At 35.9% G+C, this 107,990-nt stretch overlaps 14 protein-coding genes and 1 non-coding gene across 29 annotated transcripts; 9 read left to right on the top strand and 6 right to left on the bottom strand.

The window, feature by feature from the left end:
* LOC109719275 lies at positions 4,197 to 10,911 on the bottom strand. 3 transcript variants are annotated; one of them, XM_020245852.1, is made up of 10 exons: positions 10,825 to 10,911; positions 9,030 to 9,079; positions 8,806 to 8,943; positions 7,811 to 8,120; positions 7,060 to 7,736; positions 6,205 to 6,424; positions 6,001 to 6,122; positions 5,861 to 5,926; positions 4,894 to 4,957; positions 4,197 to 4,778 (listed from the first exon to the last, which is right to left on the bottom strand). In XM_020245852.1, exons 2-10 carry the CDS (start codon positions 9,075 to 9,077, stop codon positions 4,495 to 4,497), a joined length of 1,929 nt encoding a protein of 642 aa, XP_020101441.1. In that variant the 5' UTR covers positions 9,078 to 9,079; positions 10,825 to 10,911; the 3' UTR covers positions 4,197 to 4,494. The 3 variants fall into 3 exon arrangements, with proteins under 3 accessions (XP_020101441.1, XP_020101444.1, XP_020101448.1); XM_020245855.1 differs by lacking the exon at positions 10,825 to 10,911 and adding an exon at positions 10,724 to 10,794; XM_020245859.1 differs by lacking the exon at positions 10,825 to 10,911 and adding an exon at positions 10,731 to 10,751.
* On the top strand, positions 12,284 to 14,932 carry LOC109720627. Of its 3 annotated transcripts, XR_002219023.1 has the most exons (4): positions 12,285 to 12,540; positions 13,630 to 13,729; positions 14,030 to 14,108; positions 14,664 to 14,732. XR_002219023.1 is itself a non-coding variant. In XM_020247865.1 (3 exons), the coding sequence occupies exons 1-3, from the start codon at positions 12,389 to 12,391 to the stop codon at positions 14,015 to 14,017; spliced, it is 441 nt and encodes a 146-aa protein (XP_020103454.1). In that variant the 5' UTR covers positions 12,284 to 12,388; the 3' UTR covers positions 14,018 to 14,023. The 3 variants fall into 3 exon arrangements, 2 of the variants coding, with proteins under 2 accessions (XP_020103454.1, XP_020103462.1); XM_020247865.1 differs by lacking the exons at positions 14,030 to 14,108; positions 14,664 to 14,732 and adding an exon at positions 13,829 to 14,023 and having other exon boundaries at positions 12,284 to 12,540; XM_020247873.1 differs by lacking the exon at positions 13,630 to 13,729 and having other exon boundaries at positions 12,292 to 12,540; positions 14,664 to 14,932.
* LOC109708286 (transcription factor PCF7-like) lies at positions 17,078 to 19,258 on the bottom strand. Of its 5 annotated transcripts, none has more exons than XM_020229964.1 (3): positions 18,967 to 19,244; positions 18,571 to 18,622; positions 17,078 to 18,273 (listed from the first exon to the last, which is right to left on the bottom strand). In XM_020229964.1, exon 3 carries the CDS (start codon positions 18,135 to 18,137, stop codon positions 17,328 to 17,330), a length of 810 nt encoding a protein of 269 aa, XP_020085553.1. In that variant the 5' UTR covers positions 18,138 to 18,273; positions 18,571 to 18,622; positions 18,967 to 19,244; the 3' UTR covers positions 17,078 to 17,327. The 5 variants fall into 5 exon arrangements, with proteins under 5 accessions (XP_020085553.1, XP_020085562.1, XP_020085570.1 ...); XM_020229973.1 differs by having other exon boundaries at positions 18,571 to 18,613; XM_020229999.1 differs by having other exon boundaries at positions 18,140 to 18,273; positions 18,571 to 18,613; positions 18,967 to 19,258.
* Positions 22,541 to 24,819, top strand: LOC109703461 (protein SPIRAL1-like 3). The gene is made up of 3 exons (XM_020224090.1): positions 22,541 to 22,641; positions 23,860 to 24,106; positions 24,442 to 24,819. The coding sequence occupies exons 2-3, from the start codon at positions 23,882 to 23,884 to the stop codon at positions 24,514 to 24,516; spliced, it is 300 nt and encodes a 99-aa protein (XP_020079679.1). The 5' UTR covers positions 22,541 to 22,641; positions 23,860 to 23,881; the 3' UTR covers positions 24,517 to 24,819.
* Positions 25,753 to 29,788, bottom strand: LOC109721617 (GDP-mannose transporter GONST3). Of its 4 annotated transcripts, none has more exons than XM_020249337.1 (3): positions 29,723 to 29,784; positions 28,955 to 29,018; positions 25,753 to 27,243 (listed from the first exon to the last, which is right to left on the bottom strand). In XM_020249337.1, exon 3 carries the CDS (start codon positions 27,241 to 27,243, stop codon positions 26,107 to 26,109), a length of 1,137 nt encoding a protein of 378 aa, XP_020104926.1. In that variant the 5' UTR covers positions 28,955 to 29,018; positions 29,723 to 29,784; the 3' UTR covers positions 25,753 to 26,106. The 4 variants fall into 4 exon arrangements, with proteins under 4 accessions (XP_020104926.1, XP_020104919.1, XP_020104933.1 ...); XM_020249330.1 differs by having other exon boundaries at positions 28,940 to 29,018; positions 29,723 to 29,776; XM_020249344.1 differs by lacking the exon at positions 28,955 to 29,018 and having other exon boundaries at positions 29,723 to 29,788.
* Positions 35,215 to 41,616, top strand: LOC109715845 (pentatricopeptide repeat-containing protein PNM1, mitochondrial). The gene is made up of 5 exons (XM_020241045.1): positions 35,215 to 35,836; positions 36,599 to 36,606; positions 36,816 to 37,107; positions 37,701 to 38,498; positions 41,200 to 41,616. Exons 1-4 carry the CDS (start codon positions 35,306 to 35,308, stop codon positions 38,484 to 38,486), a joined length of 1,617 nt encoding a protein of 538 aa, XP_020096634.1. The 5' UTR covers positions 35,215 to 35,305; the 3' UTR covers positions 38,487 to 38,498; positions 41,200 to 41,616.
* On the top strand, positions 48,978 to 53,539 carry LOC109719319 (probable 6-phosphogluconolactonase 2). 3 transcript variants are annotated; one of them, XM_020245919.1, is made up of 6 exons: positions 48,978 to 49,113; positions 49,199 to 49,342; positions 50,840 to 50,891; positions 51,043 to 51,266; positions 51,396 to 51,531; positions 52,679 to 53,539. In XM_020245919.1, the coding sequence occupies exons 4-6, from the start codon at positions 51,094 to 51,096 to the stop codon at positions 53,186 to 53,188; spliced, it is 819 nt and encodes a 272-aa protein (XP_020101508.1). In that variant the 5' UTR covers positions 48,978 to 49,113; positions 49,199 to 49,342; positions 50,840 to 50,891; positions 51,043 to 51,093; the 3' UTR covers positions 53,189 to 53,539. The 3 variants fall into 3 exon arrangements, with proteins under 3 accessions (XP_020101508.1, XP_020101500.1, XP_020101517.1); XM_020245911.1 differs by lacking the exon at positions 50,840 to 50,891; XM_020245928.1 differs by lacking the exons at positions 48,978 to 49,113; positions 49,199 to 49,342; positions 50,840 to 50,891 and adding an exon at positions 50,934 to 50,952.
* LOC109722907 (COBRA-like protein 1) lies at positions 57,554 to 61,122 on the top strand. The gene is made up of 6 exons (XM_020251085.1): positions 57,554 to 57,779; positions 58,985 to 59,064; positions 59,536 to 59,992; positions 60,079 to 60,238; positions 60,356 to 60,633; positions 60,741 to 61,122. The coding sequence occupies exons 1-6, from the start codon at positions 57,689 to 57,691 to the stop codon at positions 61,031 to 61,033; spliced, it is 1,359 nt and encodes a 452-aa protein (XP_020106674.1). The 5' UTR covers positions 57,554 to 57,688; the 3' UTR covers positions 61,034 to 61,122.
* Positions 61,287 to 64,601, bottom strand: LOC109722911 (COBRA-like protein 4). Its single transcript, XM_020251092.1, has 6 exons — positions 64,455 to 64,601; positions 63,658 to 63,737; positions 62,569 to 63,025; positions 62,256 to 62,400; positions 61,864 to 62,141; positions 61,287 to 61,790 (listed from the first exon to the last, which is right to left on the bottom strand). Exons 1-6 carry the CDS (start codon positions 64,519 to 64,521, stop codon positions 61,507 to 61,509), a joined length of 1,311 nt encoding a protein of 436 aa, XP_020106681.1. The 5' UTR covers positions 64,522 to 64,601; the 3' UTR covers positions 61,287 to 61,506.
* On the top strand, positions 74,916 to 79,079 carry LOC109708260 (UDP-arabinopyranose mutase 1). Its single transcript, XM_020229937.1, has 4 exons — positions 74,916 to 75,339; positions 77,083 to 77,333; positions 77,661 to 77,829; positions 78,479 to 79,079. Exons 1-4 carry the CDS (start codon positions 75,013 to 75,015, stop codon positions 78,821 to 78,823), a joined length of 1,092 nt encoding a protein of 363 aa, XP_020085526.1. The 5' UTR covers positions 74,916 to 75,012; the 3' UTR covers positions 78,824 to 79,079.
* Positions 80,714 to 80,785, bottom strand: TRNAD-GUC. The gene has a single exon. It is a non-coding gene; the product is annotated as a tRNA-Asp (tRNA).
* On the bottom strand, positions 81,348 to 84,273 carry LOC109708279 (uncharacterized protein At4g14342). The gene is made up of 4 exons (XM_020229952.1): positions 84,146 to 84,273; positions 82,674 to 82,759; positions 82,469 to 82,592; positions 81,348 to 81,753 (listed from the first exon to the last, which is right to left on the bottom strand). Exons 1-4 carry the CDS (start codon positions 84,149 to 84,151, stop codon positions 81,706 to 81,708), a joined length of 264 nt encoding a protein of 87 aa, XP_020085541.1. The 5' UTR covers positions 84,152 to 84,273; the 3' UTR covers positions 81,348 to 81,705.
* LOC109708273 lies at positions 84,508 to 87,703 on the top strand. The gene is made up of 3 exons (XM_020229943.1): positions 84,508 to 84,738; positions 86,661 to 86,914; positions 87,383 to 87,703. The coding sequence occupies exons 1-2, from the start codon at positions 84,620 to 84,622 to the stop codon at positions 86,878 to 86,880; spliced, it is 339 nt and encodes a 112-aa protein (XP_020085532.1). The 5' UTR covers positions 84,508 to 84,619; the 3' UTR covers positions 86,881 to 86,914; positions 87,383 to 87,703.
* LOC109708203 (truncated transcription factor CAULIFLOWER A-like) lies at positions 92,410 to 98,557 on the top strand. Of its 2 annotated transcripts, XR_002215706.1 has the most exons (10): positions 92,410 to 92,714; positions 94,148 to 94,226; positions 94,307 to 94,371; positions 94,468 to 94,567; positions 94,747 to 94,788; positions 95,475 to 95,513; positions 95,616 to 95,755; positions 96,019 to 96,157; positions 97,591 to 97,932; positions 98,234 to 98,557. XR_002215706.1 is itself a non-coding variant. In XM_020229884.1 (8 exons), exons 1-8 carry the CDS (start codon positions 92,530 to 92,532, stop codon positions 96,125 to 96,127), a joined length of 759 nt encoding a protein of 252 aa, XP_020085473.1. In that variant the 5' UTR covers positions 92,410 to 92,529; the 3' UTR covers positions 96,128 to 96,583. The 2 variants fall into 2 exon arrangements, 1 of the variants encoding a protein (XP_020085473.1); XM_020229884.1 differs by lacking the exons at positions 97,591 to 97,932; positions 98,234 to 98,557 and having other exon boundaries at positions 96,019 to 96,583.
* Positions 102,980 to 107,978, top strand: LOC109713991 (probable galacturonosyltransferase 11). Its single transcript, XM_020238336.1, has 2 exons — positions 102,980 to 103,515; positions 106,243 to 107,978. Exons 1-2 carry the CDS (start codon positions 103,366 to 103,368, stop codon positions 107,623 to 107,625), a joined length of 1,533 nt encoding a protein of 510 aa, XP_020093925.1. The 5' UTR covers positions 102,980 to 103,365; the 3' UTR covers positions 107,626 to 107,978.

The following is a 107,990-nucleotide window of genomic DNA, read 5'->3' as shown; positions in this document are numbered from 1 at the left end:
CGAGAACGCGGGGGTGGCGGGGGGGCAATGAGATCGGCGAGGATTTGGGGGGTGCCTTTTGGGGTCGCTTCTCGCGCCACGTAGACAAGTGAGATGGACACGTGTCGGTTCGGCACCGTGGGCCCCGCAACAGCTCACTCGTTTCCCCCCTAGTGGCCAACTTGCGCGCACGGGCGGACACGTGTCGTCTCCGGGTAGGGGGGAAAAAGTTGGAGGGTCACGTCACCGGATGCCTTTTGCCTTTGGTGAACGAGGGGCCGCACACGAAGGGATCTATGCGGGGATGATCAGTTGACACGTGGCGTTTGTATGCGGGAGGAGTTCTGAGCGCTGCGGAGGACGGACACGTGTCGGAATATTAAATTGGGTCGGAGCGAAAAGGGATTACTGGAGTTGGAGGGGATCAGGTAGACAATAGTTGGAAACAACATATCGTGCAAAAATCCCCAAATCGACCGTACTCAGGTTTTAATATTTTTGCCATTCACATACAGTAATTTAGGGTAAATTTTAGTTTTGGTTCTCATCTTTTAATTTATTTTTTAATTTTGAATTTTAAAATTATTTTAATTAAAGTTCCAGAATCTAATATAGTTGATTAAATATTAACGTATTAGTAATGTTGAAATGATGCATTATAATAAATTTACAGCAGCACTAATCGTTTCTAGCGTAAGTTACAACGAATTTGGTAGTTTATATCCGAGGTTTCAAATTTAAATCCTAATTGATTTATACTTCAGCTAAATTTGTTCCTAAAAAAAATATATGAAGTGGGTAGCATATTAACTTTCTCTAAAAAAAATGTACATCAATAATATATTAATATTTTAATTAAGTTTTAGAATCTAATATAGTGGATTAAATATTTACGCATCAGTGACTTTGAAGTGATGTATTACAATAAATTTATATCAGTACTGACCTTTCCTAGCACAAGTAGCAAACTGCTTGGTGGTTAGTATTTGAAATTCCAAGTTCAAATCCTAATTTATTAATATTTTCGGCTAAATTTATTTCTTAAAGAAATAAATAAAGTGGGTAGCATGCTACCTTTCTCTCTTAAAAAAATAAATTTACGTCAATAATATATTAATATTTAGCCAATTAAATCATGTTATAAAATTTGATAGCAATAAAATTATAATAAATAAATTAAAATTTGAGTGCTAAAATGCCACTCACCTCATAATTTGAGGACCAACTGGCCAATTTATTTAATTATTTAGCAATGCTATTTGTACACTTAAAAATTATGTGTAAGATATAGCATCTTTTTTGTTTTAAAAATAATACTCTAGCTTTTTTATTAAAATAACTATGATAAAATATTTTTTTAGTTTGTCCATTTTCATTTCAATAGTGCATATATGATTTAAGGAGATTTACATTTTACTAACGCAATTCAAAACATTATATAAGATAACAATCGTACTAATAGTCCATAAAATCTCTTTTTTGGGGACCCAAAAGTGTTTCGCTTTCAATAAAATTCGGTCCCCTCATTGTGAGATTCATTTGGTTTGATTTCCTTTTAGTTCCTCTTAAATGTTGACCTTTCTCCGCATAAAAAAAAAAAAACAAGTGCTAAACCATCATTGAATCTACCTTAAAATATATATAATATATATATATATTATATAATATTATATATATATATATATATATATATATATATAGAGTTGGACTGGGCTTCTATTAGTAGCAAAACTCCATTGTTGCTACCAGTTTTTTAGCCTTTGGATCAACTTTTTTCATTATTTCTAACCATTCGATTAAATACTATAACCCAGTGGGGACCACTCAATGCTAGAGGGACCACTCAACTCTAACCGACTAATATCATCCTGACCCTACAATTTTTCATCCAAAGGTTAAAAACTTGATAGCAAAAAGAGCGTTTTACTATTAATAGTATTCCAGCTTAATTATATATATATATATATATATATTCAATGAATAGCATCGCCAATTCGAGCAACTTTAATTTCAAAAACATTCAAAAAGTGAATATAAATTTTATACTTCTTTGTGCACAAGTTAATATTTTATGCTTGTATTATCAACTTTTTCTAATAATTATTTAAATTCTTAGATCGAGAGATGTAAAAGAAACGTTTCCTTTCTGTGCATGTGCAACTAGTGTTTCTCTTTCAAAACTTAGCACGAAATTTTCGGTGAGATTCCATGATAAATAAAAATAATTTGCAACATGGTAATAAAATATTTTGCAAGGACCGACGCAAGCTGTTTATCTATTGCTTCACGCACATTGTTTGTTGTCTCGGGCTCTAATGCTTTATTTATTTATTTATAATTATAATTATAATTATAATTTATAATATTCGCCTTTCTTTTACCATTTTCTTAGATCGATTCCCAATTGGAGTTATTGGATAAAATAATATTGCCAACTTATGGGCGATGTTAACTTACCATTATCTTTATCTTATAAAGGATTAAATTATTAGTATCGTTTCCAATCTAATGGTATCGTTTGTTTTTGCTAGTAGTTTTTTAACACGCCACTCTTGAGTTTTGAGTTAAACAATTATTGTGTGTGTGACACGAGGATGAGGAAAAAGTTAGTAAAAAGAGGCAAATGCAATGGATTTGGTTTATTGTCTCTATGATCCAACTGTAGGAAAATAATAGAGTAACTTACGTAGATAATGATCTTTCCATCCTAGCGTGACAACCAGAGAGTCTGGTGGAATACAACGAGATACAGAGACGTGCGAACCTAGCACTAATTCTTTCTTCTTCTTTTTTTTAGAAAAAAAAGATCTAGTGCTTTAAAAAAAGTAAGTAATGAGTAAACCTTTATGTGAATAAAGATTGGTAGTGAGAGCGAGTCTCTTTCAAGTCGCTCTGGACAATGATCTGCAGAAACCGTTATGTGGAAATTTTGCGTCGCAAAATCGAACCCTTGCGATGAAGTAACTTGTGACACCCAACTTAACTTTCCAGAGGATCACCCATCCTAGAACTACTCCCGTCCTATCACGCTTAACTCTCTTAAGCTCTTGGATCTAGTCACCACAAAAAATGTTCAAGTCGAGTTAAGAATTTAGCCCTATTATATCATATATATATATATATATATATATATATATATATATAAAGGACTACCCAGGGTCTCACATTCTTTCCCTTTTAAGCCCTGACGTCCTCACCAGGCTCAGACTCACAATTATCAGGCGATGTAAGACTCGTCTCGTTAGCCTAAACCAACCTTGTGGGGGAGTCGCGCTCTACCCACAACAGTAAACAGCATGAGAGCCTCGCTCTCCCCACTGAATAATTCTGGCTCAGCCGAGACTCATCTCACACTTCCGGCTAGTGATTGGCTTTGATACCAAATGTGACGCCCCAACTTCCCAGGGGGTCACCCATCCTAGGACTATTCCTGTCCTATTATGCTTAACTCTCTTAACCTCTTGGGCCTAGCCACCACCCAAAATACTTAAGCCGGGTTAAGAGTATTTGCCCTATTATATCATATATATAGGACTACCTGGGGGTCTCACACAATATGAAATAGTATTTGATACTATTTAGAAGGTTTTAAAGAAGGTCAAAATTAGTTGGATTGGTCTTGGCGCAAAATAGACATGAAAACAAAGTTTCAGAATCAAAACAACAAAACAGTCTAGATGCGTGAAGTTTCGGACTCATATTTTGGAGTACCAGTACTCNAAGTGTTTAGAAATCAAATTTCAAATCTTTTCGACATCATTTGCCTAATGATCAAAGGGTTTCAAAATTTGTAATTTTAATGGTCGATAAGAGGCGTTTTCTCGTTTAACGGCGTAAAGATGTCCAAATCAATTGAATTTTTGTTAGAAAATTTTTTAAACTATTTAAAACAAGATCTATACTCTTGATCTTGATTACAAGACTCCTATCATCATTTTTTAAAGAATATTAATTTTCAGCCATTCATTTTTCTGTTCACTTGATGGATAAAAGAACAATATCGAAAGTGCGTGAAATTTGATTTCTAGGTAGTTTAAATGGTTTAGATCATATTTAACGGAGCCGATCGTTAATTTGAAAACTCTATCATCGAAAATAAATCAGTAGTAAAACGGCTCGTTTACTACCGAAATATGCAACTGATTAATGAATCGCCATTGTATGTTGATCTTTTCCGGAAGAAGAGTATGGAGGAACTGATGAGTAATGCAAGTAAAGAAAATTGCAATTTCTGCTTAATATGGCAGGAATCTAACATGTAAAAGAAAAAGGTATCCAGGTCTGAATTTTCAATAAATATACACTTGCAGCCGGAATATGAAAAAAAAAAAATGTGTATATGATTTGTTGTCGATCGACGAAAATTAGAACTCCTATCACAGTAGCTAAGACCTAGCCGACGAATGATTCTTCCCAAAAAAATGCTTCTGTAACTAGAAACAATTCTCCAACATGAAAAACTAAGAGGAAGGAGAAAATTTTTTTTAAAAAAAATCTGAGCATTGTTTTATGTATCTATGAAGAAACTGCATTTTGACTTGGGCTGCTGGGACGGGCGGACCCGACATCCCCATTCTGGGAAGTCTGCGGATGATTACCGTTGGCGGCACGTGCTGGGGGCGTGCGACCCCGACCTGAGTATTCAGCTCGATTCCTGAATTCACTCCGCTTGTTGCCCATATTGCGCCCGTAGCTTTCTCTGCCCCTGAAACTGTCACCGCCGAGACCGTCTCTTCCTGATTGGAATCGCCCTCCCCTCCTGGCATTGCCGTTCCCATTATGCGCACCCTCAACATAAGCTGAAAGAAAGCAGAAAAAGAAATGACGATCAGAATATGGCTAGCTAATTCGCATTGAAATCATAGTGCCAGCAAAATTAACTTGAAACCAATGAAGTGGAAAGCTAACACTTGCCTCGTCTCGTGGTTCTTTTCTCCTCAATGAATGCTCGCCGCCCACCGAAATTCATGGGCGATGCCTGATGAGTTAAAGTTCAGAACCATGATGTAATGCACAAAAAATGATTAGACTTGCAGCGAGAAAAAATATCAAATATCACATTAATACATTGGATCTTTTTTGTTAAAATAAGACTACAGAGTAACCAGATTGGAAAAGAATAATAGTTACATGCGACAGAAAAGAATTTAAAACAAGTGATCAAAAAAAAAAAAAAGGGAAAAAGAAAACGAGAAGCAAGATCACGGAAGTGTTATAATTAAGGTCCTATTCACACAGGAACAGTAATGAACCAAATTTCAGCAAACATGCCCAACAAGAAAACAGATTTGATCTAGATTTGGCATTGCTAGTAGTCGTATCAAACAACCAATTACTTCATCAAGTAGGCTTGATTTCCCCAGCTGTCTTACCCTTTTTGCTGGTTCTAGGCTATACAAAATCTTTTAATTTATATTTATAATCAAGTGTGGAAGCCAAAGCACATTTAGGAAAATTTTAGTACCAAATCAAGCCATTAAGTACTCCAAAAAGTCAAACAGCTAGAGGTGTTCATTTATTATCACAAACATGAAGGATCATACGAAAATTAACTTTTGAAGGTAACTAACTTTCATTAACTTCAGCCTTCTGTTTGTAGTTGGAATTTTCTATCAAGATTTTAGTTTAAAGCACCGGAAGCAGATTCACGCCTAACTAGATCAGATATAGCTTATTTGAATCCCACCAATAAATATTAAAATAGAAAGGAAAGAAAATGACCAATGTAAATCAAGAGTATGAGCAATTTAAGGCGAGATTAATTGTCCCTTCTAGAGGTAATTAAAAGCAAAAATATCCTCTCTCACATAATATTATGCACAACATAGTGATTTATTTACAACTGGCCAAAAAAAAAGAGAGAAAAACTCAGTTATTGTACCTTGACTGCTGCTTGCATGGATTCCAGTGCTACAAATTCCACAAAGCCAAAACAGAAGCGCTCAATCTGCAAACGTAATTAAAGAAAATGTAAATACCAACTAGAATGACACTGAAGCAATCACAATAAATGCTACCAACCTTATTGCTTCTAATTTGGACACCACCGTGCCTGATAGGCCCAAATTTCTTAAACTGTTCCTCAAGTTGTTCAACAGTAGCATCCAAAGGTAAATTCCCAACATAAACTGAATGACCCACCACTGCAAAATAATAAAAATCTTTTGTTAGCAAAAAGTACGTAATATCAGAAAAGAATCTTGGGTATTTTGTTGCAGGACCAACCATCATGAGAGTTGTTGTTTTCAGAAACACTGTTCCCACTAAGCTTTGTAGTAACTGGGGCTGGGGCTGGGGCTGGGGCTGGGGCTGGGGCAGGGGCAGGTTTTTCGGGCATGGTCAATGCTTTGTCTGTTATTGCAGCTGCTGTATTGGCTTTAATATTGGCCTTAGTACTAGTCACAGGGAGTGGACTTGATAATGGGCTCCCTCTCATAGCTTTAACCTGCAAGTTTAGTAGAACAAGGTGAAAAGAGTGAGAAGTTGATTATCCTATGGACCTGCTCATTAAATTGGGCAAATAAAAGTAAGTAGGTGGATGGCAGGGAAAACTCGTTTATGTGTAATAACAGCATAACCATAGAACAACTCATAGCAAGACTTTACAATAGCAAACCAGAAATAAGTGTAGAATGTACGGACAGTCCCTGTACCACTGTAATAGTACAGTGTAGTCCCTGAACTTTTCAATTAAGCATTTAGCTCCCATACTTTCTCATATATTGCAATTACATGGATGATTGACAACGAGTTCTTACTATGTAATAAACTTTTTAACCCTCTTTCAGGCACATTGGAAATGGAAAGTTATTTTGCAGCAAAAGAGGCATGGTCACTCTACAGGAAAAAAAAAAGCTTTATTTGCCTGTCAGAAATGAAATTACAAAGAAGGAGAAAATTCAGGGACCAAAATGCCTAAATGAAACATTTGAGGGACTAAGTTGTTATATCTCATAGTACACAAACTGTCAATATATTTTACCCAAAAATCAACCGAAGATCATACTAGAGTCACAAATATAAATAATGTCACAAATACTAGAGTTACAAATATAAATATTGTAAATATAAATAACTCACAATTTCAGCGTAAGACTTCTTAGGTGCGTTCTCTTGAGGAGGAGCAACAGCCTCGGAAATTTGTTGCGTCTCTTCTTGAAGCACCTCGACAAGTGATTCTTTCTTCTCCTCCTGACTCACATTGATAAGTGAGTCATGCTTCTCCCCTTCACTCACATTAATAGGCAAGTCTGCCTTCCCCACTTGACTCACATTGATAGATGAGTCTTTCTCCTCCTCCTGACTCACATTGATAAGTGAGTCTTGCTTCTCCCCTTCACTCACAATGACAGGCAAGTCTTCCTTCTCCACTTGACTCACATTGATAGATGAGTCTTGCTTCTCCTCTTCATTCACATTGAGTGGTGATTCTTGCTTCTCTTCTTCGCTCACATTGAGTGGTGACTCTTGCTTCTCTTCTTCACTCACATAGAGTGGTGACTCTTGCTTCTCTTCTTTGCTCACATAGAGTGGTGACTCTTGCTTAGCTTCTTCGCTCACATTGACACTCGTATTGAGTGGCAGATCTAGGGCGGTCTCACCTTCGACTCCTGAAATGCCACTCTCTGATGGATTAATAACTTCACTCACATTGACACTCACATTGAGTGGCAAATCTCGGGCGGTCTCATCTTCGAATCCAGAAATGCCACTCTCTGATGGAGTAATAGCCTCCTCGCCATTGTCAACATCTCCTTCTGAGATTACAGCAAAATAAATCAGAAAAACTATAAAGAACTTGTTATAAAAAAACCTTATGCGATTATTCTACCTGTGCCAGAAGTCAAAAGAGCTTTTGAGGAATCACCATTTGTGTTGTTCACAACTAATTGATCACTTTCACTTGCTTTCTTTTCACTGGAAAATCTAAGCACATCATTAAGAATGAAATAGCTAGCATTTTCCCGAGGGGCAAGAAAGAATGACTGGGTAAACTTTAGCTGCTTATTATCGATCTTCCCAATTAACAATCCAGTTACTAAAATCAAGACCCCATTGTAGTATGAAAATTGTGAATCAGCAGTCTCTATCTCGATTTGATAGTCATTTACGCTCATTGACAGAATCTTTTCATTGATAGCCTGCCCAAGTATAAGAATATTTAAGTCAATCCACAGAGCAATGAAACATAAAACAGCACAACTATCTGTCTGCCCTGATAAACAAACGACATGATGGATTAAAGGACACTTTTATAGCTATAATCCTCACATTAATTCCATTATGTGAAGAAAATTAAAAGAAATTGATCAATATATTAAAAATATCGACAGAGTTCAAGGAATAACCATGCTTCCTTAATAACGCAATTAGGAACGCTGCCGCACTAGTATAGGCTTTCTCACTCAAGAGTTCAGATGAAAAATACTAGTCATGCAATGTATGATCTCAAGCAGAATATAGACAAAATCCTTAAGATTACTAATTTCACTAAAATTGGCAATAATGGTTCTTAAAGTAACAGAAAGTTTAATACCAAGAGAACTAATTTAACTAAAAAATTAGCATAACCTCAAGGAAATGGAGTGATGGTAAAATAGCACACTGTAGCTCATTGTGATAAATATATTAGAAAATGAATAGAAAAATCACAGGAGCCTGTCAAAGATAAGCTCTAATACAGAGACTCGCATAATCAATATGCTTTGATAATGAAATATAGATAAATAAATTAAATAAGCCCTTCAATTGGAAGATCACTTGCGCAGCAGCAAGATTATAAGGAACTCAAATAATATACTTTTAAATACAACTTGCAAAACATACTTGTAATGTGGTCGTCAAAGTCATGGTTCCATCAGAATCTGGGCGACTTAGATGGCTACTATCCTCATAAAACCTATAAATTTCACCAGGTGACTGGTGAAGAACATTATAGTACTGCTGAATAAATGCATTGGTAATCTGCAAAACCAATTTGAGATCATTAGATATGTAACAGGAAAAGAAGAAAAACCTAAAATGTGGGTTACAAAAAGAGAAAATTATACCAATTTTAAACTTGGTCCAGGAGCAGGAGTTGCAGTCTCCGACGCCATGTCTGCAATAGATTTAGCATCAACAATGTTCCACAGAAGTTAACTAATGAAATGAAAGCTCTAACTAAAATTGGAACCACGCATCAAATATAATAAAAAGAAGGGGAAAAAAACTGGAATGCTTCAACAACAAGACAAAAAATTGCCACAAAGTAATGAGCTGCTAAGCTGCAGTGTAAGATGAGAACAGAAAGAGTAAAATAGGTCACTTAGCCCTATGCCGCCAAAGGGGTAAAATAATATGCTTGAAATATCAGTCTCCAGTTTGTTTCATGTAATTCCAGAAATTTTAAAATCTTTGTTCCAGGCATTGGTTTACAGATTCAAACTGGAGAGGTAAAAGAATAGTATGCTTGAAATATCAGTCTCCATTTCAGTCCTGGCTCCTACAGTTTGTTTAATGTAATTTCAGAAGTTTTAAAATCACTGTTCGAGGCATGGTTTACAGTTTCAAATCTGGAAAGGTAAAACAAATATGAAGAAATAAAGTAACCATAGTAAGTTCAACAATAATTTAATATCTTACATAGCTTTTATGTGCTTTTGTCTGTCAAAGAGATCAATGTGACAAGATTAGAAAATAATATAAATGAGCATAGAAAATAAAATTTGATCCTCTAAGCTAGTCCCTACAAATTGGAACCTACGTGCTAAATCTAAGCCTTCTTTAGAGTTTCCTGACTAAAATTATCAGGGAAGGCAGGGAACTTGCCAGATGAATGTTTACAATGGTGAAAAAAAAAAGAAGAAGAAACGAATAGCTTCTATGATTCACATTATTATAAGTATGAAAAAACAATTCAGTTTCCCTCATTATCAAGTTCGATTACATATTATACAAGGACAATATCCAGAGATTGATATCTAAAACATGCTCTGAGAAAATTTGGAATTTCATCAGGCATTTAACATGAAAATATGCCTTTGACACAACATGAGAGAAATTCAGTAATACACCATGGTTTGTATGAAACCAGAGTACATATAGGAGCATCACAATAGCCCTTTGCAAATAATAAATAAGCAATCAAATGACACCGACAATGAACAATGCCTACACCACACATACGATAACGGAACTTCCTCTGCTACAAGAATTGATACATCCAAACAAACAAAAACATAGCACCGCATAAAACAATAAAAACTAACGAACTAACAAATTGTAAGACATAACAAAAGGATAACATGAATCAGAGAATAAGAATGATGAGATTAAAAGAACCTACTTTTCTAAAGAGATAAAAGGAATGGAAAAATGATACGATATTCCTACGATATTCCTGTAACCCCACATCAATAAATCAAAGAGTAAATGAAAATAAAAATAAAGTGCTGAAACTAGAATAATGCATATAAACTTAACTACTCCAAAAACCAAATTAAACAAGGGGAAAAATAATATCAAACAACGATCAAATTATCAACCACTCTACCACAAAAAAAAGAAAATCACATAAAAACCACTGATAACAGCATAAAACCCTAATTATACTAGACAATTCCAAAAATTCTACATTGAGACCAAAATCTCGACCAAAAATACCACCATAAACCCTATAACACAAAACCCTAACACCGGGACGATTATATAGTCAAAAAAATCACCAAAACAAGAACTAAAAAACTAGGGATCCAGAGACTACCACGAACCACATCGAATCGATCAAAGCACAAATATATTAGTAGAAGAGGATCGGATCGTAGAGGATAGAAAGGAAGAGAGAAAGAGGGAGACGAAGCGTACCCCCCTCGTCGTGAGGACGAAGAGAAGCGTAGAGCGAAGCGAACGACGCGAACTCTTCGATCGGAGAGTAGAGAGAGAGAGAGAGAGAGAGAGAGAGCGTACAAAGCTTTATACGGTTTGTATGTATAAATTGTCCCTGTACTATCGTAAAATTGTAGAGCCGTCCCTCATGTTTTTATTTAAAAAGTTTAATTTTAAAATTTTCTTTTGAGGGATTCTTTCGTTGAAAAATTTAAATATTTCTGAAGATAAGCGAGTAAAAGTGTAATAAATTCCAAATTTGAGATACTTAGATTAAACGTAAAGGGCGTAAATACTAATATTGAGATACTATAAGGACTACTTATAGATTTTACTCGAGTAGGGTCAACATGTTCGACTAGGTCTGTTATTTCGATTTCCGAGTCCTACGAAGTCTTATACTCGTTGAACTTATTTACGTGCACTTGTGTATGAATACGGTTCATACACCGGACTAAAATGTAAATTTTTAAGTGATTTTTTTCGAAATATTAAATTTCAAAACATACCATATGAATTTTTAAGATCATATTTATTGGATTAGAATTTGATTCTGCCGTAGAAATAGTTAATATTGGTCGTGGTGTTTGATGTGTACGGATACACCGGGTGTAGCAATTTATTCCGCGTACTAAATTCTACTCAATGATGAACTCAGATAAAAACAAATTATTAATTCACATCTTTTCTTATTTAATTTTTATTTATTACTATTTATTTTTATATATAATGCTGCTAAAGAAATTGATTTTATCATCTCTTTTCTTCTAAATTTTAAAAGTCAACAGATTTATCTTTCAAATAANTATCTGTATCATATTAATTAATCATTAATTTAGATAATGATAAGTGTATCAAATCTAATTATTTGAAAGTTTAGAAAATGATAAGTGTATCAAATCTATTTATTTTTATATATAATGCTGCTAAAGAAATTGATTTTATCATCTCTTTTCTTCTAAATTTTAAAAGTCAACAGATTTATCTTTCAAATAATTAGATTTGATACACTTATCATTTTCTAAACTTTCAAATAATTAGATTTGATACACTTATCATTATCTAAATTAATGATTAATTAATATGATACAGATACACCTAATTAAGATAAGAGTTGTTTACAAATTTGTTTACTTTAGAGTCATAATTGAGATTAGAATGTGGATGAGTCCAAGCGTAGTAGACCGAGCGAAAAAGTATAAGGACCAAGCTGTAATACGTATATAGTATAGGGACTTACATATATTTTTTTCCCCCAGGCTTAGGCCTTTATTTGGGTTGGGCTTTGGATTTGATTTTCCAAATATAGCCCAAAACACTTAAGTCCAAAACTTTGTGGGTTTTCATTTGCTATATAAATTGGATCGGGTTTGGGTCTAGGTTGGCCCGGTTCGAACCCGGCCCAGTTCCACCCCTACTTTGTGAGGACAAAACGCTCGGGATAAGGCGACAAGCCCTTGTGCGTGGGGAAGAAGACGAAGAAGAAGAAGAGGAGAGAGAGAGAGAGAGAGAGAGAGAGAGAGAGGAGGAGGAGGAGGAAACAATGGAGAAGTACTTTGGTAACGCGTACAGGGGTGACCCGGGGGTGCCCCACACGGACCCGGAGCGCTTCGTCAACATATGGATCGGCTCCTTCGCCTTCTCCGCTCTCACCTGGTTCAATCCCTACATGTGGCAACTCTCCAACCAGTTCAAGTAATCATCTCTCCGTTAATTTACTTTTTTATATTTTTTTTTTCCAAATTCGTGTTCTGTGGTCGAATTGGTGTGGAGTTTGTGCTAAATTTGGGAATCTGAGTACGGGAGACTGCAAAAATTTTGATTTTTTTTTGTTACCAGAAATACGGATTTAGGGTTTCTTAGCCTATTTCTTCTTTTACTTGGATTAATTTTTAGCTTCGTTGCAGTAATTGTGCACTGATATGGTCGAATTTTCATGATTTTTAGTATAATATTTTGTGGGTTCGTGGCAAAAAAGATTTTTTGAATGGCATGGGATTAAGGATTTAATAGCATTACTTCATAGGATTCTGGAAAGTCATCATGTGAAATTTGGTTCTTGTGGTGCAGTGATTACTAGTAAGTTATAGCATGTTTCATTCCAATATTATGATTACTCGGTAAGATGTGGCAAAATAATTAGATAAGTTTGTAAGTAAGCACGCTATGAGTAACCCATTTATAGAAATTTTGTGGTGAATCAAATGAGATCTTGTTATGTGAGTAGAATCCAAGCGCGATAATGGCTTCTATCGGAGTTGAGAGATGTAAAGAAACTATATGATTATGTGTTGCGCTTAGTTGAAGACTTTCTTTTTCAAAAGAATACCGTCCGACTGTGCAACATGTAAAGGTGGTCGGATAACATTGAAAGGATGAACCAATCAAAGTAAATTTTATTTCTTTGTAGTAGTATTATCTATGCCATATAGAGTAAATGGTGTGTAGTCGATGTCTTACTATAGGTGTATCGCGCTCAAGAATAATACAACACAATCACGTCACTTAATTTCTCTTCAACATTTTAAAGAATGCTGAGACTCTTGAACGTAACGAGAAAATGCACAGCAGTCTCTCTCACCACACAATGAAAATGAGTTCTTCTGCTTAAGATGTTTCAGAATTTTGGCTTGCTCCGTTCTTGTCACTTTGTTGTTAGCAATGTTGTTAGATTGTCAATTTTAGTACTCTCAAGTAAGTTGTTTAATACTTATGATTACTTCCACTGAGGTGTTGAATTATCTTTTTCCTTACCTTGATGTTGTATCCGACGTCTATCATCAGTATCATGCAAGTTATTCATCATCAGCATTTTGGGTTCGAGCGCTTGCAAAATTTAGAAGATTTTGCGAAGAATGTCAGGATTTTGCAATCGGCTGCCAATGTAATATTTATCTTCAAGAACTTGTATCAAGAAATAGAGGCTTGACGAGAAGCTAGTATAGCCTGTTAATGGGTAGAGCTATCATCTTACTGCTTGCAGTTTATGCTTACGGAAAAATTTGCGAGTGGCGTGGGGAAAAAAGGAAAAAAAAAATTCTTTGCTTTTTCTGATCCTCAAAAAAGGGTGCTTCATCCTTGCACTTCATATATTGTGGAAATTTTATGCTCTATCTTGCATGTGCTTTCGCAAGGAAATCTGATAACTTTGTTGCCTTCAACTGTCTTATAAATAATTGTGCAGCTGGCATGATAAGGCTATGATGTTTGAACACTACCATTGGAAGAAAGCCATGGAGAAGAATCAGCCATATCAGTTCAAGGTAAGATACCCAAAATTTTCATTGCTTTTTAGTCTCCTCTTTTGCAGGTTTCTCTCACACCCCCCCCCCCCCCCCCCCCCNCACTACAAACTGAAACCGATATTAACAACCAAAACACAATCAGAATTTACAATATACACTAGAAACAAAAGCAGAGTACTAGACACACACTTCCCTTGTCAGAGAGGACTCACATGTGAATATGGAAAGAGTAATTCTGCCTTTTCAGCTGAAACCGTTATATTTTGAGCAGTCGCGTGATCTGGATTCCAGAGTACTAGAATGATAACTTATGATGGTTTTGAATTTGGTTCGACCTACATGATATTCGGAGTCTTATAAAATTAGAGTGCTCTAAACGGACACACATGATTATTTTGTGTTGTCATTGAAAATGGCCAACGAAATCTAGGCTTTTGGATTTATTGTTGGCTCAAACTTCAGAGCAAATCAGCTACCATTTGGTTAAAATTTGCACAACTTTCAAAGTTTTAACCATTTTACTTAATCAGCTGACAATTATTATTCGCTAATACGTGTGTCTCTTCTTTTCAGTGGAACCAGTACATGACCAAGCCATTGAGGGACTCCTACTACTACAACTGGCCTGTCTACTTCGCATAGCTTTCTTTATTAGCTGCTTTGTTGTTCTAAACCAGCTACTACAGAGAAGTTGGCTTTATGTCCGTAGGATTAAATAGATAAAACTTCATATGCACAATGGTGTTTGTCCTTTAAAAATACTCTGTGATGTTTCACTTTGGCTATAATTGTTGGTTTTGTGTTAGTCTTAAATGTTATATGTGATCTTTGTTTTCGTCTCATGATCTGTGTGATGTCAATTGAGTTGAATATGAGATTGTGATGGCACATTCGGAGTTGGCTTGGTTGTTGTTGAGCACAAATTGAGCTGAGCCCTTTTTTGAGCCATTTCGGTACCGATTACTTTGATTGAAGCAGCATATTCACCAATATATGCACACACAACTTTTAAGTTGTTACAATTGATGCTCTGAATTTCAACTTTTTTGGCTGATTCTGATTCAGTTGCCGCTTTATATTTTGGAGGTGATATGACAACTAAATTGACGGTCGCATAACCTTGACAGGTGATGTGACGATCGATTCACATCTTGACAAATTGTCTCTTGGAAATGACATAGTAGATCAATCAGCTACCGCGTATACGAAAATCTAACAGAGTGGCCAAATTTTGTTATAAATTCGGTGTCATCTGGAAGCTGCAAGAGAGATCAGTGTTAACTGTGGAGATCTTTTGTGCAAACTAGGGGATCAGTTTGTTGACTGGTTGGTCATAAAGTGGACAATTAGTGAGCCCATAAATATGGAACACAAAGGAGGAAAATGGATGTAAATTATATGAAACAGAAAAGAGGAAACTGGATGTAGATTTGAAGCTTAATTAGAATTAGCAGTGTGCTTAATTTGTGCGCAAATTTTTCATTTTTTGAGAGAAAACCTGTAAGTGGTTTCATTAGCAAATTAGAAGTTTATCAAAAATGATAAAAGAGTTAGACAGTAGCCGAACATGATCATAAAGTTACAATTTGTGCGCAAATTGGCCCAGCTTTTTAAACAAATTTACTTAACTATCAGAAGAAAATAGTAGCTAGACGATTGGAAAATAGAAGGATCTGTAACTGTTAGCCCTTTGACAAAACAGTAATATATGCAACTGCTAATAAAAGGCCTGAAATATTTGTTGCGGCAGAAAGTTAAAATGAATTTTTGAATTTTATTTATGTAAAACACTTGCTTAATTGCTTTAAGCTTTTGGAGGAAATGTCTATCTACTTAACTTGTACTTCTATTTAGCATTTTGTATCTAAGGAGTTCAGAATCTCATTTCAGATTTCCGCATAACGAGAACCAGAGATGGTTAAGCTGCAAGCAGAAGCAGAAGCTAGACCAAACAGGTACCGAATGAATAAATGCCGTGGTCCATGGGACCAGGGAGGACCACAGGAGATGGACACTGATCCATGGCCTATGCACAACCCTTTCTATGCGGGACCAATGCAACAATCTAAAGGCATGCAATATGTATAAGCATACCTGCCACTTTTCTATGGCTCCATAATAAGACCCACCACAAAGTAGAGGGTGAATGCTACTTTTCCTTGGGTTCTACGCAGTTTCTGATAGCTACTCCACTCTCATCTCGGCCCAATGAAAGCAAAATAAAGAACCACATTTCAACCAAAAAGGGAATGAAAAAAATGACACACAATTCCTTAATTACGAGAAAAGTAAAAAAATAAAAAAAAAAAGGATTAAGGAGCGGAAAAGGAAAGAAATTACTGGAGCTAATGAACATATATATCCACTCTTAGATGTTCATTAACATGGTATATATATATATATATATATATATATAGATGCTACTGTGCTATTAGGAGCACAGTAGTCCTTGTGTTCCTAATTTTCTAGGGTGAGAGAGAAGAGAAATTAAAGAAAAATTAGGTGTCTCAATTTCTCTTCTTTTTAAAATTTTTTCTAATTTCTCTTCTCTCTCTCTTCCTAATCATCCATCAAAATTGATGAATAATTAGAAAGTTAGGAGTATAAAGGCTGTTGTGCTTCTAAGAGCATAGTAGTCCTAGCTACTCATATATATATATTGAATTATAATATATATAAGTAACACAACTAACATGTATACTCCCAACTAGTTCAACACATATAGAGTTGAGCATGTTTCCTATACAATAACCAAACATACAGAAGAAAACTTAAACTAATACATGTAGCATGCAAAATCTGTTTTGCACGAGTGAGTTATATATTACTGATCAAAAAGATAGATAGAATTGGATGTTACACACAAACACTCAAAACTCTTTTGCAGTTTGTAATGTGTAATACAAGCTGAATAGGCATGCAATATCAAAAGACAACAGAAAATTGCATGCAACCAATCCAAAAAAGTTTTGCATCAAAGACAACACTGGAAAAATATTAGCTACAGCCTTTTCTGATATTGCGAGGATCAATACATTGTATCTAACAAGGATTTAGACTTATTTTCCTCTGGCAATAACAAAAAGTGCTCTAGTGATATTGATTAGCCAAATATTATCGCCTTTACATATCAAATGAGAAGTGTATTATTAGGTACCCGTTACCTCAGATACTCCTTTAGACCATTGTTTCTTCGTGGATTTGAGGATGCCGCTCTTTTGTTTACTCCAGGAATTGCTAGTTGTTCTTCATGGTTTCTTGCAAAGTATTCAAGTTTATGTGGTCGAAAAGATTTTGCGACAGCTGCAGATTTGCTATCTGGAAGTAGTTATGCTGCTTCGCGTCAAAAGTTAACGCGAACTTCGGTGCTTGATCGGAAACACGAGCTGATTCTTCTTGCGATGAATGGCTTCCTGATTGAGACATCCATGCATCTGACGAACCCCATTGATGGTAGGGTGTGTAAGTTTCAGCAATTTGATTTTCTGTATCATTTCCTCCAAGTATATTAATGTAATTACCTTTTGGTTTGATCCCCATACGAACATCTCCGTTCGATATTGTCATGAGATCTTCACTAATATTATTGTTGAAAAAACTGTTGTTTGCCATACTAGATGATGCTGTTAACTGCTGATGTATAGTTTCAATCACAGCCTCATGAGTACTGCAATTACCACCTTCGCGAGGAGCCATTTGAGGGAACTGAATGAAATTTCCTGGCGGCATTTGGAGCGGAGGGAGTTTGTCGATCTCGTGCTGGGCCGCATTTAGAAGCCAATCCACAACTTTGCTTGGTTGATTAAGCCCTAGCTTATCTTGAAGATCATACAACTGAATAGCGGTTAGTACCGATAGCCTTATGCGCCGATCTTTTAACCCTCTCACTGTGGTGACTTTACTGTGCCGATCTTTGCCTTTGAATCCGCGCGACACCCGCACAATTCTAGGGTTTCTGAACCATACTTGTGTAGTACTTGTCGGTGCCTTACCATCAGTAAGGATACTTTCTTGCTTAGTTAAACTAGCTCCTTCTCTTACTAACATGATCAATTAGGCAAAAGTGAAGAGATTATCACTGCTAAACTAGTTGAATAATGAGCTTCTCCCATTCACCATGTATGTAGTAAATGTCCATATAAAAAGTGCGCTCACTCTTTGCTCGAGGATAATATAGATAGGGCTGCAATCAACAAATTAAGAATATGTTGAGGTATACAATATGAAGAAAAGAAGAAGCTATCTTGTATCATAAATAATTAGGTATATATGTGACAAATTGTTTCCGCGAAGTACAGATTTAGAAATTAAGTGCAAAAGAACTGTAAATTTTGAACATGCAAAAGCCGATTTTGAATCTGACAGTGACAGAAAAGCTTCATGTTGGATAATTATATTTGAAATTTCTTACTAAAAAAATTGTTCTTTTTTTACACTTTCTATTCCTCCTTAATTAGTAGCATGAGGGGTAATTTCTTACCTTACTTTAAGTTCAGTAGAAGATCTTCCACACAAATTTTGATCTGCAGCAACTTCAGTTATACATGTCATGAGATGATTAAGATTGAAAAAAAAAAAAAAAAACAAGAAATTAAAAACAAAACTTGTACTAGTGTCTAGCTTACATCCAATTAAACTATTGTTTGTTTCCCTGATTACACCATTAAAATATACCTTTATGCTTTGCTTGCTTACTTGATAATATTCCTAATTTCTATAAACCTTTCACACAAACTAAATGAAATATAACTGCCCATATGTATCGATCGTAGATCAGCAGATCTATCATTCCTTGATCTTTAGAGTACTAAAAGTAATTCAAGTTTCTTCTTGAGGAAATAATTAACAATAAAGTACATATATGAAGTGAACTTACTGGTTTGAAGAATAATTTCTTGGATGTTTCCCAAAATTGTTAAGATCTGCAATCCTTTATTGCTACTTCCACCGAAGTAAGCGAGAAAGAGGGCAAGCATGTATGTATCTGAAATTTTGCTTTAGTCCTTTGCCAGTGGTTCGAATTAGATCCGTTTTTTGTGCTGAAGTAGGACCAATCTAAAGAAGTTGTGCTTCTAGGTATAGAAGAGATGATGAATCTGCACAAAGCCTAGAAAGGAAAAGTATCGCGCATTTACAAAGATGTGGAGCACATCAATGCTTATCAAATTGGTGGTCTATTATGTCAATTTTGTCCTACAATTTTCACACTTTTCTTTTGACCACCACCTTATCAATAAGGGTAACTCGGTCTTACCGTCAAACAGACGACTTTCCTAGGAAGTGCCTTTTTTCATCGGTAGACTTGATTCTCCAACGTCCATTGCAAAATATCGTTAAGTCATTAACTTTGGTAGCTCAGGTTCGAAGACAGAAAAATGAAAGGCGTATTTGATCAGTTTCAACTAAAATGTATTAATTGTTGCAATTGTGGTTGGTGTCAACAATCCAATTTTCCTCTACTTTTCAAGTTCAAGTAAAATGTATGGTAACCTGCCATGTTAACTAGAGAAAATCACAAATATATGTATGTATATGTATAGGTGTGTACTTATGTGTATATACATGCATGGATGTATATACATAAGTGCCTCTCTTGATAGTACTATTACAAAGCCAATTAAGAAAATACTAGCTGTGTAATATTGATGATAACTACTTGCAATCATCCATAGGAAGCAAACAAACAATCATTTGATAGGTTTGTAAAGATTATGCTTCATCATGACCTGATTAGTTTAATTTTATCTATATGTCCCTCTCTATACATAGTAACTATACTAAAATATTCAAGGTAAAGGAAAGACACGAAAAGAAGACATAATAAATAATTATCAACAAAGATTAGTGATTAGCAATGATCAATATGTCAAATTCAAACTAACTCTCCAGGGAATTGGAATTCACATAACTAGTGTAAATCTATCTACAAAGTGCTTAAAAATGTATATATGCACAGAAGAGGCCCTAGCTAGAAAGGTAAAATATTGCTAAGGGACCAACTTACCGCTTTGCAGTGACGCAGTAATGCCAAAGGACCACACAACCAGCAATTTTTCTTAATTTGTGTGGACAATTTGTAGGGAGCAAATTGGAAGCCATATGCCAATAATGGAATTAAGGTCGAGTTCGAGAAAACAAATATTCAAGGCATGTTAGATATTATAGTGATACTCTAGATCTTCGATAGAGCTTTATAGATGCGCGTAATCGTGGCATGGATAGCATTCAATAGCTATCTACAACATCTAAAGGATTTGTTGTGAAGGTGCTCCATTCTATGATTTAGAAAAGTAAGTCCTATTAAGCTTCACCATGTGGTATGTGTCTATATATATATTGTTCACTTGGTCATTTTTCGAGGCTGTAAATTAAGAGAAGATATTTGTTACAACAAAAGTTAAGAGGTTCATGTGTTGTTGATCATAACAAGTTGAAGAACTTATCTGAGGCTAGTTGTTGATGGCTTTTTCCCTTGCATGCATGCATCATTGTGAATAAGCTTATAATAAGACCAAACATAGAGTTATTTAAAGATAAATAATAAAAAAAGGGACTCTTCCTTCTCCTTGTAATTTTTCTATTTCTTTGGTTCTCTGATTCTTATTACAACTTACTGAGGATCATATGAAAATATTAATTGCTACATAAATACATAAACCTACACATAGAAAAGCAAAATATAGCTCCAACCTTTCCTAGCAACATCAAACATAGTTTGTTACTACAAATTATTCCTTCATTTATTAAGTGTTCTAAAAGGGAGCAAACTTAATTCATGAGATTAGTTCTGCAAATATTTAATGATGAGAAAGGGTAGTGCACATCCAATTAAATGGTTTCTATTTTTTTTTTCTTTTTTAAGAAAATGGTCCAATGGTTGTTTAGCCTATATAAACTTTGTGATGCATCACCAAGAGAAGAGAAATAAAAAAAAAAAAAATGCAGCATCTCCTTTTTCAGATCTCTTTAAAGCTTCCTTTGTTGTTATGCAATGAATTAGAAATGGGCATCTGCTGATTTTTCTGAAACATGGACATGGTGGTCCTTGCTCTCACAGCTCTCATGCACCAACCATCTAGCTAGGGTTTATATACTTGCTCACTATAGGGTCTGGGGTTTCACATTGAGTTATATATATAGGCCAAGGACATCAGAGTGTAAATAGAATATTTGGTCCCAACTTAAAGCAGTATGCTATCATTAAGGCTGAGTTGCTCAGTAGACCACCATGCTATATATATATATATATATATATATATATATACCTTATGTGCTACAGGATTCAAGCTACCATAATTAAGGTGTACGTATGTGTTCCCTCCAATTTTTGATCAAATCCTATGCTTAAGTACTATATGTAGTTATCAAATCATATATAAAACAAAGTAATCTGTGTATATCATCTATAAGATCTTATGGAAGATGTAGCCCAAAAAATTAGAATTAAGAAGGCTTTACTGTAATCCTACATGCTGGAATATCCAGCAGAAATTAATATGGAAATATATATTTTGCGTTTACAAACTTAAGTTATGAGAGAATGATGTATTAATTATTTATACTTGATTAACCGCAAGCTCAACACATGCATGAACATTTGAAGTTAGAGTGGTTGGAAAACAAAAAAAATTTAAAGCTTTTGTTGTTAATTAATTACTCAAAAGCAGAAAAATATCATATTAAAATCCAAAGAAAGAAAACTCCAATATGGAGCTTCTTATTTTATCAGAAGAAAAGTTATTTGGACGGAACTTATTTTCGGATATCAAAACTTAAAAAGTCATTTTATTAAACAGCACTACATACTTACAGAAGTGACTGAATAGACTCAGTAATTCACCGTCGACGGACGGCGGATGGAACGGTCTCGCGTTAGGAACCAACGTCCCAACCGAATTTTTGTTCATCGCTCATCTCCTAGAATTGACAGGATATATATAGTATCCTCAGGCAGGCCCTAAACAAAAGTTTGCTGGGGACAGTGCCGAACGTGAGACCGTTTTATCTGCCGATGATTACGGCTTTTAATGGGCCAAAGCTAACTTACAGGCTGTTTTCGTGAAAAGTGTTGGGCCTATTTCGGGCCTTTTTACAATGGGCTTTGGTAATGAAGAGAATGGGCCTACCTGGGCCAGGTGGCCCATTAATTCCACGGGAGCTACAAATTCGGACCGTTTGATAAAAAAGCAACGGTCGTTTTCACACGGACACGGATCAATCGCATGTATTATTTCCTAGACCGGGTCCACCACGCAAGCGCGGACCAGTGAAAACGCAATGCTTTTTTTTTGAAAAAAAGCTTTCGACAGAGACCTCTATTTGGAAATAAATCCAACGGCCGAAAAAAAATGTGCTCACTCCTGCTAGCGCACCATCGAGCGACACGTGGATTATGAACCTAATGTAAATTTTAAACGTTTTGGTACTTTTCTGAAAAAGTCCCCCCCCCCGGTTCCTTTCTTAAAATAGCGTAGTACATTGATGATCCCCCTTCACCATTTGCGAAGGCGCTCTCCTCCTCTCTCTCCTCTCCGATCCGATCCGATCCGAGGTACGAAACCCTAACCCTAACCCTAGATCTAGCGGGGTTCGCGATCCTCGACCTGATGAACCTGAACCGGGTGGAGGTCGACGTGACCTCGCCGTCGACGCCCTCCTCCTCCACCCCCTCTCCTCCTCCCTCCTCTCCCGCCCCGCCCTCGGCCCCGACCCCTTCTGGGCCCTCCGCGGCGGCGGCGNTAGCTTTCTCTTCCTTCGATCGCCTTTTTCTCGTTGGATCTCGCCTAAATCGGGGCTCGAAATCGTTTGGTGCGTGTAATCTGTGCTCGATCTGATGTTCCATGGTGACATTTCCATGGAGACCTGTTTCCGTGATGGATTTTGTACTAGTTTATACTAATTTGAACCCAATTTGGCGTTTAATGGAGTGGAATCCACAGATTTTTTTTAATGCGCATTTGTTGTTAATTTGCATTGCTAGAGTGGGATAATAGTGGGTTGTAGGTAGAAAAATTGCATCTTTTGGCAAGGGATTGTGAGGATTATGCCTACAAAGGTGTTCACTTGATTGCTACTTAGAGGACTGATTATTACTTTCCCTAGATTCTAATCATATTTTCGGATCATAAACTTCTCATGATGTTTTGTTCTCCTTCGTTTTCTCGTTATCAAAACTGTTTTAAGTGAAGAACCTTTGGTAACCCTGGAGATAAATGAATATAGTTTCATTTTGCAGTACCCTTATACCTGTGCTGCACCACGCTATTTCATGTAAATGTAGGTATTTTCCGTTGAATTAAGGGGTCTGGTTCACCCGGACCGTGATATTTGAATACTTGGTTCCCCTCATTATCAATCAATTACCCGACAATTACCATGCAAGTTATTTCATAATTTTTGGTTTGCTATGCCTCTTCATGTTGTAAAATATCAGATCAGATAATGGCTTTCTGGGTGTGCCCAAAAATTCAGTAACTCCCATCTCATGCTTACATTTGTCGGCGAAAGAAAGAGGGCCTGCTTGCTATATTTTTCTTTTTTTATCTGATAAACAAGATGGGTGACTCTGTAATTTGGTTTGGTTTCCCTTGTAACTTTGGCCTCTTGTGCAATTTGCATCAGTTGATCCTTTATGCTCTCACTGTTAAGCGTTTAAGTTTTCCTCATTGGTGAATTTTTGGTATTTTAGATCTCGTTTATTTCAGAAATTGAGTTATTTGGAACTGCTTTTTTATGCAAAGCTCTTTACTTCTTAATTATGTGCAAGTAGTAGGCCGTGTTAGCTGTATAAAATGGGTCGTGGGGTGAGCAGCGGAGGAGGTCGAAGTTCATTGGACTACCTTTTCGGGAGTGGTGAAGCTCCCAAACAACCTGCTCCTGAGAATACTCCGCCGGTTGAGAAACCGGCTCCTCCGCCACCAGCTGATCCCAGCAAGCAGATCCCAGCTGGCGTCCAAGGTAGCCAGGCGAACAACTACTTCCGTGCAGATGGCCAGAATACTGGCAATTTCATCACGGTATGAACTCATTGTAACTCAATTAGCAATAAGGCTGATAGTGTTATTACATTATCCATGGTTTCTCTTTCAATGTAGCAGTGTTTGGTTCCACGTAAAAGAAACCCAGTAACAACATTTCAGAGCAAAGAGAGTTTTTCTCAGTATATGGTTCCGTGATTTTTTGCATATTGCAGGGAAATCTTCTGTTTTTTTACCAGGTTTTTCGTGCAGGAAAGAAAAAATGAAAACTGAAAGCCTCTCCCTCTCTCTTTCCGTTTTGTTTTTCCTACACAATTGCCTTTATGCTGAATCAAACATATGGACAGTAAATTGCCTTTCTTTCCCTCTTGCAGGACCGACCTTCGACAAAGGTGCATGCTGCTCCTGGCGGTGGCTCCTCCCTTGGCTACCTCTTCGGCGGCAATTGATGTAAATCTTGCTGCTTGACGCAGGAGAAACATTGTACCGGCAATGGTGATTGCCGTTCTCTTATGTTCCAGATGAACAAATGGATTTTATTTTCCTATCAGTAGAAGTGTTTTTTCCATTGTATGTTATGTGACTTCATTTGGGCATCATTCTGTTTGCGCGTTTATGTGACAGAAACATCTTAATTTGTAAGTTGGTTATGTCGTCTTGGCACTTTTGTCCTGTGTTGATTTGGGTGTGACAAATGTCTATCATTCTATGGGGAAGTGCTTCTACTTGGAGATTATCTGATTCATTGCTTCTGATATTTGACTTTGGGTATGATTGATTCATGTGCCTCTTCATTTGACATATTCATTCAATTATCCTCTTCATAATAATAGCTTAATCAATTCATTTTGTCGGAAAAAAACCTTCATTGTGGTGATCATATGATTCAGCTATTCTTGTATGTGCATTATTTCCCTCAAATTCTTCGAGAATTTTGGCTCTTAATTTTTTCAAGTGAAACTCGGATGCATTTAGTTGTCGGTAGCAACAAATGAATTGTGATCAAATGTATAGTATTATTAGAAGTATTATATATTACAATTCCCTGAGCTTAATTTTGCAACAGAAGTCACCTCCAATTGCAGCTTCTGCTTTCAGCTCTTGTAATTTCATTTTAAGCCTTTCGTGCTGCCGAAAATTTCAAATTGTTTTGTTCGCCAAATGCTTTACCGTGGTGATTGTAGCTAAAAGCAGAAACAAAAATAGGGCCAATCAAACTAAATGGAGTGAGCATTTGTCACTTGGGTGGGGTATAATGTTGAGCTCGCGTAACTCGAAGCCTCAAGCATACGACATCGAGTTCGCGTCAATCAAAGCATAATGTGTCGAGTTCGCGTAACTCAAAGCATAGTGTGTTCCAATGGCGACGCACAAATGAACATAAGTAACAGTGGTTCCCTCTCCTGTAACATACTATACATATCATTTATATAATGATATGACTGTGCAATGTGAATACCTTGTCATCTAAAACTTCAATCAACAACACTATCTATATGCAGTGCATAAAGCTTAAATTACCATAATGCCCTTCTGCGTGCCGACACCTAAGATTTGAGGAAATTGCCAGTGTGTGCAACCACTGCATATGTTATTATACTTAGGATATAAGGTGCACGCACATGTTGTTCATCTACATTACATATGAATTTCCAATAAGATTCCTCTAGATCTGAAAATTGATCTTTTACCAATAATGCAACCATACTATTATCTGACAAAAGGAAATTTTCACTTTATGAATAGGCAACAGCTTTCGTATATGAAAATATATCTGAGAAGAGATCTCAATCTACTAATACAACTTTCAGCAAAAACTAAAGAGACAATTATTATCGTGTAACTTATCACTAACATTTCGATCTTTCGTATTCTCCATCAAATTTTACCTGTGTAGTTCGAAGATAATCTTCTTCTATAATATTTCCTGTAAGAAATACATCTCGACGTTTGAAAGAATCGAAAAACAGATGAGATGACCCTCAAAGAATCGCACGCTGAGAAGCTGAAAAATGGATTAAATCCCTCATAGGAAACCATCACTTGGGGCTTTCAGAAACAACACCGAGCTTCTTAGTCGAATCAGCTTCTCCGCTCGACTGCATCTGAAGCAGCTTCTGCTGCTCCTCATCATCAGCTTCGGCTTTTGCTTCAACCTTCGGTGCTTTTGGTTTGGTAGTCGATTGCTGGTATAGAACGCCCCCGGACATGCATATAAGCAACCCGATGGTGCCCACCAAGGAAGCATGCTTATCCCAAATGACCAAGTTAATCACGACCGTTAGAAGCTTATTCACTATCCCGAGCACGGTGAAGCCCGTGGCCGAAATAGCCCTTCTGCATGAAAACCCAAAGAAAGAAATCGACAAGCCAAACAAGCACGAAAGGCCCACAGGCAATATCACCTCAAAAGAATACCAATTTGCAACTTTGGCACTATCGTCCTTCATCTTGTCCCACTCCCCCATTATAAGAAGCTCTAGTGGGAAAAGCAGAAGTGCTTCCAAATTGTTGTATAGCACAAGCCCCCACGTGTTAAGCCCGATGGTCATCACCACGTGCTTGATATACACAAAGTCGATCGACATGCTGACGAGATAAGCCACCGCCCAGCTATAAGCCGTCACAGTGAATTGGTAATCGGTGAGAACATAGATCACACTGCCTCCTAAGATAGTGGATAAAGAGACCCATGTCTTAAATGAGGGCCACGGCTGGTGAAGGTAGAGAGTCTCTCCGATGGCCACGAAAATGGGGACAGCAGAACGGAACACGATGAATGTGTCAACATTGGCATGGAGGAGGAGCTCACTGTTTGTGAAAATCGAAATGTAGAACATCACAGCAGCGGGTAAGAACTTCCACATCGTTCGTAGATTAAGGGAATCATGTTCTATGAGCCTTAGCTGTCCGCATATGAGAACTCCAAGAACGCTGGTTAGGTATTGGAGGGCAGTTAAGGCACCTGGGTAGGGAAATTTCATTACTGCCCATTTGTTGATAATGGAAAGAAGTGAGGCGGATAGGCAGTAGCCGATAGCGACTCCATAGACTGATGCTTTCTGGGCTAGGCTTGCGAGAATGTCAGTCCAGGGCAGTTCGGTTTTTGACGTGAGATTTGCGTCACTCAAGTTAGAGGAAGGGTTTTCCTTCGAGGTCTCTGAAGTAGTAGGCATCTGCAGGAAAGCAACGTTCGGTTAAGGAGATGCAAATAACAGAAAAAGAAAAAGAAAAATGCAATAGTATGTAGACACAGAATCCAAAATCAAGAATGACCAAAACAACATAAATGAAAGAGAATTCTGGCATTTTTGAGTAGTTTATGCATTCAATTAACACAGAAGAGTAGTTTTAGAGAAAATTGGATAAAGCAAGAGGAATTAAAGATTCCTATTTTTCTAGCTTCTACTGTTGCTGTGAAGAAACAGAATCGCAGGTGTCGTGCTTTCATGCTTTATAGAAGAGGCACTGTGTGCAGACTTCAATTGAAATGAACCTGAGCCCTTAACAATTGAGTTAATCTCAACATGCCCATGCTAAATTAAATCAGTTGTGAAGCGTTGGTGCATTATAAAAAGCATATTTACAAGCATGGTTGTAACCCAAAGATCTCATATGCTAAAATTTTTATACGGTAAATTTTGTATCTACATACCTCTGGAATTTCTGAGTCTACATGTTAAACTGGTACAAGTAAAAGTGATTGTAGAAACTAGATTTGCGAGAGGCAACAGGTTAAGCTAAAAAAATAAAAATGGAATCGAAATCGCCTAAGATATTTAATCCTTAGATACAGAAGATGTCGCATAGTGGAATCAGAAACCAGGTAATACACATGGAAATAAAACAAAATTCACAAAACATATTCAATCAAGGCTTTACAGAAGAACATGAGGAGCCTGTAAACAGTATCAACAATATATAGAACAAAATTTTCTAAAAACATAGCTCTCTTCGAATTATATTGCTCTTTTAGAAATCCTACCCATATCTTACACTTCCTGATGGGCCTTTGGATTCATTCTAGCTTCCTGAGTGAGGTGTGTTCTATTTTAGAACACAAAAAAGGAAAACTTGTTGTATAAGCAGAACTAACCCTGTGAATGACTAATCTGACGAGAATGTTTACAGAGAGAGGAGAATCACACAAAATGACATACGACAAGAAAGAACATTTTCAACTAAATACACAGCTGACCTCTTCTTACTCCTAGACTTTTAGGTCATTAACGAAACAAAACCATCAAGGCACATCCATAACTGTGTGGATTTGATTATGGAGCGCAAAACAAACAATTCATAACAAAGATACAGAACTTAATTCTAACGAAAAAGCCCTGAGAAATAGACTGCTGGTATCCTACTTTTGCAGATCCATACCTTGAAACGGGTCGCACGAGGATTTGCCATACAACAATCACAAAGAAGAGCAAGGCAAAGAGAGAGAGAGAGAAAGAGAAAAAAAGGAACTTAATCTGCTCTCATAGAAGCTCTAGAGATATAAACATCTAGAGCTAGAAAGCAAGTAAGAGGATGAAGAAGACGAACAAGATGAAAACTTTTAATCCTAACAAAGAGCTTAATGAAGCATATAGGCTAAACAAGTATACGTGCAAACACGTGCATATAAAAGTCAATGTGGTAGGATCATGTCACAAGCACTTCTGGTAGTAAAATTAGAAAAATCAAACATATGGGGATAAAACAAAAATAAGAGCAAGTCTAAAAGAGCCAGTAGGGCCAGGTCAAAGAAGACAAAATCTAATTAATGAAACTATTAGTTTAAACAAAACTTTAAGATTCTTTTATTATATAACCCCACAAATTTTGCACTATATTCTGAATAATTGTGAAATTTTTATTCCATCACACCTCTTTGCCACCAGCCTGAGTTAATTGGCTCTTCAAGAAGTAGTCAGAAGGAAATTTTCAGCTCTATAAACCCCAAAACCTGCAAAATAAGTACATAATAATTTATAAATTTAGCTTAACTTATCAAATTAGTTTAATGAGGTAAGCAGATTTTAAAAGATTGGCACCCGCAACAATGACATGTTACCAAACTTGCATCAAATAAAAGCACTTTTTTTATATGAGCATCATACAATTTTTAAAAAATAAAAATAAACAAAAAATAGTACAATCAAAAGATAACAAGTTTTATGTGCGCTGTGGAAAAAAGTATACATTGGTAGGTAGATAACAACCTTTCATTTCACATTACAAGTAAACCATTCTATGATACAGCACTCAGTAACAACCTGTGTAGGAGCATTTATAACCTACTTATTAGTACAATAAAATTGAATATTAAAAACTAAAAATTTGATCTTTTTATGATTATAATCATTAATCAAACTCATCCGACCATCTATAAGTTGAACTACAAGACTAACCCTAAGTCCCAGACTAAACCCACGATTCAAATCTGAGTTTTTGCAACAACAGAGCATCAGAAACCCTAATTCCGAACTAAATCGAACTCAAATAAGATCAAATCCATCTCAATTAACCTTAAAAGCACCCCAAAAAAAAATCCACTAAAATTGGGCAAAAATCGGATCAAAATCGCACATTTCCGCCCCGAACGGGTAATGATGGGATTAATTGGAGAGTAAGAAGAGATTGAGGCGAAGAAGAAGAGGAGAAACTCACCTTCGCCCTACTCCCTATTCCACCTCTTCGCCCATTCCCTCCCCAAACCCCTTTAATTGGAAGAGCAAAATTATAATAAAATTTAATAATAATAATAATAATAATAATAATAATAATAATAATAGGATCCGTGATCCCGGAGCACGAATCTCAAGGCAGATCCAAGATTCGGCGTACGGATCCAAACTGCGGGTAACATTTCTGGGCGACGTTAACTGTGGATCCGTTCCGATTGACACGTGGCCTTCGGATAGTGTTGTTGTACGGTGTTTGGAGTTGTGGGGTACGTATAGGAACCGGCTACGGTGAGGGTGTTCCCGCGAGTGGGTGTATACGGCGGCGGCTTTGAATACGCTGCCGACTTTTAATTACATGGACTTTGTTAAGTAAACTCCTCGGTTTAATCACAAATTTTTAACCTTTAATTTGGGGATTAATTCAACTCAACTCACGGGATTTGCGGAACTTATTACATGCACCCTATGTACATATGTGAACATCTATCACCATCTTATATTTTTTTTAAAAAAAAAATGTAGTTCGATAAATATAATCTGTAACAAATAAAGAGTGAAAAAAAAAACTATTATTTAGATATCAAGTCGTCTAAATAAATCAACGATTTGCGATTTTTCATACGTAGATATTTCGAAAGCCATAAGAATATGTTAACTATTCTATTTTTTTTAAAAAAAAAACATATTTAGTAAATTAAACTTGATTTTGTGTCTTTACTCATANTAATTTATTTCACATTTGAAGCCAAAAAAGCTCAATTCTAGAGATGTTAACTATTCTATTTTTTTTAAAAAAAAAACATATTTAGTAAATTAAACTTGATTTTGTGTCTTTACTCATAGTGTAAGCAATAATTTTCTAAAGCAGTTTTGGGTCAAGTCAACATCTCTAGAATTGAGCTTTTTTGGCTTCAAATGTGAAATAAATTAAAAATTAAATTATCTTAAGATAAAATGCACATGGATTTGCTAGCTGGATTGCAATAATTAAATTGAATTAAGAAAATGGTGTATGAAAATGATAAATAAATTATTAATCTACTCTCTTATATATATACCCCCTCACCTAACTCCAACCTCTTTAATAATTGAAGCATCAACATATGCTATAGGAGATATTTTGTACTTTTATGCATGAGTTGTGACTTATGAGCATTATTAATAGATTATTTATTTGGCAACAACCCTAGCTTGTGATTCCCAAGTATATATAGGAAGATTCTTTCAACATGTTTGGTTTTCTAATTTATATCATAATTACTTTAACAATACAAAATATTTAGCCTAACTTTTTACTAAAAGTTATTGTTTTAGAATAACAAATTTCTTAGTTCAAACTCATAAGTTTTAGTGCATTTAATGAAAAAAGTTGAAATTGATGCTTCCCAAATAGAAAATGTTTGAAAAAGTATTTTCCACTCGTCTGGCTCCTAGAAAAAGTTATTTTTCTAAAAAATTATTCTTTTCAGATTTTATGAGAAAAATAGTATTTTTATTTCTAAAAAAAATTAATTTATTCTAGAAATAAAAATTTTGAAAAAAAAGTTTTTTCCATAGATTTTTTTTTAAAAAATAATTTTTCATACTATTCTGAGACATCAAACAACCTCTTCTAAAGAATCTTAAAATTTATGCATCATTATCAAAGTAGGGAAATGTTGCATCATTATACGTAATTACTAACGAATATTCATCACTGTTATTTAAAAAATGGCTACTTAGAAGATTGGCTATTATCTATGTTTGTGTAACACAAAAAATCATTCTGTGTCTTACAGTCAAAAAATAAAAAGAGGTGAATATCGAACAACAAAACTGTATAAAATTATGCTATAGAATATTACATTAGTCGTATCAATTCAAAGATTAGCTAAAAATCTATATTACGACCTTAATTATTGTTATATTCTTTTCCAAATTATATTCTTTTTTATTCTTTATTTTTAAACTTTGATCCTCCTTGGATTTGACTAAATATTAATAACTCTTCTTTCTCTTTCCACCTTGAGAGGTGGCAATTTTAAGAGAGACTCTTTATTATTATTATTATTATTTTTTGGGCAATTTCAATACAAATATCTTTACCAATTCTAAAGATTTGGGATTTGGACATGAGTTAATGATGCTGGTGTGTTACCTACTACTTCTTTAATGATTTATTTATGATATATGATGGAGATATTTGATAAGGATGTGAAGTACCAAAGCTTGGAAGGGACAATGCTGGAGGGTGGAGGAGCAACAGGGAACCCTGAGCACGATTATTAAAGCTTGGTACTACTAGTCACATTGGTTTTTCCCATGTACATTGCCCTTGTGTGTAGTAGTTTTATCAGAGAAAAATTATATGATGAATCTCCTCATGAGATGAGAGAGACGGTCTGATCAATCATTCATACTGCTTAAATTCGTACATTGTGTGCGATATAATAGTTCTTTTAATTTATAACCTAATATAAAATATTTTCTGTGGGCCATATTGTGGTTCTTAAATTTTGATACCCATCTTAAGAATTGTAAACATGTAAAGAGACATTGCAAACATGTAAAGAGACAAAGGTATCCGAAATTTTATCCAAATTCAAATTGAAGGGAATTGTTGCAATTGATACCAAATTGGTTGGTTTGGTAATAGGATACAAAACAAACTATATTGAGCATAATCTACTCATAATTCTTGTAAATCATATTATTTCTCTTACACACACGCACACTACAGTATTTACAGATTATTATTATTATTATTATTATTATTATTATTTTAGGCAATACAGAATAATCTTTCACCACGAAACAGTAAAAATCTCATGATTCAGGAAAGCCGTTTGTAATAAAGTAATACCTGAATAATCCAATATCAGACAGAAGGGAAAATGTGTTTAATACTAGACCGATGGTTTTGGTCGAATAAAAACTAGTGAGTCGGGTCGTTACACCTAACATTAGTTGAGTATTCGGGTAGGCACAGAAATCATTTATGCCTCTGACATATATTGGGTTGGTGGTGGCCTTGACCAAAGTCTCAAATTTGGCTGAGGCCCACCCAAAGATTTATTGGGCCAAACTTGGGCTTAGTTTGGGCTAATCTTCTTTTAGAACTACTTTTAAATTTCTTCTTCTTTTAAATTATTAGATTAATTGGTTGGCCTCCACATAACTTTAATTTGATTTTCTTTATATTCTGAGGCAAAAACGCTGTTCTTCTCATGCTTTCAAACTTCAATTAAAAGGGATGAATGCAATATCATCCTTTTAAAAGAACTTTTTCGAGGAAAATATCCGCCTACGAAATTCAAAAAAAAATTCGAAGTAAAAAACATCGACGGAGTTCAAGTGAAACTAAAAAAACATTTTTGTTGCTTCAGAAATGACTTGAGAAATTTTCCCCCTATTTTGTTGAGCAGGGACTGAGATTAAACATTGTTGTTCAAAGAAAAAGAAAAACTCATTTTGTTAATTGAATTCAAATTTAAATTGCTAAATGCATCTAATGTTAGGAGCTGTTTGAATGCATAGTGAGTTAGTCACGTTGAAACTCTAGGAGTCGTTTGGATTACATTCATGAATTTGATAAGTCTCATGATCCACTAAGGTTGTTATTATGTCCACGAGTACAAGTCGTAATTATAAATACAGTATAGTGGAAAATGTATGTAGTTAAAAATACAGCAGTTGTAACTACATCCATCTTGTTTAGTTACATGCAGTAGAAAGTGCTGTAATTATAAATAATTTGTTTCGTTGCATACAGTTGAGAAATAATTTTTAAAATTCTATCATTTTATATATATGATTATAAGATTATCTTCAATATATTTTTTTATTTAAAAATAATTAAAGTGTTTAAAATTGCTCTCTTCAACTGTTACAGTTGAAACTGCGACTAATTTGGATGTAATTTAATTGTTGCAGTAGTTGGATCTCCTCCTGCAGAGTTGAAGTTAAATACATCAAAATAAATACTAAATTTTTATTTTGATGCAATTATAATTACCGTACAATTGTAACTACATGTAATCAAATAAACCCTTAGATGAAGANCGTTACACCTAACATTAGTTGAATATTCGGGTAGACACAGAAATCATTTATGCCTCTGACATATATGGGGTTGGTGGTGGCCTTGACCCAAGTCTCAAATTTGGCTTAGGCCCACCCAAAGATTTATTGGGCCAAACTTGGGCTTAGTTTGGGCTAATCATCTTTTAGAACTACTTTTAAATTTCTTCTTCTTTTAAATTATTAGATTAATTGGTTGGCCTCCACATAACTTTAATTTGATTTTCTTTATATTCTGAGGCAAAAACGCTGTTCTTTTCATGCTTTCAAATTTCAATTAAAAGGGATGAATGCAATATCATCCTTTTAAAAGAACTTTTTCGAGGAAAATATCCGCCTACGAAATTCAAAAAAAAATTCGAAGTAAAAAACATCGACGGAGTTCAAGTGAAACTAAAAAACATTTTTGTTGCTTCAGAAATGACTTGAGAAATTTTCCCCCTATTTTGTTGAGCAGGGACCGAGATTAAACATTGTTGTTCAAAGAAAAAGAAAAACTCATTTTGTTAATTGAATTCAAATTTAAATTGCTAAATGCATCTAACGTTAGGAGCTGTTTGAATGCATAGTGAGTTAGTCACGTTGAAACTCCAGGAGTCGTTTGGATTACATTCATGAATTTGATAAGTCTCATGATCCACTAAGGTTGTTATTATGTCCACGAGTACAAGTCGTAATTATAAATAAATACAGTATAATTGAAAATGTACGTAGTTAATAATATAGTAGTTGTAACTATATGCATTTTGTTTAGTTAGATGCAATAAAAAGCGCTGCAATTATAAATAATTTGTTTAGTTGCATACAGTTGAGAAATAATTTTTAAAATTCTATCATTTTATATATATGATTATAAGATCATCTCCAATATATTTTTTTATTTAAAAATAATTAAAGTGTTTAAAGTTGTTCTCTTCAACTGTTTTTCACAGTTGAAACTGCGGCTAATTTGAACGTAATTTTAACTGTTGCAGTAGTTGGAGCTCCTCCTGCAGAGTTGAAGTTAAATATATCAAAATAAATATTAAATTTATATTTAGATGTAATTATAATTACCGTACAATTGTAACTACATGTAATCAAATGGATCCTTAGATGAAGAAAAAAAAAAAAAGGTCATTTAATTTTAGTTATGTGAGCATAGAAATTGCTGTGAAACTTAAACATATATATATTTTTGAAATTATAAAATACATAAAAAACCGTAAGAATAATTACAAAATTCAGGGTAGCAAGTGTAATTAAGGCAAAAATTATCTCAACTAATAATTCGAACTCATAAGTAAGCAACCATGTAGAGAGAATAGTGAACACGCTCGATCATAAGTCATATAGATAAGAGTCGTGCGACGCTTACGCTAGTCTAGCTAGGGTTTTACTTCACGATCGTCATCCCCCTGATCAATGGAAATGGAACGCTTAAAACCCTAATTTAATAATAAAGCTCCGACCTTTTTCGCCCTCTTCTCCACTCCCATTTTCGCGCTAATTTACCACCACCACCACCATGTGGAGGCGCCCCCCAAATCCCCTCCATCTCCGCCACCTCCTCCTCCGCCTCCTCCCTCCGCCTCCTCCCCCTCCGTCCCGATCCCTCTCCACCGCCACCGCTTCCTCCTACTCCGCCGCCGCCGCCTCCGACGTCGCCCGCTCCATCGCCGCCGAGCTAACCAAGCTCTCCTCCGCCGATCGCTCATCCTCCTCCGAGGCGGCGGCGGCGACGGCGACGGCGACGGCGACGGCGGCGCCTCTCGACCTGGACGCGCACTTCTCCCTCCACTTCTCGGACGTGCGCTTCGACACCGCGCTCCTCCGCGACGTGCTCGCCCTCTCCCCCTCCTCCGGCCGCGCCGCCGCCGACCTCTACCGTCACCTGGTCCGCCGCCGCTCCTTCCACCCCTCCGACGCCTCCCTCGCGCTCCTCGTCCACCACCTCTCCCGCCGCCGCGACTTCAAGGCCGTCTCCGCCCTCCTCTCGGAGTTCCGCCCCTCCGCCGGCCCTCTCTCCCTCTCCGCCGCCCTCTCCCGCCTCGCCCGCGCCGGNTCTATATATATATATATATATATATATATATATATATTTGAAAGTATAAAATACATAAAAAACCGTAAGAATAATTGCAAAAGGGTTTTTTTTGCAAATAGCCCCCTGACAAATTTTATTTATAAAAATAGCCCCGTCCAAAAATTATTTGCAAAAATGGCCCTACCCCTGCCAGGTCAGCGCCACATCAGCGCCACGCGGGCAGGGCGGGCCCAGATATTTAAGTTGAACACGGTGAATTATTCACCGTGTTCAATACAAGATTTTTGTATTGGACACGGTAATACAAATACCCCAACAATGACTAAGTTGGAGATATTTGTATTAGACACGGTGAACCATTCACCGTGTCCAACACGGTGAATCATTCACCGTGTCCAATTATTTGTATTGGACACGGTGAATGGTTCACCGTGTCCAATACAAATATTTCGATCTTAACTATTTTGTATTGGACACGGTAAATCATTCACCGTGTCCAATACAAAAACTTTGTATTGAACACGGTGAATGGTTCACCGTGTTCAACTTAACCATCTGGCACAGCCCCGCCCGCGTGGCGCTGACGTGGCGCTTGCGTGGCGGGACCAGAATCATTTTTGTAAATAAATTTTTGACAGGACCAATTTTAAAAAAAAAATTGTGAGGGTGCTATTTGCAAAAAAAAGCCCATTGCAAAATTCAGGGTAGCAAGTGTAATTAAGGCAAAAATTATCTCAACAAATAATTCACACTCATGAGTAAGCAACCGTGTAGAGAGAATGGTGAACACGCTCGATCATGAGTCACATAGATAGAGCGAGTCGTGCAACGCTTACGCTCGTCTAGCTAGGGTTTTACTTCACCATCATCATCCCCCTGATCAATGGAAATGGAACGCTTAAAACCCTAATTTAATAAAGCTCCGACCTTTTCCCCCCTTTTCTCCACTCCCATTTTCGCCCTAATTTACCACCACCACCGCCATGTGGAGGCGCCCCCCAAATCCCCTCCATCTCCGCCACCTCCTCCTCCGCCTCCTCCCTCCGCCGCCTCCCCCTCCTTCCCGATCCCTCTCCACCGCCACCGCCTCCTCCTCCTCCTCCGACGCGCTCTTCGACGGCGCCGGCGCCCTCGCGTGGCCCCAGCGCGGCTACGGGCCCCGCCTCGACCTCCGGATCTACGTCTACGACGAGGCCGAGATCGACGGCCTCCGCGAGCTCATGCGCGGCAGGGACGGCCGGATCTCGCCCGATTCCTGCGTCAAGGGCCAGTGGGGCACGCAGGTGTAATTCTTGGATCTTCTCCCTCGTTAAAAATCTATAGGATGCCCCTTCTCTTGATTCAGATGTTGCTTTAGATCGTTTGTTCACTTCATATTAACTGAGTAATGCATAGTTACTGAATAATGCTTGTTACTGGTGAATCACTCGAACTCTTATTGTAAGATGCTACAGAAAATCAGTTGTTTCACATGGTATAGTTCTTAGAACTCTATCAAATAAAGATCTATAGAATGTTGCTTCTCTTTTGTTTGGATGTTGCTCGGCTACTGGTTAGATAGTGTAAGGAATTAGGGCTTTTGGTGGGAAATTACTTGAATTATTATCAGTTAGGTTTTAGGGCTGCTTGATGTCCGGTATAAATATCGTGTGACATGCTGATGCGGAAACTTTCATGTATTTCCGCTTATTTTGGTAATTTTCCTTGTCAGAATGTTCAAATTGTGATGCTTCTCAAATAATGCTTAATAATATGCTTGCTGCATTGCTTCAGTTCTCAATATTTGTCAACTTTTGTATTATGCTAAGGGTTTGGAAGAGTTTTGCAATCATTTTAGTTGCATTTCTTCAACGCTGCTCGTATTTTTCCATTGAAGGGTCAACCGCTTCTGCTCTGTTTCTTAGCCTTTCCCCTTTTGTGTGNACGCGGCGGCTTCGATCTCGGCCCCCCGGCCTACAACTCCATCCTCGACTGCATCTGCCGCCTCTGCCGGAAGAAGGACCCCCTCCGCCTTCCTTCCGAAGCCGAGAAGTTCCTCGTCGACATGGAGGCCACAGGGATCCCGCGCGATTCCGAAACCTTCCGCGTGCTCATCACTAACCTCTGCAAGATCCGGCGCACCGAGGACGCAGTGACGCTCTTCCGCCGGATGGGGGAGTGGGGCTGTTCCCCGGATGCGGACACGTACCTTGCTCTAATCCGGAGCCTGTACCAGGCCGCTAGGGTTTCGGAGGGTGACGAGATGATCGGATGGATGAGATCGGCCGGATTTGGTGATCGGCTTGATAGGAAGGCGTACTTTGGGTTTATTAAGATCTTATGCGGGATCGAGAGGGTGGAGCACGCGATGAAGGTGTTTAGGATGATGAAGGGGTACGGGCATGCTCCGGGAATTAAGACCTATAATCTATTGATAGGGAAGCTGGCGACGCACAATCAGGGAGATAGGGCGAATGCGATGTTCAATGAGGCGGTGGCTCGGGGAGTGCCGGTGACGCCACAGGTGTACAAGGTGGATAAGAGGTATGTGAAGGTGAAGAAGGAGAAGAAGGTGAAGAAGAGGCTCACGTTGCCGGAGAAGATGGCGATGAAGAGGAGGCGGCTCAAGAAGCTCAGGTTGAGCTTCGTGAGGAAGCCACGATCCCTAAGAAGAGTTATTTGATTGCCAATTTTGGTATGGGCATTTGCTTCATTTACCCTTGCTTCATTCCTTGTTGTTTTGGCGCCTTTTCTCTTGTTTCTTGAGAAGCTTGTGTTATTAATGAGAAACTGGACTTGAACAAAATACAAAGGCTCCTCCACTTGAATGGCTTAGTATGTTTAAAGAAAAAATTACCTACCATCATAGCATTAAACCAAGGATGTGTTGGTAACTCCTATGAATTGCATGTAGTTTAGCTTTTACAGGTTGTGACCGTCAACTTCGTTTCCAGTTCTGCAAGGTTTACTAAGGATTATTCGTGGAAGTTTTGCTGGATGTGAAGATAAATATAGGCACGAAAACGTAGAATTCAATGCTACAAACTAAGCAACCCACATCCTAGGTACTATCATAGTCCCATTTTGATTTAACGACATGGTTTTAATTTAGTTGGCTGCTTGAGCTCATGCACTGTCAAATACTCCCCCATAGGTACTATCATGTCAATAACTGGCCTATAGGACCTTATCATTCTTCACTAGGTGAGTATGGTTCTCACTGTTCTTCCCACTGAATCGTCCAAGTGGTTAGAAAGATATGCTTTCAGTTCCACGTGAGGTGCGTACTGCAGGGAGCTGGGACAAGTCTGAAAAGCTTGAGTTGTTGAGCTGCCCTAATTTTCACCTGCATATTTCTTGGACATGAGCTACATAATTCAATAGGTATGCCTGTTTTCTTCGGGATTCTGTACTCTGGCCACTTCGATGGTATGGCGTGCTGCTTGCCGCTCTGGCCTTTTGAAAAATTCGACACGCAGCTAGATGTTCATAATTAGCTTTGAATAGTTGTATCATATTGCAGTGGTTGAAGACTGCGGCATACCATAAGATTATGACCCTAGGTCAAAATGGAGCAACCTTATTGTTGCAACAAAGCGCCCGTGGAGCTATGTTACTATCTATCTCTCAAATACATGTATTGGGTTACCATTCTATTAAAATATTGTGGCACAAACTTAGGAAACAGTAGTATTCAGCTCTGGAGTTTATGTCTGAATATCTCAGTATTAGAAGTCTGCGGTATCTATTGCTAGGGCGTGTTTGGTTCGAAGTCGGAATCGGAATCGGAATCAAAATAAGCTGGAATCGGAATCGGAATGACTCATTACCTAATTCTGTTTGGTTTATCACCTGAATCGGAATCGGAATCGGAATAAATCATTCCCATTGTCGGTGTTTGGTTCAGATAGATATAAAAAACGTAATCAAATTAATATACTAACATTATCTTTATAATATATTAATTTAAATTCAAATTAAAAATTAAATATTAAAAATTTACATCAAAACTTTGAAATAATGTCAAAATTTTAAATCTATTTTTTTTAAAAAAAATTAAACTTTGAAGTTGAGCGGATAATTCAAAATATGAAACTAAATTTTAATTTATTCAAATTCAAACTTAAAATTACAATTTAAATTTTAATTTGAATCCATAAATTTAATTTAAGTTTGAAATAAAATTTGAATAAAACTTTAAATAAATTAAAATTTAATTTAAATTCAAATTCATAAGTTAGATTCGAAATACTTGATTAAATTTTAATTTTTAATTTAAGTTTAAATTAAAATTTAAAATTATATATTTAATTTTTAAATTTTAACTCATATTTTAATTAAAAAAAGTTGAAAAAATAAATTTAATCCGAATAAATATCCATTCCGTCTGGATTCAACTTTCAATCTGGCCTCCTAGGCCGGATTGAAAAAAAGGTGATTGGGGGATTCCCATTCCACTCGGGAATCGGAATCGGAATCGGAATGGGACTCCCGCGTACCAAACACCCACAAACGGATTTACCCATTCCAATTCCGATTCCAGGGTGAAAAAGAAGCGAACCAAACACACCCTTAATGTTGATACGAGGTGTTGAACCTGATTTATCAAAGCTTTGAAGTCTAATATTACCTTAACGATCCTTGAATTTAATCCGTCAAATGGATTTCCCTATAAAGGGCTAATAATGGCATTAAACTTCATCAACTGAGAGATTGACATATTGATTTGCAAGGAAACTAATTTGGTGGATGGTGATGCCATTGCTATATTATGAGAGTGTGCTAAACAGATAGGGTCTAGCTATCGTGGGATTTTAAAGAGTCAAACTTTGCAGTTCTACATTCACATGCAGAGAGGCAGTTTTTCATGATTCAAGCTCATGATTCTTAGGTCGTAATGAAGCAACCTTACTGTTCCAGCAATGTCCATCATTGTTGTAATTATATTAACATTTATCTTCTAGTCTTTGCTTGTTCCTGATGTGAAAATCTTAATTATGATATGTGTTATATGCAATCTGTGCCAGTGGCACGGAGCTTTATTTGTTTGTTTTCTTTTATATGTTGTATAAGAGTTTTGATCTTTGAGCTATGATGTCTAACCATACACCAAATCATGTCTTCTTCAAATATGCATTCATTAGGTTTGTCTAATATTTTATACTGTCGCATATAACGATTATGCTTTGCCATTGGACTTGGGACAACTTACAATGCACTTTATATAGGAAAGGCGGCCTTTGGTTATGCGAGAGACTGATTTAGTTGGCCCTTTGCTCTGATTAAAGCTTTTAGATGTTAATTTTGCCCTAGTTGCCAATTTCAATTTGTCGTCTTATTCCATCTTCAGAGGCTTAGAACTTTTTCACTATTGTTGAAATCCACATGTACTGAAGATCAGAAGAGTGGAGGAAGTGGCTACATTCCATGAATATCCTCTCACCGGCCTGCACTTGGTGGATTTTTCCTTTTTCTTTTTTCCCTCCTTTCTTTTGAATTGTGGATGGAGAAGCCGAGTGATGATTGTATCAATGAAAATGTTGATTCCTTTTCTGGGTCAATTTTCATCAATACTTCTTTGACATTAACAGATCCGAAGATCTTGCTCCAGGTGAAGTAAACTGGTGCTCCTCCACAGCTTAAATGCCTTGAGAAAGGTATTACTTACTGTTGTATTCCTAACAAAGCTGCATTTAATTTACTTCGATTTCTGAGGTGGTCCTGTGAGCTTGCTTCATATGTATCTATTTTGGGTTCTAATTTTTCTGAACAGTAACTTATAATCACCTTAAGAAAAGGGTTATTTGGATTTTTGCAGTTATCTTTTCTCCTTGTTATTTTCTCCTTTTCAGTTTTATGTGATGAGTGTAAACACATAGTAGAAGTGACATCCAAAGAGGATATGAGAAGGATAACAAAAACAATGGATTTCGCTGTCCGATTCAGCTTTTTTCTTTGAGAGAGAGCCCAAAAATATTAGTCAAGTCTTGATGTGAGATATGCGTTAGGTTTACATATCTTTAGAACCCTTGTCTGGATATCCAATCTTAGTAGTCAAATTTGTTTGCTATGTTAAATGTTGTGTGGAAGCAAGTTCATCGTTGGACAAGTACCTACCATCAAAGAGGCTAAGGGCATGTTTGGTTTATAATTGGAATCGGAATGGAAAATGGAATTGGATAGCATTGGAATGGAAAATGAAATAATGAATCATCTAAAAATGTTTGGTTCATTATTGAAATGGAAATCGGAATAGACAATTGGGACATCTAAGGTTTTCAAAGAAGGGTTTTGGTCAAAAAAGAGGAGAGTGAAAAGGGAGAGGAGGGGGGAGTGTTTGTGAGAGAGTAGTAGTTTATTTTGGAACGAGTCAATCTAAAAAGAGGAGAGTGAAAAGGGAGAGGAGGGGGAAGTGTTTGTGAGAGAGTAGTAGTTTACTTTGGATCGAGTCAATCTAAAATTCAAAGCCAGATTGGATCACATAAATGGATTAGGTCATTTCCATTCCAAAGTAGAGTTGAAATCAGAATTCAATTCTTGTAAAACAAACAACAGCTATCGGAATCAGTGAATTCCATTTTGATTTCAGAGTTTAAAATAAGTGAACCAAACAAACCCCAAGTGTTATTAACTATTTCATATTTAGGATTTTATAATTATTATTATTTTTAGAACAGTTTGAAATAAAGAATTATTAAGCATTCTAAGAGGCTTACATTTTGTATTTTGTACCACACATTGTTGTTGTACCACTTATTGTTCTTGTACAGTAAGTAGAGGTGCTTTTCAATGGTACACAAGAGAATGGATGTCCAGAGATGCTAATGATTGTAGATAAGAAGAGATAATGTACATCAGGCCTTTTTTTCCCACTTAGTAACAGTGTTGTGCACCACAATTCCACAATTCTATTCTCCTTCAACATCACAATGATGGGAATCAGAATCCTATGCCTACTTGTGTGTGTATGCTTCTTGAGGCTTTTGCATGAGTGGAGGTTTCTGGGATCCTTAAACCTAGTGGGGGTCAAAAAGTGAAAGGTAACAAAGTGAAATGACAAAAAGAAAAGATCTTTGCTTAATGGATATCTTTCTTCTTGAACTGGTGATTGCAGATGAGGTTTCAGCTATTCTATGATTCACTCAGTGCAGGGAGAAACTTGTTGTGTGTGTGTGACTGGTTTTGCGCTGTTAGGCCAATTTTTTGAAACAGCTTTTTTTCTACTCTGAGAAGTAACAACTGGATGGCGATTAGCAAACAAAAGTTCTAGAGCTTTTCTTGTGGAGGTAATAACAGAACGAATTTGCATTCTTGCCTCCACTTTTTGCTTCTGCTTTTGACAGCAGCAGGCTCTAGTTAGTGCTTTTGGCGGAGAGAAGGATTTGAAACTTTTACTGAAATGGAGCTCGCTGATGTCTTATAAGTTTCAAAAGTAGAAGCTTAATTATGTTTCTTCTAATCCTACCGTGAGGAGAATTTGTTAAAGAAACTTTAGTGCTTCTTCTAATACCACAACTAAAGGAGTACTCCAACACAACTGGACCTTGAAAGTAGAACCAAACAGACCAAAAGTCTCTCGAAAGCATACTCGAATATTTTTGTTGTAGCTCGAAGAAAACGGTGAATGATTATGAAGAAGATATAAACGCCTTTTCGATCGGTTTTTGTCGGTACAAAAAGTTTATTTTGGTAGTTAAGAAAAAGTTTTAAAAGGAGAGCTATTCTTCTGATCAAATCCAGCCAATAATTTCTGCAAAAAGATAGTGCCGTTCTCTGTGCCAACTTTGAAATTCTAAATCTTTGATTGTTGAGCCCTAAAAATTGAGGGGTCCTCATGATGCTTGCATGATGTGGATCTTGATTTTATTGGTTTGCTCACCACTTCCACCAACCTCAGTTACTCTCAACAACATCACAAAGTAAGCATCAGAGGATGAGACTCCACTGCTCCCTTTGATGAGATAACAATTTCAATTCAGTGGTGGAGGTGGGACAAGAAACTACAGAAAATGATAGGGTGATGATGACATCACACCCATAAAATTGCACCCCATATAAGAAACTCAGTGGGCAGTAATGTGGAGAGGAGTTTTTTATTTTTTAAAAAAAAATCAAAAACATATAAAACTTATCTGAACTGTGGACCATTTGATTCGATTATCTGGTCTTTCAAAATTTTGATTTTACTATACAATCTTTCAATTTATTTAATTTAAGTGATTTAATTGTTCTCCGGATAAAAAAATTAAGATGAGTACAAAAAGTGAGGCGTGCGAAGAAGATAAATGGTGGGATAAATTTATTGTTTGAGGTTAAGACAAAATACGTGGAATAAGTTATGGAGTGTATTGATGGTTTGTGGTTAAATTATTTGGAAGAACTGTGCTGGGTATTCAAATGAGGCTCAATTATTAGCATCCATTAAAAACAACAAGTAATATCGGTCTCAGCAGATATTGTTTGAAGAAGCACTAATATTTTTTGTATTAAAATTCCTTCAGCAACTTCTCGTGTATTCAACATTAAAATTTTTTTTCACTTACAATGCCAAAAACTCTAGATTGTTTATTTATGAAATATCTATTCGTTGCTTCTCGAGTACAGTAGTTGTTTCGGAAGGTAATTGCAGGTCGAGCATGTACCTACCAGATTAAATGGATTTGCCACTGGCTTCACTGTTACCATCTGCATCAATGGTCACTAAGACATCCTCTCTCTCTCTCTCTCTTCATCAACATCTTTGGCTCCTTGCAAAGGGAACAGTTCATTTTTTGCAGATGAAGCTTCCAATAATGCACCACACTGATAGAGTAATAGGCCATTGCACATAGTCTTAATTCCAGTTAAGATAATGGAAATGGTGGGCACCAGCAAAGTTTTGGTATCATCTTCTTATATAATATTTGTCACAGTGCCTAGAGAGAGAAAACAGTGTACAAGGTGGCAATAGATGTGGTGAGAATTTTGGAGCCACTTTTACAAACAATTAAACAGTTTGCATGTGCACTGGACTGGTGGAGTGTACCATGCAAGGGGCTTTTGTAATAAAGAAGGGTGTTAGGTGGTAAAATATTGTTGGCTTGTGTCCAAGAGAAGAGGGAGTTGATTGGTGAAATGATCTGACACTGGGGGATTTTTTGGATGTTGCTCAGAATTTAAGGGACAGTTTTTTTTTTTTTTCTGTTCTCAGAGTTATATGGTGATTGAGAGAGAGAGAGAGAGAGAGAGAGAGAGAGAGAGAGATAAGTTATATGGGCAGTAATTTTGCTAGGATAAATTACAGTACTTTTGGTCCTCAAATCATAAGATGGATGATATTTTAGTCTTTCAAATTTTTATTGAATATAATATCAGCCTCAAACTTTGCAAATTGTTCAACTATGTCTCACAATTCAATATAGTTGGCCAGAAGCTAGTGTTTCATTAATCTGACAGTAAAGCATCTTAATCATTATCACGTCATTGGCTATAATATTTCCACATTAGTATCACCACATTAATAATATATAATCGTTCAGTTAACTAAATTGTACTTCAGGACTTGATATTTTGAAATAAAATTACAATAAATTAAAAATTTGAGTCACGTGCCTCATAGTTTGAGAACCCAATTTTACATAACTCACTTGTTGGGAGAGAGAAAGAAGATGAAGCCATAAATTTGGTAATACCTAATTGCTCCATACTTGATGTTAAATAGGAAAGAGCTCTCCATTCCGGCCCCTATATTAGAACCTATTCGTCTCTGTCATTCATTAGAAATGTGAAGCAATTAGACTTCAAATCTGAAACGTTAAATATTAATTATCAAGTCCGTGACCATGACAGCTAGACACGGTCAATCAGTAGGCCATATTATTATTCAATTATGTAAATAGTGCTTTTACAAAAAGTACTGTGCCAAAACCTTGTATGAGGTGCATTTCAACTTCTGGTTTCAGACACACAACTTTTCACTACAACATAAATGCAACATTTCACTATTTCCTGATGCTCCACAAGATGCAAATGCATCTAAAGGCAGAAGCAGATACATGTTATAAAAACAAATCAACATGCTATGTTCTATCTGACTACTTTCCTAATAAAAATCTAGATGGTATCCCCGTCAGACTATGTTACTAATACTAACTTAGCTATGTTGGCTTAAATAGACCAGCATGCTGTCCTGTGGCGGAAGGTCATGTGAGCCGAGTCATATTCGAAATAGCGTGAAGCTGAGTTACGCCTAGTCATGTTCGAAATGATGTGAGGTCGATTGGACCGAGTCACAATCGAAATCCGTGGGCGCTGTATCTATACGCTTTAAGTGAATTAGTTGTATATTTCTATCGGAATTTTCAGATGAAAGGCTCCTAAATCAACATGATAATTTTTTTTCTTATTAAAAAAAAAAAGAAAAGAATCTAGATGGTGTGGATAAACCTGAATTTCATTCCATCACTCAATCAAAGAATCTTCTAGAGGAAGAGACAATCATATTATTAGAAACCATGGATTTAGACTACAATGTATTTTTTTGGACGTCACCATCACCGTTAGGTGCGAACGAATAAGCTCAAAGAAAGCAATTGAATAAAAACAGAAGCCGTAAAATCATTTCGCATTTCTTTTCTCGTGTTTTATATAGTTTTTGTCATTGGGATCATCTTCATCAGTTTTTTTTGTTTTTTGTTTTCTTTTTAATTTCCAAAAGAATCTTTTGGACTATTTTGTCCTGTAGTAAAAATAAATTATAAAAATAAATTAGAATTCTCGGTTGTATACAATGTGAGAAATTTTTTTTCATCTGTTAATTTAAAATTTTGATAAAAAAGGATGGATTATCGAATCGAGTTAGATTATCTCCGCTTAGAACTAAACACGACCACGTTCGAAAAATCATACAATATCTCACCGAACCGACCCAATATTCATCACGATCACGATAGCCATGAGTTCTCAATCTCCTCCGATATCATTTTCTCGTCTTATCTGATCCAATCCGGTTCATAGCATTGAACATTCCACTTAAAATTTTACTTAATTATCTTAATTTTAAAATAATAATAATAATAATGTGATAAATTATAACAAATTCTTGGGTACCATGTCTCACTTTCTCAATTAAATGCGGGCAAAAATTCCATCTTTTTCCACAGAAAGAAGATAGTGACTGCTACGAGCGGAGGTACGTTGCGAAAATAACAATCTAATTCGTCTCTTATGATATGTTCAGATGTATAAAATAAAACAAAAAAATTATTTTGTTTCTAAAAAAAATATTATCACAATAGAAAGGACAAAATGGAGTAGCACATCATACTTTAAACATCAACGGCTTAGTCGTGAAACACTCTGCTTCAGCGTGCTCAGATTGTTTCGGAATCATTTTCTATTTGGTGAAACACGCAATCCGATATATTCAAATTATTTCTGAATTATTTTTTATCAAATTAATATTTTGACTAACGCGGTATCAATAAACACTTCTATTCGCCCAGCCCTCCTTGTTGAATAGTTTGATTCTCACAAATCGCTATTTACAATGACGTAAATTTACGCCAGTTGTCTGTGTTGGTGTTATTTTTGTCATACATGTAGGTTATGATTTATCTGATGTAACTACTTTTGGATTTTGTTCTGTGAGTAGAATTTTAGCTAAATTATACTTTTGGTCCTCATTTGATCGACCCCGAATCCTTAATTTATTATAATCTCTTTTTAAAACTTGCTCGATTGTTGCAATTAAGTACTACAATATAGATTAACATATTGAATGATGACGTATCGATAATATGAAAATAAATTGACAGTGTTATTATGCGTGATAACGGTATCCAGTGACTAAGATATCATATTATTTTCGTGCCAGCGATGCATCATAATCTGATCAACTTATTAGTAGATTTTAGTCAGAAATACCAAAATGTCGTCCGTCTTATAGTCTGAAGATCTTCAAAATGTAATGTAATCCAGATTATTTTGAGTGAGATAAAATACGATACAACTCCCGAGCCGAAAACGTTATTTATCATAAATTTTTCTCACTCATTAAATAACTTTTTTAATAATCCGAGTACGTTAGATCATGTTGAGAGTCTTTTAACTTTTTTTTTTCATTAAAGCAAAATGCCAAAATTAAAGCTACAAGTGATTAGGACCACCTTACAAACTAAATTATACCTTAATTCACCCAAATAAAGCCAAAAAAACACAGTTGGAACAAAAGAAACAAGTCAAACCAAAAATTAAATTAGAGAATGACTACTAATATGGATGGATATGAGTAGGTGTAAATAAAATTAATTTCTCTTTTTTTTTATTTTACAGTGGGATATGCATTCACAATTATATACCTAAAAAAAACATAGTACTACTTAATTATGTAACAATCTCCTTAGAGTTAATTATGCATGTTTATCCACTAAAATTTTGAAATTAGAGTATTTAGCCCTCTAAAGAAAAAAAAAAAGGGTTTAATGTTTTAAATTCTGATTTTGTGGAATGATGGAGATAGTAAAGGTAAGGAGGAAAAATTATATCCATATATTTCGAGGACAAATTTGTAAAGTGACAAGCTCAATTGCAGAATATTTTATAATAGATTGAAATGTTCTTAGTAAGCGACTATTGACCGTAAATAGAATCATTATTTTTTATAATCTGAAAAGATAGGTAGAGCTGTCGAGCTACCGTTAAGTTTAACAAAATTTTAATCCGTCCAGTAAAATAATTTAAAATAAAATTAAAAAATTGAGCAGCTATTAATCAATCAGCTCCGATGAAATAAAAAATTTAGCGGACTATTTCAACATAGATTATAATTCAGAGGGTTCCTGTACATTTGTTTAACAAAGGACCTAAAGCAATTTAATTATTTTGGGAACTTTTGCTAATTACATAATAGAAAATATTTGATTAGCAAATTTGCAAATAAGCTCCTCCATTTTAATTTAATTGCTATTGACCCCCTCTTCTCTGTAATCTCTCCCTCAGTTCACTCGACGCGTTAACAAATACACAAAAAAACTTCATTTTAAAAAAAAGTGCTTTTTACACTCAATTAACCTGATTAGTACACTTGGCACGCACCCATTTGCACACGTGTCCTTGTCGTTTTCCTCCGACCTCTCCTCCCTTTCTCTCTCTAAAATGACCCAAGAGAGAGAAACCCCTCTCTCTCTCTCTCTCTATGTGTATATATACATCTATGTATATATATACATACTCTTATACAGCTCTCTCTCTCTCTCTCTCCTCCCCTGTTCCCAAAATTGCTTCTTTATTGTGATAATCATGGAGTAGAGTGTGGGAGAGTCCTCAAAAAGGTCTCTTTTTTTCCATATTTTTCTCTAATTGTGTGTGTGTGTGTGTGAATTGATAAGGATTAATGGCGTGTGCACGTGTGCGCAGGTGGGGGATGGGCGAGAGGAGATTAATTTAGTAATTTAATCTCCCCAAAATTGGATTAGAATAAGCCTAAGCTTCGTGATGTCACCCACCTTCGGTTTCTGTTCCGTTTCGGCGTTCCCTTCCCCTTCTCGGCTCTAAAACCTCGTGAGTAACTTTTTTTTTTTATATATAATTTTCCCTTCTTTTCCCCCTTTTTTTTTTTTGGTGGGTTATGCTTTTGGAGGAAGCAAATGAGAGCCCCAGTTGGGCTTTGGATCTGAATCTTCTCCCTGTTGCCGAAAAATGAGTTTTTTGTAATCTGGGTGTTGATTTTTTTTCCCCCAGTTATAATTTGGGTTTGTGTGATTGCTTGCATGTGAAGAGATTGCCTTTATTACTCTTTCTGATTGGTTGTATGCATTAATTTCTACCTTTAGATTCTTAGATTGTAAGGCATTGAGCTGTTGTTGATATGCTGCTGTTCTTTCCCCAGCTTCTCTGCTCCCTTTGGGTTTTCTTTTTTCTGCTCAATTTTGAAGGTAATTTAGAGTTGGGTTTTGATCCTGTTGCCTTTTTCCATGATCAAAATGGCTCCTTTTGTGGAACTGTTCCTCTCTTTGATTACCATCATTAGTTTAATTTAATTGTAGAGATCAACTTGTTTCCAATTTTTTTTATGGTTTTTGACATTTTATTCTTTTAATTCTTTATGTAAAGTTTGGAATCTTTGAATTGGTCTCGACATGGAATGATGGCTGTTCGAATTCCACCGACAAGTTGCTTTATTTTCCTTTTATTCTTTCCATTGTTAAAAAAATAATATGAAGTTTATGTATTAGGGTTCTTGTAACCAGATTTTTTTTTCTTTTTCCTAATTTTGTGGTTGGGGTTACATAATTTACATATCTTGCTGTTTTTAGTTGAAGTTCATGTATGCCAAAACTCCAAAGTGATAGCTTTACCAACTCCACTTGCATTTTTGGAATGATATTAAGGTAGGATTGAGACAGTTTTGGCACTTTGGTTTTGCTTCGTGCGATAAGCTTTTCTTCAAATGGAATTTTGTTGTAAATATTATGCAATCAAATTCTTCGGAATTATCTTCGGGCAATGAGTTTTAGTTGTTTGAACTTCGTTCAACTCTACACTCTCAGATGTGAATTGTTTCAACATGGTTTTAAAACTGGTTGTTCTTCTATTCAAATTTTTTTTTAAAAAAAAGAAAGTTGGGACTTTGTTTCGCTAATAAGTTATGATTCTGTATCTTCTATAAAATATGTGCTGTTTTATGCGTAATTTTGGTCTAAATATGTTTCTCTTTGTTTGAAGAACATTTCAGGATGGTTCATTTATAATCCAAATTGTACATTTTTGACAGAGTGATGCTATTTAGTTTAACGAATTCTCTGACTCAAAGCCAACAAAAATTAACTTTTGTGCCATAATATTTACAGTTTCTTTATCTGAAATTATGTGATTCGCCTATCTGACGGTTCTTTTTTTTTTTTGTCTTTTGCTTCTCTCGTGCTTGTGGCAGAAAACTGTTATCATTTGACGAATTTCTGGACTTTCTGAAAATTATCTTCCTTCGCACCTGTTCTAGTTTTATCGTGTAGCAATTTTAACTAAACAAGATTTCCCTTTCTTCTGTCTCTTTGCCAGGATAAAACTTCACGTACAAATGGACGCAGTTTCTGCTACTATTTATGTTTAGGTTTTATCGAGCTACAATTAATTGTGCTTTTGTCTCGCTTTATGCCCAACCATGTCCATTTGTAAATAGCTTTGGTTTTGCACTACTATGAGAATTTCTTCTTTCGACGGTTCGTATTTTTCTTACTTTTTCGCCTGTTCTATTTATGTAGGAGTACAGTAATTGCACAGTGACACAATTGTAGGGGGGGAAATAGAAAGGAATGGCTACTTCCTGTGAAGCCAAGAAGAAAGGTGAATTGCGGATTTTCGAAAGCTCAGTTGAATTAGCTACCGACTTGGCTGAGTACGTCGCGCAATTATCGGAGATTTCGGTGAAGGAAAGAGGATGCTTTACTATTGCTTTATCTGGAGGATCACTCATCAATCTACTAGGGTGGTTTTACTTCTAGTATTTAGATTCGCAGTTTAAATTACATAATCTACTGATTCTTTGTTTGGATCCCCGCATGCATGCACACGTATTGATTGTAATGATTGTAATCATAACCTTCTTGTAAAGCAGGAAACTTTGCGAAGCTCCTTATAACAAGACCTTGGACTGGACAAAATGGTATGTCTTCTGGGCTGATGAGCGTGCCGTGGCGAAGAATCATGCAGAAAGCAACTACAAACAAACAAAGGAAGGGTTTCTTTCGAAGGTATTTGATATTTGGACAAATTTTGTTGCCTTTTATGATCTATGCTAGTTTGAATCTTAACCAGCTGAGATTGGTTTCTGATCTGTCATAGTACATAATGTTCTTTTAGTAACTAAGTAATGACAAGGGGCTTTTTTTAAAAACATTATTAACAGGCTAATACAAGGACAAAAACTCTCTGTTAATAATCAGCTTCAATCTTGTCAAATTATTATTCTAAAGATGATGTGACATTCATTTGGAGTATCTAGACTTCAATTTGTACCTTTTTAGTCTCACTTGAAGAACGTTTTCATACTAGTACAAAATTTTGTTCGCGTCCTTCCAAAGTTCATTCATTTACGTATATCAGTTTTGCCTGAACCTTCTTTTTGTTAGAATCTTTCCCTGCATAATTCGGAAAAATGGATTGAACAACTGTTTACATGTTAGAGGTTTTGTCGACACAACAAATGAAAACATTAACAGAGAATCCATAAGAGTAATGCGAATTTCCACCCTCAATTAATTTCACCTTTCTGCGAAACTTTCTTCTCAGAGGATAATATTAACAGATCGTTACCTGTTCAATTTTAGTGCATAATTATATCAGGAGACCGTGTGCTGACAATTGCTTTCCATCACAATATTTATGAATGACGCCGCACAAATAATTATTTAAGAAGATTAAGTTGTTATGGAGTCTTAAGAAAGCAATGAAAATAACTTTTCTTCACTTCGTAAAACTTTCTAACAAGATAAGATGGATGCATGAAAACCATTGATTATCGATCAGCATGTTAGCGGAGTTGGTAGATTCGTGGAGGATGTTGATATTACTAATACAAAATTTGAACTGATCACATTATTGGCATTATGAGAAGAATGCCAATTTAGAACAAGATGAACATTTCTCGTCCGTGTGGTTTAGACACATCAGGCAAAGAAAGACCCAAAATGACTTTAATTGAATGCGGTGAGATTTAACAGGATTAGGAACATCGGTAGTTCATAAAACTGCATTTTTGCTGTTCATATCGTTTTCATATACGATCATGGTCCTATTTTCAAACAAGAATTCAAGCTTCTTATCATGATTTTAACAAATATTCTTCACCTTAATCTTTCTTATGACTCGAATACACGATTCTCGTCCTTGAACTCCCAGGTATCAATTCTCAATAGCCATGTATACTCCATCAACGACAATGTGACAGTTGAAGAAGCCGCATCCGAGTACGAGTTCACCATCCGCCAGCTAGTGAAGGTCCGCACAATCGCAGTGTCCGAAGCCAACGATTGCCCGAAGTTCGACCTAATCCTCCTCAGCATGGGCCCAGATGGCCACGTGGCCTCATTATTCCCCAACCACCCCACGCTCGAGCTCAAAGAGGAGTGGGTCACCTACATAACCGACTCGCCGAAACCCCCACCAGAGAGGATCACCTTCACCCTTCCCGTTATAAACTCCGCTTCAAATGTAGCACTAGTGGTTACCGGCGAAGAAAAAGCAGCGGCGGTTCGAATCGCCACTAACAACAGCATCGAAGAATTGGATTCTTCTTTGATGTTGCCCGCGCAGAGGGTTCAGCCGATCGAGGGGAAGTTGATGTGGTTTTTGGACAAGGGAGCGGCGTCGGCACTTGAGGCGAGTACTGATGGTTTTGGGCACACCTGAGTCATATGCACTAACTTTAGCTTTTCTGCATCGTTTTCTAGATCGAGTTGTGCGTGTGCGTGCGTGTAGATGGCGAGATATGATCGGAAATGTTTCCATTTTGTTGTAGCTTGACATATACTCTATGTTTAGTTGTGGTGGTTGTTTTGTGGGAGGGATAGTTTGCTTGCTCTTGTTGTATGATGAGAGAGAGAGAGAGTTAAAGAAGGAGATTATATGTTGGTTTCAACATGTTTTGAGGGCCTTCGAAAAGAGTATTGAGGATACAAAAGAGTATTTGATGGTGAGAAGAGGGTCTTAATCTGTCTCCATATGCCATTTAGTAATGAATACCATTTCTGAGAACCTCTATATGCTTTCCTTTTTCCCTTTTTTTTCTCCTCTTATTTTGAGCTACATCTTTTTGTTGGTGGAAAAATGAAGCGAGCTTAGTACATTGCCTAAACAATGGTGCATTTAATTTGAAATGTGTATTAGTTTGATTTTACTGCCTAATCTTTGGTTCCATTTCGACACAACATTCGAAAGTAATGAAAGAAGATTAGGCAGTAAAATCAAACTTACGGTTGAAACATCGCAATGGTAAAACTTTGATTGCGAAAATATTCCTTTTGAGAGGATTTAGATATAGTTGAACTTCCTATCGCAGAGCAGCAACACTTAAACCTACTTCGAGAATGCGTCTTTACTTACAATCTTTTTGATGCTTCAGTATTTTTCAAAAGAATCTGAAAGTGTTTTGGAGAAGCATTAAGCCTTCTTCGAGGATGCGTTCTTAATTACAATCTTTTTTATGCTTCAGTATTTTCCGAAAGAATCTGAAAGTGTTTTGGAGAAGCATCTGAGTTAGGTATTTGCATCATCAAATCGGCCTCTAAACTAAAAATATTTAAGTTTCCATATCTCCACAAAAGCATTTTGTGACCTATTTCACTCTTTGATTAATTTGGCCCAGCTCACCTCGTTTTGGACATTGCTTAGCCCAGTGGGCCTTGCAAATACCAGTCCATAATTCAAATTCAAATTCAAATTCAAATGAAACAAATCCTTAGCGTTGAGACGAAAAGGAATTAAAATATTTACTTCTGATTAAATTTGATCAGATTCAACATTATCTTTCCTTAAAAAAATCAAAAAATTTTGTTCCCTATTTATGAAAGGGTTAATTTTATACACCTCCATGTAAACATATCGAATATAAATATATTCATATAATATTCAACTTTTCATATTCATTCCTAAAAAGTCCAGTGATATTTATATTTGTTCCTCTGGTTTGTTACTATTAAAATATTATTTATTTTTTTAACAAAAAATAAATAAAATGATATTTTTGCGTCACAAATGTGTCCTTCTAAAAATTCCAACTGTTAGAATTATACAAAAATGTCCTTTCAAAAATTCTCAACGGTCATCTTCTTTTTCCTACCATCACAAATTATATAAGCGGGGTAAGAAGGTTAATTTATCTCGTTCACTAATCATGATTAAATATTTTATCTATGGTTAACTATATTTTTCTAACGGATCCTAGCAGCGGAGGTATATTTAAAATTATTAAAACTTTTGCAGAAATAAATATAAAAAGTTGAATTTTGTACGAATATATTTGCTATTCAATATATTTATCGGAGATCTTAATCTGTCCCGCCTCAGGGTCTATTTAGTGCTATTGTAAAAACCAGAGTTGCGGAAAAACATGTTTTTTTAAAAAAATAGTATGATCCACGTGACGCACAAACTCGCCACAAATATAAAGTTCTTCCGTCCACACGGATAGAGTCTCTCCGATTTTTGTACGGCGTCAGGATACACGATAATAACTCACAATTTACGTTCATGATAATTTTCAAATAATTATTTTAATATATGTGTTCATAAAGCTAGTCATTTTTAAGAATGAATATATATCTTTAAGCACTTTTTTTTTTATAGAGATAGGTAGCACGCTACCCGCTTCGTTTATTTCATTTAAAAATAAACTTAGCTGGAAATGTGAATCAACTAGGATTCGAACTTGGGTCTCGGATATTAACCACCAAATTTTTTGCCACTTGTTTTAGGGACGGTGAATGATGCCGCGCATGTGTGAAATTAATAGTCTATGAAACACACCTGAGAGGCTGAGACACAAACTGCTCTCCTTGATGTTGACTATCACAAACAACAACTTCTCGCCTCGGCTCATAAATCCCGCGGAATGTTTGTCCAAATCCGCACTCCAACTCACTCACCCCCAAAACCCCCCGAACCCACGCGCTCCGCACCCCCAAAACACAAAACACCAAACGCGCCCAATCAACATCCAAGGTTTAACAATAGTGGCACGTGGAGCGATATCATTGGTGGGTGTTTGCAGGTTGTACGAACCGCGAACGTCGATGTTGTGAGCTTTGTAGCTGGATCTAAGCTGTTGCTTGGGAGGCGAGGATTTGGTCATCTAATATAATAAAATTTAGAATTAATTGCAGGTAGATCCCTACAAACATAATAAATAATAAACATATTTTTATAAAATTTAATTTTTATATATTATTCCTACAAAAATATTAATATTTTTAAATATATTCCTGACGTTAGAACCCATTAAAAAATTTTAGTTAATCATATATCAAATACTTAACCGCAGTTAGTTAATGAGATAAATTGGCCGTTTTATTTCTCTTCAATTAATCTCAGGAGTATATTTATGATGGTAAAAAAATTATTTTACTTATAAAATAGACACTATTTTAACGGTAACAAAATAAAGAAATATATTTAAAAATATTATAATTTTTACAGAGATAATATATAAAAATTATATTTTATAAAAATATATTTGTTATTTACTATAAATTTTATAGGGATATGTATAAAATTAATTCTAAAATTTAATATAACATTTATGAGAACGCTAAGTTCATGTGGACAGTGGGCCCCACACTATCTAACAATAAATATGTGGTTACGTACGTATAACTTTATTAAATAAATAAATAAATAAAGGCGTTACATAACATGGTGTCGATCACGTTCTCAAGTGCTTCTTTTTGGTGTATACATTGATAATTGTTGAATATTATTATATTTTAAGCTTCTGTTTAAGTTTTTTGAGTTATCTGTGTTATTGAAGCAGGATGCGCTTCATGCTCAGTTTTAATATAAAAATATTTTATTGGCATATCTTTTTAAATTTATTTTAAAAATTTATACGTTTGAATAGATTGATAAAGAGTATAATCAAATGGCCAGAATTGAATGTTATATTCAACCTTCGAGTTATTTTTTATAAAATTAATTATTTCGTATGTGAAATATGCCTTTGCTATCAAGTTATAAATAAACAAAATTTTTGAAGAAACAAAAATTAAATTTTTTATTTATAATCATAATAAAAAAACCTTTATAAGGAATAAATCATTCTTAAACAATTTATTATGATATCAAGACAGTGCTTTAAATTTATTTTTTTTTCATATTTCTACACAATTCGATTTGGTGTCTTGCATAGCAAAAAGTTTTTTTTTTAGCATGCAGGAGATAAAGATTAAATATCGATGATTTGCGATTGGTCGATGGTTTAAATATAATAAATTATGAGTAACAATCAGCTGAATTGTTATATTATAGAAAAATGTAATTATATGCAATATTTTTTTTTACACCGTGGCTGGTTGGAGAGAAATTGTGGTTATTATTTCATATTCGACTAATTTTATTTTTCAGTTTTGAATATTTTTTATCTGCCTTTAATAATTTTTATGCATGAAATTTAAGTAAATATTTAAAATTCATGATTAAACAAGGCTATTAAATTTAATAGAATTTTTTAATTCACCTAACTACAAAATATCAATTCCAATTGAAAGGACCATTTCAAATGGCCTAAAATTAGGGACTCTTGAGTACATTTTTGACTCTTCCTTTTCCGTCCAAGGTGTTTGGTTTCTTAAAATATATTCCTAATATAAAAACATTTTTATTTTGTAGTTTCTAAAAAAATTAATGAGTTTAAAAACTTTTTTCAATTTTATAAAAAAAAATATTTTTAACAATAACAATTTTGAAAAAGATATTTTTCATGAAAAATAAGTTTTTTTGCATAACAGTTTTATTTGCATTTTTGCGAAAAATCAAACACCCTGAAGAAACCTGTAGGGGTATTTTGGGAAGAGCATCAGTAGCCGTTGGATTTCTTTTTTTTTTTTAAATTATTGGCTACACAGTGGGCGAAGGGCGGTACTCTACTTTCCTATTTTGACTCTGGGCTCATAGATCACATTAAAAACGGATACAATTATTCCTAAGCCCAAATTAAAAAAAAATAAAAATGTACCAAAAAATTTAGAGAGGCTTCTCTAGAAAGAACCTTACAGTCTCCTCCTCCCATAAAGTATTCCTCTAAAACCTCCCAAAACAATTCTCTTTTTCTTTTTTCCTCTCTCTCTCTCTCTCTCTCTCTCTGCATATGTACTACAAAGTTGTGACATTTATTTTTGTTTACTCCAATATTTGGCAATGGCGATTGCCCCATCAAGCTTAAAGTTGACACCTTTGGGCATATTTTTGGTGCTATTTCTGATGTTTTCTTCTCTGACATCAAAAACAGGTTAGTCCCCCCAGCTCTTCATTTTTTTTTTTGTGTTCTTCCTCACCATTGTTGTGAGAAAAATTGATCTTTTGGGCCCCTTCTCATCTGTTTTGGCCAAATGAGGATATGTGTTTTTTGCTCCATTGTTTCCAAAAGTTTGATCTTTTGGGGTCCCTTTCCCATTTGTTTTGGCCAAATGGGTATTTGGGGAAAAGCCTTTTTTTAAATAACTCCATATGCTTTGGATTTGGATTCCTATCAAGCTTAAAAGTTTATACCTTTGGGCATATTTTTGGTGCTATTTTTTATGTTTTCTTTTCTGACATAAAAAACAGTTTAGTTTCTGTGTTCATCCTCACCATTGTTGTGAAAATTTTGATCTTTTGGGCCCTTTTTCATCTATTTTGGCCAATCCATTGTTTTGAGTTCTGTATTTGTGCTTTTGCTCCATTGCTTCCAAAAATTTGATCTCTTGCATCCCTTTTCAATTTGTTTTGGCCAAATGGGTATTTGGGGAGAACCCATATTTTTGACTTTTTTACATGCTTTGGATTTGGATTTTGTGAATGGGTCTAATATTGGATTAAGGGCTACAGGGGGATTTGGAAGAAGACTAATTTTAAATTGATAGGCTATTGCACATCAATTCCAATTAGGTTTAGCATGGATTGTCATATTGTAATATAAATATATAAATAAATATCTCATGAAAAGAGACATTTTTGGTTGTAGTTGATAGGAAAATAAAAGCTTTTCTTGTGATCTTTAAAGAGAACATATAGATGCAGAACTTGTTTATTAGATAAAGAGGGAATATTCTATGCCACTATATTTTTGCGACATCAAAAGCATATGATGATCTTTTGAGCATCATCATTTTCTTTTTGGTATTGATCTATTCTAGTTTCTTAATTGAGGTTTATTCTGCTTTCTCAATTTAAAGTAATTCTTACATTTTAAGTGATGAATTTTAAGAGTTCATACTAATTATCATACACCATCAGTAGATTCAGAATAGGTGCCTTCTCAAGGTGACCAATTTTAAACAAAAAAGTGCATTGTAATTTGCTGCACAATGACCTTTGCACCTTTTCTTTCTCGTAAGAAAAGTTTTCGTATTGCAGTTCTACAAATTATCATACATATATAAGTTTCAGCTTTCGGAATTATATCGAGAATAATTGAGGTACGGCTAATTTCATTTCGGCCTCTATCTTCTGCAGAAGCTTACGATTCGCTTGATCCGAACGGTAACATTACGATCAAATGGGATATCATGCAGTGGACCGCAGATGGATATGTTGTAAGTATAATCCTTTGCATGATCTTACGCCGTAAGAGAACTGGAAACGGGCACTAATTTCGATTAGCCGCTTAAAATTATAAAACAAGTGTAATGACCAATTCCAGCAGAGTATCAAAGTCCACCCATGTCTCAATCAATTTTCCTTTAAATTTTCAACTCCTTTAGAAGGCTTATTGGCCAAAATCCATTTTTTCGTTGAATTTGTAAAAAGACTAGACCCTTTTTTCTTGTGTGTGTGTGGCAAGTTTAGCCCATTTTTCAACTTTTGAAGACCAAATTGCTTCTTCCGCAACAATATCATGATGCAATGTATTGAAAAATCATCAGTATGAACTGCAGTTGCCTACTTTTGAGATTGTGCGTGTATCGTTTGAATCTATATATAATTGTTCCCTAGTTCTCATGTAATATATACCTTTCTTTCTCTTTTACTTTTCTAAGTTTTCTGAAGTGCAATAAATTTTTTAGGCAGTTGTTACCATGTACAATTACCAGCAATACCGTCACATCCAAGCCCCCGGTTGGATTCTTGGATGGACGTGGGCGAAGAAAGAAATAATTTGGTCTATGGTCGGAGGGCAAGCGACGGAGCAAGGCGACTGCTCGAAGTTCAAAGGGAGCATCCCGCATTGCTGCAAGAGGGACACCACAATCGTCGACCTCTTGCCCGGAACCCCTTACAACATGCAGATCGCCAATTGCTGCCGAGGAGGAGTGATCAGTTCCTGGGTCCAAGACCCGGCCACTGCCGCGAGCTCGTTCCAGCTCATTGTGGGTCAGGCAGGGACCACTAATAAGACTGTCCGTGTGCCCAAGAACTTCACATTGAGAGCTCCGGGGCCGGGGTACACTTGCGGTGCTGCGAAGGTCGTGAAGCCGAGCAAATTTGTTTCGCCGGACGGGAGGAGGACCACACAAGCCCTAAGTAAGTTGCCGGAATTGTAGATTTACAGTTTATTTATCACTATTGATCTCATCAGGAATCGACCAAACTTATTTCATCTGCTGCAGTGACGTGGAACGTAACATGTACGTATTCCCAGTTTCTTGCTCAAAGGACTCCTACGTGTTGCGTATCGCTTTCATCTTTCTACAACGACACGATAGTTGCTTGCCCGACGTGCGCGTGCGGCTGCCAAAATAACAATACGCAGCCCGGAAGCTGTGTGGAGTAAGTTTCTACTAATTGGAATATTCTGACGCATTTCAATTTTTGCTGGGCTATATGTAGAAATATCTCTTTCGATATTGTTTAGTTGACTAAATGCGGTGTTTTGAAATACGGCAGAGGCGATTCGCCTTATTTAGCTTCGGCTATCAATGGTCCGGGGAAGAGCACCCTCGCTCCTCTAGTCCAGTGCACATCGCATATGTGCCCGATAAGAGTGCACTGGCATGTCAAGCTCAACTACAAAGAGTATTGGCGGGTGAAGATTGCAGTAACCAACTTCAATTACAGGATGAACTACACGCAGTGGAACTTAGTCGTCCAACATCCTAATTTCGACAACCTCACCACCGTTTTCAGCTTCAACCATAAGACGTTGAACCCTTACGGAACTATAAGTGAGTTGGCTTCTTATCTCTCTCTCTCTCTCTCTTATGGCACAATGTCCACATAGTTTAAATTTTGTGTTTTTTTTCTAATTTCTTGTAATCGGGGTATTAATCAGATGATACGGCGATGCTCTGGGGCATTAAGTACTACAACGACTTACTCATGGTGGCTGGGCCGTACGGAAATGTGCAATCGGAGCTTCTATTCCGAAAGGACTTCTCGACGTTCACTTTCCAAAAGGGCTGGGCTTTTCCGAGGCGTGTGTACTTCAATGGAGATAGCTGCGTCATGCCCCCGCCCGATTCATATCCGTGGCTACCAAATACGGCCTCTAAGTCGATAAGCCCTTTCTCCCTTCAGACTCTCACCTTTTGGGCAGTTTTAACATGCTTGCTGATTTGTGTCTAGTGAAGAACTTAAATACATAACATGAAAAAGAATTTCAGTTAATTATAGTATTTACACCGATTGACGAGATCTTCGGGAAATTGGGAGGGGATATCTTGCTAGAAGGGCATATTCAGGTGTGTCATATTCAATCTAACCAAATTTTTACTGTAATGTATATTGATTAATGCATATGAAATCACTTCCTGGCTTTTTCTCACTGCAAATATTGCATTAAACTTTAGCTTGTTGTTATGCTTTTTATTTATTTTACTTTTAAACTTCATAATGCTTCATTTAGATGCAAAGTTTGTGGGATAATGTAATGATCAGCAAAACATAACGACTTTACGATCGCAGTTCTCTTAACACCCTGTTTCATTCTTTGGCATTCCTGTCCTTGTAACAACCATTTCTGAAACTGCTGTATCCATATTTCTTTCTTATATCTACACCAAAAAATGCGAAACCCAGTTTTCTCCTTTGGCTCATGTTCACACCATTAGGAGCAGCAGGACTGCGGAAGTAGCGAGTCGGTATATTGCCGCCGCTGCATTCGCTGATGCAAAGTTAGGCAGATAGGGGTAGGAGTCGGGCGGCGGCAGCATGCACTCGTCGCCGTTGAAGTAAACTTTCCGAGGGAACGCCCACCCTTGTCTGAACGTGAACGTGTTCGCGTCCTTTTGGAGCAGCACCTCCGACTGCACGTTCCCGAGGGGCCCGGCCTCCATGAGGAGATCGTTGTAGTACTTCATCCCGTAGAACATCCCCGTGTCGTCTGCGCACGTAGAAGTTCGTAAGGTCTATATGTCTCAAACAGGTTCAAAAAAATTTCGAAGCTTATAACTTACTGATGGAGCCGTAAGGGACGAGGGGCTTGTAGTCGAAGCTGAAGACCTCGGTGATGTTGTTGAGGTTGGGGTGCTGCGCGACGAGCGTCCACTGCGTGTAGTTCAGGCGGTAGTTGAAGTTCGTGATGGCGATCTTCGCCCGCCAGTAGTCCTTGTAGTTGAGCTTCACGTGCCAGTGCACGCGGATCGGGCACATGTGCTGGGTGCACTGCAGGAGGGGCGCGTTGTCCTTCCTCGGCGTGTTGATCCCCGCAGTGCTCAGCTGTTTCGAGTCGCTCCTGCAACATTCCACATTCGAATCCGTATGCCCGCATTAGTCAAACATAGAGGTTTCGAAAGATCGGAGAGTGGGGGTGGGGGTGGGGGTGGGGGGATAGAGAGATTTTGCATACTGGATGCAGTTCTTGTTTTGGCAACCACAGGAGCAGGAGGGGCAGGGAGTGATTGTGCTGTTGTAGAAGGATGAGAGGGAAACACAGCAGGTTGGGTACTTGGATGCCAGGGGCTGTGAATAGGTGCAGGTCACATTCCAGGTCACTGCACAATCATTGAAGCAGTTTCTAATGAGTGTATACTTTGAAACAACTGTTGTACTCTAAAAACTTAAACTGTTAGAGAACAACCGTGTTCATGTATTTTCATATTTAATATATACCAGGGATGATTATTTAGAGAAAGCAGGGATTAAAGATCACACAAACATACTGAGTGCCTGAGTTTTGCGGCGGTGGTCGGGGGTGAAGAAGACGGTGGACGGCACGATCTTCGCGGGGCCGCAGGTGTACCCGGGGCCGGGCCCGAGCAGCGTGAAGTTCTGCGGCAGCTTCACGGTCTTGTTGGACGTGCCGGAGAGGCCGACGCTGACCTGGAAGGAGGAGACGGCTGACGCGGGGTCCTGGCCGTAGGAGGCGACGACGCCGCCCTTGCAGCAGTTTGCGATCTGCTGGTTGTAAGGGACCCCCGGCAGCAGGTCCACAACTGTGGGTGTCTTCTTGCAGCAGTGGGGGATGTTGCCCTTGAACTTGGAGCAGTCCCCTTGCTCTGTGGCCTGCGCACCCACCATGGACCAGATCACCTCCTTCTTAGCCCAACTCCAACTCAGGCTCCAACCCGGGCTCATGATGTGCCGGTACATTTGGAAGTTGTTCATCGTAACCACGGCCTGTAATCCATTTCACAGTTAAATAATCCCACTGTTAATACCTGTTAAGTCATCTCGGATTAAATCTAAATAGGGTTTAAAAAAAAAAAGTCAAAATACTTTTTTTGTCTTCAATTTAAGAGCAAATAAGAAAAGTTTATGACAGTAGAATGGTATTAACAGTGGGATTATTTAACTGTGAAATGGATTACAGGCCGTGGTTACGATGAACAACTTCCAAATGTACCGGCACATCATGAGCCCGGGNATTAAATCTAAATAGGGTTTAAAAAAAAAAAGTCAAAATACTTTTTTTGTCTTCAATTTAAGAGCAAATAAGAAAAGTTTATGACAGTAGAATGGTATATTCAAAAGGACCAAAAATCAAAATACTTCTTCTAATGATAAAATTGTATATATATGAAAGGATAAAATAGTAATTTTACAGAAATAACAGTTGTTCTTAACCGAGAATATATTTGGAAAAAACTTAGAACATTAAAAGAATATTTTTTATATTAGTTTTTTTAAAAAGGATAAATAAGAGAGTCTGTAACTTTTTTTAAGGGCATATAAGCAATTGAACAAAAAAAAAAAAAGATCTCCAAAAATTGAATAAAAAATAAGCAAATAATGCAGAAAAAGTTACTTACAACGTATCCATCAGCGGTCCATGATATAACATCCCATTTGAGTGTGATGTTCCCAGTTGGATCCAGGGGATCATAAGCCACTAAAAATTTAGGTGTCATCAATTAATATTTAAGTAAAGGGTAATTTTATGAAAACCTTCTAAACTCTTCTCCATTTCGAGCATTTGTTAAAATTTGCGAACTCTATTAGTTATTAGTAGTTAGTACTTAGTAGTTCACCAATTTATTATACCAATGAATATTATGTAAATAGAAATGGCACAGTTGAGGAGGTTCCCATACATATTAACTCAGGGAGTGTTTGGTTTTTTGGCCGAAAAATACTTTCCGTCCATTTGGTTTCTAGAAAAAAAAAATAATTTCCTTCGAAAGTTTTTGTTTTTTTTTTTTTTTTAACCAAAATAGTGTTTTTATTTTTCAGATTTTTTATATGGGAAACAAAAATCATAGAAAAGAGTGTTTTCTATAAAAAAGCTTTTGAGCAATACTGGCTGTACACCTAAAATTGAATGTAAATCTTACATTTTATTTATCTGCTGATGCTCAATTTTATTTCATTGGTCTCATCACAACTCCATCTTTTTGATACAAAAAAGCCAAAAGAGTTGCTTCAAATTGTAGATAGATGGGGTGTACAAATAACATATTTTTAAAAAAAATGCTGGAAAACAATTTTTCATACTTTTTCGAGGAACCAAAAATGCGTTGTTATGAACTATTGATGAGCAAACTTTAAATAGAGAAAAGTAGAATATTAGAAAGAGAGAATTAGGAAGAAAACGAGCAACAAATTATACCTGCTAGAGAGAAGGTCACTGCAAGGAGAAACACCCACATAAAAACACCTCTCTCCATCCTCAACATTTTTTTTTTTTTGCTAAAACAACTCAAAGTGCATGAGAGAGAGAGAGAGAACACACAGTGGAGGCAACAAGAGATTGATGGTATCTGAGATTTAATAGAGAGAGAGAGAGAGAGAGAGAGGGAGAGAGAAACATGAAGGTGAAGGAACCATCCATGGAGGTGATAACCCACCAACTACTTTGCTGGAATTTTTTTATTTTTTTTTTATTTTTATTTTTTATCTTGTTGGGAAAGCTTTAAAAATACATCTCACCATGCATGCTATGACTTTTTTTTATTTTTCTTTTCCTTTTTTTCTTTTGCTTCTGGTTTAGTTTCTACGTTCTGAAGCAATGTGTTTGGTGAGAGGAGGAGAGAGAAAGCGACGCGGGAAATTTGAAAATGTGCCAAGCCCAACGGTCGCCTGGTTAGTGACAGGGACTTCCCTTCTTCTTTTTTTTTTTTTTTTTTTTTTTTTTTTTTTTTTTTTTTTTTTTCTTTTTTTGCCTCTCAATTTTTTATGGTCTGGTCTCTAAACTTGTGAAATAAAAGAGAACGTTTTTTTATTTTTGGGTTAAAAAAGCTATTAGCTAAAATGAGCTTAATCACCAAAAAAAAGAACTAAAATTTGTTATTGCTTATGGAATAATAGTTTTTTTCAACAAAAGTTATGTAAGTTTTTAGACCTTAAAAATAAAAAATTTAATTAAAATGATAAATTGTTGAGTTTTTTTTTAGTGTAAATTAAACAGCACTTCTGAAAAAATTTCAACCTCATTAAGTAAACCAAACTAGTTCTCAATGATGAAGTTCTCAAAATTATGTTTTCTTTTTTTCAGCAAAAATTAGATTAATATTCAAATTGTCCAATGCATGATTCTATTATTATAGTTCATGTGACACATTAATTTTAGCACTTGTTATTAAAATACCTCATGCTTGATTATTTTATAGGTAGGAGAAGGTTGAGTTTATATTTTTCTAATTAAAGATTAAATAAATGCAACAAAGAGTTGTTCCAATTTTCACATGATTTATAAATTTAAAAGAAGATCAAATAGTTGGCAACAAGTGAAGGGTCTCCATCAGAATATTACTTCCCAACTTAGACCATGCCCCTACAAATCACTTGAACCTTCTTTTTTTTTATTAATTCTTTTTATTTTGTACAATAATTGGTGTGAATTGGACTAATTAATTGCTTTAACATAAGTTGAAGAACTTGGTTAATTATTTTGTCATAATAAATTTCTCAAACTCCAGGAAATGAGGAGAGCATTATTTGGTCAAAGTTGGAGTTTTAAGTTTTGTTTTGTTCTATTTGTTCAGTAGTGTAGAAGTTTCAATTATAATGTGTTTGATTTTGTTATGTTTATGACATAAATTATTACAAATTGTTAATTGCTCCATATATTATTGGTCTCCAATCTTTGCCTGAATATTTTATTTTTATTTTGGTCCTTAATCTTTTTTTTTTTTTTGATAAGCAGATTCTTAACATTTACAATTGATTGCTCCATTGATTCCTAACCTTCAGCCATTTTGTTTTAAACCTTGATCTCTAATCTCTTCTCTTATACACTCTCATCGCATTAAGCCCAATTTCGCCACCCTCAATGTTATCCTTCATACTTACGACACGAAGCCTAATACCTCTTCTGGAGAATTTGCTACTTGGCATTGAGTCGGACGTGCCATCCTACTCTTGCGAAAGATTGAAAGTCGGCGCTAAGATTGATCAGAGATTATCAGGCTACGATCGTAGTCTACATAAGAAGACATGGATTTACTGGTGTTGATGACATTTATCTCGTCAAAACTAACAAGAATTTGGATTGTTGGGATCTAGTTGCATGTTAGGGGTAGGGGTAGGGGTAGGGGTAGGGGTGTCAAACGGGCCGGGCGGCCCGTGGACTGGCCCGGCACGAGATCAGGCCGGGCCATGGCCCAGCACGGATACTGTAGATACGGTATCGGGCCGGCCGGACCTCCTATACTGGGCTGTTCTGGGCCAGACCTTTTAGGCCCGTCGGCCCGGCACGGCACGGCCCGCAAAAGGTCTAGGCCGTACCGGGCCGATAATTTTACTGCTGCCCGGCACGGCCCGGCCCACCCCATGTGGGCCGTGCCTGTCAGGCTGGCCCGGCCCGGCCTCCAAGGCCCTTGTCGGGCTTTCTCTTCTCCCAAGGAATGCTTGTGGCATACCTCGGGCTCTTCCAAAGGAGGAATTCTACACTGTCGCACTTGCACCATGTCATCAATAACAAGCCAATCATATTTCTTATTTTCAAACAAAAGTACAATAAAAATATTTTTTTTATAATCATGATGGGGCATATATCCCTAAAAGAAGACATTTGATTGATTTGTTATACCACATCACCAATATACCCGTTGCATTCTAGAATTTTTCCTTCCAAAGGTCTGCCACAGCCTTGGGCCCTCTCCCGAAAGGAGCATGTTTAGCCTTTTTTTTGGACCAAATTGCCCTTTCCAACAGTCAAAATTGTGGGGAGGGCAATTTGGTCCAAATATTTTTAAATATTATAAAATTTAATAAAATTTTAAATATTTTTATTATTTTTTAATAAATTTTATAGTTTAATTATATATATAATATTTTATATTTTATAATTTATTATATTTTTAAAAAATAATGGGCGGCCGGAGCCTGGGCCGGCCCGGCATGGCCCATACCATTCGGGCCAGGGGCCGTGCTGGGCTCGAATTGTGAGAAAACTAGCCCGGCACGGCTCGACCCGGATCTGAAATTGGGCCGTGCCGGGTTACTTTTGGCCCGTTTCGGCCCGAAAAATGTGGGCCGTGCCAGCCCGGCACGGTCCACATTACACCCCTAGTTAGGGCTTAACGACAAGAAAAAAAAACATAAAAATAATAAAAAAAATTAGTGACCAAAGTGAAAAAAAGATAAAGATTAGAATCAACGGTGCAATTAGCCCTAAAATTAAAAATAAAAAAAAAAAAACTCAGTCGTTGGTACTAAGTAGATCTTCTCAGTCACAGCACACTAGAATAATAATATCCAACCGAGCACTTTCATATTGCGCCGACCTTTCCAAGCGCAAGTGGCAAAGAATCTGATGGTAGGTATCTGGAGTTGGTCATTAGATCCGGCCGGGCCATCGAACAAGCAGGCGATCCAAATTTAACGAATAACAGTCGTGATTTTCGGTCCATTGAGATGGCCCAACACCACCAACCCAATTTTTGTACTCGAATTTTTTTTTGGGCCTAAATTTTTCTGGCCCAATTTTTGCATAAAATGTTAGACTTTTTTTTTTTTTTTTTTTTTGTGTGTATGNTGTTAGACCTTTTTTTTTTTTTCTTTTGTGTGTATGTGTGCGTGGTGTTCTATGTACATGAATTATAATATTAAATATAAATATATTAAAATTATAGTTCTTTATAATAGTTTAGGCTTTTTCCCAAACATAAAAAAAAAAAAAAAAGAGTTTGGCTCTTACTACTAGGGTGGAATTGTTGCTCACCTCTTGTACCTGTATCAATTAATAATAAAGTAATACTAATTAATGTATTATATATTAGTTTATTTACTAATTAATTAGATTAATAATGAACCACTTGATTTATTACGTTAATAAATACTTAATTAGCTATTTTGTGTAATTAATTTATTATTTATAATTAATTAGCTAATTTAAAATTTAACTATTTAGAGTGTTTATACAATCACCAAGATTTATATTGATTAACCAATTAATATATTGACTAACCTAATTAATTTAATAATTAACTAATAAATTTATTAATTTATCGAATTATTTATTTTTAGTTAATTTATTAATTAAGAGCACACGTGATTAATAAATTAACGGTTAAATAATATATTAATTTATTTATTAATTAATATTTACGGCTATTTAACAGTATTCATGGTTAATTAATTAATTGATTTATTAAAATATTATTTAATTAATACTTTGATGCAAATTAATCATGTAAAATATTATTATTTTAAAAGTATGATTACTCTTATTTTTATTATTTTTATCTAATTATTCAAGCACTATTTTTTTTATTTTCGAAAATAACTTAACTTTCATTCAAACGCAAAATTGATTTACTTTCTGCTTATCCCATAAGTTGTATATATATCAAAGAATAATCAAAAACAACATATTTCTAAACAACTTTAAAATATTATCCTGTATCTAATATAAGATTATTATTCTTATTAACACTTAATAGCTGATACTTAATTTCGAAACGAAAACGAGAGAAAAGGTGAAAAAGAGCAATAAAAAGTAAAAAAAAAAAAATGTTAAAGCATGGCAGTTTCTCCTTTATTATTGTTTATGGAATGTATAAATGATAAAATATTTAAAAGTGATAATATAGAGCAAAGTGAAAATTAAAAACAAGTGATTCTCAGTTAATTTAAATGATTACATCCACACCTCTATAGAACTCAACACACACACTTGAAATTAATCAAGGGGATGCTCCAATTACGTGCATCAATCGACATTAAAAAAAGATTTGAAGTTTAAAACAAAAAACAGAAATAAACTTTTGAATTCTAAGAGCTTAAATTCGAGTGTTATTAAAGCTTCGATAAAATAACTATGATTGAAAAATATCTCACTTGTTTCTGTGAAAAATATCATGTACATCTCAACGATTCAGTTACTGTATAATTTTCGTGTTTTCGTCGAGAACACAGAAGCATCTAAGCAATTAACATTTTTTTAAAATTCATAAATACATGATTCAGCTTACCAGCATATCAATTATATTTTCTATTTTTTGGAAATTACAAGTGTGGAGATTAATTATTTATCTACATAAATATGTAAAAAAAAAAAAAAATCAATCTACAATTTCCTCGACTTCTTCCGAGTTCCTCAGTGTTTGATTAGTTGAAATGTAGTTATTGACTCTGGTCAATTCCGATACACTATCGCGTGTACTCAAATTCTAAAGTGGCTACATCAACGCGTAGAAATAAATTTCTTCAATAAAATCACAAAAAAAAAAAAAGAGATCACGAGCGTAGTGTTGTCTTAAATGAATCAACATCCCATTTTTCCGCTTGAGGCCAGTGGGGGTCAAGTCACGTTTGAAATGGCGTGAGACTGAGTTGAGTTGAATCATGTTCGAAGTGGCGTGAAATTGGTTGAACCGAATCACAGTTAAAACGTACGTATCTATACGTTTTAAGTGAATTAGTTATGTGTTTCTATCAGCTTAATTTTTAAAATTAATAATTAGCAACATCGATCGGACACGCAACTTAAAATGATTAAAATCCTGTTAATTTACAATAAAATAAGTAAGAATCATGCACGCAGGGGTTTGTTGGGATGTCTCATTCACAAATCTGAAATAAAAAAATGGTCACAGCTTGTCAATCACTTGGGAGATAGCTAGCTCTAGATCACATCTTTATTAGATGAACCCAAGAAATTCCAACTTTGTAAGATGCTTCATGTACCAACCCTACTACTATCCCCATGATTCCAAATTTCAGGGGTAGAATGGTAAATTCACCCCTGAAATTTGAATTGGAGCACTTTTGCTCTTTTATGGTCCTAAAGTAACCAATGGTTTTCATTTAGTACTCATCTGGTATTAAAAATCACCTAATATATTTGATTGGGTGGAGCTGAGATAAAATTATATTTGTTCGTTCCGCGATACGACCGTAGAATATCATTTACAGAAATAAATAGGCATAGATTTTTTTGAAATTTCAAAACAAGCCTTAATAAGCTGTGTTTGATTGATGAAAAGTACTCAGGGCCGTTTGATTGCGTGTAGTTGTAACTACACGGCAATTATAAATGCATACAAATACAAAGTCGATGTTTGGTTTGATATATTTAACTTTAACTGTTGCAGTAGAAAATACAGGAGGAGGTCCAACTGCAGCAGTTGAAACTACGCCCAAATTGATCGCAATTTCAACTGCAGCAGTTGGAGAAAGTAATTTTAAATAAAAGATAAATTGACCTCCTTAATTATTTTTTAAATAAAAAATATATTTTTATATTAGAGATAATCTCACTATTATATATATATAAAAATAAAAATTATTTCTTAATTGTGTGCAACCAAACAAATTATTTATAGTTATAAAATACATATATTTGCAACTTCTGTATTTCTAACTATATATATTTTCAACTATACTGTATTTATAATTACATCTAATCAAACGTTCCTTATATTTATTCGCATATCAAAAGTAGTTTGTTTTCTATTATTTTAAAATTTTACTTTGTTCACATCATAATTTTATTTATTACCAATCATTCTAACAAAACTGCCGAACAATTGTGCAACAATACTATGCATTCTCTAATAAGGTATCGTTTGATTCGAGAATAAACAAAAAGTGGGTATTCCGGATATAGGTATAAATTGAGGTATAAACGGGGATTAAATCAATTTTGCGTTTGGATGAAAATTGGATTATTTCTAAAAATAAGAAAAATAGCATTTGGTTAGATAAGATGGAAAAAGAATTAAAGTGGATAGTTATAAATAAAAAATAATAATATTATTCTTTTCTTTATATTAGAATTTGAATTTTTATATTTTATATTTATATTTTAAAATTTAAAATATAAACTTTTAAATTTTAAAAATCAAAATTAAAATTTAAAATTATAAAATCTCAAATTTATAAATTTAAAATATTAAAATTTAAAATTTTAAACTTTAAATTTAAGATGAAATTTTAATTTAAAAATACAAACTATCAAGTTCTAAATAAAAAATTTAAAATATCAAAATTTAAAATTTAAAATTAAATAATTTAAATTTTAAATTTAAATTTTGTAATTTTTAAAATTATAGATTTTAATCTTTAAACTTACGAAATTTAAATTTTATAATAAATTAAAAATTCTCTCACTCACTCACACACACACACACTCTCTCTCTCTCTCTTCACAGGTGGAACAAGCTGGGTTATCTTAGCTTGTTCCACCTTGGGGTGGAAACACTAATTCCCTCCTTATCGGGTAATTCTAAAATAGCCCGTTAATCCGTTAAGGAGAAAATTAGTGTTCCTATTATTTTTTGTTTGTGTTTAAAGGATAAGAATGAAATAAACCCTTCATTTCACCTTTAACCCCCAACCGAACGTAGTCTAACAATTTTATTTATTACCAATCATTCTGACAAAACTGCCGAACAATTGTGCAACAATACTATGCATTCTCTAACAAGTACAATTTTTTTTTGGTAAGCTTTTAATTGGATATAAATAGCATTAAAGCTATAAAAGTCAAACACGCCAACTAGGGCAGATCATGTGAGACTATTTATATCATATCAGAACTATTTTATTGTTTTTAAATCAAAATAAAAGCTATCATTATTATGTAAACTTCAATCGGTGAGATCTAGAAATGTTAATGAATACGGATATTTAAAATTTTATTCAAATTCAAATCCGAGCAGAACAGATTTATTCGATACTAAATGAATGTAATTTTAAATATGGATATCAAAAATAAAAATCCAATCGATATGGATTCAGATATGAATTTTGACCTGACCCGACCTAAACCCAAATCCGATCAGAACCCGAATTTATTTTATATTATATATAATATGTATATATAAATTTGATGTTATATTTGAATTTATATTTTAAAATTTTAGATTTAATATAATATATTTTGAAATATTGAAAAGAGATAATTATTTCGGATTCAAATTTTCATGTTCAGGTTTTTAGCCGGGTTCGGGTTTGGATATGAATTTTTAAAATCTGTCGGATTTGAGTTCGGATTCGAATTTTGGATTGGGAGTCGGATTCTGATTCAGATTTTTGAAAATTTGTTCCAAACCTAACCCGTTGACGTCCCTATTAAGAACTTTATTAGAAGTGATCCTTTTTTTTATTCATACATCAAAGCATGAAGTATTTATCCCATGTAAAAGGGCGAAGGGTTTTTTGGGGACGCATTGGGTACGCATATCATTATTTTTTATTTACAAAATCCATTATCTCTCTTATTCTATCTTACCTAACCAAACGCTATTTTTTTATTCCAGGAATAACCCAATTTTCATCCAAACGTAAAATTGATCTAATCCTCGTTTATACCTCAATTTATATCTATTCCTGGAATAGCCACTTTTTTCTTATCCCCGAACCAAACGATACCTTTGGGAACGATCATAGAGCAATCAAGGACAAGGAATACACAACTGGCTCCTTGCCGTATGAAAGGGAAAATCTAATTAAACCGTCTTTTTGATTAAACCCACGTGACCGAACCGGTCGAATCGAACCGGTCGAAACGAACCGGTAGAATCGAACCAGGCGGGGCCAAATCCGGTCCAAGGTCCCCAACACGACTAGTAAGATTACCCCCAATAACCCGTTACAAAAAGGTTTGGAGACCACTCACATATATGCCATTTTTAAGTAGCCCCTATATTTTTTAAAAACCCAATTTAACACTTTTTTATTTTTTATTTTAGTAATTTTAATTAAATAAATTAGAATTTTTTTATAAAATATCTCGATGATTTTATTAAATCTATTAACTTTAACTATTATTTAAATAAAACTAGAATAATTTACTGTTAATAGCAACTAGAACCAGTAAATATAGTTAAAATTTTTAAATATTAAACTAAAATGATTTAAATGAAAATTAGAAGTTAAAAACATCAATTAGAAAAGAAGACAAAGATCTCTTGAATCTAAAATTTTTGTGAATAAGTGCCTAAAATTTTAATTTTGCAATTCGGTCTATCTAAACTTTACAAATAACATAAATAAATGTCTTCTGCTCAATTAAAATTCTAAATTATACAATCAATTCTGATCGCTTGTATTATATATAATTTTATAAAGCTTTTAAGGAAAAAATATATTTTTCATTCAAAAACATAAAAAATATAATAAAAATTTAAAGTAGATTTACTATAGCAGTTTTAATTATGATACTTCATTATCATAATTAAAAGAAAAAAAATCTTTTTCGTATTCTAAAGTTATGCAAAACTATATACAAGATATGTAATTGAAACGAGAATTCAATTAGTAACATCGCGTAAGTAAAAGTAAAGTGTAAAAATTTTAGTGGGTTGTTTTTAAAAGCGATAAGTTGAGAAAGCACCGACCGTCTCTAGAGCAAGTGCCAAAGGGCTTGGTGGTTGGTACCCGAGATTCCAAGTTCGAATTCTAGTTGATTCATATTTTCAGCTAAATTTATTTTCAAATAAAATAAACGAAACAGTTAGTACTTTTTTTTTTCTTTAAAAGAAAAAAAATTTGAGAGACCTAATTTAAAATTTTCTATAATTGGAGGTGTTTCCATGCATTTTTAGCTTACGTTGTTGCTAGTCTCGCAATTGCCGACAAATACACCAAACTCAACGAAATTCTACGCCGGATTATGCGGACAACACGCCGACCACGTGATCGCATGCGCCCCGAGCCAACGGACGGCTCAGATCTCATACCCTAGTACAAATCCAACCGTCAATAATTCGTCCGTTCAGATTCACTAAAACTGGGGAATGAGAATATTCCATGCTTGTCCCTCTCCCGCCTCGGGATCCGGTCACCTACCCGGTGATATTAATAACCAACACAAAATTTTTCGTACATTTATAATTTTTCAAAATATTTTTTTTCTGTAGATATCTATATCTATTATATATATAAAAACAAATAGAAATTGACAGTAAAATAAATTTTTGTAAATCTTGTATAGAAAAAATTCCGAGGATTCACTACTTTCACTATTTATACATATCACTGTAATTAAACGATCAATCACTCAATGCCTAGAAATTTTTTTTTTAAAATAATTTCAAATACAACTCCGATTTTTTATTTTAATATTCTATAATTTAAAGTGTATCAATTTAGTAAGCTATTATTTTATTTTTCTCTTTTTACTATCCTCTCCATTAATTCTTTTTTATTAAATCAGTGATAAAGTTTAAATTAAAATGTACTAAAGTGAATATTCGATAAATTTAGTCGGGGTATCTAAAGTTTTTTTGTATATAGTTTAACAAAATACTAACGGAGAAGTTGACGAAAAGAAAAAAAATTATATAATACTAAATTGATATATTTTAAATCACAGAGTACTAAAATAAGAAAATATGAAATCACAAAAGTGGTATTTGAAGTTTATATTTTTTTTCATATACATATTTTTTACGTACTAGGGTTCCTAAAGTGCATATAACACAATAATAAGTTTTTAATATATATTTTTTCCCTTGTGAAAGCCCTTTGTATTGCGTCTAGACCGGGGAACCGAGAGCCGGCCTAATTTCCGGACCGGAAACATGGACCGGGTCAATACGACCCCACCCGACCGGGTCTCACGTGACGTCACGTGCCGATCTCCTCTTTATATGTTCGGATCCTCTCCCTCCCCTCTTCGTCGCCTCTCTCTCTCTCTCTCGATCTCTTCGTCCTCTCCATCTCTCTCTCTCTCTCTCTGAAACCCTAGGGCCGATCCCTCGTCGCCGCGCGCGTCAATGGCGACCGGATCAGGGGTTCCGATCACTCCCCTGCTCAAGGAGGAGCTCGACATCGTGATCCCGACGATCCGGAACCTGGATTTCCTGGAGATGTGGAGGCCGTTCTTCCAACCCTACCACCTCATCATCGTCCAAGATGGGGACCCCACGAGGACCATCAAGGTGCCCGAGGGGTTCGACTACGAGCTCTACAACCGCAACGACATCAACCGTATCCTCGGCCCCAAGGCCTCGTGCATCTCCTTCAAGGACTCCGCGTGCCGATGCTTCGGATACATGGTCTCCAAGAAGAAGTACATCTATACGATCGACGATGACTGCTTCGTGAGTCGGATCTCAGCCTCTTTCTCCTCCCCCATTCCTCTTAACTGGTTCGATTTCGGAGCTTTTATGGTTTCGCTTGGTGTTTTGATGATTGAGTTTTGTTTTTGGGTGGGGAAGAGCGTGGCGGGGATTGCGTAAAGGTGGGATTTTTTTTTTCCAGTTTTTTCAGGGTTTTTGGATTGGTGTTTTGATGTTTAAGTTTTGGTTTTGGGGAAGACGTAAAGATCGGATTTTTCCCTGTTACTTCGATGTTTTTGGTACTTTTTTACTTAATCTGGGAAAAATAAACTTGGTCTTTGATTGACTTTATGTTGTGAAAGGGATTTATTATTACGATGATGTTGCAAAATTATTCTTTTTTCATAATTTCGGTATTCTATAGTTGCAGCTCTTTTCGTACTATATTAAGGTTTTAGTTTGAGTTCAATTTAGTTCCTATCATCAACTCTTCTTCCTTCCTGAAGAGGCTGTTACACTGTTGCTTTTGATCTATTATTGTAGCATGTTAATTGAAAGATCCACTCTACTTTATTGATGGTTGGGACCATCTCTTTGATCTCTTCATTAGCAATTTTTTTCCCTCGTTGGGAACTTTAGAGGATTATGGATAGGCTTTAGTTTCTAAACCAAGTGCCCTGTGTGTTACTTTTGGTTTAATTTACAATTATTTTTATCCTGATCTTTGGTGCTAATATGACTTAGTTGGATTAATTTATGTTGCACTTGTTGGTTATTTTGCTGTATTAACGCATTTTTTGGCTTGATAAGTTTATGCCAGAGGATTATTTAATCTTCCAGTGATGATCTGTTATGATATAACCATTGCTTATATAGTCGACTCTCCATGCCTTCAGATCCATTATTGAGCAAGGAAAATCGTAATAAGAGTTAGCAGCTTAGCATCGAGTTGATCTTTCATCCTTGTTTATAAAATTTTTGTGCTACTCAGCTGTTTTACTAAAAAATTACTTAGCAGATCTTCCTGTTGGTCTTTTGTGAACTGTTGCCAGATCCGCTTCATTAGGTTTGCATCGCATGGTTCTTATATTTTAAAAGGGTTCAACACCACTCCAATCTTAAACAATGCTCCAATGTCTACAATGTACTTAATCCTTTAAATGCTTATGCCTATTGAAGCATTCCTTACTCTTATCTTTTTAATTTTTTTTTTCTTTTTTTTATTGTTAACAGGATAGTGCTGTAATCATCAGAACCTTTGTTCTATCTTTATGAAACTTGCAATCATTTTTACCTGCATAATTAGTGGCTACCATTTTCCGGCGGGATCTGTGGAGTTATGTGGGTCATGTCTGTCCACTACGCAATTTATTAGAGTGCTTCTATTGGCTACAAGAATGATTGCACTGTTGTTGACTAGGGATGCAAAAAGATCTGTGAACTGGTGTCATGAAAAAGAAGAGAACAACAATAGGAAGTGGACTGATAGTTGTGCTTTTTTTTCTCTTTATTAATAGATGAGTAACAGACATGTTTTATGCTTATTTTATCATTTTGATCTCCAAACAACTTGATGCATGGTCAGTGTTAGTTTATTATGCCTCCATTTTGTGATCTACAAAGTAAAGTTCCTCATTCCTCATTGGCAAAGCGGTGGGCACATGTAATCCGTTGATCTGCATGTATTTACTTAATTGGTGTTAGTATGTAAGAATTCAAGCTCTCTTCTTCAAATTACAGTGAAATCGTTTTACTAAACAAAGCCCTTTCTCTTTTTATGTATAGGTTGCCAAAGAACCATCTGGCAAGGACATCAATGCGCTCGAGCAGCACATAAAGAATCTTCTCAGCCCTTCTACTCCCTTCTTCTTTAATACTCTGTATGATCCTTACCGTGAGGGAGCAGATTTCGTTCGTGGCTACCCTTTTAGCCTTCGCGAGGGTGTCACTACTGCTGTTTCTCATGGCCTTTGGCTCAATATCCCGGACTATGATGCCCCAACACAGCTTGTCAAGCCCCGTGAGAGAAATACCAGGTAGCTACTTGAACACTAGAGTAAAATGTTTAGCTATTCCTTTCAATTTCGCTGACAAGCGATGTGATCCGTGGGCAAATGTTGGTAATTTTAGTTTACGGACTACCTATGTATTTTACCTGAAGCATTATGTATTTGCGCACTGTCCTCTCTCGTTTTTCTCAGAAGAGATATTTGCATTATAAAACAGCAGGTAAGAAATATTAATGATAAAGCCCAGGATAGGCTGAGATTATTCAATTCAAAATTTTATTAGGTCGACAATTTAGACTTTTCTTTAATTAGTTGCTTGCTTGGCTCATCTAACTAAATTCTTTTGGATGTCAGGTATGTTGATGCAGTACTCACAATTCCAAAGGGTACCTTGTTTCCAATGTGTGGGATGAATCTCGCATTCAACCGTGAGCTAATCGGCCCTGCCATGTACTTTGGACTTATGGGTGATGGCCAGCCTATTGGCCGTTACGATGATATGTGGGCTGGTTGGTGCATGAAGGTAAATCATTCTTCTTCTTTTGTCTTGATCTGTTTCAATACTTAGGAAGCAAAAAATTCAAGCACCCTTTTTTGGATTGTTAAGCTTCAAGAGGGAATTTGGTCGTTTGATTCAGTTCACACGTTATGTGAGTGTTCCTCCCGAGTTTGACTTCCACCAGATTGGTCTAGCACTTAAAGGGAACGACTATATTCCAATCAGTTCAAATTACACGTGTCGAGCCCATGAATGAAGGAGAGTGTTTCATAATTAGCATAAAAGTATTAAAGCACCTTTGTCCAACTACGTGTGTTTGGTTTCTAAATCGCTTCTCTACTACTAACAAGTTTCGGCTATCAAATGGTTGGGAGCTTTTTCTATAGCAAGAAGCCAAAATGAGATCTAGGGCTGAGAAGCAGAAGCTCCAACTGGAATTTTCCGATTCTGATGCAGTAGGGAGCTGTTTAGGATGTTAAAGGAAAAAACTATGCGCGCTTGTTCGAGTAGCTCTACTTAAACAGCAGTTTGGGAGAAGTTCCAGCCAAAACCAAACAGGCCTTAAATGTTCCTTTGTCATCCACTTGTAGAAGTACTTTTCTTCTTTGGTAATCGGGTATTTGCTCCGATGAATACATAAGCTCTCCTCACATCTTATCCGTTGATTGTGTAGGTGATCTGCGACCACTTAGGTCTAGGAGTAAAGACCGGCCTGCCCTACATCTGGCACAGCAAGGCGAGCAACCCGTTCGTAAACCTTAAAAAGGAGTACAACGGCATCTTCTGGCAAGAAGAGCTCATCCCCTTCTTCCAATCCGCGAACCTACCGAAGGAGTGCAACACCGTGCAAAAGTGCTACATCGAGCTCTCGAAGCAGGTTAAGGCTAAGCTCGGAAAAGTCGACCCGTACTTCGACAAGCTTGCCGACGCCATGGTCATGTGGATCGAAGCTTGGGACGAGCTTAATCCATCCAAAGAAGCCGCCGACGCTGCTAACGGCCCTAAGAAGGAGAAGTAGAGTTGGAGAAGGGGGAATAGTGTAGGTTTATAAGTTATGCGCCATTCATATACAAACTTACATTGTTCTTTTTTGGGCACATTTGTGTTGGAGAACTAAAGCTTATTTAGAGATGTAGCTTTATTTGTAATATCACTCTCTCTGTGTAATTTCTCTGGGTTTCTATGTGGAGACTCAGGGTATTCTTTTGCTATGGGACAAATGGGATGTTTACTTGGTATGAAATTAGAATAAGATTCATAGTGTGGTTTTGAAATGATGAAGTGTGATTTTTTTGTTTTTGCAGTTTGCTCCCAACTTTTAAATTCCATCAAAATCAGAAGCTCTTCATTTATTTAATTTTCAATTTTAAAGTAGAGGAGAGCATAGTTTTAGTTTGGTGCCCAACTTTTTAACTCAGTTTTCATATGGGTTTGGTTGGAGAGTATCTGCTGCAACTTCCATGATGTCTAATTTTCAGGGCCACCAAAATGAACTAAAAAAAAAAAAAAAAAAAAAAAAAAAAAAAAAAAAAAAAAAAGTTGGAGCATACAATTCACTAGGGTTTGTTTGGTTTCTCCAAAAATTGAAGGAAATTATTTTGTGAAGGAAAAATGGTTTATGAAAAACATTTTTTCTATAGTTTTTTTTTTTTTTTTGATACAAAATTGTTAAAATTTAAAAAGGACTTCTTCATGATATCTGTAAAAGGGCTTTTCAGAAATATTATTTTTTCTGTTAACCAAACAAACTGAAAATAACTTTTCAGTCATAAAACTATTTTCTGAAAATTTTTTCAGGAAATCTAACACCCCCTTAATTTTTGGTCCCTACACAGACAAGTCTCGTAAAATTCAAAATCTTTTGTGCAAAATTTAGCATATTGCTTCAAATGACTGCTTGATTTTTGAGAGGTTCCATCATGTGTTTGCCCCCAGATAATTTTTTTAAAAAAAAACCTTCTCAAGAAATTGTAATTTGTATCCGTTTTAAGAAATAGGATAAATTTCATATAGATCCCTGCAAAGATATGAAGTAGCAAATACATTCCTTCAAAATTTAAGTTACCAAATTTATCCATTTAAAAATTCTCTGGTTTACAAATATATTTCTTCCAAAATTATGATTCATTAATAAATGTCTTGTTGTTAGATTTTTAACGATGTTTTGCCCTTACAAATTTGTCGTTGCAAAAAGTTTTTTTTTACCGACCGTCCGTCTCTAGAGCAAGTGGCAAAAGGCTTGGTGGTTAGTACTCGAGAACCAAGTCCGAATCCCAGTTGATTCACATTTCCAGCTAAGTTTATTTCTAAATGAAATAAACGAAGCGGGTAGCGTGCTACCTATCTCTCTCTCAAAAAAAAAAAAAGTTTTTTTTCTCTCTCCTCGTCTTTGCCGCGGCATGTGCGGCGTATCTTATTTTTGCCGCGATCGATGGCTCCGCCTTCGATGTAACCGTTGCAGTAAGTCTCGCTGTAGTTATGGATAAAGAGAAGAGAGTGAAAAAAAATGACACAACTCAATTTTAAAATACAAAGTATATAAAGGAGGGGTAAAATGGTTATTTTACCCCTTAGTTAATTGTGATTAGTTTTTTTTTAACTTATAATTATCTAAATTTGGGTAACAGAATGATATATTTGCAGATTGAAAGACTTTTGAAGGAATATATTTGATAATATAAGTTTTGTAATGATATATTTGCTATTTGATGCTTTTATAAGAAGCTATATCCAATTATTCCTAAGAAATAAAATTGTGGCACGAAAAATGTAATTTAAAAAAATGTGATACAAAAAGTTCAAAAAATCTAAAAATTTGGTGCAAAAAATTGGTAGAAAAATTTTAAAGAATTAGGAAAAACATCAAAAAAATTTGGTACAAAAAAACTTAAAAATTAAAATAAAAATACGCCGTTGCCGGGGATCGAACCCGGGTCACCCGCGTGACAGGCGGGAATACTCACCACTATACTACAACGACTTTGTTATGATCATTAAATGCAGTTTTAAATATTAATAATAATAGAAAATTTTCAATTCTCCATTAGTTACTGGTAATTTTCCACAGTACAAATGTCTTCAATTAAGATCATTGGACCAATTTATTCTTTAATCATTGAAATTTCTAATTTATGTAGTATGACACCAATAAATGCCTTGATTTGCTAGTTCTGAAATAGCTTTTTATCACGACGAATTCCGTGGCGAGAAGCTCGAATAAGCTTCAGCACCACAAAAGCCAAAAGCTGCATTTGAAGCTATTGCTCCTGCTACAATGGGAGAATATCAGGAAGATCTCGACAAAACAAAAGTTTATAATGCTTTGACAAAAAGTTCCTACTCAAATAGCACTTCTGAAGAAGCTTCAACCAAGCCAAATCAGACAGGAAAACCATTCGTCGACAAGGAGTAAAGCAAAGCACTAACAATAGTACCATAAAACCACATGAATGGAAACACTTCTCAGTAAATATTAGCATGCCCTCGGAAATGAGGCTCCAATCAAATGGACTAAAAAAGCACATACCCCACATAGTAATTGTAATATAAATTTCCATCAAACTCTCCTTCTATCAGATCAAATTTGGTTTTAATATCAATAATAGTATGCGCCTCGAGGACCTCGAGTTGATGTTTCTCATACTGTTTTGCTTTAGATAAGTAGCTCAACACATTCTTGACACAAAATAAAAAATAAACATGTTGTGTTAAGTTTAGAACACACGCTCGCGCAATCCTCTCAATAACAGCTCTGAAAGGAAAAAGGTAGAAGAAGAAAGAAAAGATCATCAAGTGGCTGATAGGCAATCTTTTTGCTCTTCACTTTCTTTGTGACGGGAAGCGGCCGACTACAGGAAGAGGACCAACACGGACAAGCTTGAAATTGAAACTACGAGCACCTCAATCTTCATCCCGCTGTGGAGGAAGACCACACGGCAACAACATTTTCTGAAAGACGACACCAAATCAAAAGGAAGAACATGAAAAATGTAAGATGGCATGCCGCTTGCTTCATTGTGAGGATTATTTTACTCTGCTGTTTTACTTCATTCGTCAGGAGAGAAATATCGCCACCATCAGAAGTATTTTGAATTGATGTAGAATGTTAATCGAAGTACTAATCAAATTTTTTATTTGACCCATTAACATCTGTAAGATTATCATGAATCACTAGGTTCAATTCACCTTACACTTTAGGCCATTCTAAAATCAACAATTCAAGGTACTTGTATGTGGCCAGCATAATTTTTTTACGGTTTAGATTTTTATTGTATAAATAAGGTGTATCATTCATCGCAAAATGATGGAATGGCAATAAGGAATGGCAAATCTAACTAAAAGCATGTTATTGAACACCTTTTACACTACTTTCATCATGTTCAATATACGCAGCACCATTTAGGGCAGCAAAATAAGCTCATAGCTCATTATGGGCTCATGATTGGGTCAAAACATGATAACACGAAAAAATATTTCTATCTTGACAAAATGAAAATTAGGACTTCTGATTGTGATCTTAACAATGTGGAATTAACTAGTTAGTATACTTCAAACTTCACAGATTAGCCAATGCAGAGACGTAGTAGTAAGATCAATAGTTTCCATAATACGGCCCAACAGTAAAAAGATATAGAAAAAGAATGGGGAAAATAGTCGAAGATACCTGCATGAAATTGTAGCGCTCTCGCCCAATTGATTCATTTTCCGCTATAGCAAAGTATGCTAACATGGGATAGTGACCAATATAGGATGCATAGCTGTCCCGCTGGATGTTTACTGCCCATTCACTTAACGCCAAAAGCAAATAAAAAATTATAATAAGATCATTCAAAATCAGTTATAACATATTTATGGACCTGGTGACTTACAATCTAGACAAGTCCGCATGCCCTGTTCCAACATACTTGGCTTGCAGATGCTCAAGCTGAGAGTTAATGTTAAATCTGTCGCTGGCCTGAGTACATAAATAGAGTTACCACAGTTAGAAAGCAACACAACTAAAATAAAGCAAAAAAAAGTTAAAAAAAAATATATAAACAACCAAAACTTCAATACAAGAAAAATTAAATTAAGAAAAGGAGAACTCCAAAAGATCTAATAAAACCTAACAGTTGATTTATATTGTCTCCACATGTCTTTGCAACAGGAAATACATAATATAAACCATCTTGTTGATTACAATTACTCCAAATATGAACCCTAATTTACAATCCTAGTAACATGGTTTTCGCTATGGTAGGCTGTTGGAAGTTGCTTCTAGATCGCCGAAATACAGGAAGTCCAATTTACCACTCATACTTGGAAGAATCGTTAACGGGATTTTTACAAAGAATCAGTAAGAACTTTTTATTGGACTACTTGAGAAAGAAAGAGAGAGATACGTTAGTAAGAGCAAACTTTTGTGATCCAAAGGAAAATTTTGTCGAAACTGCTTCCCTCCTCCGATCTAAAACAGCTTCATCCGCACCCCTCTTCCTCTTCAAATCCCCCTCCCTCGTCACATTTCCAAAATGATGCTTTTGGCCACCACACTACCAAACCAAGCGTAAGTGCGGCAAGGATAATTTTCATGTGGACTCGTCCGAACCGTGAAGAGACTAAATACTCTTATCCCATGTATTTACTTCTCGGCAACTTAATTCCGATTAGGAGGCAAATGAAACAACTACCCACAACCAGATCTTAATAGATAAATATTGAAAAAGAGTTCCACTCATGTCCCCTACCAAGGCTTTTAGATGATGCTATTCTCGATAAACAAAAGATTCAGAGAATAAGAAATTCCTTCTACCATTAATCATATATTTCCATTAACAGTTCGAAGCAGAAAAAATTCTTCAACTTCCAATCCAACATTTTTTTTAAACAATTTTTTTCTGTTTTTTACCACAGAGCTTTGAAAACCTAAAAAATAATCTATATACTAAGAAGTCCAAACAGAATTGCGCCATATTGAGGATAAAGTACGCTGATGATTCACTTTACCCTACCATAGATCACACACAACGCAACAATTTGTAAAAATTCGAACTTTAGGGTTTAAGAGAGCGCGTTAATACCACATAAATCAAAAAAAAAAAAAAAAAAGTCGAGACCTTTATCTAGGGTTTCACAATCTACTGGATGATGCATCAAAATAACCTAAGAATTAAACTTTTAAAACATAGTTTACCATCGTGATGCTCGCACCTAAACGAGTATCAAAGATCTTAAAGGTTAAAAAAAATTAAAAAAATTTAAAAAAAATGTGAAACGCGGCCTAGGGTTTTGGAATCTACTGGTTCCCGTTAATTCAAAACAAATATTAGGGAAAAAAAAGGGAAAAAAATGGATCGATTACCTGCATGATGCTCGATCAATTGGAAAAGCGCTTCTGCGGCGAAACCGCGCTATGCCCTAATAAAAATAGCGGATCGAGAAAAGCTCTATATGAACATTGCTATTTAGTCCCTGTGCTTTCTAAATATTGCGAGCCAGTCCCTGTACTTTTCGAGCGCTCCGCGCACACTCTCGGCTCATCCGCTCGGGGAAACATTGCTCCGTGCACCCAGAGTACAACTTCATCGGTGAACCGCCCAACCATCCACCCTCCATCACTCACCGAACGGTCACGATTCTCAGTCTACAACGTGATGATGAGCGGCGCACAGGAGTACGGACGCACCGAGTCCAGCTAATAAACTCCCCGCACCTCTCCCGTCCACTCATTCATTCACACAAAAATCACCCACCGCGTTCGCCACCGTTCTCATCGTGCTCCGGAGCAGGAAACCAAATTTTGCGATTCGGCCCCTCCGTTTTTACATTATTTGCGATGGAGGGCCTCCCCCTCACGGAGAGCGAGATCGCCGGGTTCGGCGTCGGGGCTCTGCTGCTCTGCGCCACCGTCGCCGCCCCGAAAGTCGACGCCTTCATCGCCGCCTCGCAGAGGAGGTATACACATCACTCATAAATATCTTCTAGTTCAACGTTCGCGCCGAGTGTTTTTCATGTCGAAAATAATTTTCAGTTGAACTGAAATTTCTGTTAAAAAAAAAAAAAAATTTGTACAAAATTTTAAGCTATAATTTTCTCTTTTTTAAAAAAATTTCACACTTGGCGTATAAGAGAATGAAAAAAAGAAAAATTGCACCAGTTACTTTTTTATTATTATTATTATTTTTTTTGTAATTGACTTTGGCACTGCCGAGAGTGAAATCAATTACAAAGGTTTGAAAAAATAGAGTTACTGACGAATTTAATTTACGGCGAGTCAAATAGCAGAATTAGATTCCTCTACTTATGGTGAGACAAAGGGGCTTCCAAAACCGACACTTGCTAAAGCAAGTGGCAAAAGATTTAGTAGTTGGTATTCGAGATCCAAGTTCAAATCCTAGTTGATTCACATTTCTAGTTAAGTTTATTTCTAAATGAAATAAACGAAGCGGGTAGCGTACTATCTATCTTTTAAAAAAAAAAATGGGCTTCCAAAATGAGAGGCATTTAAATTGGCTCGCAAAATGGGATGCTTTACAAATTGCGGAATAGCAAAGTGAAACTTGTAGGCTAGTAATATACTGCACTATTTTTCTTGGGCTGTAAGAGTTTTTCAGGTTGAAAATGACTTTCAATTGAACTGAAGTTCAGGTAAAAGAAATATTTTCCCACCGCAGCTTGTTTGATACGAAGTCAATAATTTTGAAGCCATAATTCTTTTACTTTTTTATTTGCGTTGAAAAAAGTTACAACAGTGATATTTTTATTATTTTTTCTATCTCTTTCTTAATTAACTTCGGCACTACCTAGGTCGAAGTTAACTACGGCATTTTGAAAAGTAGAGTTACAGATGAATCTAGTGCATGGCGAACGGAACAACGAAAGTGGTTATTTACGGCCAAAGATAATTCTCCTTTCTCTACTTTGGAAGGTGAAAATTATAAGCTAGTAATATGCTTCATTTATCGACCTATGTATTATTTTCCCTTTTTATTTATCGGTGGGTTCCTAAGATAAAACAAAATGTATGGGTGATACTTTTCAAACCGCAGAGTAGTAAATGCGTTGAACCACGGAAGGGCTCTACGAAATTCTCCCTTAAACTATTACATTTTTGTTCCCATAGTTGATTAGTGTTAGTTAACCTATAATTTTTACCTTTATTTTTTAGAGATTTACAATCTAGGGTTTACCTAGAATGACATGAGAAATAAATTAAAAAAATATTTTAAAAATTCAAAATATAGCCATAAAAGTATGCGCATAAACGATACTTATTTCAGGGTAAAACTGCTACTTTTATGAGGAAGACTCAACCTTAACCGGTTAACTGACGGAGAAGGATTAGGATAATTTTATAAATTCTGGAAGTTTTGAACCGCAAACCCACAATTTTTCTCTGATAATAGTACCTTCATTCATGGTATTGAATCGTTCCGTCACTCGGTTGTTAGATTCTATTTAATTTTCCTTACTGTACATTCACAGATTTGCTTACTATTTGACTCTTTAGCATAGTGTTTCTTGATTCAGGCCACGTGTAAAACGCTTTTCTCGAATGTGAAAGCATACGACGCAGATTGGAGTCGGGTTTTAATTTGAGTCAAAGTTGATTCATGTTATGTTCTTTTTTTTTTTCAGAATTGAATCTACGAAGTCGATGAGTTTGTTTACATGATAAAAGTGTGTCAGAAGAGTTTGGGCACTGCATTGCCAACTGAGATTTAGTCCTTCAATGGAAGAAGTAATATATACGCTAATACAGATCATTAAAACATATGTTTTATAAAGCTTTTGTGTATGTTTGGTGTTAGATTTTCATTTAATTCTCTCCAGATACATACCCAGGTATTTGAATATCAAGTTGGTTTCTGTTGCAGGTCTCTGGGTATGTGTAAGAGATGCGGCGATCTTAGGATGATAGCATGCTCCGAATGCAGAGGAGTGGGCTCCATCAAGAAAGGAGGACCTCTTGTGAGAATTTTGGATGATTTTTACGAATCTCTCGGAGAAGGAAGCTCCCCGACCCAGTTGATAGCTTGCACGAAATGTCGTTCTAAGGGCCGAACTGTATGCCCCGAATGCTCGAAGCTTCGATGAGGCGCTTAATATTGCAAAAAGTCCTCAACTCAAGGTCCCCTTCTCATATTTGATTAAATGATACTGTAACTTGTATCTGTGCAATGTAGCATGTTCACTGAAATCTGGGGGAGAAAAAATAGTAGAAAAACTACTTTTCCCGGTAACCAAATGGATGGAAAATTCTTTTCCTGCCGGAAAACTGTTTTCTCAGATACTTTCTGGAGAACCAAACACCCCTTAGAGATTCAATTGCATAGTTTTGTTTGTGTGCATAACTTTTCGGTCATATTGCTATATAACTGCGATTCGTAAACTGCAGTCTCTGTGTGAACTGGAAGATGTTAAATTGAACACTTTTGTTTGTCTCTAAGAAATCAGTTGTGATGAATGTAGGATTGTTTGATTGTTTTATGGAAGTTAGTGGTGATTCGACACGTAAAGTGTCGCAATTACAGTACCAGATTTGTCTCCTATGCACGTGTTATGTGCCAATAACTTTTTAACTTATATGCTTCCACAGATCATCTCCATTATACTTGGATCACCGACAGTGTCAGCTCCTTCTCTGGAGCAGCAGAAGGGCCAGGGTCCAGTATTGCTGTTTGCGTCAGCTCTGTCGAATACATTACGATATATTGCATAATTAGAGTAAAACTTATGATCAGTCAGTTAATCACAGCAAATTTGTTCTGACGAACTGTTAAGCGGATCGAATCTGGCTTGGATGCAATGTTTTGGTGATCTATTCTGTACTAGTTATAATATTGTTTTGTTTGGCCGTCGCAACAAGTTATGTGATGATAACTTACGCAATGCAAATATTTTCCCTTTGTGATCAAAATTGAAGTGCTTTTTATATCATACTAGCCATCTAATGCAAAGGACTTGTGATATAAAACTAAACTATTTTAGAGAGATTTAAAGCAATCATAATTAGTCATGTCTAACAGGTTGCAGAAATTTTGTATAGCTTCTTAAACTGTTGCACTCCGTTTGGCTCGGGTATAAAGGGGGGGATAAGGGGGATATCCCCCCCTTTATACCCAAACANTCTCTCTCTCTCTCAGACCCTCATCCAGTCAGGAAGTCACCCTAGCTCACATTTCTTATAATTATTTTATATTTTGAACTATTGGACATGTTGCATCAAATTGTAGATAATGTTCTATAAAAATTAAACTATTGATTATATAATATCGAGAATTTCAATTGGCTCGTTTAGAGCTCGAGCTTGGCTCGACTCGAAATTAGGCTCGCTCGAGCTCGGCTCGAATTAATTTCAAGCCGAGCTTGAGCCTAGATTTAGGCTCGAAATTAATTTCAAGCCGAATTTGAGTTGACATAAGCTCGCTCGAGCTCGGCTCGTTTCCACCCCTACTCTTTGGGTGTATAATTAAGAAATTTTTTATATATATAATAAAGGAAACAGCAAGAGGTGGGCCCAAAAATGTGAACACTTCCAAAAGGAAACAAACATTCGTGCAATGTACCGTTATTGCAGATTGAATGAATATATGTTAGGTAAATATGTCTTTTGTGGAAACCATCTAATAATGGAGGTGAAGGATATATATATATACATATATAGAATTTGACTGAAAATAGAACAAAGTTATTGATGGTATTAGATTTTCGACTTTTTGATGAAAAAAATGTGCGATTAAGATGATAGTGGTCTCTGATTAGATTAATAGTGGTCTTTTATAATTGAGAAGATAGTTGGTTGAATAGTATGATCTAACGATTAGAAATGATGAAAGAGATGAATCTAACGACAGAAAATTCGATAGCACCAAGCGCTCAGTACTATTGATAGTATCCGGCTGGGCTCTTGTAAATGTTATATATACATTGTTATTCTGTAAATTTATTTACACTTTATTATATTTAACATGCATTTTTTTAACCGAGTTTTTGCAGTATGCTATTTTAGTATTGCTATTTGAAAAAACACTAATCAATTAATAATATTTCTTAACTAAAAAGCTCACAACACTCAAATTATTCGTAAATAAAATATATAAACTATTAGTTGGTTTTTGGTTTTGAATTGAAAGGATAAGTTGGATATAAATCATCCAACCCTTGGCTATAATTTTTTTAAAAAAAAATTAGAAAAGAATATAAACCTTTTATATATTCTTGCAATTATATTGCAATTGTAGCATCATGAAGATTCAACATAGTGCGTAGTTCGATATATTTGAATTTAAATGCTATAGTTCAAACTACACAAAAAGCCTTAACCGCCACGGTTGAAATTATACCCTCCCCTATCACCTCTGAAATAATTTTTTTTCCTTTTATACTGAGGCTAACGTCATCACCTAACATATAAATAAATAAAATTTGTATTTATACCTTTCTTATAGTTACATCACTTTCTACTACATTTAGAATCTTTTTGGTTGTATGTAATTATAATCGCATTACAGTTATAACTACGTACAAATCCAAATTCAATATTTGATTCAATTCGTTTGAATTTAACCACAACAGTAGAAACTGCGCCCAAATTCGCCGCAGTCCTAACTACAACGGCTGGGAAAGCTAACTTAATTTAAATAATAGGTAAGTTTACATCCATAATTATTTTTTAAATAAAAATAATTTTCCTCCTTCTATGTTAAAGATAATCTCACCACCGGATATAAAAATTGATAAAATTTTACGAACATACTACTCAACTCCGTGCAACCAAATAAACTAAAATATGTTCTGCTGCCTCATCCATCCAAACAAAATATATGTTATTAATATTATATATTATATTTTTAATCACATCAAACTGAAATGACATGTAATCAAACAAAGATGCATGCATCTGTAATTACATCCAGCCGCTCTAGACCTAAATTCGAAAAGTTAAAACCCTAGGGCTGTTGTGTAACTAATAAAAGAGAAACGAAACGAGCGGGTGGAGGTGGGTCCCAAGAGAAGGACTAAGGAATATCACGGGTGCACGCACCAGCCGCAGCCACTCCCCCCAAATCCCCGAAAATGTCTTTTCAGCTAGAGTTGCTTTATATCCTAAAAACAACAACATTCAATTAAAGAGCAATGCTACTTCTGTAACTCAAAATAGATTGCAATCCTACCAATCTTATGTCAAAAAAAAGTTTATTTTCTTAGCCGCCGTTTAGTTCGGAGTTAAGTAAAATCTTATTATTTCAAGAATAGAGTTAAGTTCTGGAGTTAAAGTGGGGTTAGAGTAATTTTGTGTTTGATTGAGAATTGAGTTTAGTCCAGATATAGATAAAATAGTGTTTGGTTGAAGTACGTGAGATAAAAAAATAGTGAATAAAATAGTGTTTTGTTTGGTTGGAGTAGTGGGGTGGGACGGGATTAGCTAACCTCATCCCAAATGGGCTATCTCGGGATTTCCCATTTAGGGTGGGGTTAGCTAACTCCACCTCTCAAATTGGATATTTGGAAATAACTTTGGGATTAAGAGGTTATTCCACCCTTAACCCCGAACCAAACGGTGCCTAAGGGATAGACTATTTTTAATTAGGACAGGTGACAAAAAATTTAATAGTTGGTGCCTGAAGTTTCAAATTCGAATTCTAGTTGATTTATATTTCTAACTAAGTTTATTTCGAAATGAACTAAATGAAGCGGATAGCATGCTACTTATCTCGTAAAAGGAAAAGAAAGTCTCAAGGGATAGTAAAATCTAAAATTTTTAAACTGGATCTTATAGAAATTACTATTCATTTTTGGTTATAGAATTAGTATTTCTCTTCCATAAAATGCCTTTCTTGAAAAAAATAAATTGGTCTAATATTTTCGATCCTAAAATCAAAAAAATAAATTTTAAACGTCAAAAAATAAATTATAATTTTTGAATAGAGATAAAAATAATACATGATACTAAATTGAAACTTCTTAACAATTTGTAGTTGGAGAACTCTCAACTAAAGTTTTTTTTTTATATTCAGTGCAGTGTATATGTCTATATTACAATAGTAAGGATTCTTCCCCAAATCCCCCAGGCAATAACAACTATCAGGACCTTCCATCCAACCAGAATATGCACCACCTCACCCTCCACACCTGCAGCTCTGGTCCTAAATTTGAGAAGTTGAAACCCTGTTCTCTAACCGAGAGAAGCGAAAAGGGTGAAAAAGTTCTATAATACATCCGTTATATTCGCGACGTGGCATTTTCAATAAGGGTGTCAACGAGTCGAATATGAGCAAGCTGAGACTGGCTCGTGTTCGACTCATTTGATATGACTCGTTGAAGTATCGAGTCGAAAAAATTCAGCTCGTTAATAATCGAGCCGTACACAAGTTGGCCAATGAATAATAAGTTAAATAGATTAGATTGAATATGCATAAAAAATAAATTTATACAATTTTATCCATTAGAATTTGATCTAATAGTTGAAACTTTACATATAAATGAGTCTTTTTATAATTGAACTCGGTTTTTTTTTTACTAAAAATCAAATAATAAAAATATATATATTATATAATTATATATATATATAATTAAATAAATTATATAAATATAAAAAATATATTTCTGAGCTGTTATCGGACCGAATACGAGCGAGTTGCACCTAACTTGTGTTCGGTTCGTTTACTAAATGAGCGATTCGATCTCGAACTCATTTCGAGCCAAAAACAAACGGATTCGTGAATAATGAGTTGGATTGCCACCCTTAGTTTTCATCAATTAAACGGTTCTGTTTAAATTTATTCGTTCCCATCGTAATTATAAAAAAATATTTTTATTATATCGATCAACTTGTTAGTGATGATGTGGTGTACTGTGACACAGTAGAGTTTCCACTTTCTCGGACGAGTGGGTCCAAGGCAAAGACTAAGAATACCACAGGTGCATGCACCAGCCGCAGCCACTCCCCCCGCATCCCCAAAAACGTCTTTTCAGCGAGAGTTGCTTTATATTGTAAAAACAACAACATTCGATTAAAGAGCAATGCTATTTTTTTAGCTAAAAATGTGAATCAACTAGGATTCGAATCTGGATCTCGGGTATCAATCATCAAGCTCTTTGCCACTTGCTCTAGAGACAGTTGGTGAGCAATGCTACTTCTGTTATATGTTTTTAGAAGAAAGATATATATAATCCATCTGTTATTGATGATATGGTGTAAGTGTGATACAGTAAGCTTACTTAGACAGGTGGGTACGAGACAAAGATTAAGAATATCATGGGTGCATGCACCAGCCGCAGCCACTCCACCCCAAATCCCCAAAAATGTCTTTTCAGCTACAGTTGCTTTATATCGTAAAAAACAACCATTCATTCAATATTTAAGAGCAATGCTAGCTCAGTTGTTCTCATATTCAGTCAGTGTATGTGTCTGTATTACACTAGTAAGGATTCTTCCCCGAATCCGAGGCAATAACGACTACCCGGGCCATCCACCCAACCAGAATCCGCCACGTCAGCCACAAAACCCCACGGACCAATCGGGATTCGACAACGCACAGTCGAAAACCGCCCCGGTTTGTCGAAACCGCTTTTCCCCTCGCCCGATCGAAAACCGCTTCAACCCCTCACAAGCCACACCCCCGCTCTTCAAAAACCCCCCCCACACCCCCTCCCCCCACCCCTCGTCGCATTTCCAAATCGAGTTAGGGTTTCCCTTCCCAGGAAGGAGAGGAGGAAAGGAATTAGGGTTAGGGTTGCGCCATGGGGAGGGGGCCGGTGCAGTTGAAGAGGATCGAGAACAAGATCAACCGCCAGGTCACGTTCTCGAAGCGCCGCAGCGGCTTGCTGAAGAAGGCGCACGAGATCTCCGTGCTCTGCGACGCCGAGGTCGCGCTCATCGTCTTCTCCACCAAGGGCAAGCTCTACGAGTACTCCACCGACACCTCGTACGTTGCAAATTCAATATTATTTTCTTTCCTCCCGCTTAGCCATACGGCCTGCATAACGTAGGCGATGCGAATCAACATGAGATTACATATATTAATTTGCGAGAGCATCGCAAATCGATATGTGTATCTAACATGTTCAAACTGGTCCGCTTTCGAGAGTGGAGTGAGTTACAAGGCTAACAATATATATTACACGTAAAAGATGCTCGGTGCTTTAAAATTCTCGAAAATGATTAGCAGATGCATTGGTGTGGTACTGATTGGGACTTTTTAATGGCTTCAAAAGGAGAATATTACTATAGAGTAGCTAGTGCTAGTGTTTTTTTGTTTTTTTTTTTAAGTAAAAGATGAGTAAATAATCCTCAACCGGCGTGTTAAAGCGTGATGTCGTATCGTAGGGCTTGTTAGGCTTTGCGACATGTCATAGTTTAATGCTATAACAGCATATTCTGTCGCGAAGCGAATTGATATTGTAAATACTAAAATATTGCGACGATAGTTTGGTTTTGAGCAATTTGGACCGAGCGTTTCGAAGAGGTTCGGGCCGCCTTCGAATTACTAATATTATCGGAGTAGCTAGCTACACTTTATAGATAGTACAATCGCGGAGCGTTTATTATAGAGGACCACTTGATTGCGCATTCCAATTTCAATCTTAGCGTGACGCGAAGAATTCCGAGAACACTTGCAACAGCTCGGCGGACGAATCTTCGTACCTCCGTAATTTAGTATATATGCATGTGTTTTCGGAAGCAGCTTGCGCATGTGTGAGGCGTTGGAAATGTTCAAGATAATATAAGGGTAAGCTTAACTAGTAGTTTTTGTCACGCTCCGCGACCGCCATTTTGGTCTGTTCGGACGCGCGCACAGATCGCTGAATGGACAAAGTTTTTCTTATCCGCCCAAGGCTCCACAAAACAAATAGATCGAATTTTCACTCAAGAAATACAGCACAACAAAGTTTTGCACGAGGGCATATTACAAGAGCGAGAATGTAAACTTAACTATTACAATACTTGATCATATATATTTTATATATACTTTGCCATACATATATAATACATGAATGATTCCTCCAAAATAAGTGTTGTAATAGTTAAGTTTACTTTCTCGCTCTTGTGATATGCCCTCGTGCAAAATTTTGTTGTGCTGTATTTCCTAAGTGGAAATTCGATGTACTTGTTTTGTGGAGCTTTGGACGGATAGGGAAAACTCTTTTCATTCGGCAATTTGTGCGCGCACCTGAATCGATCAAAGTGGCGGTCGCGGGGCGTGACAGTATTAGTAAGCTAGATTTAACCCTTTCAACTTTCTGATCTGGATAGTAACATTAGAGGCTTAGATATATTTGAACAAAAACAAAAAAAGCATTTTAGCAAACCATAGAACAATGTACTGTAATCTGTGTTGTTTGTTTTTGTTTTCGACAGTATGGAGAGGATTCTTGATCGCTACGAGCGCTATGCTTACGCAGAGAAAGCCCTCTCAGAAGGATATCCCGAATCGCAGGTAGTCGACCTTAAGTCCTCACGTTACGCATTTCTAAGATTGCTTGAACAAACATAAAACCAGTGGAACTTCGTGCGTAGGGAAGCTGGTGTGAGGACTATGGGAAGCTAAAGTCGAAAGTCGAATCGTTACAGAAAAAGCAAAGGTACGGCGAAGTGGCAGACAAATCCATGCAGTACTACAAGTTTCACAAGGTTAATTGCGGCATGATTTTGCTTTGCCCTCTCTATTGTTAATTTAGGAATCTCATGGGCGAACAACTCGATTCCTTAACGCTGAAAGAACTTCAACAACTGGAGCAACAACTTGATACTGCTTTGAGACACATAAGATCAAGAAAGGTGAATCTGACATGATCTGAATTTTTGTGATTTGATTGCGAAATGTTACCTACTAATAGCAATTAATGTATTCGCAATTCTGAATAGTTTGTTTTTTATGTACGCACATTTGGTGAATTATATTTTTGCATGTTAATTATGTTGCTAATTAATGCTAGTTTTCTTGCATTCTCTTGCAGAATCAGCTTCTGTTCGATTCAATTTCCGAGCTACAAAAGAAGGTTAAGGCGCCAAATTTCTCATATAACTTTCGTATATATGACTATGATTGTGTTTGCATCTTATATTTGGACACATGCAGTTGATAAAGAACAGAATGACACTATGATAAATTTCGGTGCATCTTTCGATATATTGTTGCGGCAAAATAGATGCTCTGACATTAAAACAGTTATTACAACCTTATTGAATATGTCACCTAATTAATATTATATCAGTAAGTCGATTTAGTTATTAATTATATTGCTAATGATAAGGCACAGTTGCTTGCTAAGTAGTAATTAAGCAGCTGCTTAGGGGGTGTTTGGATTGGCCTAAAACAAATTTATCAAAATTGTATGTAAAAATAAATATTGCATAACTAATATTTAATTATATAATATAAAACTAAATTATTATTTTAATTATATTATTAATTATAGTTTTCTTATATTAAAATATTAAATTTAACTTTTTAGAGACAAAAGTAAGAAAGTACTATTTATTTTTTTTTCCTGTACAAATCAAGCAGCTATCGTCCGAAAAATTATTTTCCTTTTCATACAAACCAAACGTCAAAGAGCTGTAAAATTACTTTAATTTCCACCTAAAGCACTTTCCGTGGAAAAGAGTTTTCCATAATTTCATGTGGAAATGGCTAAACCGCTTTTAAGAACCATATATCTAACATAATCGATTCGATGCGCAGGAGAAGTCATTGCAGGAGCAAAACAATGCTCTGGAGAAGGTAACTCAATAGCTTTCTTATAATTTTCATCAAAAAAGTCGCGCGGTGGCTGATACTAACGTTTCGCTCGCGGTGTGTTTCCTTAACTTCGTGGAACAACAGCTCATGGAGAAAGACGCAGCCGACGCCGACGCCAACGCTCTGACCCAACATCTGCAGTGGGAGCAGCAAAATCAGCCGCTGACGAGCCCCTCGCCTCTCCCGTTCGTGTTTACCGACGCTTTGCCGAATTCAAACACCGGGTAAACTCGCTCGTGAGAGTTTTGCATATATGCATCAAAACTTAGGATTAATGGCATTTTATTGGATCGAAAATCGGACGGTAGGCAAAGTTTTACCATGTCCAAGTTATTCACCATCTTCGAATACGTAGTGCTCGATTATGCGCGAAGCTTACTCAAGTTTTTTGCGCGATGTATTCATTCGCATACATGTTACATGTTTGAACATAACGAAAAATTTATGTACCATTACAGTAAATCGAATTTCTTATCCGTAAGTGCAGCACATATCAACAAAGCGACACATCATGCGAGCCCGGATCTGCCGAGCCCCTCATCAACACAAACAGCAAAACTCTCCCTCCATGGATGCTTCGACTTGCGAATGTATAGATTGAGATCGAACCTGCTTTCCGATAAACGGTAAAGTTCATTATATATATCATCAGGTGGATCTATTTATAGTACATTTATAATGGTTCGATACGCCATGTTCGAGCTATATGCGAAAGCTAATTAGATCTCCTGTGTATTTTGTTATATTTTCCCATCCACACATACATATATATATATATATATATAGTTCTATGGATGGGGGCTGTAACGTTTGATGGGATTTTGATTGTATCTATATATATATATATATATATATATATATATAAAAGCCATCAAATAATGTTGGTTGTATACATACGCTGTAGTAGTAGTAGTTGTTGGTGCTTCTTGCGATATATTGATGTGGAAATATACATAGGCTAAGGCCACATATGTACATGCGAATGATGTACGTACTTATTAGCATATATGCATGTACAAAAATATATATAAAGAGAGTACGTGTTATAATCATGTCCATATAGATATAGTTGAAGAGTGCATATATAATTAAATGTTGCGTCAGCATAATATTTTTTTTCACTTTTAGGTGCGCGAAAATTTCTTTTTATTTTGTTGGGAGTTCGAAATATTGTTGGAGAGACATGTAGTTTCGAAAATTATGTAGTTTACTAAAATATTATTCTATTATTTGACGAAATGTTTTATAAAAAAGTTTGTAATTAATAGTCTTAGATTAAATAGTAAAATTAAAACTTTTAAAGTTCATATATCTATTTTAAGAGCATTGCTAAAGTATATAATTAAACCAAAATATCTGCGGTTTATATATTTAAGATTTATATATTTTAACCTACTTTATTTAGTTGTACATGTTGGGACTTTAGATATGATCTATGAGTTGAGATAAAGTGCTATATATTAATAGTGCAAGCTCCTTTACGTGCTACCGACTAGTTTTTAATGGTGGAGCCTGAGTTAAGGACCGACTTTGTTAATTATGATTTAGGTTATTTTTACATTTTAAAAACTTAACTTTTTGTGATTTTAGAAAATTGTTTTTTGGTTCATAGATCAACTTGTCATAAAATAAATGATCAAAATTGGACAACCTTTTAAAAATGGAAAATAGGATTTTGAAATTCAAGATCTTGTTCTAGATAGTCAAAAAAAAAAAAAATCAACAAAAAATTCAACCGATTTAGATTAATCTACACCGCCAAAATTCAACCCATATATGGGCTTGTTAAAATTATTACTTTTGAGGCTGCTTGCTCACTAACATCCCTTTTTGACAGATAGAAGAGAAAGGAAAAGAACGTTAAGAGAAAAATGCCAATTTGCATAAAAATATATAAGTTTTGAGCTTTTGTAAAACTAGGCCGTTTTTTTTTATTTTACAGATTCGGATCGGATTTTTAACAAACAGACCAAAATACTCTTATTCCTTTCTTTGTCTTCTTTTTTTCGCTTTGTTCTTTTTTCTCTCCGACCCTCATCACCTTCTTCTGCCTCCGCAGCCCTCGGCGACGGTTACAAGAGCAACGCCGCATTCTTTTCCTCCATCTCCTTCTTCGTCGCTGCTGACAGCCCTCGGCGACAATAACGAGGACGGTGCCGCCTTCTCTGTCTCCGCCTCCGCCTCTGCCGATGCCGATGCCGGAGAAGAACTCAAAGCAGGCCCGGGTGAGGGAGGAGCCAACAGAGGCGATGAGGTCGTTTCCATGTTTTGGGGCTCAGGTGCCGCGTGCAAGGCAAAAAGGCTCACGTTGATGAGGATGGGGTTGGAGGAGAAGGGGGAGAAAGGGGTCAAGGGAAGAGGAAGAAGAAGAAAATGATGAGGCGATGAGCATCGGAAAATAGTACAATTTTTTCTAAAATAGTATAATTTTTGTCGAAAGAATACAACTTTTATTTCAAAAAATACATTTTTCATCTCAAAAAGTGTAACGTTTATATTAAATAGTACAATTTTCTTATAAAACAGTATAATTTTTTTTAACAGTGCAATTGCCATCTTTTTTTTCATTTTTCTTTGATTCTTAGAATTTTCGGTAATAGTAACGATATATAATGATCTTTTAAAGAGAATATATATATATATTTTTTTTACTTTTTATTCTTGGTTTTTTCTATCCTTTGCATTAATTGTTCGTTTCTTAGATATGGACGCGTCTTTTTTCCTCACCCTCACGGGGGGCGAGCACCTCATCGACAACGACCTCATCGCCTCGTTCGTTCCACCCTCACCCGGGCCCACTTCGAGTTCTCCTTCTCCTTCTTCGGTGCCAGCGGAGGTGGAGGCGGAGGCGGTGGCGGAAGAGGCGGCACCGCCCTTGTTACTGTCGCCGAGGGGCGCCGGCGCCAGTGGAGAAGAAAATGGAGGAAAAGGAGATGGCGCCGCCCTCGTTACCGTCGCCGGGGCCGCGGAGGTGGTGGAGGAAGCGATGAGGATCGGAGAGAAAANACGAAGGAAAAAAAAAAGAAGAGACAGAAAGAAATAAGAGTATTTTAATCAGTTTGTTGAAAATCCAGTCTAAATCTGTAAAATCGGAAAAAACGGCAAAATTTGTAAATTTTTTATACTAATTGACCCGAGAAAAAAATCATTTTCTCTAATTTGGATCGAAATTTGGAGAGAGACAGCGAGAGAAATTAATGGAGAAAAAAGCTGTCATACCAACTTTTTTTTTTTTTTTTCTCTCTCTCTCTTCAGAAGTGAGGAGCAAGGGAGAGAGTTGTTGTCTCTTCTTCTGTTTCTTTTTTTTTTTTCCCATAATCCAAACAACAAAGAGAAATCTTTTTCTATTTCTTTTCTTCTCTGTTCTCTCAATCTAAATGAATAATGTCAAAAAATTATAAGATTCGATACTTAAGAATTTCAAACATGTTATAATTTCAAAAATCGGATATAAGTCTTATATATATATACTTAGTCTTTAATTTTAAGACTTTTGTCAACTCCATTAGTCTTTTAGTGTAAAAAAATTAAAAATATGATAAAATTAGTGTAAAATATTAAGCAACTGAATGAAGAGGCGTAAAATTTACACCCAATATCGAACGTACAAAAGGGAAAAGAGACAAAATTGTTTGCGCACGAGTCAAGAGTACATTTATAACGCATGCAATTGAATACCAAAGAGTATGTTCCACAACAAATAACCTCCCCATTCAAAATTTGTCTCCACAAATGTTTGGATGCATGTAGGACTGTAATTGGGATTTGTCCTAGTAATTTGAAGGACAAATGAGCTATTTTGTACTTGGAATTAATCTTAGTTACAAAATATTCTATGGGTACTTTGATAATTTGTACAAAGTTGTAATGATGTGTGTGTATTTTATTGGAGGGAAAAAATGATTAAAAGAAAGGACTTTGCTTCTTACTAACAAGCCATGATATTAACCACAGAATTTATTGAATATAAACAGATTCATTGAATCTAGTCAGTAACTACTGGGTGAAGTATAATAAATTGATAAAATATAACTAATGAGAATACACATGTGTGGCCAAAATCTTAATTTGTAGCTACTACCAAAGTAAAAAAAAAGTTTAAAGCGTGCATAGGTATAAATTATTGACCTCGATCCGTAATGTAAAAATAAAAAAAAAGCTCTAAAAACATTAACTCTCATTACTAAAAAAGAAAACATTTTGCTCCGCTGAATCTAATCAAAATCATTAGTAGACAATGGTCAGATTCACCGAATCTATGTAAAACAACCAGTATTCTGAAAATTTTAACTTGCGAAAAAAGAAAAAGAATGAAATCATATCCGCTAACAACAATAGTGTTAGTTTCTGCGTTAAATATTATCTTGCTTACAATCATGTTAATTAAGATCTACATAATCTATGTGAATTCGTGTACAAATTTGCTCTTCTTCTTTCTTAGTCTCTTCCAATTCGGAAAATCTAAGTACAAAATTTGTGTGGTCTCCTTATTCTGGGTTCGGTTTCCGACTCTGCTCTAAGTCAAGCTCAAGTGCTAATTTGTGCGCGTTCGAAAAATTTAAACTCATAAATTATATATGTTTTAGTTCCTTTGGTACAATTTTTTGTCGAACAATTTCTGATCCTTTAATACCAAATCATAAATATAAAAGTCTCTAATCCACAGGAACTTGGATCGTCTTATCAGTAGAATCCTATTTCATTCACGCGTTCCTCGTTTACAAAAATTAAAACCCTTGAGTTTTTTTTTTTAAAAAAAATTAGTTAATATGTATAGAATTTACCTGAAGTACAGATGAACAATTTTAATTTTAATTTTACTATCCAAATTTTTAATTTATTTAATTCGAGTCGGTCAATAAAATGTCGACTTCAAAGTTTCGATGCGTATAGTTAGTATATTTTATATAATTTTTATAATTATAAATTAATCTAAAATTAAAATTAAGTAAATTAAAAGATTAAGCAGTAAATTCAAAGTGCTAAAAAAATCAAATAATTTAATTTAAAATGATTTGTATTTTTATTTTATTTTATTTACTTCAAGCAATCTCCATCGCGCTTGTAAATCACGTTTCTGGAGTGGGACCCACAGTTTGTAGGCCCCACGTGGCAGTGTCACAAAAAAGCGATGTGTTAACCGTCGCACTGCGCACCCACTTCCACTAAAACATTGCATGCGCGCGGTGCACCAAATTGCTCGTGCACCGCTGTATCTGGAAATGTAAAAAATAAATTATCTTAGTGGCTTTGGCATATAAAAAGCTATAATTTAAGAAATTTATTAATATTTATGAATCAGCATTTAAAATAGAATACTTACTTATTAAAATTTTTATATTTATAATTTTATTTGGTGTTATTGTTATTTTAAAAACAGAAACTTTCGTAAAGAATTAGATATCACTAATCCACACTGACAAATAACTTATCTATTGACGAATTCAATTATAATTTTATAGAAAAAAAATAAGTCTTATTATTTTAATCAATATTTTCTATTGCGTTGCCTAAGATCCTTACTACTAAATATGATAAAATAATAAAATAAAATAAGACCACTCGATAGGGAAGCTAATAAAATAAATTTAAACTAAATTTAAAACTTGTGATTTTTTTTTAATACAAAAACCGTGTTAAAAAAATCTCACACGCTGTCGGTGCACGGTACACCCGGTGCACACAAAATGTCCATGCTAACCAACAGGGTGAGGGCACCAATCACGAGGCCCACCGAACTCGACGTGTCGACTCATCCGTCGATCGCATGACTCACCCTCTTCGGTATAACGGTTACACCGAGCCCCCACCGAACACTTTCATCTGGGCCCCACACGTCAGTGTCGGGACAGTGACACGGGGACGTTACACCGGAGAATCTCACCATCGTACGGCCAGGATTGTCCCAACAGTGGTACTCGAGAAAAGTCAAATGGCCCCGGATGCGCCGAAGGATTGCATCGGTGTAGCTGTTTCATGCACCCGGTGTATCCGTACATTCCATACACCTCTGTTTTCTTAAAATACCCTTTGTTGTTGGAAGGGGCATTACGTTACGTGATTATTATTTATTATTTATGATAAGCCCCAAACACGCGGATGCGCATAACTAATTAGATTAATCCAACCGTACACGTGTAGAAAGGTGATTACCTTCGCCGAAATTTTCTGTATATAAAATTATAAAAAATATTCACAATAAATTTTGTTACCATTTTTATATTTGTAGACACAAACCACCATATAAAATTTTCACCTGTATAAATATAAATAATAATCATACGAGATCCTATGTTCCTTAATATACAATAAATATTACAAATCTGTATATAAAAATAATCGTAAATTTCATTGATTATTATTATTTTTTTCAAATTGGGTAATAACTCATTTCTATGACCACCATAAAAGAAATAATTTTCTATTATGTACTGTTGATTGCTGAAACTATTCAATCCCTAAATAATAGAATAATAAATTTTTAATTACTCTAGATAAACTAGTAGATCTTTATTATTTGAAACTATTAACTGCTAATTAATGGTTAATTAATTTTAGAAAAAATTGCAAATATCATTCATGTGGTTTGACGCTTTCTCACTGTAGTACCCTTTAGTTTAAAATATATCACTTTCATACCATGTGGTTGTATTTTTCTCTTTTTTACTAATTTTTTTTTCATTAAACTAGTGACAAAGTTAAAATTAAAGTGTATTGAAGTGAATATTCGATAAACCATAGGTGGGGTATCTGAAGTTTTTTTATATATCATTTAACGAAAAGTTAATAGAGAAACTGATGAAAAGAAAAAAAAAATAAAAACACAAGGTACTAAATTGATATACTTTAAAATACAGGATACTAAAGTGAGAAAGTGTGAAACCACATGGGTGGTATTTAAAATTTATCTTTAATTTTAGGGTAAACTTCATATACCATTTATGTGGTTTCACACTTCCTTACTTTAGTACTCTGTGGTTTAAAGTGTATCAAATTAGCGTCCTGTGGTTTCATTTTTATCTTTTCGTCAGCTTTTTTGTTAATATTTCGTTAAATTATATACAAAAAAACTTAATATACCCTACCTAGGTTTATCAAATAGTCACTTTAGTACTCTTTAGTTTTAACTTTATCACCGATTTAACGAAAAAAATTAGTGAAATCGATAATAAAAAAATAAAAATAAAACCACAGGATACTAAATTGATACACTTTAAATCACAGGATACTAAAGTGAGAAAGTGTGGATCCACTGGGTGATATTTGAAATATTTCCTTAATTTGGAGCAAGCGGGGTCAACAGTGCATGAGATATTCTCATGCACCCGGTGTGCACGGAATGGTTTTTCGCGCTTCGTGTGGGTCCCGCCCAAGGGAAACGTGAATCGAGAGAGAGAGACCCTGTTCTCCTCTGTCCTTTTACGTCATCGTCGCGGTGTATAGATCTCTTCTCCCCTGTATCTATCCCCCTCCACTCCCCTCCTCTCCTCCTCCCCAATCCCCAATCCCCTCCTCCCATGGCGCTCGATCCCCGAAACCCTAGCGTTTGAATCGCGTCTTCCACCTCTTCGCGCCCCGAGCTCCGCCCCCCACGCTCTCCTCCTCCTACTACTACCCCTCCTCCTCCTCCTCCTCCCGCCGAGTAGAGAGACGGCGAAAGAGCCCATTCCCCAACCCCGCCGCATGATCCGAGGTGAGGGTTTTGGAGTCCGCCCCCGGAATATGCGGCGGTGGGGATCCGAATCGAGCTCCGTAGGTTCGATCTGAGGGATTCGGAGTCGGTGGTGGTGGTGGGGCTGGGGGGGCGAGGGAGAGGTGTGGGCTCTTCGGCGACATGCGGCGGAGGGCGCCCGAGTTCCGGCGCCCGCCGAGGAGGAGGCTCTCGTATTGGATCTGGTGGCTTTTGGGGGTGTTCGTTCTCGCGGGGTTGGTTCTCTTCGTTGTTCATCATCACCATCTGGAGCAATTCGAGCCGCCGATTAGGGTTTGTTCCTTGATTCTGTACTGGATCTGCCCAAAATTCTATTCAATTCCTTCGGACCCCGATCTAATCAGTAAATTCGATAGAAATTAATCAAATATTTAGTGTTTTTTGAAGGTTTGAAGAATACCCAACTCGCAATTTTAGTTTATTTTCCCTTGTTTGAGATTAATCAATGAGAATTGGGTAGTAGTATTGAATATTCAAACGCCAAAATTGATTTTGTTTGTTTGAATAAGTATTAGATGCTCAAAGTATTATTACTAGCTGTCGACTTACCTAAATTAATTACTTAGAATAGTGATTTTGAATAAATATCTGTTGGAGACTTTTTAGGGACCTAGTCATGTGAATTAGGTAGGATGTCTTAGTGGGCCGATGCATGAGTCCTCTTAATCCGATTTCGATTCCCTCATGCCCCCTCAACAGCAAAGATGAGTGCGAATCTTTCACCTAATTTGAAGGTGATTGCATACTCGCTTTTCTAAAATGAGGAAATAAAATAAGTTCTTTTTCTTTTTCTTTGTAACTTTTCAATAATGGAAGTTACAAGAAGAAAAATTCTACAATTGAACACATCTGTCCGCTTCAATTTCATTGGAAAACGACTGTAGGTAGGTAGTCAATTGATAGAAAAAAACGATTACGACTGTGATACACCATTATTGACCTGAAACGCTTCATAGTAATGAGCTTTCTACACGGTGCAACTGTTCAGCTGCGACTGTTATTGCACCAAATAGTTTTGCACGTGCAAGAGTATTTTGTCTTAGCTTTTCATACGATGCTGCAATATTTGCTTCTTTTAGGTGAAGAAGGGTGAGGATTCAACAATGTTGAGTTGGTAATGAACAGTAAATTTTCTGGTTTGGTATTATTAGAAACTATTGTGGGCAGGTAGTGCTATCAAAGAAAACCATGGTTTTGATTATGCAACTTGTAGCATGAAATCCTTAGTATAATCTAACTTTGTTTGACATCATTGAAGTGTTCGGCAAACACAATTTAGGCAACCGGATTTTTCTGCAAGTATGAGACTATATTTCTCAGATTTTTGTAAGATCTTGTAATTGATTGGTAAATTATTGCACTTAGTTTACCTCTGAAGTAAATATTTACGAGAAGGTTCACAATTGTGGATAAATTAGGAAAGCTCTGAAGGACTTCATGAATATTATTTAATTCAGAAATTGATACAATAAACTGGAGTTAGCTGGAATCATGTGCGTTCCTTGTTCCTTGGTGCCTGATTGGATGTATGAAACCGGGCTATAATTCAAATCGTACACTTATAAATCCAAGCACATCAAAATTTGCTTATGGATTTTTTTTTTTTTTTCAAACCAGATTATTCTAGGGTAATTATGAACTACTATTCCGGCCAACATGTAGAATTTTGTTATCACTCACTTTATCATTTCCTTTACATCTCCTAAATGGTTTATATTTGTCATTTACCCATTGAAAAGAAGATGATAGCAGAGGTGTAATTAAACTCATCCATGATTGTGTATGCTAGTTAAACTTTCTATGACACCCCAAATTAAACATTGGCTAACTTTTTCCTACTTAGTTATCATTAGGGTGGGAAAGACCGAACTGCATGCCTCTAGTGTTGTCCTGGTGCATCTGGTAGCTGTTCAAGACTAGAATATGAGAGCTTCCTCCTTAGTTTGCAGTCATTTAGCAGTTTACTTGAGTATTTTATACATCGAACGAAGTCGCATGATGTGGCATTAAGCACACCAGAACTTAGGGATAACATTGTTGAGAGATTCAATCACAATGGGATCAGTTTGAAGATCTTATTATATTTTCCAGGTGCTTTTGAGAGAATGGTGGTTTGCAATATGGTGATGTGAGAGAACTAGAAGAGGAGCTTGTTGTGGAATAAAACATACTAGTCTGAAAGGAACAAGATTTTTTATGGATTTAATCATTGGTCTGTTTCTTTAATGACCTTCAAGTCAATGTTGAACCATTGCATTACTGCTTATTTATGATGGCTGGTAGAATGTTTAGGTGCAATTAAAGAATTGTGCAATCTCTATCCAGTTGAGTCTGCACATTGATGATAATTATGGCTATGACTCAGCAAATAATTTGAAGGCCTCCAACTTAGCTTATACTGCCATTTTAAGATTTACACTAGCTGTTTTTGAGAGGTCTTCTTTCCATCTGGTTACATAGGTTTCTTTAGCATCGTTGTTTCTTCGATGCTGACTGGAGTCTCATTATCGTTCTCCATGTTACAGAGTTTTTTGTCAAGCTCACAAATAATGGGGGAAACAAAAAGAAAAATGCAATGTTGCACGCGCTGTGTGATCGTGATTTATCAACTCAAAGCAGTTGTGTTGAAGGCACCTTCTTGTACTGTTAGACAATAGATGGAAATTTAGAACAATGGTCTGAAATATGCGAATTGCAAGTTGAAAATTTGAAAAATCTAAGAAGAAAAGCCAACCTTGGATACGAGTACAGCAAAATGGGGTGCTATTTATCTTAAAAACACCAGAATATTCAGGATTTTAATGTGCGATAAATGAGGATAAAAACATTTCAGTTGCCTTTAGTAGATTCATAAGCGGAATTTACTCCCTTGATACATATTTATCAGGCTTCATCTTTATACCTGTAAATAACTCTTGGAAGTGTACAGTGTTCTCTGTGCTTCTCCAGAAGCTCTTTCTTTCCATGCTTACTCATGCTTATGTATGCAACACTTTGCAGGACAAAGATTCTGCAAGAGAAGAGGTCTCCCGTGAGAGAGTGAACTTCACCCAAGAGCTATTAAGCAGCACATCTTTCGCCAGGCAATTGGCCGATCAGATGACACTAGCAAAGGCTTATGTGGTGATCGCAAAAGAGCACGGCAACCTTGTCCTTGCATGGGAGCTCAGCACGCAAATAAGAAGCTGCCAAAAACTTCTTTCCCAAGCGGCCGTTAGGGGAAAAGCCATCGTTCTAGAAGAAGCCCATCCCATTGTAACTCAACTCGCACGGCTTATCTATAAAGCCCAAGACTCCCACTACGACATCAGCACCACAATAGTGACTTTGAAAAACCATGCTCTTGCCCTTGAAGAGCGGGCGAGAGCAGCGATTGTGCAAAGCGCTGAGTTTGGCCGATTGGCATCGGAATCTATGCCGAAAAGCCTCCATTGTCTGAACATAAAGATCGCAGAAGAATGGTTTAAGAACCCATCAGTTAGAAGGCTCGTGGAGGAGCGAAGGAACTCACCGAGGCTCGTGGATAATAACTTGTACCATTTTTGCGTATTCTCGGATAATGTGCTCGGGACAGCTGTTGTCGTAAACTCCACAGTTTCCAATGCGGACCACCCTCAGCAACTCGTGTTTCATATAGTCACCGACAGCATCAATTACCATGCAATGACTACTTGGTTCCTTATAAATGACTACAAAGGAAGCACAATTGAAGTTCGAAGCGTAGAAGAGTTCTCTTGGCTTAATGCTTCTTATTCTCCTCTGGTCAAACAGAACCCTGATTTTGCTTCCTTACTGAACCACTTGCGTTTCTATATTCCTCAAATAGTCCCAAATTTGGAGAAAGTAGTCTTTCTTGACGACGATGTCGTGGTTCAGAAGGATTTGACCGCTTTATTCTCCATAGAATTGCACGGAAACGTAATTGGGGCTGTCGAAACTTGCCTCGAGGCATTTCATCGGTTCTACAAGTATCTAAATTTCTCCGACCCGCTCATCAGCTCAAAATTCGACCCGCAAGCTTGTGGATGGGCTTTCGGAATGAACATTTTAGACCTAATTGCGTGGAGAAAGGCGGATGTGACCGCAAAGTATCATTACTGGCAGGAGCAAAATGCTGACCAGATGCTTTGGAAGTCGGGCACGCTCCCCCCTGGCCTTCTGACATTCTACGGGCTGGTGGAGCCGCTCGATCGGAGATGGCATGTCTTGGGATTAGGGTACAACTTCGCGATCGACGATAGATTGATCGAGAGCGCGGCGGCGGTCCACTATAGCGGGAACATGAAGCCCTGGCTAAAGTTGGCCATCACCAGGTACAAGCATATATGGGAACAGTATGTGGATTTCTCGCATCCTTTTATTAAAGAATGCTTTATTCATTGAGTTGTTTCTCTTACATTCTTAGAGTCGAGCTAGAAGCGTCGGCTTGATAGTGATTACTTACTTAGATCCTTATTAGATCAATCGAAGAGAAGAGCTTGTATACCAGAGAAAACATTTACAATGTCATCATAATTTTTTTTTGGAGAGGATTCATTTTCGAAGAAGAAATAAGTTCATTGCCTGATTTTTCTACCTACATTTGGACCTCAAACTTTCGCAATCCAACCACAATTTTCTATTTGCCGTAAGACCATTTTTGTAACTTGTAAGGAACAAAAAGATTGGAAATCATATCTGCTGTGTTGAATTGAAGCAGGACCGAAAATCTGAAGGACATGTTATGTTAAATAAAATGCTTGGTTTAT

The sequence above is a fragment of the Ananas comosus genome, linkage group 1 (assembly GCF_001540865.1).
Source record: "Ananas comosus cultivar F153 linkage group 1, ASM154086v1, whole genome shotgun sequence".
Classification (NCBI taxonomy): Eukaryota; Viridiplantae; Streptophyta; class Magnoliopsida; order Poales; family Bromeliaceae; genus Ananas; species Ananas comosus.
Note: the sequence above shows the minus strand (reverse complement) of the source record. Positions and strands in the feature narration are given on the sequence as shown.

Excerpts from the sequence above, each read along its gene's own strand:
- LOC109719275 (XM_020245852.1), bottom strand. The coding sequence starts at position 9,077 with ATGGCGTCGGAGACTGCAACTCCTGCTCCTGGACCAAGTTTAAAATTG. Across the intron at positions 8,944-9,029 it reads CTGGACCAAGTTTAAAATTG|ATTACCAATGCATTTATTCA; the intron begins GTATAATTTTCT and ends TTGGTTTTGCAG. Across the intron at positions 8,121-8,805 it reads CTTTGACGACCACATTACAA|GCTATCAATGAAAAGATTCT; the intron begins GTATGTTTTGCA and ends ATACTTGGGCAG.
- LOC109720627 (XM_020247865.1), top strand. The coding sequence starts at position 12,389 with ATGGAGAAGTACTTTGGTAACGCGTACAGGGGTGACCCGGGGGTGCCC. Across the intron at positions 12,541-13,629 it reads CAACTCTCCAACCAGTTCAA|TATCATGCAAGTTATTCATC; the intron begins GTAATCATCTCT and ends GTCTATCATCAG. Across the intron at positions 13,730-13,828 it reads TTTTGCAATCGGCTGCCAAT|TTTATGCTTACGGAAAAATT; the intron begins GTAATATTTATC and ends TACTGCTTGCAG.
- LOC109708286 (XM_020229964.1), bottom strand. The coding sequence starts at position 18,137 with ATGTTAGTAAGAGAAGGAGCTAGTTTAACTAAGCAAGAAAGTATCCTT.
- LOC109703461 (XM_020224090.1), top strand. The coding sequence starts at position 23,882 with ATGGGTCGTGGGGTGAGCAGCGGAGGAGGTCGAAGTTCATTGGACTAC. Across the intron at positions 24,107-24,441 it reads ATACTGGCAATTTCATCACG|GACCGACCTTCGACAAAGGT; the intron begins GTATGAACTCAT and ends TCCCTCTTGCAG.
- LOC109721617 (XM_020249323.1), bottom strand. The coding sequence starts at position 28,477 with ATGGCAAATCCTCGTGCGACCCGTTTCAAG. Across the intron at positions 27,244-28,447 it reads CTCGTGCGACCCGTTTCAAG|ATGCCTACTACTTCAGAGAC; the intron begins GTATGGATCTGC and ends GCTTTCCTGCAG.
- LOC109719319 (XM_020245911.1), top strand. The coding sequence starts at position 51,094 with ATGGCTACTTCCTGTGAAGCCAAGAAGAAAGGTGAATTGCGGATTTTC. Across the intron at positions 51,267-51,395 it reads TCACTCATCAATCTACTAGG|GAAACTTTGCGAAGCTCCTT; the intron begins GTGGTTTTACTT and ends CTTGTAAAGCAG. Across the intron at positions 51,532-52,678 it reads AGGAAGGGTTTCTTTCGAAG|GTATCAATTCTCAATAGCCA; the intron begins GTATTTGATATT and ends TTGAACTCCCAG.
- LOC109722907 (XM_020251085.1), top strand. The coding sequence starts at position 57,689 with ATGGCGATTGCCCCATCAAGCTTAAAGTTGACACCTTTGGGCATATTT. Across the intron at positions 59,065-59,535 it reads GGACCGCAGATGGATATGTT|GCAGTTGTTACCATGTACAA; the intron begins GTAAGTATAATC and ends TAAATTTTTTAG. Across the intron at positions 59,993-60,078 it reads GAGGACCACACAAGCCCTAA|TGACGTGGAACGTAACATGT; the intron begins GTAAGTTGCCGG and ends CATCTGCTGCAG.
- LOC109722911 (XM_020251092.1), bottom strand. The coding sequence starts at position 64,521 with ATGTTGAGGATGGAGAGAGGTGTTTTTATGTGGGTGTTTCTCCTTGCA. Across the intron at positions 62,401-62,568 it reads CCGCAAAACTCAGGCACTCA|TGACCTGGAATGTGACCTGC; the intron begins GTATGTTTGTGT and ends ATGATTGTGCAG. Across the intron at positions 62,142-62,255 it reads CAAAACAAGAACTGCATCCA|GAGCGACTCGAAACAGCTGA; the intron begins GTATGCAAAATC and ends GGAATGTTGCAG.
- LOC109708260 (XM_020229937.1), top strand. The coding sequence starts at position 75,013 with ATGGCGACCGGATCAGGGGTTCCGATCACTCCCCTGCTCAAGGAGGAG. Across the intron at positions 75,340-77,082 it reads CGATCGACGATGACTGCTTC|GTTGCCAAAGAACCATCTGG; the intron begins GTGAGTCGGATC and ends TTTTATGTATAG. Across the intron at positions 77,830-78,478 it reads GGGCTGGTTGGTGCATGAAG|GTGATCTGCGACCACTTAGG; the intron begins GTAAATCATTCT and ends TTGATTGTGTAG.
- LOC109708279 (XM_020229952.1), bottom strand. Across the intron at positions 82,593-82,673 it reads CATGCGGACTTGTCTAGATT|TGAATGGGCAGTAAACATCC; the intron begins GTAAGTCACCAG and ends TTTGGCGTTAAG. Across the intron at positions 81,754-82,468 it reads AGCGCTACAATTTCATGCAG|AAAATGTTGTTGCCGTGTGG; the intron begins GTATCTTCGACT and ends GTCGTCTTTCAG.
- LOC109708273 (XM_020229943.1), top strand. The coding sequence starts at position 84,620 with ATGGAGGGCCTCCCCCTCACGGAGAGCGAGATCGCCGGGTTCGGCGTC. Across the intron at positions 84,739-86,660 it reads ATCGCCGCCTCGCAGAGGAG|GTCTCTGGGTATGTGTAAGA; the intron begins GTATACACATCA and ends TTTCTGTTGCAG.
- LOC109708203 (XM_020229884.1), top strand. The coding sequence starts at position 92,530 with ATGGGGAGGGGGCCGGTGCAGTTGAAGAGGATCGAGAACAAGATCAAC. Across the intron at positions 94,568-94,746 it reads GACACATAAGATCAAGAAAG|AATCAGCTTCTGTTCGATTC; the intron begins GTGAATCTGACA and ends ATTCTCTTGCAG. Across the intron at positions 95,514-95,615 it reads AAAACAATGCTCTGGAGAAG|CTCATGGAGAAAGACGCAGC; the intron begins GTAACTCAATAG and ends GTGGAACAACAG.
- LOC109713991 (XM_020238336.1), top strand. The coding sequence starts at position 103,366 with ATGCGGCGGAGGGCGCCCGAGTTCCGGCGCCCGCCGAGGAGGAGGCTC. Across the intron at positions 103,516-106,242 it reads AATTCGAGCCGCCGATTAGG|GACAAAGATTCTGCAAGAGA; the intron begins GTTTGTTCCTTG and ends AACACTTTGCAG.